The sequence below is a fragment of the Staurois parvus genome, unplaced genomic scaffold, assembly GCF_062004578.1.
Source record: "Staurois parvus isolate SC_StPar_1 unplaced genomic scaffold, SC_StPar_1.0 ptg000298l, whole genome shotgun sequence".
In the NCBI taxonomy this organism is placed as follows: Eukaryota; Metazoa; Chordata; class Amphibia; order Anura; family Ranidae; genus Staurois; species Staurois parvus.
Window position 1 is genome coordinate 9,684,947 of NW_028318094.1, and position 144,179 is coordinate 9,829,125.

At 43.7% G+C, this 144,179-nt stretch overlaps 1 protein-coding gene across 1 annotated transcript; it reads right to left on the reverse strand.

Moving 5' to 3' along the window:
* Nucleotides 1-43,098: 43,098 nt before the first annotated feature.
* IL12B (interleukin 12B) lies at nt 43,099-75,959 on the reverse strand. Its single transcript, XM_089682862.1, has 8 exons — nt 75,861-75,959; nt 66,369-66,459; nt 63,629-63,877; nt 63,345-63,456; nt 62,043-62,224; nt 59,741-59,898; nt 55,703-55,815; nt 43,099-46,702 (listed from the first exon to the last, which is right to left on the reverse strand). Exons 2-8 carry the CDS (start codon nt 66,457-66,459, stop codon nt 46,603-46,605), a joined length of 1,005 nt encoding a protein of 334 aa, XP_089538988.1. The 5' UTR covers nt 75,861-75,959; the 3' UTR covers nt 43,099-46,602.
* Between the last annotated feature and the right edge of the window lie 68,220 nt (nt 75,960-144,179).

Here is a 144,179-nt window from a genome sequence, read left to right on the forward strand (position 1 = left end):
ATTTATGAAGACATTTGATTTTTAAATGTTTGTATTGGATATGTTTTATAGCACAAAGTGAAAAATATAGGTTTTTTTATGAGTTTTTTCGTTTATATCACAAAAAATTAAAAATCCAGTGGTGATCAAATACCACCAAACAAAAGCTTTATTTGTATGAAAAATTAGCGCAATGTGGTATAGCAAAAAATAGCCTAGTCATGAAGAAGGTAAAATCTTCCGGAGCTCAAGTGGTTAAGTTAATACCATCAAAATTGTTCCCATTCATTGAATGGGAGGAATTTTTGAACACTTAGCAAAGTTTCACATCATATAGAGATTACTGGTGTGAGGAATATAACCCATAGCACAGTCTGAAGAATGTAGTATGAAGCAGCGTGCACTGATTTCAGTGGTCCAGAGTTTGTAATTTTCAGCACTGCATATAGAATGCGAGGGACCCGGCTATATCATGTTACATCAATATACAAAACAGTTTACACTTTACAGGGGTCTGCAGTGCACAACTGACAGCATGCTGTGGCTAGTGCAATAATAGTGTAAAAAATGAGCAGAACAGTTGACTGAATGCAGGAATATGTATTGTACAGCACAAAGTACAGATTGCAGCGGTCCAGATTATATAATGTATAGCATATAGAGTGCAGATGTCTGGAAATTGTGATGGATGGCACAGTGTACACAGTGCAGGAATCTAGAGTATGCAATGTATAGTAGAGTGTACAGACTGCAGCAGTCTAGTGTATGTATTGTACAGCACAGTATACAGACTGCAGCATTCTAGAGTATGTAATGTGCAGCACATTGTACAAACTGCAGCATTATAGAGCAATGTTCCGCAACCTTTTTTTAGGCAAGGCACCCTTTAAAACTATGGACACTCCCACGACACTCCTTAAAATTATTGACAGTATTGAGGCACCCCATTCTAAAATGCAGAACTCTGTTCTAATAGTTTTAAATAATGCAGCAACAGCCACACATGTAGTACACCAGACGATAGAGATGATTTATTCTTCCAAAGCAAATTCACTTTTGCACTCTGGTACTGACTAGTATTCCAATGTTTCTCTTCTCCCTCGGTTTTTCTCCATCACTGAGCTGATGTGACCCCAGCACTGATGGAGAAGGGCAAGGGAGGGTCAAACTAGGATGCTGTGCAGGCAGCTGACATCCTCCTTACCAACTGATGATGTCATTGATTGTCAGGATGCTGGAGGCTAGAAGGTTGTAATTGAGCACAATGAAAACCTGTAACTTTGTGTAACTAAAAGGCAAGCATTTTCTACCCACTGACTTATATAGAGCTTTTGGGCAATTTTTAGACATTTGCCAAGGTACCCCCGAAGAATCCTCAAGGCACCCCAGGGTGCCTGAGCACCCTGGTTCAAATAGGCTGGTCTAGAGTATGTAATGTTAAGCACAGTGAACAGAGTGTAGCAGTCCAGAGCAAGCAGTGTACAGCAGGCTGCATGTGTATAATTTTTTTGTGCACTTCAACAAGAAGGCATCTTCACTGTGGGCACCCAGCTGTGACAGCTTGCAGCTTCACAGCCAGGTGCCCACTACGCATACGCGAGTAGTGCTGTGCTTCCTGAATGGCCCCGTAGTCTTCTGGGACAAATCACGTGTCCCAGAAGACTACAGGGAGGGAGGGTAGGGGGACAACTTCCGCTTCTGATCACCTAGGTGGGAGCGGGTACCTGTCAATTTTGGATACCCGCTCCCCAAAAGTGCCGATAATTAATGGGGAGCGGGGGACCATTCTTTAAAGCGGAACTTCCCCTTTTGGGTGGAGCTCTGCTTTAAAGAGCTTGGGATATACTGGATGTATATTTGATTTATTTTTAAAAAGCAAAAATTTAATTGGTCATAGTGAAGGTACTATGTCCAGCTAAAATGTCCAGCTAAAATACAGACTTTCATAACATTGCTGTCAGAGTCTGTGATTGCAAAATATTTTTGGGATTTTCCTTTAAAGTATACCTAAAGGCAAAACTTTTTTTTTTAGTTTGATAGAGTGCAGAGGAATTAAAACACTTGTCAGATTTCACTGCTGTCTGTGCCCCCATTAGGAAGATTCACCCTCTCTGTTTGTCCTGTTCAATATCACTGAAAGTGAAAGTAAAAGAAAATCACACGTTTTTGGGTTGTCCCCAGAAAAGAACAGAGGGGAAAACTTCCAATGGAGAAACTAGTTCTGGTGACCTGGGGGTCCCTAAGGAATTCCCTTAATTTGCAGGGTAAATCTCCGCAATGGGACGCAGATGGTAAAAAAATAAATCTGAAAGGGGTTATAACCCTCCCTTACTCTATCCAAATTGAAAAAAGGGTTTTCCTATAGTTCTACTTTAATTTCTTTTTAAATATTCACTTTGTACTCCTCACCTTTCAATGCTAAAATATAGAAAGCGAGCAATTTACAACACTTATAGACTACCTAGGCTACCCAGTTCAACTTGTAAGCCAGCCACAGTCTAACAATGGCTATAACACAAGGAACATGGATAGGTATAACTTTTCAAAGAGGGGGATAAGAAAGCCAGTTCAATTTGCCAGCCAGCCAGCCAGCCAGCCAGCCAGCCAACAAACAAATTAACCTGTTCTAACATTATGCGTTTAAAAACAGGGGTTTTAGTTAGCACACATTTGCACATACATACGTGAGCCACAGAGCCAGATCACGGCACCCCGACATTCTGTGGTCCTAACTCTACAAAATTTGGAGTCCTCATAGTAGAGACACATGTATTTAATGGATAGAATGACGGGGTGCCGTGATGTGGCTCTATGGCTTACGTATGTATTTGCGGTGCACAAAGCAGATCATTCACTTGTTGCTGACCATCTATTCTTGGACCTGATTTTTGTTTGCAGCATGCTGCGGAAAAAACAAAACAAAACGAAGTGCACTTAAACCACCTTACATTACTTCACTGACGTTCACCACACCCACCATCCCTATGTAGCGCTACCCTCGGAAGAGCTGCTTGTATTTTTGCTCAGGTCTCCCCGTGCTTTGCCTTGCAGCCAGGCACAAAGTATTTTCTGCAGCCAGGTGAGCACACACTTTTGCTCATTTTCTCCAATGACCAGTATAGGGGATGTTGTTTTTGAGGTTTTATTGTAGAATTAGGGATAAGGATTGGGGATTTTAGTAGGATACTCCAAATTAGAACTAGTCACACTAAGGACATCTAAGTTATCTCTTAGTTAAGTACTGTTGAAGTTCTTGCTGAAGGCAGATAGAAGACTTCTGTTTAGATTACGGAGACAAGTAGTTTAGGATTGAGCAAAGTCCCTTGCAGTACCAATGGTCGGACAAGCTCTTCAGAGCACCAGCCAGTGTTCCCTTTTCTCAGACCCACACTGATAATCAAGCACCAGAAGGTTAGCAAAGCACACAGAGTCCCCAAGATCTCTCAGTGTCTGTACTGAAAATGCCCAAGGTTAGAATGGCAACCTCTTTCCAGTCTTCTCAGTGACACTCTTTTGTGATACTAAATGGATCCTAGGCAGACAGCTTCCACTCAGTCAGCATACTGAAGAACCACACTCATTCTTTCTAGCTCCAGGCCTTCAGAACGCCCACCTGAGGCCGCATGGCAACAAGTGTCAGGCAAGGCAAGCCTGCCTCCAGCCTGGCTTGGTGCAATCCTCTACAGAAAAAGACCATGAGCCCATGTGCTCACAGAACATACATACCACTCCCAGCATGCAATGGGGCCACATTCTCCTGCAATTGGCCAGGGCTGTATCCATATTCATGCTCTTCATTTGCCTAGCCCCCACCTATGTTCTGGAAGGCTCTCATAGCTTCCTGAAGGCAGGTGGAGCTCAAGACAAACTTAAACAGCATCAAAGCTTCATGAGCTGACCTAACTAATCAATTACAACATTCTGTTAAGTAGAATACCAGACTGAATTTACCTAAGCAGAGGAACACAGCTATACTTATCTTAACTATACAGATCCTAGTATCTATCTAGGAGGGTGCTACACCTATAGATAAAATAAAAACTAGACATACTAGGCCTAATATCCCTGATTAAAGCTGTCCCGCTGCTGGCCAATTCTACTCTGCCGTACCTTCTGCAGTATCTTAATTCTTCTAGTAAATGTCCAATCTGTGCGCTTTATCTCTAGTAAGTTTGGGCATAGCCTTGCTCATTAAAATATCCCTGCTGCTGGGAATTTTACACTACTGATAAATTTGCAGTCTAATAATCCTTGTAGTAAAAATCCTGCCTGTACTCTTTGTGTCTAGTACATTTTGACCTATTCTCCCTCATTAAAAATGTCGCTGCTAGCCAATTGTACACTGCTGTATCATCTGCAGCTTCCTAATTCCTATTGACTTAAATACTAGCCTGTATATATTCCTGCATTACCAGGCCATTTATCAGTTTTTAGTGTTGTGACAGTTTGACTGACAATTGCCTACTCATGAAAAACAATAACCAAATGAATTTTATTACATATGTGCTGCCAGGGAATGCTGATGCTGAGACAGCTGAGACAGTCAGTGATAATCGCACTGTTCTATAATAACTGTTCTATAATACCACTACAGCTTTTGGGCATCCCAGACATGTTATTTCAAAGATTTGTATATTTTCAATGTTGCCCTTAAAGCCACATGAAAAGATCCTCTCCACACTGTATGATATTATTAAAACAAAATTTTGCATTGGTACGTGCCCTCAATGGTAGTGCCCATACATACCGTACCTTTGCCTATTAACAAAATTCTTCCATCGATTTCAGAGTGTTACGTTTGGGTTCGTTTAATTTTGAACAAGATTCACCAAACTCTTGGGAAATTGAACTTGGGAAGATTTACCCATCACTAGTTTTAAAGTGTAACCCCAGTTTAAAAAAAAATGTTTTTTGCACTGCATAAAGCAGGGACGCATTACAAACCTTGTCAGCATTTCATTGATGTCTGGGTATTTACCTTTTTTTTTTCCTATCTCAGACCCCGTACACACTATAAGAAAATCGTACGGAAATTTTTGTACGAGGACCGATCGTCCGATAATCGGATCGTTAGCACACAGCTTTCAAGAGACAATCACGATAATTCATGTGACAATATCCGAAGCATGAAAATATTTCTCGTACGATACCAGATCGTATGATTTTCATTTAATCAGTACAGTAGTCATCCAAAAATACAATACAATACATGACATCACTTTCAAAATTATTTTCTTTCATAGGAGAATTTTCGTATCTTTAGTAACCTTTTCACTTTCGATGTGAGACTAGCAGGCGAAAAAAAACAGGCGATCGTTTGTCCGATATTCTCATCGTGTGTACAGGGCTTTAGATTCTGATCAGGAAATGATAGTGAATCTCTCTTAAGTAGGGGGAACCCTCTCTTAGGCAGCTGCCAATGTTACAGATGTCTCCTTTAAGATGATTTGTCCTTTGTTCCTGTTATGGTTACAAATGTAAAATTGTGGATTTGATTTCTTTTCACTTTTTGAGCAGGCGATAATGGTCACAATGAGAGAGTGAGGTAGATATCTGCAATGGGAACAAAGAGCAATTAAACATCACAAAGACCTTTCCCCACCCTGTCCCAACCTAGAAAAAGGTTTTGTGTGGAATTTTACTTTAAATACCTTGTAGCTAAAGACAGACCGGTATATCTGTTCTTTGATGTGATTATGGTCGGATAAGATGCTGGTTGTTTCCAAATAACTAGTTGTGTTTTAAATCTTCATTAAAATAATACATGATGGTCTTGTCATGAAGGTTCTTATTCAGGCATCTCCTGTTATAGGTTGACACTCGTATTGCGTAGGCATGGTCCTTGGTTTTCTCTATCAGTAAACTTGCTATTAAAAATGCCATGCAGCCATCATTGGAGTGCATGTTGACAGAGAGTAGCTGCAAAGAGCTGGCTGGAGTTCAGCAGCACTGAAATGGATCAAAAGTTGAAAACAAGTATTTTATTTAAAAAAATGCAACTGTTTGTAATGCACATTAATTTAGCAAAATGAATATCATTAAGTTAGGGATTACATCTACTTGAAAGTTGGCAGCCCCTTGTGCATTTTCTGTCGGTCGATACAGAGGTCACTAGGCATGGATCTTTAAAATCCATGTTCTTACAAGCTCTGACATAGCAAATTACTAAATTCCAGCTGATATACAGAGTGGATTAAAGGATTAAAGTTCCATTTGAAGTTATGTATCATGGCAGTTAATCGAGATGGTTTTACTGGTGGTTCTCAAATTCTATATGCATAAACAGATCTTCCATAAATTAAAAACGGAACAGCAGCACTTATTTTGTGACATTTTCAATGAACATCATTCTACAGAAAGGCAGAGAGGCAGAGCTAGAGGTTAGAAATGATTTGAGCATTGCAATACTGGGGATCTATTGCCACCTGCTGGTAGCTGCACTGTTCTGCTCAGTTACAAAAAGCACCAGAAATATTGTTTAAAGTGTACGTCAGGACAAAATACCTAAACATAAGCAGCACACCTCTGTAATTCATGTATATTCCCCCCATCCTCCTAATTTAGGATGCTAGGAAAATGTAGTTTTTGCATTCTCTGCAGTTATTGGAGCAGCTATTGATTTCTTTTGGCTGTTCTGGGATTCACAGGCTGCTAGTTTGATGGTTTCCCCCTGCATTCTGGATTCTTCCAGAACCTAGAGGGTTGGGAAATATTTATGGTGGTTCAGCCAATCCCAGAGGAGGTGTGTCCAGTAGGTGGCTGGAGGGGGACATATATAGTCTGAGACCTGGAGAAGCCCAGGGTCTGGTCCTGCTACAGGCGTTCCCAGCCTCTGGGGCTGCTGCCCATTTGAGGCAGTCCTGCTAGAGTTGGCTGATGGTCATCAAGGTCCCAGCTGTGGCAGAGCTGGGGAGACATAGTCTTAATTTCATCTGCAGCTGAGCATTCGGTCTGGATAACTCACTGAGGAGTGTCTGGGAGATGTACAGCTGCCTTGCTCAAGATTCAGTGATTGTGTGATTCTGGGGTGCCAGCTGTAGCTATTTCTGAGGCAGGTTATACTGGGTCTCCATTCTGATCTTCCCCTTTGTTTCTGGCTTAAAGACTGTTCAAAGAAGTTTAATCTACTGTATCTGAGTGTGTCCTCCTTTTACAAGTCGAGTGGTTCAGGTGTATCCCATACCAACCCAATCCCTCTTGGCTGTTACAAATTCCACAAGCAAATAAAGGTTAAAAAGACATCCCAAGAGGGTTTATTGGAGGTGAAGTGAACTGTTGCCTATGTGATTGGTAGCCTCTGTCATGTTTGGGGAAGAGCCAGTTAAAAATCAGCAACTCCTTAAGGGGTAGCGCTACACTGTAAACTCCATGCATATACAGATAAATACCCGCTAATCTGCCAAAAAATATACCCAGCTTTTAAAGTTCAGGTAAACTCAAAAGCAAAGATTTAATGTTGCAGCTTGCCAGTCCTTAGATGTGGTAGCTGCATTAGTTTTAGGCTTATCCACCTTATTTTTAACTGTTGATCCATTATTGATGTGTTATTTTTCAATTTCCATTAACAGAGCATGCTGTCCTGCAATTGTATCTGATGAGAGTGTTGAGACAAACCATTTAACACTGTCAGGAGGGCTTACAATGATCAGTTTTTATTCATTTATTTAAAATCTTTATTCAAAATTCCCAAAGGAAAAAAAACTGTTGCTGTAAATGTTTCAAAAAGTGTTTGCTGGAGTTGGACCATAATTGATTAGTCATGTCCATCTACAGCATAGCGTCAAAAGTGTTGGGCCTCCTGCCTTTACACAAACGTGAACTTTAATGGCAACCCAGTCTTAATCCGTAGGGTTTAATATTGAGTTGGCCCACCCTTTGCAACTATAACAGCTTCAACTCTTCTGGGAAGGCTGTCCACAAGGTTTATAAGTGTCTATGGGAATGTTTGAACATTCTTCCAGAAGCACATTTGTGAGGTCAGGCACTGATGTCGGACGAGAAGGCCTGCCTTGTAGTCTCTGCTCTAATTCATCCCAAAGGTGTTCTATCGGGTTGAGGTCAGGACTCTGTACAGGCCAGTCAAGTTCCTCCACCCCAAACGCGCTCATCCATGCCTTTACGGACCTTGCTTTGTGCACTGGTACGCAGTCATGTTGGAACAGGAAGGAGCCATCCCCAAACTGTTCCCATAAAGGTGGGAGCATGAAATTGTCCAAAATGTCTTGGTATGCTGACGCCTTAAGAGTTCCCTTCACTGGAACTAAGGGGCCAAGTCCAACCCCTGAAAAACAACCCCACACCATAATCTCCCCTCCACCAAACTTTACACTTGGCACAATGCAGTCAGGCAAGTACCGTTCTCCTGGTAACCGCCAAACTCAGACACATCCGTTGGATTGCCAGACAGAGAAGCGTGATTTGTAACTCCAGAGAACATGTCTCCTTTGCTAGAGTCCAGTTGTCGCCTGCTTTACACTACTACATCCGACGCTTTGCATTGCACTTGGTGATGTAAGGCTTAGATGCAGCTGCTCGGCCATGGAAACCCATTCCATGAAGCTTTCTGCGTACTGTTGTTGTGCTAATCTGAAGGCCATGCAAAGTTTGGAGGTCTTTAGCTATTGACTCTGCAGACAGTTGGTCGACTTTTGCTTACTGTGCGCTTCAGCATTTGCTGTTGCTGCTCTGTCATTTTACATGGCCTACAACTTCATGGCTGAGTTGCTGTTGTTCCCAGTTGCTTCCACTTTCTTATAATACCACTAACAGTTGACCGTGGAATATTTAGTAGAAAGGAAATTTCACGGATAGACTTATTGCACAGGTGGAAACCTATTACGGTACCATGCTTGAATTCACTGAGCTCATGAGAGTGACCCATTCTTTCACAAATGTTTGTAGAAGCAGTCTGCGTGCCTAGGTGCTTGATTTTATACACCTCTGTCCATGGAGGTGATTGGAACACCTGAATCCAATGATTTGGAGGGGTGTCCCAATACTTTTGGCAATATAATGTAGTTGTACAAAAATACATGGAGACTGTGTTTCAACACCCCCACTCAACAACTACTCCTTATATTAGTTCCCCTTTGAATTTCAGTTCTATAAATTTTTTTCTTGAAAGTGCTTTTGTCAAATGGTCGGATCAACTTTTGTTTCTCATGGGTTGGATGTCTTTGTATCTCATTCCATGAATCTGGCTCTAGTATTAATGCTATGCGAGTACCATACGATGGATATTTGGCTGGGATACCTTTATTGCTTCTGGTGGATTTCCTTATTGAATCATCTTGTCACCTGGTCTCTTCTTTTACAATATTTGGATTGTCTGCATTAATTTTTTATTCTGTTGCACTTCGTTGCTTATCTTCATGTGACACTGTTGTAGAATTTCCCTCAGTTTGAAGCGTTTGTGCTATTTCATGTAATTTTGAACACACTGAAGTTTCATCAACAGTTACACTTCTACTGATGGTTACCTTGTCTGTGTCTTAGTGTAGAATTCTGAATCCTTTTGAGAATAATTGTATGCCACAAATACACCTTCCTTTGCAAGAGCATCGCATTTTGTACATTTTTCTTTAAGGATGTACACATTTTTAGAGGGTTCAAATTCGTGGCTTTTCCATTCCCTAGTTCATATGGAGTTTTCTCAGTTGATTTTCCTAGTTGTCAATTTTGGAGACAGCATGCAGTCATATATGCCTACCCCCAGTGTAGTATGTAGTTGGCTTATCTGCATCAAACAGCATGGTTCTTCCACTCTCACATAGAGTACAATTCATTCTTTCTGCAGCCCTGTTTTGTTCTGAGTTGTATGGTACAGTAGTTTGAAATATTATGCCATGCTTTCTGTGAATTCCCTGTTTTTACCACTTGTATATTCAGTTCCATTGTCTCTGCCCAATACACTCGGCATTTTGCTAGATTTGTTGCTTACTTGAGCCAAATACTGTTCAAGTTTCTCTGGTACTTCACTTTTGTTGGGTAACAGATACAGTGTAGTATACCTAGAGTAGTCCTCTAAAAAAATAGAAAATATTTTTTTTTTCCAGAGTCAATTTTCCATTGGACCGCAAAGATCTGAATGAATTCTAGAGATTTTTTCTTTAGCTCTGTTAGTCTGTTACACTGCTTTGGAAAGGCTTTTCTTGTCATTTTTCCTTTTATACAGCTGGAACATGTCATTGTTTGATCATATGGATTAGCTTTTATTCTACTTGCATAGTCATTCTCAGTTAATTAATTTTTTTATAATGTCAGGACTTCTGTGCCAAAGTCATCTGTGCACGCGTGAATGCAGTTTGAATGTTTTTCCCCCTTGGCAATATTAACCATTGCAGTTCAGCTGATACAGTTTGTCTGTAATTTTACCCCTTGAAAGTAAGATATCCCCTTTTGTGAAGGCACAACTGTCATCTTGGAAGGTCACTGTCTTGATATGTGAGCTTCTTCACTGACAAAGATTAGTTTTAAGAGTAAGGACATACAGGATATTTTTCACAGGTATCTTTCTGTTGACATCCTGGGAAATAGGACATTATTTGCCTATTAGCTGTGGTGATTTTGTCTGTTTTACTCTGCTTAAGGTGAATAAAGAAATTTCTATAATTTATCATGTGACTCGCAGTTCCTGACTCAACACACCATGCCTGCAAAGATGAGGTGCAACTTCTGGATTGAAAAACATATTAATTAACTGAAGAAAAATCGTTTTCTTCCTTCACACTTTTGGCTTTTTATAGTAAAGTTTGTTTTTTGCATTCTAGCTTTCCACATTCTGCAGTCTGCTTGTAAATGACCTTGTTTCTTGCACACAATACATTCACGTTTCTTGTTGCATGTTACTTTTTTATTCCTATTTTATTTTTCGTTTTTAAAGCAGGTTCTGCGATAGAAGCACTTTCACTATTAATGTTTTCTGTTTTACACCTATATTCATCCACAAGCTTACCCTTGCAATATTCCGATGTCATTTCATCATCTGGACGTGCCTCAAGTGCTGTGAGAAGTGTTTCATAACTTTCTGTTAAACCACTAAATAATAGTGCTGTGACCTGAAAATCTTTTATTTCTCCACCTATACCTTTCAGGCATTCAACCATTCAAGGTGTGCCTTATATAATCCTGCATATCCTGGCCTTTCATGAATTTGGTTTGATATAGCTTTCTAATCGAATATGGTTTATTGCTGAGATTAGCTCTTTCATGCACCTTTTGTAATCCTTCCTACATTTATCTAGAAGTTTCACACTCACATACTGTATATGTATGATTTGATCCTCTTCCATGCCAAGAGAGATTGTGCTCTGAGCTTTCTGGTCTTTCTCTATCCACTTATCTGAAGCTTGCTCTCGCCTGACTTCATTTAGACATTTCCACGTACCTTCTCTTATTAGCAGCATTTTAATCTTGAATTTCCAAGACTAGTATTTCTGGGTTGTCAGATTTGAAAACAAAAACTTTGTTGCAGCTGTGTTACTGGCCATTTTCTTTTATTTTGTTGCATTCTTTTTTCTGTTGTTGTATCTAGCTCTCATTTGCTGTAGCACGCTTTGACTGGTCATCTGGGCCAATAACTTCTTAGAGATTTTGTATATAACCCTACAGAACAGACAATGCACAGTTCATAAATGTTTTTCTGCTGCTTCTCTGCAAACAGGAACTTTAATATAGAGAAAAGACATAGAGTTTATCACAGATGCAGCTACAAACATATAAACACGGCCATCTACTGGTTGAAGAATACATCTGTCAGGCTCCGCCCAGCGGGATCTCTAGTGGTCCACGGCACGGGGTTTCCCAGGACGCGGAGTCTAAGTCCCAGTCTGCCTTTTCACCAGAGCCCCTGATGGTGGGGATGGACTTGGTGCAAGACTGGAACCAGGTCGCGTCCCTGGGCACCCCCGGTGGTGGCAGAGGGGTCCCGCTGAGGGTATGTGCCCGGGATGAGTCTGCTGTGAAGGGGATGACAGACCCTGATCCGAGCGGGATGGATGGGATGACAGATCCCGATCCGAGCGGGATGGATGGACGACTGCTAGGAGTGAGCGAGGTCAGACTAGCCGGGTCGGTATCGTGCGGGCAGCGTGGTACAGAGGGAGCAAGCAGAGAATGGTCGGGGTCACAAGCCAGGTTCAGCAGGTAGCGGGCAGCGTGGTACAGAGAGTCGGTCAGAGGGATGGTCAGGAACGAGCCGGGGTCAGAGCAGGAGAGGGTCAGCGAAATCAGAACAGGCAGAGTTTGGCAACAAGGAAACGTACTAGCAGGAACACAGGAACAGGAACAAGACCTTGCGGCACTTTGGAAATGCACAGGGCAGATTTAAATAGGGCGCCCTGAGTTTCCATTGGCGCGGCCGCGATCGCTACTGCGCATGCGCGGCCGCCGCCGCGATCTCTGTATTCGCCGGCCAGGAAGAGTCGGCGATCTGCGCATGCGCGCGACGCTGAGCGGCCGGGATCCCTGACATTGCCCCCCTCCTACGGGCAGCCTCCGGATGCCCAACCGACCCCTTCCTAATGCCTGGTTCCGAAAAAATCTCTGCACAAGTCTTGGGGCGTGCACATTTTGGGCCGGCTCCCACGAATTTTCTTCCGCCCCATACCCTTTCCATTTCACCAGAAACTGAGTCTGGCCTCCCCTTTTCCTACAATCCAGGATAGCCTCAACTTCAAATTCCTCCTCCCCATCCACGTTTACTGCCTCCGGTGGTTTAGACCTTCGGTCCGGGAAGGGGTCTGGAGTTGCTGGTTTCAGTAGGGATACGTGGAAGACCGGATGAATCTTCATAGATTCAGGCAGAGCGAGCTCGTATGCTACCTCATTGATCCTGCGTTTGACCCGAAATGGACCCAGGAATTTGGGAGCCAATTTCTTCGATGGGCAGGACATCTTTAAATTTGTGGTGGACAACCAAACCTGGTCCTCCGGCCGCAAACTCAACTCCCCTCTTCTCTTTTTATCAAAAGCCCTCTTATTGCTCTCCTGGGCCTTTGCCATCGCCTCTTGGAGCAATTTGCTATTAGAGGATAAAAAGCTCAGCATGTCCTGCGTGGCCGGAACCGTGACTTCCGGAATCAAATCCGGCAAAAAAGTGGGGTGGAACCCATAATTTGCAAAAAAGGAGCCTGGCCTGTAGCAGAATGACTCGCGTTATTATAGGCGAACTCCGCTAGCGGCAGGAGGGTCAACCAGTCGTCTTGGAGGAAGGTAGTGTAGCATCTGAGGTACTGTTCAAGTGTCTGATTCGTTCGTTCTGTCTGGCCGTTTGTTTGTGGGTGATATGCGGAGGACAATGACAGTTTAATCCCAAGCGTCTCACATAGAGCTTTCCAAAATCTAGACGTAAACTGAACCCCCCTATCTGACACAATATCCTTGGGGATTCCGTGGAGTCTTACCACCTCCCTGATAAAAACCTGTGCGGTCTCATGGGCTGTCGGTGTGTCCTTTAAGGGTACAAAATGAGCCATCTTGGACAACCGGTCTACGATCACAAAGATTGCTGTGTGTTCCTGGGAGGGGGGAAGCTCTACAATAAAGTCAACAGAGATCATGCTCCAAGGTCTGTCAGGTATTGATAGTGGGCGTAATAGGCCCCAGGCCTTGTTTCTGGTAGTTTTATTCCTCTGGCACACAGTGCAAGTCTTAACATATTTCTCGCAATCCCTGGCCATAGTGGGCCACCAAAAGGTGCGTTGCAATAGTTCCAGGGTCTTGCGTATTCCAAAATGTCCCGCTAACGGGTGGTCGTGGCAGTATCCAAGTACCAAGGTACGGGTCTCCTCGGGAACTACAATCTGGCCTTCTTTCCAAAGAAGCCCCTCCCGATTCACTAAGGAAATACCGGGTGTGCCTGGCATGCCTATGGATGCGGTCTGCAGTCTGGAGCGGAGCTCAGATTGTAGGATCAAAAAGTTCCCTGAGGACAAGATTGTGTCGGGTCGGGGCGTCTCTTCAGGGTCCCCGAACATACGGGAGAGCGCGTCGGGCTTAGTATTCTTTGATCCTGGTCTATAGGTAATGTGAAAAGCAAATCGCGAAAAAAAAAGTGCCCACCTAGCCTGACGTGGTCTCAAGCGCTTTGCTGTCCTCAAATATTCCAGGTTTTTGTGATCTGTGAATATCAATATTGGGTGTACTGCCCCTTCTAATAAATACCTCCATTCCTCTAGTGCCACCTTGATTGCTAGAAGCTCCCGGTCCCCAATATCGTAATTCCTTTCTGCGGAAGTCAGTTTTCTAGAGAAAAAGGCCACTGGGTGCATGAGCTCTTTAACGCCCTTCCTCTGCGACAAAATCGCCCCCACTGCGTTTTCAGACGCATCCACCTCCAGGATATAGGGCATAGATGAGTCAGGATGGCTCAGGATAGGGGCCTCAGTGAATAACCTCTTTAAAGTGGTAAACGCTTCCTGCGCTTCTGGTGTCCACTGGAAACAGACCCCCTGTCTGGTTAACTGAGTAATCGGGGAAACTAAACCTGAAAAGTTCTTAATGAACTTTCTATAGAAGTTTGCGAAGCCTATGAACCGTTGGACCGCCTTCTTGTCAGTGGGTATAGGCCAATCTAAGATAGCTGACACCTTTTGGGGATCCATAGCTATACCTGTAGTGGAAATGGTCAGACCCAAAAAGGAAATGCTATGCTGCTCAAAGCAGCACTTGTCTGCCTTAGCATATAGACCGTGTTGGCGGAGTCGTTCCAAAACGTACCTCACATGCCCCCTATGGACCTCTAAGGATGGGGAAAAGATCAAGATGTCGTCTAGGTATACGACAACAAAGATGTCCAGATAGTCCCTAAATACATCATTAATGAAGTGTTGGAAAGTGGTGGGCGCGTTGCATAGGCCGAAGGGCATGACCAAGTATTCAAAATGCCCGAATCTAGTGCGGAATGCTGTTTTCCACTCATTCCCCTCTCTGATGCGGACTAGATTGTATGCTCCCCTCAGGTCCAGTTTAGTAAAGATAGAAGCTGACTTTAATCTCTGAAAGAGCTCAGGGACTAGAGGTAGCGGGTAACGATTCTTGACAGTTACTTTGTTCAGGTCTCGGTAGTCTACACAGGGTCGTAGGGATTTGTCTTTTTTTTCCACAAAAAAGATACCAGCCCCAGCTGGTGAAGTGGAGGGCCGAATTAACCCCTTGCGGAGACTCTCGTCAATATACTCCTTTAGAACCCCTAATTCCCGTTCAGTTAACGGAAATATTCGCACAAAAGGTATCTCCGAGCCTGGGAGCAAATCAATCGGGCAGTCATATGTTCGGTGCGGGGGCAGGACCTCTGCCCCCCGCTTACTGAATACATCTAAATAACTATGGTAGGCTAAAGGAATGGCTTGAGCCAATTCTGCCTCCATATCCAGACAGAGCAAAGCCTGCGGTGCCGGAGACGCACTAGGGAGGCAATGCTGCTGGCAATAGGATGACGTGAAGTGAACTGAGCCAGACTTCCAATTAATCTGCGGGTCATGGGCTTGTAACCAAGGGAGGCCCAAGATCACCGGAAACAGGGGGGATGCGATGGCATCCAGGCGGAGAAGCTCCTGGTGATGGTTGGCCACTGTAGTAAAAATAGGTGGAGTTTCACGGTCCACTACCCCTGACCTAATTTGGGACCCGTCAGCTAAGAAGATATTTAACCCTGTCTCCTTTGACTGTAAAGGAATCTGCTGCTGAGCTGCGAAATCCAGATCTATGAAGCAACTACATGCTCCAGAGTCTATAATTGCGGTAGTTACCACAGTTCTCCCTGGCAGCTGCAAGGAGATAGATACTGCTAGATAACTGGTGTCGTTCTTAACCTTAGGAGTAACCATGGAAAATATCGCAGGAAACCTCCTCCTCTTGGCAGGGCAGGTATGTACTATATGGCCCGCCTCCCCACAATAAAAACAAAGCCGGTTTACCTGACGCCTCTGGCGCTCCTCAGACGTTAGTGGAGACCGAACCCCTCCTGCTGACCTGAGATTTGACGTATTCGTGAATTCCTGGTTCCGGTTGACCCGTGGAGACTTGGTCTGGACTGGAAGTCGCCTGGCTGATCTCTGCTCTTGGCTGGACCTTTCCCTCCTACGTTCCCGCAACCGGCGGTCAATCTGGATAGATAAGGTTATTAGGCCCTCAAGAGTTTCAGGCATGTCAACTCGGGCCAGCTCGTCCTTCAGTGGTTCGGTTAACCCCATGCGAAATTGGTGAGACAGGGCCGCCTCATTCCATTTGGTGTCACCACCCCAACGCCTGAATTCGGCGGCGTATTCCTCCACTGCCCGATTACCTTGCCTTAGGGTACGTAGGGACATTTCGGCCGTCGTGGCCGTATCTGGGTCGTCATATAAGAGCGCCATCGCTTTAAAAAATGCTGTTACTGAACCCAACTGAGGGTCTCGGTTTTCTAGTAGTCGGTGGGCCCAGGCTTGGGGTTCCTCTTGTAATAAAGAGATAATGAACCCGACCCTTATGGTTTCTGATGAGAACGTTCGAGGCTGGAGGTCGAAGTATAACTGGCAGGAAATACGAAACCTCCTGAATCTACCTCGATCCCCGAAAAAATGTTCCGGTAAGGGAACTCGGGGCTCCGGTGCAGATGTCAGAACTAGTGTTTCCCCAGGGCGCTCTTTAACCTGCCCGGTAGGGGTGGCTAAGGTCTGCAAACGGTCACCTAATTCTCCTGGAGCCTAACCCCCTCTGTGAGGGTGGCAATGTGTTGGCACAAATCGTCCAGGGGGAAGGTTCCCCTTCCAGACTCAGTCATGGCCGCAAGGTACTGTCAGGCTCCGCCCAGCGGGATCTCTAGTGGTCCACGGCACGGGGTTTCCCAGGACGCAGAGTCTAAGTCCCAGTCTGCCTTTTCACCAGAGCCCCTGATGGTGGGGATGGACTTGGTGCAAGACTGGAACCAGGTCGCGTCCCTGGGCACCCCCGGTGGTGGCAGAGGGGTCCCGCTGAGGGTATGTGCCCGGGATGAGTCTGCTGTGAAGGGGATGACAGACCCTGATCCGAGCGGGATGGATGGGATGACAGATCCCGATCCGAGCGGGATGGATGGACGACTGCTAGGAGTGAGCGAGGTCAGACTAGCCGGGTCGGTATCGTGCGGGCAGCGTGGTACAGAGGGAGCAAGCAGAGAATGGTCGGGGTCACAAGCCAGGTTCAGCAGGTAGCGGGCAGCGTGGTACAGAGAGTCGGTCAGAGGGATGGTCAGGAACGAGCCGGGGTCAGAGCAGGAGAGGGTCAGCGAAATCAGAACAGGCAGAGTTTGGCAACAAGGAAACGTACTAGCAGGAACACAGGAACAGGAACAAGACCTTGCGGCACTTTGGAAATGCACAGGGCAGATTTAAATAGGGCGCCCTGAGTTTCCATTGGCGCGGCCGCGATCGCTACTGCGCATGCGCGGCCGCCGCCGCGATCTCTGTATTCGCCGGCCAGGAAGAGTCGGCGATCTGCGCATGCGCGCGACGCTGAGCGGCCGGGATCCCTGACAACATCTCTGTTGGATAATGATGTAGTTGTACAAAAATACATGAACATTGTATTCCAACAATTTAATATGATGCAGCTTACCAATTCAGAGATGCGTGGGCTGTGTTTTCTTTTTTTGAGCTCTTTCATTTATTTACACCTGGTGATCTGGCCAATAAGTGTGTTGTTTTTCAACAGAACAAGCTGTTCTGCAAACGCATCAGTTAAGAGTGTTGCACCAAACCATTTACCACAGTCAGGGCTGCTTTACAATGTTCAGCTTTTATTTATTCACGTAAAACCTTTATCCCAAAAAGGGGAACAAATTGTTGCTGTAGCTGCTTGTGTAACTGCAATATGAGCTGAAGTTTAGCTTCAATTTGTCAGTGTATCTACATCTGCTAGTACATCTAACACTCCTCTCCCCTCCTATGTGTGTTTTAGAATTGTTCTGTGTCCCTGTGCTGCTTCATCCAGAAGGGGGCACTCTAATACAGGAGGTGTTTTACTGGCCATATCACCAGTTGAAAAAAAGAAAACAATGCAGTTACCACATCTATTGGTAATCTGCAAAATATTATATTTTTGGGTTTGGATTTAATACCTCTTTAATTATTTGGCTTTAGCATCTCTATTGAAGGTCTAAATGTGACATATTATGGTTAAAACAATTCATAATGCCATATTATTGATTTGAGGAAGCTAATAAACTTATCTTATGACTGTGACTTATGAGTGTGCTGGCATTTTGTATTTTTGCCACTTCTCTTTTTCTATGTGGGTATCATTGCATATATAATAATGTTCTCTACAGTATCGTGAATGTATAGGGTAGTGGAAAACTGGGGTGGGAAGTGGTAATATTTCAGGAGTAGGGAAATAACGTCAGCTTATGTTGTGTCTATGACTATACTGTATGGACAACAAATGGCTATTTATGTACGTGTACTTGAATTTCATGTTCTGTAGATGGGATTATTTATGGGTGGATGAGCAGCCAAATGTAATTTACTTCTACAAGCTTAACGTATACCAAAAGGCAAGTTCTGGATAGAGTGGAGGGTGATTAGAATGCTTGTCAGTTTTTACTGTGGTCAGCTCCCCCAGTTCCCGACTGCACTATAGCCAAAAGATGGCTACAGTGTGGTCAACTAGTTCAGGGAATGTGTCCATGGACGTCCTCCCAGAACCACACACCCCCCACGCACCTCCTGGGACATGCACTGCATGCGATCTGTGATCACTATGGACACAGCTGATCACATGACTAAGGGACAGGCCAATCACAGCTGCTTTTACCATGTGACCAGCTATGTCCAATCATAGCTGATCACTGGGTAAATAGGAAATGCCAGTTATCACAGTTCTCTACTCACGTTGACAGCGCGTGAGGAGAGGAGAGCCGGTAAGCGGCATTTTGCAGGGGGACATCTACACTGATCATCAGGGCACTGATTCTCAGTGTCCTGGTGATCAGTGTAGCCCCATCAGCACGGCCAATAGTGTCAATCAGTGCTCATCTATGTTGGCAATCAGTGCCCATCAGTTGAATAAGTGAGCATCAGTGCTACCTATCAGTGCTGCCTAACAGTGCCCATCAGTGCCACCTATCAGTGCCTATCAGAGCCGCCTAACAGTGCTGCTTAACAGTGCCCATCAGTGCTGCCTATCAGTGCAGCCTCATCAGTGTCCATCAGTGCTGCATAACAGTGCCTATCAATGCCGCCTATCAGTGCAGCCTCATCAGTGCCCATCAGTGCCACCTATCAGTGCAGCCTCATCAGTGCCCATCAGTGCAGCCTATCAGTGCCCATCAGCGAAGGAGAAAAATTACTTATTTACAAAACGTTATAACAGAAACTAAGAAAAGTTTTTTTTTTTTTCAAAATATTTGGTCTTTTTTAGTTTGTTTAGCAAAAAATAAAAACCCCAGTGGTGTTTATATACTACCAAAGGAAAGCTCTATTTGTCTCAAAAAAATGATAAAAATTTAGTTTGGGTACAGTGTTGCATGACTGCACAATTGTCATTCAAAGTGCAACAGCCCCGAAAGCTGAAAATTGGCCTGGGCAAGAAGTATAAGTGCCCTGTAGGCAAGTGGTTAAGGAGATTCACCCTCTCATTTTGTCTCATTTACCATTATCATTGAAAGTGAAAGTAAAAGAAAATCCCAGATTTTGGGTTGTCCCCAAACAGTAATAGAAGGGAAATCTTCCAATGGGGACACTAGTTCTGGTGACTTGGGGTCCCCAAGGATTTCTCCTAATTTGCAGGGATTTTCTCTCACTTCCTGACTATAGGACAGGAAGGGAAGGTAAACCTCCCCAATGGGACACAGATGGCAAAAAAAAATCTGAAAGGGGTTAAAACCCTCCCTTGCTCTATCCAAAATGGAAAAAAAAATGTTTTGCCTATAGTTCTACTTTAAAGCAGAGCTTTAGTACACTCGTTTACCCCTCCCTACGAAAGTTAGCTCCCTAGCAGCACCAATATCTTATCCCTGGCTTCTTCCAGGCTTGAGGTCTTCAGTAGAGATGAGCGAAGTATTCAAAAATTCGATTCGACTGATTCGGCGAATTCGTGGAAAAATTTCGATTCGAGTCGAATATATTCGCTGCGAATTTAACTTATAAAAGGGTGTTTCTAGGCTTCAGAGAGCCTTTATATTAGTGCAGAACACTGTACCTTTAATTTAAATGCCCTTGGAGTCTGCTGGGGAAGAGAAATAATACTGACAGTCAGTATGACATGCAGATGAGTGCCGTCGATCTTAGAATCGCCGCACACTTCACTCATTTGGGCAGTCACGGGGCCAAAACCAGAGTGTGGAGCCACAGTGTGGCGGTGGAGGCAGCAGCAATGGGAGGCCATACAGCACCCTATGACAAAAATGGAAACCACCAGCAGTGTGAGGAGACCTGAAAGTGGCACATGGCAGAGTGTGGCGATGGAGACAGCAGCAATGGGAGGCCGTACAGGGACCCATGACACACTCTGGACCTGGCAGCAGCATGAGGAGGCGGTACAGGGGCCCATGACAGATTACGGGCCTGGCAGCAGCATGAGGAGTTGGTACGGGGGCCCATGGCAGATTACGGGCCTGGCAGCAGCAATGGGAGGCCGTACAGGGACCCATGACACACTCTGGACCTGGCAGCAGCATGAGGAGGCGGTACAGGGGCGCATGACAGATTACGAGCCTGGCAGCAGCAACTTGGACAGGAGGACGTTCAGCTTCTGCACCGTCGGGTGCGTGCTCGCAAACTGTTGTCTCTTGGAAACGGATTCCAAGAAAGACTGCTGACGGAATCCGTGAAGAGGAGTAGCAGGAGAAGGAGCATCTGAACGAGCGGAATATGCCAACAAGCGACAACAGGGGCCCATGACAGATTATGGGCCTGGCAGCAGCATGAGGAGTCGGTACGGGGGCCCATGGCAGATTATGGGCCTGGCAGCAGCAATGGGAGGCCCGTAATCTGCCAGCACCCTATGACAAAAAATGGAACACACCAGCAGTGTGTGAGGAGACCTGAAAGTGGCAAATGGCAGAGTGTGGCGAAGGAGACAGCAGCAATGGGAGGCCGTACAGGGACCCATGAGAGACTCTGGACCTGGCAGCAGCATGAGGAGGCGGTACAGGGGCCCATGGCAGATAAGGGGCCTGGCAGCAGCTATGGGAGGCCCGTAATCTGCCAGCACCCTATGACAAAAAATGGAACACACCAGCAGTGTGAGGAGACCTGAAAGTGGCACATGGCAGAGTGTGGCGATGGAGACAGCAGCAATGGGAGGCCGTACAGGGACCCATGAGAGACTGTGGACCTGGCAGCAGCATGAGGAGGCGGTACTGGGGCCCGTGGCAGATTATGGGCCTGGCAGCAGCAATGGGAGGCCCGTAATCTGCCAGCACCCTATGAAAAAAATGGAACACACCAGCAGTGTGTGAGGAGACCTGAAAGTGGCACATGGCAGAGTGTGGCGATGGAGACAGCAGCAATGGGAGGCCGTACAGGGACCCATGAGACACTGTGGACCTGGCAGCAGCATGAGGAGGTGGTACAGGGGCCCATGGCAGATTAGGGGCCTGGCAGCAGCTATGGGAGGCCCGTAATCTGCCAGCACCCTATGACAAAAAATGGAACACACCAGCAGTGTGAGGAGACCTGAAAGTGGCACATGGCAGAGTGTGGCGATGGAGACAGCAGCAATGGGAGGCCGTACAGGGACCCATGAGAGACTGTGGACCTGGCAGCAGCATGAGGAGGCGGTACTGGGGCCCATGGCAGATTACGGGCCTGGCAGCAGCAATGGGAGGCCCGTAATCTGCCAGCACCCTATGACGAAAAATGGAACACACGAGCAGTGTGTGAGGAGACCTGAAAGTGGCACATGGCAGAGTGTGGCGATGTAAACAGCAGCAATGGGAGGCGGTTCAGGGACCCATGAGACACTGTGGACCTGGCAGCAGCATGAGGAGGCGGTACAGGGGCCCATGGCAGATTAAGGCCTGGCAGCAGCAATGGGAGGCCCGTAATCTGCCAGCACCCTATGACAAAATGGAACCCTGGGCTGGGGCAGGCAGAACCGCCGTATCTTTATCACGGTTTTCCCAGGCCACCGAATGGCGACGCTGCATATGCTGACGCAACGCTGTAGTCCCAACATGGGCCCCCTGGCCACGCTTGACTTTCTGGCCACATAGTCGACATACGGCTACGTTTACTTCCTCAGGCGGCTTGACGAAAAATTGCCACACCGCCGAGTAGGAAACTTTGCCCCCGCTACTCCTCACTGGCTGACTGCTACTTCCTCCGTGCACACCGGCACCACTACTGGCCGTGGTGGTAGGCTGCAGTGGAGCTGGTGCTCTACTCCGTGGCCGTTTGCCTCCACTGACACTGCTGCGACCCTGCTGCCTCCTGGCAGCAGCAATGGGAGGCCGTACAGGGACCCATGACACACTCTGGACCTGGCAGCAGCATGAAGAGGCGGTACAGGGGCCCATGGCAGATTACCGGCCTGGCAGCAGCAATGGGAGGCCCGTAATCTGCCAGCACCCTATGACAAAAAATGGAACACACCAGCAGTGTGAGGAGATATGAAAGTGGCACATGGCAGAGTGTGGCGATGGAGACAGCAGCAATGGGAGGCCGTACAGGGACCCATGAGAGACTCTGGACCTGGCAGCAGCATGAGGAGGCGGTACAGGGGCCCATGGCAGATTAGGGGCCTGGCAGCAGCAATGGGAGGCCCGTAATCTGCCAGCACCCTATGACAAAAAATGGAACACACCAGCAGTGTGAGGAGACCTGAAAGTGGCACATGGCATGAGACACTGTGGACCTGGCAGCAGCATGAGGAGGCGGTACAGGGGCCCATGGCAGATTAGGGGCCTGGCAGCAGCTATGGGAGGCCCGTAATCTGCCAGCACCCTATGACAAAAAATGGAACACACCAGCAGTGTGTGAGGAGACCTAAAAGTGGCACATGGCAGAGTGTGGCGATGGAGACAGCAGCAATGGGAGGCCGTACAGGGACCCATGAGAGACTCTGGACCTGGCAGCAGCATGAGGAGGCGGTACAGGGGCCCATGGCAGATAAGGGGCCTGGCAGCAGCTATGGGAGGCCCGTAATCTGCCAGCACCCTATGACAAAAAATGGAACACACCAGCAGTGTGAGGAGACCTGAAAGTGGCACATGGCAGAGTGTGGCGATGGAGACAGCAGCAATGGGAGGCCGTACAGGGACCCATGAGAGACTGTGGACCTGGCAGCAGCATGAGGAGGCGGTACTGGGGCCCATGGCAGATTACGGGCCTGGCAGCAGCAATGGGAGGCCCGTAATCTGCCAGCACCCTATGACAAAAAATGGAACACACCAGCAGTGTGTGAGGAGACCTGAAAGTGGCACATGGCAGAGTGTGGCGATGGAGACAGCAGCAATGGGAGGCCGTACAGGGACCCATGAGACACTGTGGACCTGGCAGCAGCATGAGGAGGCGGTACAGGGGCCCATGGCAGATTAGGGGCCTGGCAGCAGCTATGGGAGGCCCGTAATCTGCCAGCACCCTATGACAAAAAATGGAACACACCAGCAGTGTGAGGAGACCTGAAAGTGGCACATGGCAGAGTGTGGCGATGGAGACAGCAGCAATGGGAGGCCGTACAGGGACCCATGAGAGACTGTGGACCTGGCAGCAGCATGAGGAGGCGGTACTGGGGCCCATGGCAGATTACGGGCCTGGCAGCAGCAATGGGAGGCCCGTAATCTGCCAGCACCCTATGACATAAAATGGAACACACGAGCAGTGTGTGAGGAGACCTGAAAGTGGCACATGGCAGAGTGTGGCGATGGAGACAGCAGCAATGGGAGGCCGTACAGGGACCCATGAGAGACTCTGGACCTGGCAGCAGCATGAGGAGGCGGTACAGGGGCCCATGGCAGATTACGGGCCTGGCAGCAGCAATGGGAGGCCCGTAATCTGCCAGCACCCTATGACAAAAAATGTAACACACCAGCAGTGTGAGGAGACATGAAAGTGGCACATGGCAGAGTGTGGCGATGGAGACAGCAGCAATGGGAGGCCGTACAGGGACCCATGAGAGACTCTGGACCTGGCAGCAGCATGAGGAGGCAGTACAGGGGCCCATGGCAGATTACGGGCCTGGCAGCAGCAATGGGAGGCCCGTAATCTGCCAGCACCCTATGACAAAAAATGGAACACACCAGCAGTGTGAGGAGACATGAAAGTGGCACATGGCATGAGACACTGTGGACCTGGCAGCAGCATGAGGAGGCGGTACAGGGGCCCATGTCAGATTACGGGCCTGGCAGCAGCAATGGGAGGCCCGTAATCTGCCAGCACCCTATGACAAAAAATGGAACACACCAGCAGTGTGAGGAGACCTGAAAGTGGCACATGGCATGAGACACTGTGGACCTGGCAGCAGCATGAGGAGGCGGTACAGGGGCCCATGGCAGATTAGGGGCCTGGCAGCAGCTATGGGAGGCCCGTAATCTGCCAGCACCCTATGACAAAAAATGGAACACACCAGCAGTGTGAGGAGACCTGAAAGTGGCACATGGCAGAGTGTGGCGATGGAGACAGCAGCAATGGGAGGCCGTACAGGGACCCATGAGAGACTGTGGACCTGGCAGCAGCATGAGGAGGCGGTACTGGGGCCCGTGGCAGATTATGGGCCTGGCAGCAGCAATGGGAGGCCCGTAATCTGCCAGCACCCTATGACAAAAAATGGAACACACCAGCAGTGTGAGGAGACCTGAAAGTGGCACATGGCAGAGTGTGGCGATGGAGACAGCAGCAATGGGAGGCCGTACAGGGACCCATGAGAGACTGTGGACCTGGCAGCAGCATGAGGAGGCGGTACTGGGGCCCGTGGCAGATTATGGGCCTGGCAGCAGCAATGGGAGGCCCGTAATCTGCCAGCACCCTATGACAAAAAATGGAACACACCAGCAGTGTGTGAGGAGACCTGAAAGTGGCACATGGCAGAGTGTGGCGATGGAGACAGCAGCAATGGGAGGCCGTACAGGGACCCATGAGACACTGTGGACCTGGCAGCAGCATGAGGAGGCGGTACAGGGGCCCATGGCAGATTAGGGGCCTGGCAGCAGCTATGGGAGGCCCGTAATCTGCCAGCACCCTATGACAAAAAATGGAACACACCAGCAGTGTGAGGAGACCTGAAAGTGGCACATGGCAGAGTGTGGCGATGGAGACAGCAGCAATGGGAGGCCGTACAGGGACCCATGAGAGACTGTGGACCTGGCAGCAGCATGAGGAGGCGGTACTGGGGCCCATGGCAGATTACGGGCCTGGCAGCAGCAATGGGAGGCCCGTAATCTGCCAGCACCCTATGACAAAAAATGGAACACACGAGCAGTGTGTGAGGAGACCTGAAAGTGGCACATGGCAGAGTGTGGCGATGTAAACAGCAGCAATGGGAGGCCGTACAGGGACCCATGAGACACTGTGGACCTGGCAGCAGCATGAGGAGGCGGTACAGGGGCCCATGGCAGATTAAGGCCTGGCAGCAGCAATGGGAGGCCCGTAATCTGCCAGCACCCTATGACAAAATGGAACCCTGGGCTGGGGCAGGCAGAACCGCCGTATCTTTATCACGGTTTTCCCAGGCCACCGAATGGCGACGCTGCATATGCTGACGCAACGCTGTAGTCCCAACATGGGCCCCCTGGCCACCCTTACTTTCTGGCCACATAGTCGACATACGGCTACGTTTACTTCCTCAGGCGGCTTGACGAAAAATTGCCACACCGCCGAGTAGGAAACTTTGCCCCCGCTACTCCTCACTGGCTGACTGCTACTTCCTCCGTGCACACCGGCACCACTACTGGCCGTGGTGGTAGGCTGCAGTGGAGCTGGTGCTCTACTCCGTGGCCGTTTGCCTCCACTGACACTGCTGCGACCCTGCTGCCTCCTGGCAGCAGCAATGGGAGGCCGTACAGGGACCCATGACACACTCTGGACCTGGCAGCAGCATGAAGAGGCGGTACAGGGGCCCATGGCAGATTACCGGCCTGGCAGCAGCAATGGGAGGCCCGTAATCTGCCAGCACCCTATGACAAAAAATGGAACACACCAGCAGTGTGAGGAGACATGAAAGTGGCACATGGCAGAGTGTGGCGATGGAGACAGCAGCAATGGGAGGCCGTACAGGGACCCATGAGAGACTCTGGACCTGGCAGCAGCATGAGGAGGCGGTACAGGGGCCCATGGCAGATTAGGGGCCTGGCAGCAGCAATGGGAGGCCCGTAATCTGCCAGCACCCTATGACAAAAAATGGAACACACCAGCAGTGTGAGGAGACCTGAAAGTGGCACATGGCATGAGACACTGTGGACCTGGCAGCAGCATGAGGAGGCGGTACAGGGGCCCATGGCAGATTAGGGGCCTGGCAGCAGCTATGGGAGGCCCGTAATCTGCCAGCACCCTATGACAAAAAATGGAACATACCAGCAGTGTGTGAGGAGACCTAAAAGTGGCACATGGCAGAGTGTGGCGATGGAGACAGCAGCAATGGGAGGCCGTACAGGGACCCATGAGAGACTCTGGACCTGGCAGCAGCATGAGGAGGCGGTACAGGGGCCCATGGCAGATAAGGGGCCTGGCAGCAGCTATGGGAGGCCCGTAATCTGCCAGCACCCTATGACAAAAAATGGAACACACCAGCAGTGTGAGGAGACCTGAAAGTGGCACATGGCAGAGTGTGGCGATGGAGACAGCAGCAATGGGAGGCCGTACAGGGACCCATGAGAGACTGTGGACCTGGCAGCAGCATGAGGAGGCGGTACTGGGGCCCATGGCAGATTACGGGCCTGGCAGCAGCAATGGGAGGCCCGTAATCTGCCAGCACCCTATGACAAAAAATGGAACACACGAGCAGTGTGTGAGGAGACCTGAAAGTGGCACATGGCAGAGTGTGGCGATGGAGACAGCAGCAATGGGAGGCCGTACAGGGACCCATGAGAGACTCTGGACCTGGCAGCAGCATGAGGAGGCGGTACAGGGGCCCATGGCAGATTACGGGCCTGGCAGCAGCAATGGGAGGCCCGTAATCTGCCAGCACCCTATGACAAAAAATGTAACACACCAGCAGTGTGAGGAGACATGAAAGTGGCACATGGCAGAGTGTGGCGATGGAGACAGCAGCAATGGGAGGCCGTACAGGGACCCATGAGAGACTCTGGACCTGGCAGCAGCATGAGGAGGCGGTACAGGGGCCCATGGCAGATTACCGGCCTGGCAGCAGCAATGGGAGGCCCGTAATCTGCCAGCACCCTATGACAAAAAATGGAACACACCAGCAGTGTGAGGAGACATGAAAGTGGCACATGGCATGAGACACTGTGGACCTGGCAGCAGCATGAGGAGGCGGTACAGGGGCCCATGGCAGATTACGGGCCTGGCAGCAGCAATGGGAGGCCCGTAATCTGCCAGCACCCTATGACAAAAAATGGAACACACCAGCAGTGTGAGGAGACCTGAAAGTGGCACATGGCATGAGACACTGTGGACCTGGCAGCAGCATGAGGAGGCGGTACAGGGGCCCATGGCAGATTAGGGGCCTGGCAGCAGCTATGGGAGGCCCGTAATCTGCCAGCACCCTATGACAAAAAATGGAACACACCAGCAGTGTGAGGAGACCTGAAAGTGGCACATGGCAGAGTGTGGCGATGGAGACAGCAGCAATGGGAGGCCGTACAGGGACCCATGAGAGACTGTGGACCTGGCAGCAGCATGAGGAGGCGGTACTGGGGCCCGTGGCAGATTATGGGCCTGGCAGCAGCAATGGGAGGCCCGTAATCTGCCAGCACCCTATGACAAAAAATGGAACACACCAGCAGTGTGTGAGGAGACCTGAAAGTGGCACATGGCAGAGTGTGGCGATGGAGACAGCAGCAATGGGAGGCCGTACAGGGACCCATGAGACACTGTGGACCTGGCAGCAGCATGAGGAGGCGGTACAGGGGCCCATGGCAGATTAGGGGCCTGGCAGCAGCTATGGGAGGCCCGTAATCTGCCAGCACCCTATGACAAAAAATGGAACACACCAGCAGTGTGAGGAGACCTGAAAGTGGCACATGGCAGAGTGTGGCGATGGAGACAGCAGCAATGGGAGGCCGTACAGGGACCCATGAGAGACTGTGGACCTGGCAGCAGCATGAGGAGGCGGTACTGGGGCCCATGGCAGATTACGGGCCTGGCAGCAGCAATGGGAGGCCCGTAATCTGCCAGCACCCTATGACAAAAAATGGAACACACGAGCAGTGTGTGAGGAGACCTGAAAGTGGCACATGGCAGAGTGTGGCGATGTAAACAGCAGCAATGGGAGGCGGTTCAGGGACCCATGAGACACTGTGGACCTGGCAGCAGCATGAGGAGGCGGTACAGGGGCCCATGGCAGATTAAGGCCTGGCAGCAGCAATGGGAGGCCCGTAATCTGCCAGCACCCTATGACAAAATGGAACCCTGGGCTGGGGCAGGCAGAACCGCCGTATCTTTATCACGGTTTTCCCAGGCCACCGAATGGCGACGCTGCATATGCTGACGCAACGCTGTAGTCCCAACATGGGCCCCCTGGCCACGCTTGACTTTCTGGCCACATAGTCGACATACGGCTACGTTTACTTCCTCAGGCGGCTTGACGAAAAATTGCCACACCGCCGAGTAGGAAACTTTGCCCCCGCTACTCCTCACTGGCTGACTGCTACTTCCTCCGTGCACACCGGCACCACTACTGGCCGTGGTGGTAGGCTGCAGTGGAGCTGGTGCTCTACTCCGTGGCCGTTTGCCTCCACTGACACTGCTGCGACCCTGCTGCCTCCTGGCAGCAGCAATGGGAGGCCGTACAGGGACCCATGACACACTCTGGACCTGGCAGCAGCATGAAGAGGCGGTACAGGGGCCCATGGCAGATTACCGGCCTGGCAGCAGCAATGGGAGGCCCGTAATCTGCCAGCACCCTATGACAAAAAATGGAACACACCAGCAGTGTGAGGAGACATGAAAGTGGCACATGGCAGAGTGTGGCGATGGAGACAGCAGCAATGGGAGGCCGTACAGGGACCCATGAGAGACTCTGGACCTGGCAGCAGCATGAGGAGGCGGTACAGGGGCCCATGGCAGATTAGGGGCCTGGCAGCAGCAATGGGAGGCCCGTAATCTGCCAGCACCCTATGACAAAAAATGGAACACACCAGCAGTGTGAGGAGACCTGAAAGTGGCACATGGCATGAGACACTGTGGACCTGGCAGCAGCATGAGGAGGCGGTACAGGGGCCCATGGCAGATTAGGGGCCTGGCAGCAGCTATGGGAGGCCCGTAATCTGCCAGCACCCTATGACAAAAAATGGAACATACCAGCAGTGTGTGAGGAGACCTAAAAGTGGCACATGGCAGAGTGTGGCGATGGAGACAGCAGCAATGGGAGGCCGTACAGGGACCCATGAGAGACTCTGGACCTGGCAGCAGCATGAGGAGGCGGTACAGGGGCCCATGGCAGATAAGGGGCCTGGCAGCAGCTATGGGAGGCCCGTAATCTGCCAGCACCCTATGACAAAAAATGGAACACACCAGCAGTGTGAGGAGACCTGAAAGTGGCACATGGCAGAGTGTGGCGATGGAGACAGCAGCAATGGGAGGCCGTACAGGGACCCATGAGAGACTGTGGACCTGGCAGCAGCATGAGGAGGCAGTACTGGGGCCCATGGCAGATTACGGGCCTGGCAGCAGCAATGGGAGGCCCGTAATCTGCCAGCACCCTATGACAAAAAATGGAACACACCAGCAGTGTGTGAGGAGACCTGAAAGTGGCACATGGCAGAGTGTGGCGATGGAGACAGCAGCAATGGGAGGCCGTACAGGGACCCATGAGACACTGTGGACCTGGCAGCAGCATGAGGAGGCGGTACAGGGGCCCATGGCAGATTAGGGGCCTGGCAGCAGCTATGGGAGGCCCGTAATCTGCCAGCACCCTATGACAAAAAATGGAACACACCAGCAGTGTGAGGAGACCTGAAAGTGGCACATGGCAGAGTGTGGCGATGGAGACAGCAGCAATGGGAGGCCGTACAGGGACCCATGAGAGACTGTGGACCTGGCAGCAGCATGAGGAGGCGGTACTGGGGCCCATGGCAGATTACGGGCCTGGCAGCAGCAATGGGAGGCCCGTAATCTGCCAGCACCCTATGACAAAAAATGGAACACACGAGCAGTGTGTGAGGAGACCTGAAAGTGGCACATGGCAGAGTGTGGCGATGGAGACAGCAGCAATGGGAGGCCGTACAGGGACCCATGAGAGACTCTGGACCTGGCAGCAGCATGAGGAGGCGGTACAGGGGCCCATGGCAGATTACGGGCCTGGCAGCAGCAATGGGAGGCCCGTAATCTGCCAGCACCCTATGACAAAAAATGTAACACACCAGCAGTGTGAGGAGACATGAAAGTGGCACATGGCAGAGTGTGGCGATGGAGACAGCAGCAATGGGAGGCCGTACAGGGACCCATGAGAGACTCTGGACCTGGCAGCAGCATGAGGAGGCGGTACAGGGGCCCATGGCAGATTACGGGCCTGGCAGCAGCAATGGGAGGCCCGTAATCTGCCAGCACCCTATGACAAAAAATGGAACACACCAGCAGTGTGAGGAGACCTGAAAGTGGCACATGGCATGAGACACTGTGGACCTGGCAGCAGCATGAGGAGGCGGTACAGGGGCCCATGGCAGATTAGGGGCCTGGCAGCAGCAATGGGAGGCCCGTAATCTGCCAGCACCCTATGACAAAAAATGGAACACACCAGCAGTGTGAGGAGACCTGAAAGTGGCACATGGCATGAGACACTGTGGACCTGGCAGCAGCATGAGGAGGCGGTACAGGGGCCCATGGCAGATTAGGGGCCTGGCAGCAGCTATGGGAGGCCCGTAATCTGCCAGCACCCTATGACAAAAAATGGAACACACCAGCAGTGTGTGAGGAGACCTGAAAGTGGCAAATGGCAGAGTGTGGCGATGGAGACAGCAGCAATGGGAGGCCGTACAGGGACCCATGAGAGACTCTGGACCTGGCAGCAGCATGAGGAGGCGGTACAGGGGCCCATGGCAGATTACGGGCCTGGCAGCAGCAATGGGAGGCCCGTAATCTGCCAGCAACCTATGACAAAAAATGTAACACACCAGCAGTGTGAGGAGACATGAAAGTGGCACATGGCAGAGTGTGGCGATGGAGACAGCAGCAATGGGATGCCGTACAGGGACCCATGAGAGACTCTGGACCTGGCAGCAGCATGAGGAGGCGGTACAGGGGCCCATGGCAGATTACGGGCCTGGCAGCAGCAATGGGAGGCCCGTAATCTGCCAGCACCCTATGACAAAAAATGTAACACACCAGCAGTGTGAGGAGACATGAAAGTGGCACATGGCAGAGTGTGGCGATGGAGACAGCAGCAATGGGAGGCCGTACAGGGACCCATGAGAGACTCTGGACCTGGCAGCAGCATGAGGAGGCGGTACAGGGGCCCATGGCAGATTACGGGCCTGGCAGCAGCAATGGGAGGCCCGTAATCTGCCAGCACCCTATGACAAAAAATGGAACACACCAGCAGTGTGAGGAGACCTGAAAGTGGCACATGGCATGAGACACTGTGGACCTGGCAGCAGCATGAGGAGGCGGTACAGGGGCCCATGGCAGATTAGGGGCCTGGCAGCAGCAATGGGAGGCCCGTAATCTGCCAGTACCCTATGACAAAATGGAACACACCAGCAGTGTGAGGAGACCTGAAAGTGGCACATGGCAGAGTGTGGCGATGGAGACAGCAGCAATGGGAGGCCGTACAGGGACCCATGAGAGACTGTGGACCTGGCAGCAGCATGAGGAGGCGGTACTGGGGCCCATGGCAGATTACGGGCCTGGCAGCAGCAATGGGAGGCCCGTAATCTGCCAGCACCCTATGACAAAAAATGGAACACACGAGCAGTGTGTGAGGAGACCTGAAAGTGGCACATGGCAGAGTGTGGCGATGGAGACAGCAGCAATGGGAGGCCGTACAGGGACCCATGAGAGACTCTGGACCTGGCAGCAGCATGAGGAGGCGGTACAGGGGCCCATGGCAGATTACGGGCCTGGCAGCAGCTATGGGAGGCCCGTAATCTGCCAGCACCCTATGACAAAAAATGTAACACACCAGCAGTGTGAGGAGACATGAAAGTGGCACATGGCAGAGTGTGGCGATGGAGACAGCAGCAATGGGAGGCCGTACAGGGACCCATGAGAGACTCTGGACCTGGCAGCAGCATGAGGAGGCGGTACAGGGGCCCATGGCAGATTACGGGCCTGGCAGCAGCAATGGGAGGCCCGTAATCTGCCAGCACCCTATGACAAAAAATGGAACACACCAGCAGTGTGAGGAGACATGAAAGTGGCACATGGCATGAGACACTGTGGACCTGGCAGCAGCATGAGGAGGCGGTACAGGGGCCCATGGCAGATTACGGGCCTGGCAGCAGCAATGGGAGGCCCGTAATCTGCCAGCACCCTATGACAAAAAGTGGAACACACCAGCAGTGTGAGGAGACCTGAAAGTGGCACATGGCATGAGACACTGTGGACCTGGCAGCAGCATGAGGAGGCGGTACAGGGGCCCATGGCAGATTAGGGGCCTGGCAGCAGCTATGGGAGGCCCGTAATCTGCCAGCACCCTATGACAAAAAATGGAACACACCAGCAGTGTGTGAGGAGACCTGAAAGTGGCAAATGGCAGAGTGTGGCGATGGAGACAGCAGCAATGGGAGGCCGTACAGGGACCCATGAGAGACTCTGGACCTGGCAGCAGCATGAGGAGGCGGTACAGGGGCCCATGGCAGATTACGGGCCTGGCAGCAGCAATGGGAGGCCCGTAATCTGCCAGCACCCTATGACAAAAAATGTAACACACCAGCAGTGTGAGGAGACATGAAAGTGGCACATGGCAGAGTGTGGCGATGGAGACAGCAGCAATGGGAGGCCGTACAGGGACCCATGAGAGACTCTGGACCTGGCAGCAGCATGAGGAGGCGGTACAGGGGCCCATGGCAGATTACGGGCCTGGCAGCAGCAATGGGAGGCCCGTAATCTGCCAGCACCCTATGACAAAAAATGTAACACACCAGCAGTGTGAGGAGACATGAAAGTGGCACATGGCAGAGTGTGGCGATGGAGACAGCAGCAATGGGAGGCCGTACAGGGACCCATGAGAGACTCTGGACCTGGCAGCAGCATGAGGAGGCGGTACAGGGGCCCATGGCAGATTACGGGCCTGGCAGCAGCAATGGGAGGCCCGTAATCTGCCAGCACCCTATGACAAAAAATGGAACACACCAGCAGTGTGAGGAGACCTGAAAGTGGCACATGGCATGAGACACTGTGGACCTGGCAGCAGCATGAGGAGGCGGTACAGGGGCCCATGGCAGATTAGGGGCCTGGCAGCAGCTATGGGAGGCCCATAATCTGCCAGCACCCTATGACAAAAAATGGAACACACCAGCAGTGTGTGAGGAGACCTGAAAGTGGCACATGGCAGAGTGTGGCGATGGAGACAGCAGCAATGGGAGGCCGTACAGGGACCCATGAGAGACTCTGGACCTGGCAGCAGCATGAGGAGGCGGTACAGGGGCCCATGGCAGATTATGGGCCTGGCAGCAGCAATGGGAGGCCCGTAATCTGCCAGCACCCTATGACAAAAATGGAACACACCAGCAGTGTGAGGAGACCTGAAAGTGGCACATGGCATGAGACACTGTGGACCTGGCAGCAGCATGAGGAGGCGGTACAGGGGCCCATGGCAGATTAGGGGCCTGGCAGCAGCTATGGGAGGCCCGTAATCTGCCAGCACCCTATGACAAAAAATGGAACACACCAGCAGTGTGAGGAAACCTGAAAGTGGCACATGTTTGGGGCATGATTCATGGCGGATTTATTCAGTTGTGTCAGGAACTGGTGGTTTGAAATCCAGACTAATCCACGCCTGATTCATTTTCACAAACGTGAGTCTCTCCACACTTTGGGTGGACAGTCGTGTCCTCCGCGGAGTTACAATACCGCACTAAACACGCGCTCCGATGCCACGCTACTGGCCGGGCATGACAGCCTTTCAAGGGCAAATTCAGCTAGTTGGGGCCAAAGGTCAAGTTTCGTTGCCCAGTAGTCAAGGGGATTGTCTACCTCGGTTGGCAGGGTGCTGTCCAAGTAGGCCTAAGCCTGTTGTTTGAGGTCCTGCTCCAGGTCCACCTGATGCTGCTGCTGCTGCGGCTGGTTAGTAGTTTCCTCACTGCGCTGGTGAAGAAAGCTACTCATCATCGACTGCAGACTGAGGCAGCCGCTGCTGGTGGAGCTGCCACTGCTCCTACCACCCCACCCCTCCCCTGCTGCCATGGCAGCGGAACGCGAGCGCACAGGGCCCACAGTGTCTGAGGATGGACGTTGGCGCAGAAAGGCAGAGACCAGCTGACTACATAGGTGGTTTTTATAGTACTTTGTTTTGGCCTCCCTCTCAGCAGGTGTGAAAAAGGCCACCATTTTTGAACGGTAGCGAGGGTCCATCAAGGTGGACAGCCAAAAGTCATCCCTCTGTCTGATGGTTATTATTCGGCTGTCGCTACGCAAGCAACCGAGCATGCTATGGGCCATTTGTGCCAAGGAATGCGAGGGACTCCCTGCCTCCATCTCCACAGCATACTGCCACGGTGCGTCTGGGTCCTCTGTCTCCTCCTCCTCCTCCTCTACCAGATGCTCCTGCTCCTCCACTCCTGTCCGCTGAGTGGAAAAACCACCCATTTCACTCAATAATTCCTGAGCACAAATGTCCTCCTCTACCTCCTCCTCTTCTTCCTGTCCTGCCCCCACAGGGGTCATGTGGCGTTGAGATCTGTGCGCCACGTCTACCGCACCCTGACCAGCCATTGTTAACAGCATTTGTTCCAGGACGTGCAACAGAGGAATGACGTCGTTCATCCCATAGTCCTGCCGACTCACGAATAGCGTGGCCTCCTCAAAGGGCCTGAGCAAGCGGCAGGTGTCACGCATGAGCTGCCAATGGCTGACATCGAAGTTACACAGGGGAGTACCTTTATCCGCTTGTAACATCATGAAATCGGTGATGGCCTTTCGCTGTTCGTAAAGGCGGTCTACCATGTGTAGGGTTGAATTCCACCTTGTTGCAACGTCGCAGATCAGGCGATGCTGTGGAATTCCGTTCTGCCGCTGCAGCTCAAGGAGGGTGTGCTTTGCGGTGTAGGAATGGCTGAAATGCATGCAAGGTTTACGTGACATTTTAAGGATGTCTTGCAGTGGGATGGTGGATTTTAGGAACCGCTTGACAACCAGATTGAACACGTGAGCCATGCATGGCGCATGGCACAACCTTCCTTGACGCAGAGCAGACACCATGTTCTTTCCGTTGTCGGTCAACATGGTTCCGATTTTCAGTTTGCGCGGAGACAGCCATCTGTCGATTTCTCTGTTCATTACACTGAGAAGTTCCTCCCCTGTGTGACTACGTTCGCCTGGACCTGGCAGCAGCATGAGGAGGCGGTACAGTGGCCCATGGCAGATTAGGGGCCTGGCAGCAGCTATGGGAGGCCCGTAATCTGCCAGCACCCTATGACAAAAAATGGAACACACCAGCAGTGTGAGGAGACCTGAAAGTGGCACATGGCATGAGACACTGTGGACCTGGCAGCAGCATGAGGAGGCGGTACAGGGGCCCATGGCAGATTAGGGGCCTGGCAGCAGCTATGGGAGGCCCGTAATCTGCCAGCACCCTATGACAAAAAATGTAACACACCAGCAGTGTGAGGAGACCTGAAAGTGGCACATGGCAGAGTGTGGCGATGGAGACAGCAGCAATGGGAGGCCGTACAGGGACCCATGAGACACTGTGGACCTGGCAGCAGCATGAGGAGGCGGTATAGGGGCCCATGGCAAATTAGGGGCCTGGCAGCAGCTATGGGAGGCCCGTAATCTGCCAGCACCCTATGACAAAAAATGGAACACACCAGCAGTGTGAGGAGACCTGAAAGTGGCACATGGCATGAGACACTGTGGACCTGGCAGCAGCATGAGGAGGCGGTACAGGGGCCCATGGCAGATTAGGGGCCTGGCAGCAGCTATGGGAGGCCCGTAATCTGCCAGCACCCTATGACAAAAAATGGAACACACCAGCAGTGTGAGGAGACCTGAAAGTGGCACATGGCAGAGTGTGGCGATGGAGACAGCAGCAATGGTAGGCCGTACAGGGACCCATGAGAGACTCTGGACCTGGCAGCAGCATGAGGAGGTGGTATAGGGGCCCATGGCAGATTAGGGGCCTGGCAGCAGCAATGGGAGGCCCGTAATCTGCCAGCACCCTATGTCAAAAAAATTGAACACACCAGCAGTGTGTGAGGAGACCTGAAAGTGGCACATGGCAGAGTGTGGCGATGGAGACAGCAGCAATGGGAGGCCGTACAGGGACCCATGAGACACTCTGGACCTGGCATCAGCATGAGGAGGCGCTATAGGGGCCCATGGCAGATTAGGGGCCTGGCAGCAGCTATGGGAGGCCCGTAATCTTCCAGCACCCTATGTCAAAAAATGGAACACACCAGCAGTGTGAGGAGACCTGAAAGTGGCACATGGCAGAGTGTGGCGATGGAGACAGCAGCAATGGGAGGCCGTACAGGGACCCATGAGACACTGTGGACCTGGCAGCAGCATGAGGAGGCGGTATAGGGGCCCATGGCAAATTAGGGGCCTGGCAGCAGCTATGGGAGGCCCGTAATCTGCCAGCACCCTATGACAAAAAATGGAACACACCAGCAGTGTGAGGAGACCTGAAAGTGGCACATGGCATGAGACACTGTGGACCTGGCAGCAGCATGAGGAGGCGGTACAGGGGCCCATGGCAGATTAGGGGCCTGGCAGCAGCTATGGGAGGCCCGTAATCTGCCAGCACCCTATGTCAAAAAAATTGAACACACCAGCAGTGTGTGAGGAGACCTGAAAGTGGCACATGGCAGAGTGTGGCGATGGAGACAGCAGCAATGGGAGGCCGTACAGGGACCCATGAGACACTCTGGACCTGGCAGCAGCATGAGGAGGCGCTATAGGGGCCCATGGCAGATTAGGGGCCTGGCAGCAGCTATGGGAGGCCCGTAATCTGCCAGCACCCTATGTCAAAAAATGGAACACACCAGCAGTGTGAGGAGACCTGAAAGTGGCACATGGCAGAGTGTGGCGATGGAGACAGCAGCAATGGGAGGCCGTACAGGGACCCATGAGACACTGTGGACCTGGCAGCAGCATGAGGAGGTGGTATAGGGGCCCATGGCAAATTAGGGGCCTGGCAGCAGCTATGGGAGGCCCGTAATCTGCCAGCACCCTATGACAAAAAATGGAACACACCAGCAGTGTGAGGAGACCTGAAAGTGGCACATGGCATGAGACACTGTGGACCTGGCAGCAGCATGAGGAGGCGGTACAGGGGCCCATGGCAGATTAGGGGCCTGGCAGCAGCTATGGGAGGCCCGTAATCTGCCAGCACCCTATGACAAAAAATGTAACACACCAGCAGTGTGAGGAGACCTGAAAGTGACACATGGCAGAGTGTGGCGATGGAGACAGCAGCAATGGGAGGCCGTACAGGGACCCATGAGAGACTCTGGACCTGGCAGCAGCATGAGGAGGTGGTATAGGGGCCCATGGCAGATTAGGGGCCTGGCAGCAGCTATGGGAGGCCCGTAATCTGCCAGCACCCTATGTTAAAAAAATTGAACACACCAGCAGTGTGTGAGGAGACCTGAAAGTGGCACATGGCAGAGTGTGGCGATGGAGACAGCAGCAATGGGAGGCCGTACAGGGACCCATGAGACACTCTGGACCTGGCAGCAGCATGAGGAGGCGCTATAGGGGCCCATGGCAGATTAGGGGCCTGGCAGCAGCTATGGGAGGCCCGTAATCTGCCAGCACCCTATGTCAAAAAATGGAACACACCAGCAGTGTGTGAGGAGACCTGAAAGTGGCACATGGCAGAGTGTGGCGATGGAGACAGCAGCAATGGGAGGCCGTACAGGGACCCATGAGAGACTCTGGACTTCGCAGCAGCATGAGGAGGCAGTATAGGGGCCCATGGCAGATTAGGGGCCTGGCAGCAGCTATGGGAGGCCCGTAATCTGCCAGCACCCTATGACAAAAAATTGAACACACCAGCAGTGTGAGGAGACCTGAAAGTGGCACATGGCATGAGACACTGTGGACCTGGCAGCAGCATGAGGAGGCGGTACAGGGGCCCATGGCAGATTAGGGGCCTGGCAGCAGCTATGGGAGGCCCGTAATCTGCCAGCACCCTATGACAAAAAATGGAACACACCAGCAGTGTGTGAGGAGACCTGAAAGTGGCACATGGCAGAGTGTGGCGATGGAGACAACCCACCGACTGTTTTGCTCGCTGCCAAGCTTCCACCCTCTTCTCTTGATGATGCGGAAGCAATAGCCTGATGACGACGAGGCTGCCAAGTGCGATCAGCCTCATCATCATCAATTAGGGTCTCCGCCTCACTACTAGCCCCCTCGGCTGCGTGTGGGTCAGGAGACAGACCTGTCTCTAGACCGGCTACCGAGCCACTCTCCTCGCCACTACTTCTTCGCCTGGCTGCTGAAGAGGCGGATGTCTCCCCCCGTTCCTGACCGCCCTCTGTTAGCTCTTCCTCACTGTACTGGATGACACCGGGAGCACTGGCCTCTGGCTGCGAATAGTGCTGCCTCGACCCCTTCCTCTGCTGCCACGTCTGCTCGCTCCTAAAACATTGCCTCCTCTGCCACTCCTCTGCATGTTGTCTGACATACTCTTTAATTCAACGATTCTGTGTCCCTGAGTAACAATTCTGTGTCTGTCCCTGAGTAACAATTCTGTGTCCCTGAGTAACGTTTCTGTGGCCCTAAGTAACAGTTCTGTGGCCCTCAGTAACAATTCTGTGTCCCTCAGTAACAATTCTGTGTCCCTCAGTAACAATTCTGTGTCCCTCAGTAACAATTCTGTGTCTGTCCCTGAGTAACAATTCTGTGTCCCTGAGTAACAATTCTGTGTCCCTCAGTAACAATTCTGTGTCCCTCAGTAACAATTCTGTGTCCCTGAGTAACAATTCTGTGTCTGTCCCTGAGTAAGAATTCTGTGTCTGTCCCTGAGTAACAATTCTGTGTCCCTAAGTAATGTTTCTGTGGCCCTAAGTAACGTTTCTGTGGCCCTAGGTAATGATTCTGTGGCCCTAAGTAACGTTTCTGTGGCCCTAAGTAACGGTTCTGTGTCCCTCAGTAACAATTCTGTATCCCTCAGTAACAATTCTGTGTCCCTCAGTAACAATTCTTTGTCCCTGAGTAAGAATTCTGTGTCTGTCCCTGAGTAAGAATTCTGTGTCTGTCCCTGATTAACAATTCTGTGTCCCTGAGTAATGTTTCTGTGGCCCTAAGTAACAGTTCTGTGGCCCTCAGTAACAATTCTGTGTCCCTCAGTAACAATTCTGTGTCCCTCAGTAACAATTCTGTGTCTGTCCCTGAGTAACAATTCTGTGTCTGTCCCTGAGTAACAATTCTGTGTCCCTGAGTAACGTTTCTGTGGCCCTAAGTAACAGTTCTGTGGCCCTCAGTAACAATTCTGTGTTCCTCAGTAACAATTCTGTGTCCCTCAGTAACAATTCTGTGTCCCTCAGTAACAATTCTGTGTCTGTCCCTGAGTAACAATTCTGTGTCCCTGAGTAACAATTCTGTGTCCCTCAGTAACAATTCTGTGTCCCTCAGTAACAATTCTGTGTCCCTCAGTAACAATTCTGTGTCCCTGAGTAACAATTCTGTGTCTGTCCCTGAGTAAGAATTCTGTGTCTGTCCCTGAGTAACAATTCTGTGTCCCTAAGTAACAATTCTGTGACCCTAAGTAACGTTTCTGTGGCCCTAAGTAACGTTTCTGTGGCCCTAAGTAACGATTCTGTGGCCCTAAGTAACGTTTCTGTGGCCCTAAGTAACGTTTCTGTGGCCCTCAGTAACAAATCTGTGTCCCTCAGTAACAATTCTGTGTCTGTCCCTAAGTAACAATTCTGTGGCCCTAAGTAAAGTTTCTGTGGCCCTAAGTAACGGTTCTGTGGCCCTCAGTAACAATTCTGTGTCCCTCAATAACAATTCTGTGTCTGTCCCTAAGTAACAATTCTGTGGCCCTAAGTAACGTTTCTGTGGCCCTAAGTAACGATTCTGTGGCCCTAAGTAACGTTTCTGTGGCCCTAAGTAACCTTTCTGTGGCCCTCAGTAACAAATCTGTGTCCCTCAGTAACAATTCTGTGTCTGTCCCTAAGTAACAATTCTGTGGCCCTAAGTAACGTTTCTGTGGCCCTAAGTAACGGTTCTGTGGCCCTCAGTAACAATTCTGTGTCCCTCAATAACAATTCTGTGTCTGTCCCTAAGTAACAATTCTGTGGCCCTAAGTAACGTTTCTGTGGCCCTAAGTAACTTTTCTGTGGCCCTAAGTAACGATTCTGTGGCCCTAAGTAACAATTCTGTATCCCTCAGTAACAATTCTGTGTCTGTCCCTGAGTAACAATTCTGTGTCCCTAAGTAACGTTTCTGTGGCCCTAACTAACGATTCTGTGGCCCTAAGTAACGTTTCTGTGGCCCTAAGTAACGTTTCTGTGGCCCTCAGTAACAAATCTGTGTCCCTCAGTAACAATTCTGTGTCTGTCCCTAAGTAACAATTCTGTGGCCCTAAGTAACGTTTCTGTGGCCCTAAGTAACGGTTCTGTGGCCCTCACTAACAATTCTGTGTCCCTCAATAACAATTCTGTGTCTGTCCCTAAGTAACAATTCTGTGGCCCTAAGTAACGTTTCTGTGGCCCTAAGTAACGTTTCTGTGGCCCTAAGTAACGATTCTGTGGCCCTCAGTAACAAATCTGTGTCCCTCAGTAACAATTCTGTGTCTGTCCCTAATTAACAAATCTGTGGCCCTAAGTAACGATTCTGTGGCCCTCAGTAACAAATCTGTGTCCCTCAGTAACAATTCTGTGTCTGTCCCTAAGTAACAATTCTGTGGCCCTAAGTAACCTTTCTGTGGCCCTAAGTAACGATTCTGTGGCCCTCAGTAACAATTCTGTATCCCTCAGTAACAATTCTGTCTTCCCTGAGTAACAATTCTGTGTCCCTAAGTAACGTTTCTGTGGCCCTAACTAACGATTCTGTGGCCCTAAGTAACGTTTCTGTGGCCCTATGTAACGTTTCTATGGCCCTAAGTAACGATTCTGTGGCCCTAACTAACGTTTCTGTGTCCCTAAGTAACGTTTCTTTGTCCCTAACTCTCTCCCTGCATACAGCCAGGTCTGCCTCTGTTGAATGACTGGAGGCAAATGGAGAATTCTAAAATGGCCGCCATTTATAGCTCGACCATTACACTGTGCTGGCTGGCTGGCTGCTGATTGGCTAATGCGATCACATGTCATGAATGAATGCATTATGGGTCAGCGCGCCTTGTCTGCGCGCCTTCCCAGACATCCCCGCTCCGTCGCCGCACATGTCGCCGCCATTTTAGGAAAAATTTCGATTCGACGCGAATCGAAATTTTCCTAATATTCGAAACGAATTCCACTTCGCCTACTTCGATTCGCTCATCTCTAGTCTTCAGTTATCTTGACTGCCAGAGCCCACATAAGGTTATGAATTTCCCTAATAGGGGACACATACATCAATACAACCTGACAGGTGTTCTAATTTCTTTCTAATCTAAAACTAAAAAGTCTATGAAGTCTAAAGCCAGCCATAGATGGTTCGATTGATCAGTCTGCGGATTTTACATACGACTATTGCTAGTGGCTATTAGCGTTCTCCTGGCAGGGACAGCTTGCACAATGGCTTGCAGGAAAGAAAATTGCTCCATCTATGGCCGGCTTTAATATCGAAAATTATCTAAAGCCCAAACTTTTTCTTTTCAGTTTGTGTGGAAAAGCTAGTACCCCAGTTGGTTTTCAGTTGTGTTGGCCTCTAAGCTTGGTGCAGGCTCCAAATGAATCAGATGACTGCCAAAAATGGCAGCACTAATGCTTGGTGGAACTCCAACAGGGTCCCAAAAAAATCAATATACACTCACCGGCCACTTTATTACGTACACCTGTTCAATTGCTTGGTAACACAAATTGCTAATCAGCCAAGTCAATGGCAGGATTTCAATGCATTTAGGCATCTAGACGTGGTGAAGATGACATGCTGAAGTTCAAACTGAGCATCAAAATGGGGAAGAAAATGACTTTGAACATGGCATGGTTGTTGGTGTCAGACAGTGGTCTGAGTATTTAAAAAACTGCTGATCTACTGGGATTTTCACGCACAACCATCTCTAGGATTTACAGAGAATGGTCCAAAAAAGAGAAAATATCCAGTGAGTGGCAGCTGTGTGGATGAAATGCCTTGTTGATGTCAGAGGTCAGAGGAGAATGGGCATTCGATTTCAACTGCGACATTCAGATGGTAGCGCCAGAATTTGGTGTAAACAACATGAAAGCATGAATCCATCCTGCCTTGTATCAACGGTTTAGGCTGGTGTCGGTGGTGATGTAATGGTGTGGGGGCTATTTTCTTGGCACTAGCAAGGTGTACCTAATAAAGTGGCCAATGAGTGAAAGGATGAGAGCACCCATTCATAGAGACTGGTATAGATATTTTTGTTTGCCACAATAAAAAAGTCTATCAAGTGTTGACATCCATTCACTCCACGTAGGCTTTTATTGTTGTCTGTGTTCCTGTTGGTGAGATTTACCCTCTCTATTTGTGTTGGTGACCAATTATCAGAGATTCATAGGAAACCCAAAATTGTACAATTGTCAACGGGACAGGGGGGGGGCAAGGGAAAATTTTCCAATGGGGACACATTTTCCACAAATCAGAGAACTAGTGACCCCATTGATACATTTTTCCTCATCTCCTGTCCCGGAGACAATTGTACAATTTTGGGTTTCCTATCACTGAAATCAGAGAAAGGACATTCAGTACAGGAGAGACACCTTTACAACTGTGCAAGACTGAAGGTAAGGCTGGAGGTCAGTTGTATAGAAAAAAAAATAACAATAACACATTTATTTGCTACAAAGAAAAATTTATTGAGTTAAGTTTAAAATTAATATTTTAAAATAAAAATATTTTGAAACAGTACAAAAATAAAGGAATAACTCTGGTTTCTATAGTTCATAAATTCTGCAGTGGTATCAAATATAATTATAAGTAAGATTGTCAGCTAAATAAAGCATAAGTTATAGAGACCAGCTCTGTTTGTAAGAAAAGATGGTATAATTCCAGTGCCAAAATAATGACAAACACAATAACACTTTGAAAAAGGTCTATGATTATCTTCAGGTTTCAGGTGTTGTGCATGTGAAAATAAAACCTAAAGGAGAACTCCTCCCTTACATTATAACTGCATATTGGTAGAAGACAAGCAATGTTAAGCCTGCTCTAGTTCCTCTTCTGTACTGTACAGTATATCTCTATGAAGTTACTGCTAACAACTTCCCTCTCTGCGTTACCCCATTTGCTGCTGGATCAATGTGTTTTGGCCACCTTGAACCTGACTTGAAAGAAATGGGAATAAGACAGCCAGGCTATTTCACTATAGTCACTCCATAAAGTGGTTCTAAACCTCTAACATGAAATATGAACAAAGCATATCTCTCTATAGTGAGTGCTTGTTTCAATTAAGAACACTAAGTGTTATTTCTGTCCGCTGCTTTGTTCTGCTGTTATCTGCAAGAGGCACTTCTGACAGGTTTTCCTGACACTAATAGGTTAAAAGGTGACAGGGGAAGGAGTGCCAGCACACAATCTGTGATTGACAGCCTCAGCTCGGTTCCTGTGTGTTGTGTGAAGGGGGATGTATCCCTTCCCTCCAATAGCTCTCAGAGCTCTCCTCTCTGAGCTCTGCAGAGTGTAACGTCAGCTTTCTGCCCCGTTTTCTGAAAGCTCAGACAAGCTACAAACACAAGGAAAGCGTTGCATTCAATGTAACCTAGTGCTGATTAAAAAAAACACTAAACTTTTAAGATAGAAAGTATGGAAGAAATCTCAGAATTCTGACCTTTGATCTCAGAATTCTGACTTCTAATCTCAGAATTTTGACTTTGAAACTCAGAATTCTGACTTCTAATCTCAGAATTCTGACTTCTAATCTCAGAATTCTGATTTCTAATCTCAGAATTCTGACTTTTAAATTCAGAATACTGACTTTGAAATTCAGAATACTGACTTTGAAATTCAGAATTCTGACTTTGAAATTCAGAATTCTGACTTCTAATCTCAGAATTCTGATTGAGTCTCAGAATTTTGACTTCTAATCTCAGAATTCTGACTTCTAATCTCAGAATTTTGATTTCTAATCTCAGAATTCTGACTTCTAATTTCAGAATTCTGATTTTTAATCTCAGAATTCTGACTTTGAAACTCAGAATTCTGATTTATAATCTCAGAATTCTGATTGAGTCTCAGAATTTTGACTTCTAATCTCAGAATTCTGACTTCTAATCTCAGAATTTTGACTTCTAATCTCAGAATTCTGACTTCTAATTTCAGAATTCTGATTTTTAATCTCAGAATTCTGACTTTGAAACTCAGAATTCTGATTTATAATCTCAGAATTCTGATTGAGTCTCAGAATGTTGACTTCTAATCTCAGAATTCTGACTTTGAAATACAGAATTGTGTTGAAAATTTTTAGGATGGCCCCAGGGCTTTTCCATGGGAAAGTGAAAATATTTGAGTAAAGTTTTTTTAAAAACTGACCTGAAACCTGAAGACTAGCATAAAAATATTAATACATACAGTATAAATACTACAAATTTCAAGTTTGTTTTGGAAATGACCAAAAAATCAGTAAGCAAACCAAAACCTGGACAAAGAGAATCATATTAAGGTTGCAAATATTAGCCAATCAGATGTTTGCTTTCATTCTTGAGGGCTAGCCACAGAGAAGCCTCATTATGAGGAGTGAGTTGGAAGGACAAAATTAACAGCCAATTTATTAAATAAAAACAGACATGGTAAAAATCTCATTCGCTTTTCCCTATAGAAATGGAAAAAGCTGACATGCAGGGCATAGAAAGTCTCCTACATGCTGGAAAATATTTTGGGTAATGATGACTTCAGAGTGCTAAGTATTACACCCTTGTTAACCTCTACATCACTTTACAAAATATGTGAACCTTTACCATGTAAAACAACCCATTCAGTTGAAAATAGAAATGAAAGGCAAAACATTTATTTTAAAAAAATATAAATACAATTTTTTCTTTTTTTATAAGTGATCACATAATGTCTGTATTCAACACTACATAAAGGAGTTGGTGAGCTGGGGGTGGAGAAACATCAGTATACTGATCTTCCCAGTGGATGGCTGTGCAGGGGGGGATTTTGTATCAGCACAAGTTTTGAAAAGTGACCACACTGGGATGGATGTGCACTCATGACTAGTGTTATGCAGGCCCCATAACTTCTTTGCTTAGTTTCAGAAATTATCTTTTTTATCTTTTTTACAAGGTTAAAGTTCTGTCATGTGATCTTGCATCACTTCTTCCTAATACTGTGGGATTGGGTTACAGTCAGGGGCGGACTGACAACTCATGGGGCCCCTGGGCAATAGGGGATCATGGGGCCCCTGTGTCCTTGCCTAAACTCAAAAAACCCTATGAAAAAGGTACCAGGGGCATCTTATGGGGCCCCCTACTGACCCCGGGCCCTCAGGCGGTGCCCGAGTTTCCAAATGGTCAGTCCGCCCCTGGTTACAGGACACTGTGCAGACACATGGTGTGCCTGTATTCCATAGTCTGTTCAGCCTGAGGCAACATGTAGGCTGTGCTTGAACAGGGGGCATGTTCAAGAGGCATGCTGTGACTGTGAGGGGGTGCATACCAGAAGTAGGCTGTGATTGGTCAGGGGGTGTGGTGGCTGAACAAACTACCCAATATAGGCATGCTGTGTGTCTGCACAGTGTCCTGTACATCTGAATGGCCAGACAAAGGATGAAAACTGAGCAGGGTAACACAGATCAGATGCTTTGTGTGGTCTTTTTAGAACAAGGAAGGAAGGTGATGGGCAGGATCAACCGGGTACTTCTGATGGAGGAAGTACATGAAAATGAAAGAGACTACAATTTGTAAAATGCACATTTGTGAACACACATATATAAAAAAAAATATTCAGGCTACCATAAGCTTTAATTATTTCAGGTTCAAACTAGTCAAATCACTTGCTATGATAAGGTCACATACAGGTGCACTAGCTTGATGTGGAAAAAGGTAAGCTGAAATATGATTGGCTGCTCTAAGCAATGCCACATATTTCTTCTTATCCCAGTCAACACATGACACCCAGCTTGATATTAGAAGCAAAGAACACAATTACTTCAATCTTATCAGAACATACATAAAATAACACTTTAGATTTTAAAGCACAAGAACAGGTGAAGGTAAAGCAACACATAAAAGTGGAAACCTGCAGACCTATTGGCATTGAGAATGATGAGCCTTCTCTGTCAGGCGGTAGAGATAGAATGCAGGAGCTTGTCTGGATGGTAAGCAAGAGAGGCTGCTATCTAGAGTTTCTTATCCTTTTTCTTCTTCTTTTTTTTATTTTTCTCTTTTATTCCTTTATCTTTTTCTCCCTTCTTATTCTTCTTACGTGTATTTTTCAGGCTGTGAATTAAAAAGACAATGGTTTTCATCAGCTCTACTTTTCTGTATCTTCACTGACAATTTTTTAAATTTTGTTAGGTTTTTCTACAAACGTGCGCAGGTGCAAACCTCAAGGCATAGCTGCTCTAGCGACCAATCAGAAGCCAATGATTGGCTGCTGCTAGTTCTTTCACTTGCCCCTTCGCTTGGTTTTCTTGGTGATGGGAGCCCAGGGATGGGCTTTAAGACATGCAAAATGCACTCAATTTGCGATCTGCAACGGGTGTCAATACAAACTTAAGAACCCCCCAAACACAGTGCCTGCTCCTGCCCCCACAGAATCACCTGGTACTTTTGTACCATGTGATCTGGTTGTAATGCGTTTTTAAAAAATAGAGCTTGCACTACTTCTGGTGTGGTGCGATTTTAGCCCATTCAAAATGAATGGGCTGAAATCGCACCACACACAACTGCATGTGAATCGCGCTGTGTTCCTGTACGATTCATATGCGGGCATGGTGTAAACCGGCCCTTAAATTTAATATCATATCCCATTAATTTCAAACCACAGCCTCTGCAATTTTCTAAGACTAATTGTTAAAAAATTTAGTTTTTTGCAGCATGGAAACATTGTGATGCCAGAATGCCCCCATTCTTTTCATTTCCTGTTTGTGTGATTGACTCACTGCTTTTCCTAGAAGTCTGCACAGAGTGACAAATCAAATTTCAGGCATCCGCTTAAACAGCACTTCTGTTTTTGGTGAGATACTCTCCAAGGGTTATCCTTCCCTTAAAGACATTGCAGTTTCTTTCATTACAATACTAAAATTATGGTAGTTATCATGGCAGAACCTCCTACCCAGGGACCAGTTTACAGACTTATGCACATTGATGATTAGTGCTGGACACTGCTCAGATCAGTGTATTTCTGTGCTGGGTGCGTCCAGGTGTTTCTATTCAGCCACGGATAGTAAGCCTGTGCAAATCAATTACAGGCTAATACTGTCCATGGCTGTCTGCAGCTATTCTCATGCACACACAACGAAGACCATGGATGTGCCTCCCTGGATGCAAACTGTCTGAGCCTAGGTGTGTGTAGCCATCCCTAACTGCAGGTAATCACTTCATGTGTGATTACATGCGACAGCAGAAGAAAGCACCTGACATACACTATGCGATTCCACTTCAGGTCGGTCCACTTACATCTGTCCAAACATCGGGTGGCAGTCCAGCTCGCAACTGTACGTTTTAAGTGAAGAACATAGGATGATTGTATTCCAGTTAACATCCACGTCTGTAAAAGAAGAAGTTTTAGAATATTCATAAAATCAAGTACAATGCAGCAAGAAAGTGGTAGTCTCATTTCTCTTGCTGCATTGTACTTGATTTTATGGATATTCTATAATAGTGGACATTAATTGGAGTGCTGTCATCCTATATTCTTTACCTGACCGTACCTGAAAACTATGCTGATCTAAGACAGGACATCCTGGATCAAACAGAATTTTTTTCAGAGCAGGGAAAGTTGTGAAACTGCAAGAAAGTGTTTTATTCCTCTTTAAAAAAATCCTCAAAACTGGAGTTACAAAGTAACAAGTTAATTTTATTGTCGGTGCTTGGTTTAGGGCTCTTTCACATGGACGTTCTGATCGGGTCCACCTGCCCATTTTTCAGAACCTCCATTCTCCTCTATGCAGCGGCGGGTATAAACGGACCTGTGTCCTTTTACACCCTCCAACATCTGATCCGATCCACCAAAAAGGGACGGATGGGGATCCAATTCCCCCTCCATCTGTCGGACTGGGTCGGATGAAAACAGACAGGTGGTCCGTTTTCATCCAACCATCCATTGAGGAGAGTGAGCAGCTCTTTGTTCTGCAGCAGCAGAGCAGATAGAGCTGTCATCAGCTTGCTCAGCGAGGATCAGCGGCAAGATCCCTCGCTGAGCAAGCGGATCCGCTAAACGGGTCCGTCCCATGTGAAAGGATCCTTATACTTGCATTTCAATTACTTCTCCATCACACTTTTCACATGTACAAGTAAGGAGTAGCGGTATAGCCTGTATAGGCTCTAACTTGTGATGTGAATGTTATGCGGGGTTGAGGAGGTGTGATAGTAAGGCTGCATTCACACTTGAGCATTTTGTAGCATGTAGCTCGAAGATCCAAAAAAAGCTCAAACTTAAAAAATCAATTGTTGTCTATGGTGCTTGTTCACACCTGATCTTGCAAACAGGCACCATAGAGAACAATTGATTTTTTATGTCTAAGTGTTTTTGGAGCTTGAAGCTACAAAACGCTCAAGTGTGAATTCAGCCTTATTGAGAGTTTACTGCAGGTGGTTCATGGCAGCTCTTCTTTGAGAGGACAATAGGTGATCCGAAAACAAAGTGGAACTTTATGCTGAGATATGAAAATGGGCGAACAGCCAGGATTTTTTTTTCACTTAGTTTCTATTGAAAAGGTAGTACAGACAACCAACATTGGTTAAATTTTGATTACAAGCCGGCTCAGCCGGCCAGAGGCATATGAAGCGGACAACTTCAGGTACATACTGAAGCATAATGTATGAAAACTAGCCCAAGGACAGTTTAGCCAGATAGTACAACTAGTGAAATATCACAAGAAAGATCATGGACATGGTAGCAAATGAAAATAAAGCAATCCTAACCTATAATTTGTAAAAAGGGGTGGGAAAAACTACCAGCCTATAGTCACCTGCTGTTGGGTAAAAAAAAAAGGATGAAAGGAGACCCCCTAACCCGGCAGCCTAGAGAAGTCTGTTGAAATGTAAAGGAGAGAGAAAAGGTGAGAGAAAACAAAAAAAGAGCGGGGGCAGATTAGGAAAATAGGTGGGGAAACAGAGAAAGGGGGAAGGTAAGGAGAGGAAGTCCCAGAGGCGTATGCTGTGAATAGCATTGTATGTGGACTATATTCAGAGCTCCAGAAAATGCGCAGTCAACTGTAAGGGTGGAAAATGGTTGAGCCAGGGCATAAACATGTATCATGTGTGTCATTAAGGATCTCTGTGATTTTTTAAATTAATTATTGCACCTTGGATATGGTGCTTTACATTATTGAAGCTAAGAGTCATTAATTTTCATGCCCGTGCTAACATTTGTTTTGTCGCCATAAAATTATGAGTGATTAATTTGCGTTCTAGATGTGTGATGTGTGCAATCAGTTGGTGCAGGAGCCCTTCTCAGGGTTTCTTTTGCAGATTAATGTTGATTATCATATTGACCATAGTGTATACCCAAATCCACAACCTCCAAACTATGACATGTCATCAAATATGTTTCATATCCTTCAGTTACAAAAAACCTTGAAAACAGGAGGAAGGATGGTTGGGAGATGCAGTGCAATTCTGGCTTTGGTATAATACCATTGGGACATATCTTGAAAAGGGTGTTCCAGGGTGGAACATTACACAAGGATTTAAACAGTTTTCCACATTTTATTTCAAGTTTCAGGAGACAATGTGTATTGGGGCCTGAGTATCAATGTTACCCTGGATGGAGTATAGTATAGATATGAGACCTCAAGTCGTCGGGTTGGACCTGCATCTAGACTCATACATTGTCGATGGTTGGGCCTGGTCATAATTATTAAGCAGGGATTCCACAAATTAGCGAGCCTGCAGATAATGAATCCTTTTGGAATCTGGTAAGTCATAGGATTCTCAAAGTTGTTGGAAAGAGTAGATGCCTCATGTAGGTATAGATGAATCAGAGTGACTTGCGAGCCACAGGTGTGATAATTACTAGAGGATCGCAAACATGAAACACATAACTACAACTGTGTTGGAAATATCTACAAATATACCGTATTTTTCGCTCCATAGGACGCACCTGACCATAAGACGCACCTAGGTTTTAGAGGTGAAAAACAAGAAAAAAAAATATTCTGAACCAATGGACTGCAGACACAGTACAGGAGATGACCAGAGACTGCAGACATAGTACAGGAGATGACCAGAGACTGCGGACGTAGTACAGGAGATGACCAGAGACTGCGGACACAGTACAGGAGATGACCAGAGACTGCGGACACAGTACAGGAGATGACCAGAGACTGCGGACACAGTGCAGGAGATGACCAGAGACTGCGGACACAGTGCAGGAGATGACCAGAGACTGCGGACACAGTGCAGGAGATGACCAGAGACTGCGGACACAGTGCAGGGGATGACCAGAGACTGCGGACACAGTGTAGGAGATGACCAGAGACTGCGGACAGTGCAGGCGATGACCAGAGACTGCGGACAGTGCAGGGGATGACCAGAGACTGCGGACAGTGCAGGGGATGACCAGAGACTGCAGACAGTGCAGGGGATGACCAGAGACTGCAGACAGTGCAGGGAATGACCAGAGACTGCAGACAGTGCAGGGAATGACCAGAGACTGCAGACAGTGAAGGGAATGACCAGAGACTGCTGACCTTTGGGGAGGGAGGGGGAGCGGGTACCTGAATTTGACAGGTTCCCACTTCCGCGGAGTTGTCCTTCCCTCTTCTTCCCGGGCCGGCTTCTGTGACAGCCGGGTGCCCACTGCGCATGTGCGAGAAGCGCTGCGATTTGTGAATGGCCCAACTCCTTCTGGGACCTTTCATGTGTCCCAGAAGACACCGGATTATTCACAAAGCGCAGCACATGCGCAGTGGGCACCCGGCTGTCACAGAAGCCAGCGTGGGAAGACTGTGCAGCGCTGGAGTGAGGAACAGGTAAGGCCTTGCAGGAGACAACAGCTGAGCGGCCGGCCCGGTATTCTGACATGGTGGCCACAAAAATACCAGACCGGCCGCCTTATATTCGCTCCATAAGACGCACTGACATTTTTCCCCCTTTTTTGGGGGGAAAAAAGTGCGTCTTATGGAGCGAAAAATACGGTATGTTGCGCTCCTAAATACTTCTCAATAAATAATAATTAAATTATTACCATTAAATTAATTCAAATTATGATACAAATAACTAATAAAAGTGTATAAATACCAAACCCTTTGATCACAACCCCCTGATGAAGCCACGTGATTGGAGGCGTAACGCGTAGGGGAGGGGCTACGTCATCACTCGGAGAGGAGCTGCACAACACGATAGACTGCAGGTGTATGACTCAGAGGCCAGCAGAGGATTTCCAATGGGATATTGCATTATTTAAACCTGTCTAATGTGAGTTTAATACTTGGATGGTGGGAATAAAAAGTTTTAAAAGGTAAAGCACTATGTCCTCTATTTCTTCCTGCATGCGGAGTAACACAAGGAGAGGATAATTAGGAGGTCTGAGATAACAAAAGGAGTGTGTAATCCCTGAGGGGATAATCAGCCACTAGAGGATACATCCATTACTCCTAAAGGAAGGATCTCCCAATTTTACCAGCAAAAGTATATGTCCAGCAGGTTCCAGGGAAAGTGAACCAAAAGCGTGTATAGCCTAATTGCAGGCATCAAAGGAGGTGAGCGCACATCTTCACTATTTGAAGGATTCACAAAAGTCACAAATTGAAGAACAACAAGCACCAAGTCACTATATATAAACAATTGTTTATTCAATGGGACTATTATTTTGATGATATTTGGATTCATACTAATCACTACGAATTATTTATGAGCATTTGGTTATTTTTATTTATGGGGGATCATTTAAATGCGTTTTAGTTGAGGGTTATTAGTTGGTTTATTATCTTTATTATATTAAATGAGGGTATTATGAATATAAATTAAATTGAGGGTATTAGTAAGTACATCATGTCACTAATAGATGATTTATGAGCACTTGGTAAAATATTTTTTTGAGGAGTATTTCATGTGGAATTATTTTGATATTTATTTGGAGGAGATTGATTAGTTGAAATTATCTATTTAAATATTTTTTGGTATTTATACACTTTTATTAGTTATTTGTATCATAATTTGAATTAATTTAATGGTAATTTAATTATTATTTATTGAGAAGTATTTAGGAGCGCAACATATATTTGTAGATGCCTCATGTAGTTATGAGAGAGCGAACAGTTGTGAAACCATGGGTGCTCCACCAGTGGATGCTTTGAGGGTTTTCCATCCCAGGTGGGTAAAGGGGGCAGTTAAAAATCTGCAATAGTGATAAGTGAGGGGAAAGTAAACAGATTGAATACTTTAAGGAGTCCCAAAGGGTGTGGGCTAGTATTGGGTTGAGAGGTTTGGGGCATAGCGGAGGAGGTATCCCCAGGGTATTGTGGAGGAGGGGATTGGGTCAATGTCTACTATGTCAATGTACTTCAACTGGGGTGCCACTCTACCTGCATGCAGTTGGACTAATGGAGCAATTTGAGCTTCTTTGTAATAATTGGAAGTGTTGGGAACCCCCAAACCTCTTATGTTTGTATAATACACGCCTATTCAGATGTGGTCTAGTAAATCCCCAAATAAATTTAAAAATAAGTTGTTGAAGGGTGCAAAGTGTAGCTGGGAAAACAAGGGCCAGGAAGATTCTGGATGGGTAAAAAATGTTTTGGTAAGAAAGACATTTTTACTGCGTGTATAAGGCCTATCCAAGAGATACTAGGTATATCCCAGAACTTAAGCATGTAGGTGAGGGATGTAATAAGAGGCTCTATATAAATAATGCGAAGAAGGGGTAAGATTCATTAACAGTTATGGAAGAAAATTAGACCATTGGAATGAAAATTGGGCCTGTATAGCAGTGTTTACACTGTGAAGGATATGTTGAGCGCTTGGAACTTGCCTGGTTGACATGAAGGCAAGATAAAGAAGTGAATCTCTGCAGGAGAGAAAACAAATGAACAGGCAGAATTTGTAATGCAAAAGAGACATGCTTTGTCTCTTCTGAATTAAAGCTACTTACAGTTGCAAGAAAAAGTATGTGAACCCCTTGGGATTACGTGGAGTTTTGCATGAATTGGGCATAAAATGTGCTCTGAACGTCATCTAAGTCACAACAATAGAAGAACACAGTCTGCTGAACATAATACTACACAAACATTAGATGTTGCCATGGTTTAATTGCACATAACATGTAAACATTCACAGTGCAGGGAGGAAAAAGTATGTGAGGCCCTAGCTTAATGACTTCTCCCAGAGCTAATTGGAGCCAGGAGTGAGCCAATCTTGACTCCAATCAGTGTGATGATATTGGATGTGTTGCTGACAGCTGTCCTGCCCTTAAAAAACACACACCTGTTTTGGGTTTACTAGTTTCAAGAAGCACTGATGTGAACCATGCCTCGCAGAAAAGAGCTCTCAGAAGACCTTCGATCAAGAATTGTTGACTTGCATGAAGCTGGGAAGGGTTACAAAAGTATCTCCAAAAGCCTTGATGTTCATGTGTCCACGGTAAGACAGACTGTCTACAAATGGAGAAAGTTTAGCACTGTTGCTACTCTCCCTAGGCGTGGTCGTCCTGTAAAAATGACTGCAAGAGCACAGCGCAGAATGCTGCATGAGGTAAAGAAGAATCCCAGAGTGTCAGCTAAAGACCTACAGAAATCTCTGGCACATGCTAACATTTTTGTTGACACATCTACAATAAGGAAAACATTAAACAAGAATGGAGTACATGGGAGGACACCACGGAGGAAGCCATTGCTGTCCAAAAAGAATATTGCAGCACATTTGAAGTTTGCAAAAGAGCACCTGGATGTTCCACAGCACTTCTGGCAAAATATACTGTGGACAGATGAAACCAAGATTGAGTTGTTTGGGAAGAACACACAACACTATGTGTGGAGAAAAAAGGGCACAGCACACCAACATCAAAACGTCATCCCCACTGTAAAACATGGCGGAGGGAGCATCATGGTTTGGAGCTGCTTTGCTGCCTCAGGGCCTGGACGGATTGTTGTCATTGATGGGAAAATGCATTCCAGAGTTTATCAAGACATTTTGCAGGAAAACGTACGACCATCTGTCCACCAACTGAAGCTCCGCAGAGGATGGGTGATGCAACAGGACAATGACCCAAAGCATACAAGTAATTCAACAAAACAATGGCTGCAACAGCACAGAATACGCCTTCTGGAGTGGCCCAGTCAGAGTCCTGACCTCAACCCGATTGAAATGCTGTGGTATGACCTTAAGAGAGCGATTCACACCAGACATCCCAAGAATATTGCTACACTGAAACAGTTTTGTGAAGAGGAGTGGTCCAAAATTACTCCAGATCGTTGTGCAGGTCTGATCTGCAACTACAGGAAACGTTTGGTTGAGGTTATTGCTGCCAAAGGAGGGTCAACCAGTTATTAAGTCCAAAGGTTCACATACTTTTTCCTCCCTGCACTGTGAATGTTTACATGTTATGTGCAATTAAACCAAGGCAACATCTAATGTTTGTGTAGTGTTATGTTCAGCAGACTGTGTTCTTCTTTTGTTGTGACTTTTTATGCCCAATTCATGCAAAACGCCACATAATCCCAAGGGGTTCACATACTTTTTCTTGCAACTGTATCTGCCTGCCTGCCCTGTACAGTGAGCTGTGCATGCACAGCTCACTACACAATTTTAACACTGCTGAAGCTGACAGAACGTCTGTGTGAGCGTGGGAGGGACGTCACCGTAGCCCTGCCAATGTCAGCGGCAGGCAAGGAGTTCCGGTACAGCGCATAGTTGGATTGAAGGTGAGTATAGTTCCACTTTAAGGCCATGATTTGTCAAAACAGGTTGAATGATGCCTTTTACTTGGCAAAAATAAAGTATTTATATATATATATGTGGGTTTAGACATAAGTGCTGGCTACTTAATTGATTCTGCTTGGGACTCCCGCCATGTGACAAAGTTGGATGCATGAGCAACCAACTGCCAAACGCCAGCACTTTTACATGGGAAGAAAGGGAATGAGTTACATGCTTTCTCATACTTGGAAGTGCTGGGTATTGCCTTTTGCTGGGGAGTGAAGGAAGGGTAAGTACAAGAAGCTGCAGGAGCCAATATCATAAGACAAAGCACAATTCACTTTAAGATCACTTTATCACTCCCCCAATTTTAGCTGTGTCTTATAGTAAGTGAAGTACATTGGATATCTTACCTACTTGTAACATGACCATTCGCTCCAGGATGAGTTGATGAATTTGTCTCTAGCTTGGACACAAAAGGATTCTATGTGTTTGTCCTCCAACTTAAAAGTGGTTTCATCAGTTTGATGCTAAAATGTTAAAAACAAAATGGCATTTACTTTATAACGCATACTTATTTTTTTGTTTAGACAATAAAGTGGTTCTAAAGACAATCAACAATTAATCTATGATGCAGTCTTCCAATTGCATTAACAAAGCAGTTTTGTTTTTCTGATCTCTTCCCACATTGTTTTTTTTTAACCTGTTGATCCTGCTGTTATTTTTCAGTTTCCTTTCCAAACCAAGCTGTCCAGCAAAAGCAGAGGTTAGAGAATTGAAACTTGCCATTTAACACTGACAAGGGTGCTTACAATGGGCAGCTTTTATTCATTTCAGTAAACACTTTATCACAAAAGAAAAAAAAACTGTTGCTGTAACTGATTAAAAAGTGTTAGCTGGAATTAGGCCTTAATTTGTTAGTCAACACTACCCTCTCAAAACAATGCTTGGGTGACACTGTTTCTCTTCCATAGATAGAGGAGCCGCCCTAAGACAGGAAATGTGTTACTGTCCAGATCACCAGCTGAAAACCAAGGGGAGTTGTTTTATTATGATGAACTACTGCAATTGTTCATATTTTAAAACCAAGTTTATAAAAAAATACTTATTTTCCCAAGCAACATAATTTGAATTTAAAGTGTATATCCAGCCAAAACATTTTACAGTAGAACTGTGGGCAAAACATTAATGCCAGTAGAACCATTATTTACTGGTTACTGGTAGGGTTACATGGAGGGTTAGTGTTAGGGTTACAGGGAAGATAAATGTTAGGGTTACAGGGAGGGTTAGTTTTAGGGTACAGGGAAGAATAATGTTAGGGATACAGGGAGGGTTAGTGTTAGGTTTACATGGAGGGTTAGTTTAAGGAATACAGGGAGGGTTAGTGTTAGGTTTACATGGAGAGTTAGTGTTAGGGTTACAGGGAGGGTTAGTGTTAGGGTTACATGGAGGGATAGTGTTAGGGTTACATGGAGGGTTAGTGCTAGGGTTACAGGGAAGATTAATGTTAGGGATACAGGGAGGGTTAGTGTTAGGTTTACATGGAGGGTTAGTGTTAGGGATACAGGGAGGGTTAGTGTTAGGTTTACATGGAGAGTTAGTGTTAGGGTTACAGGGAGGGTTAGTGTTAGGGCTACATGGAGGGATAGTGTTAGGGTTACATGGAGAGTTAGTGTTAGGGTTACAGGGAAGATTAATGTTAGGGATACAGGGAGGGTTAGTGTTAGGTTTACATGGAGGGTTAGTGTTAGGGATACAGGGAGGGTTAGTGTTAGGTTTACATGGAGAGTTAGTGTTAGGGTTAAAGGGAGGGTTAGTGTTAGGTTTACATGGAGGGTTAGTGTTAGGGTTACAGGGAGGGTTAGTGTTAGGGTTATATGGAAGATTAGTGTTAGGGTTACATGGAGAATTAGTGTTAGGGTTACATGGAGGGTTAGTGTTAGGGTTACAGGGAGGATTAGTGTTAGGGTTACATGGAGGGTTAGTGTTAGGGTTACAGGGAGGATTAGTGTTAGGGTTACAGGGAGGGTTAGTGTTAGGGTTACAGGGAGGATTAGTGTTACCTGAAGGGTTAGTGTTAGGGTTACAGGGAGGATTAGTTTTAGAGATACAGGGAGGGTTAGTGTTGGGCTTTCAAGGAGGGTTAGTGTTAGGGTTACATGGAGGGTTAGTGTTAGGGTTACATGGAGAGTTAGTGGTAGGGTTACAGGGAGGGTTAGTGTTAGGGTTACAGGAAGGGTTAGTGTTAGGGTTACAGGGAGGGTTAGTGTTAGGGTTACAGGAAGGGTTAGGGTTACAGGGAGGGTTAGTGTTAGGGTTACATGGATAGTTAGTGGTAGGGTTACAGGAAGGGTTAGTGTTAGGGTTACAGGGAGGGTTAGTGTTAGGGTTACAGGAAGGGTTAGTGTTGTTGGGGTTACAGGGAGAGTTAGTGTTACGAATTCAGGGCGGGTTAGTGTTAGGGTTACATGAAATGGTAATGTTAGGGTTATTACAGGGAAGGTTACTGTTAAGACTTCAATGAAAGTCAGTGTGAGAAGAACATGGTAGGTTGTTAGGGTGGCAGGGATGGTTAGAGTTACAAATACAGGACAGGTAAGTGTTAGGATTTCAGGAACGGCTACTATGAAAGGATCTTTAATTTCAGCATTGCTTTCTATAATGAAACTACCAGCACCAAGATTCTATCACTAAAAATACAGTAATGTACCTAAGTGAGCCCTCATTCAATATAAGGGGAGTATTTTCTGTACATATAAATAACTCCTAGATTTTGTTACTGTATTGTGTCATGTACTGTCCCCCACTACTCTGTACAGCGCTGAGCAAACTTTTTGGTGCTATATAAATACTGTATAACAATAATAATACTAACCACTAAAAGAATGCAAACAGGTTTTCATAGTTTGCTAAAGGAAACAAAGGCCATCTGGTTTGATTTTCAAGTTGTGATACTACAAGAACACATACAGTATAGACGTAACATATCACAAGACAATGGTTTAGATCTCTCCTGTCCTGACTGTTAAAAGTTTCCAGGAAGTTCTGTGCAATCTACACTTCCAAGTACACTGGAGGCACCAGGAAACAGGTAACACTTGCTATAGAAACACTATCATATTTCTAAACATAACTCAACCTGCTCAGTACATTCTTTCATTTCCAGGAAAGTGTATTATTTTACATAGAAGCCTATCTACATGTAATTAACCCTTGATTTCTTTTTTACTATAATTTTTCTCAGCTTTTTTCCCATTCAGGCATTCTGCCTTTCTGTATTATAAGCAGAGATATTCTATCACATAAAAGGCTGCCACCTGCTTATTTTATTAGCTGGCTTGTAAAAGGACAGTTGAAGTCAGCCACTTGCCCTCCAGAGGATTTACCCCCTTCCTGGCCAGGCTATTTTTTGTGATATGGCGCTGCGTTACTTTAACCGACATGCAGAGCAAAACAAATCAGCATGCTGGAGCTGACAGGGGAGGAATCTATATTGTTTACATACAGACCTTTCTTTTGTCAGTGTTCTTCGGCGATCATTGGGCGCGGGTGGGGAATCTCCAGCCAGGACCTAGTGATCGACAGCCGTAGCCGCCAATGTCAGCGCGGGTGGGGCCCCCTACCTGAAAATGCAAAATCACGTATATGTACGTGATTTTGCTCAGCTCTGCCGCCCTTTAGCAGTATTTGTGCTGTAGGGCGTCGGGAAAGCGGGTAAAGTGGTTGTAAACCCTTCCATATACCCAGTGAAGCGAATGTCCTCAGTTGATACACAGAGATGAAATAAATCCTCCTACATAGGTTGTACCTGTCTTCTCTTCTGAAGTGCTGAATTTATAAAGCTTGTTTGAGAGTTCAAAAAAAGGGGGTGGGGAGCTGAAATAACACACTGCAGAGCTCAGTGAGGAGAGCTCTGAGAGCTGATTGGAGGGAAGGGACACACCCCATTCCACACAGCTCACAGGAGCAGAGCTGAGGCTGCCAATCTGCTGGAAATCCCTCCTTTGTCGCCAATTTTCTCTTGGCAGGAAAGCTTGTTAAAAGCGTTTTGTGCAGATAGCGGAGGAATGAAGCAGCAGACAGAAATGACACTTAGTGCTCTGGATTGAGATAAGTACACACTATAAAGGGATATGCTTTGTTCATATTTCATGTCTAAGGTTTACAACCACTTTAATGAAAAGGACAGTTGAGGTCAGTTAAAGAGAGGAAGTAATAACAAAAACATCAAAGCCGACATTATTTTATAGCAATCAAAACACTGTAAAATGATAACTTCGGAGCCTATAGCCAATGTAACGCACCCCTTTTAAACAACCACACCCCAAAATCAACCAAGGTGCTTAAAAAATTCTCAAACGGTGTTATCCACTGTACCTAATAACATCTGCGTCTTTTTGAATAAAATAATTAGTAGCAAACCTTTGAATTTCCTTAGAGATAATGTCGGCTTACCTCTGTGGTTTTTTTGTTCTTTGTTATCTGAACGTTGAAAATAAGTGGGAAAAATGAACGGAGATTACACCAGGTTTTTGGGTACTTCCAGTGTATGGAAACATGTTTGTGATCTTTTGTTTTGTTAATATCTAGTTGTTGAGGGGGGTCAGGCTTGGCTGAAAAATGAAAGACATAATGTAAGAATTAAAGAAAGACTCCAGTAAAAACAAATCACTAATGTACCTTGCCTACGGTATAAGAGACCCTGAAATGCAGGCATTGTGATTGCAACCAAAACATTTTTTGGATAAGGTGGGGGAGAAATGAGACTTCTGTAAGTTTTTTTTTAAATTTAATGTCTGTCTGCGACCATACTCTTTCTCAGTGACCACAGTTGCTGCAGTTAGAGGAACTTCTTCAGCGGGCACCCAGGCAGCAGTAACAACTTTTTTTTTTTGGTGGCGTGCTTTACATTGCACTTGGTGACGCTTTGCATTACACTTGGTGATGTGAGGCTTGGATGTAGCTGCTCAGCCATGGAAACCCATTCCATGAAGCTCTCTACACACTTTTGTTGTGCTAATCTGAAGGCCACATGAAGTTTGAAGGTCTTTAGCTATTGACTCTGGAAACAGTTGGTGACTTCTGCGCACTGTGTACTTCAGCATGCGCTGACCCCGCTGTCATTTTATGTGGCCTACCACTTTGTGACTGAGTTGCTGTTGTTCCCAGTTGCTTCCACTTTGTTATAATACCTCTAACAGCTGATCGTGGAATATTTAGTAACAAGGAAATTTCACTGATGGACTTATTGCACAGGTGGCAACCTATCACGGTACCACGCTTGATTTCACTGAGCTCTTGAGAGCAACCCATTCTTTCACAAATGTTTGTAACAGCAGTCTGCATGCCTAGGTGCTTGATTTTATGTGGCCATGGAGGTTATTGGAACGACTAAATCAAATTTTATATATATATATATATATATATATATATTTTCCAAGGAAATCTGTACAAATCCAAAATGGTATAGAGGTACTCACGGATCTTGCAGAGGAAATAAATCAAAGCAACAGAATTTTATTATCAACATTTCAGTGAAGCTCAGTCCACATTTGTCAAGGCACACATCTTGAGAAAGATGGCCTGACCTCCATGTCTAATATTTAGTGACAGGGCATTTCCTTCAAGCATGCTAATAGAGCAGCTGGGTAGAGAAGAGAAAGTAAATATGGGCTACTGGGGATGAGGTAATACATGTGAACTTGTTGCTTTGCCTAGACAAAGCACAGACCCATTTTAAAATCATTAAACATAATATCAGCAAATAAAAATTGGCTCTCACAATTAGAGTGGTATTAAAGCCAAAACCAAAAATGTAATATTGCAGCTTACTAATCATTAGATGTGGTGGCTGCATTCGTTTTTTCTTTAGCCTTTTTTCCTCTCTTTTCAACTGGTGATCTGGCCAGTAACACATCCCCTGTATTAGGGTACCTACACTTTGGATGAGGGATTACAAGGGGTACATTTGGACAGCAGCATTGTAAATCTGGGGGAGTAGGGGGGGAATTAGATGTACTAGTAGTTTCAGATAAACTAAACAGATCAAAGCCAAACTCTGGCTAACCCTTTACAAGCAGATCCAGCAAAAAGTTTTTCCTTTTTGATAAACATTTTACATATATAAATAAAAGATGATTGTTGTAAGCACACCTGTCAGTGGTAAATGATTTGGCTCATCTCTGTAAATGATATATCTGCTAGAGAGCTTGTTCTTTTAAAATATGACAGACTTACTGACTGGATCATCAGAATAAAAAAAAGAGAAGAAAGCTAAAGAAATAAAACTAATGCAGCCATCACATATAAGAATTGGAAAGTTGCAATATAATAAATGTTTAGTTTTGAGTATAATACTTTAAAGAAATACTTTAGAGGAAAGGAAGGGCAGGTGGGTGAAAATTCAGTCAGTGACAACTTAAAGTCAAAAGTTAATAAAAAGGTCCTCTCATCACCTGTACTTATAGAAAAAAAAACTCATAACCCCACCTACTAGCACCATAACCTCACCCACAAGGAATACAAGCTACATTCTAGTACCATGAGGTAGGCTTGCTCTTACTGTGGATCCAGCAGTCAGGGCTCCTCTTGCAACACTTGATGGCCTCTGCTAATTTAATTTGAGTCTTTCCAGAAACATGATTAATAAAAATAATGTCCCAGCCTCTTCCACAGAATAGCACCCAAAACCAACATTTGAGCATCAAATCTCAATAACCTTTGGTCAAAGAAAACAATGTTAACTGAAGATACTTACTGATTTCTCTTAGCATGAAGGCCAATGTATAATTCTCATACTTATGTTGCTGAATCACATGCAAGACAGCTGTGATGCTCTGATCTTCTTCTTCATAAATACAGGATTGGGTATCGCGGCACTCCACACTGTATTGATCTTTATTCTTTACAGGCTCATCGCAGGATATGCTATCATTATCACTGCAAAAAGTACATTTGAGTTAGTATAATACAGAAGGCAAGATCCAAAGTGTGAACACAATATAAAATGGCTAAAGACCTATAAACTATATATTTTTGCCATATTTTGTCATAACAGTCTCTCTCCAGTCAAAATGTTTTTTTTAGTGTCCAAATACTTTTGGACTCTAGTGGGTAATCATAACCTCACTTACTATTACTTTGATATCAGGAGAAGAAATGAGAGGCCAAGAATGGCTATGACCTAGGCGGGGGTACACAAATCCTCCATAATCATGTTCCTCGCTGTCAGTAATGCACTGGGCAGCACAGTGGTTAGCACCTCCACCTAGCAATCAGGGGCGGACTGACAACTCATGAGGCCCCCGGGCAATAGGGGATCATGGGGCCCCTGTGTCCTTGCCCAAACTCAAAAAATCCTATGAAAAAGGTACCAGGGGCATCTCATGGGGCCCCCTACTGACCCTGGGCCCTCAATAGGGGATCATGGGGCCCCTGTGTCCTTGCCCAAACTCAAAAAAGCCTATGAAAAAGGTACCAGGGGCATCTCATGGGGCCCCCTACTGACCCCGGGCCCTCGGGCAGTGCCAGAGTTTCCAAATGGTCAGTCCACCCCTGCTAGCAACACTTCGGTCATCGGTTCAAATCCAAACCACGTGTATGTATGAATGTGAGTTAGGGACCTTAGATTGTAAGCTCCTTGAGGGCAGGGACTGATATGAATGTACAATGTGTATGCAAAGCGCTGTTTAAATTGACCTGTAATAAATAATACTTTGCCAAGTATATTAATTAATATATTATTATACCAAGTATATTACATACTTTGCTTTTTTCATTTATACTAGCATTTGTAAGTATACAATGGTGAGAGGTTGGGCATAAAGTTTAATGTAATATATATTGTTTTTTTATATTTATTATATGTTATTCTTCAATAATCAGTTTCACTTGCTGCCACGAATTTAAGTGTTTTTTTCCATTCTTGGTCTGTAGGAATATCTTATACTTTTCTTATTTAAAAAAATATATTTTTGGGTTACTGGCATTCCAGATAACAGATCCTTCACCCATGTTCATAAATAACCATTTCCATATTTGACCTTCAAAGGTGACTTACCCTCTTTTAGCTTTAAAGAAAAATTCAATATTGCTGTCGTCTGTTGAATTCCAGAAACAGCTAAAGTTGCCACTGTAGTTTTTTACTGAACATTTCAGTATTTCTCCTGACTCTATTAAAAAACAGCAGAAAACCAAACAAATTCATATTGGTTACTGTTAAAACATAACAAGGACACAGGTACTAAAATCAACAAAGGCTGCATCCGTAAACGTCAAGTGAATAAAAATAAAAGGCATGTTATATGATGCAGGATTAAAACAGTTTTTCTGCAATAAACTTACTTGACAATATCCTCTTGTATTGCGGTAAGTTTTGCTCATGTAGTAGAATGACTTTAAAATCCAGAATGAGCCCGTTATGTGAGTGGCAAGTGAAATTCCCAACGTCAGCATGTTCCTGCACTGTTAGATTTAGTATCCCATTGTAAGAGCGTTGCTTTCGAGTTTTCTTCTTCCAGTGGACAGTTTGTTGGTCCTGGGAGTGGCACTTCAGATTTACTTTTGGATTCTCAGTAGTATCTACTACCAATGCTGAATGGAGAATAATGGAAAAATAGAGACTAATAAGCAAAAGGAAGGAATCTCAGGGTAATAAAACTAGATGTGTCCACATTCTCTCCATTTTTTCTTTTTCCACCACACCATTAAGAAATTACAGGGAAGGCTTTATTAAAAGGTTACTAGCTAGATGCTGTCAGCTCTAATCAAAAAGCGAAATTAACTTTATCTAAGTACCACAAACGGAACACACTATTTAATTCATTTTAATATGCTAAGCAAACTCATCCGACCATCCATGTGTCCATGCTTTATTTTGTTGAGAAATCACTTTGGAGAACTTCGCCCTAGCATTTCTAGCCACACACATTTTGAGTAAAGGAAAATGTTTCATGTAGCATTTACTTCCTAGAATCCATCTGCCCTTAGCTCAGGCATGCAAGCAGGAGGAAGTGCTTGGCTGAGAAAGTTCCTCCTCAAGATGAAAGGAAAAAAATGCCAATGAAGACTCCTGGGATGTATGACAACATTTGGCCTTGACCAGAACCCAGAAAGCAAATGAAGAAATGTAAAAGAAAAGTTTAAAACAAGTAAGTATAATATACATTTTTATATCCACTTACTGAAGCTAACAGCATACGGATTAAAAATACATAATGTTGATTGAGAAAGTTTAGTTCTGCTTAAAGTGTTACTAAGCCCACAACAGTAAAATCAGTCTGTATATGCAGTAAAGCATGCTTGTTATACTCACTGTGGAACCTAAAGGGTTAATCCTCTGCATTGTGTAAAAAGGATGTTTGATCCTGTCTTCTCTAATCTCCCTTTCTTCCACAGTCCCCAATCCATCTGTTGATAGTACAGAGCCTTGAAGGCAAGTTGCACATGCTCAGTTTGGTGTGTATTGCTAGAGTGTTTTTTTTTTTCTTGGGAGAGGGCATGTGATCAGCACAGGGCCAATCAGCACTGTCCAGACAGAGGGTCAGGGGTCCTGCAGCCTCATAGGACAATCAGGGGAGAAGGAAAACTCCTCCTACAAGTTTTAACTAGTGCTCGGCTGGACACTGATAGAGGTCACAAGACTGCTATATACTGCTGATGAGAAACGGTATTTAGAAGTTTATATTTACTAAAATAATTGCAATTCCATGTTTTGTGTACTGTGGGAGACCAGATATAGTGAATGGAGAGTCCTGGGTTTAGTAACACTTTAACATGACCTTTAAAGTATGCCAGTGATGAGAAAATTACACTAAATGGCCAAACATATGTGGATATAACTTCAAATTATTGAGTTCAGGTGTTTACAGTAAAACGTACAGTGAATGCAACTGCATACAAAGACATTTTATACAATTGTGTGATTACAACCTTAAGGTAATAGTTTGGAGAGGTCCATTTCCATTCCAGCATGTCTGTGCCTCTGTGCACAAAGCCAGCTCTATAAAGACATAGAGTGGTCTGCACATAGCCCTGACCTCAACCCTATTGGACATCTTTGGGATGAACTGCGACCCAAGTCTTCTCTAACATTAGTACCTGACTCCACAAGTGATCTTTCAGCTAAATTGACACAATTTCCTGTGGATTCCGAAATCTTGTGAAAAGCCTTTCAAGAATGTGTAGAGGCTGAGTGAGTGGTGGCTGCTAGAGGTGCAAAGAGGAAGGCTCTATACTAATGTTGATTTTGGAGTGGTTAGGGTTTGTCCATATGCAATAGTTGGATAGATAATGACACCCAGTCCTTGCTTAATCAGTAACTAATATATTCCACAATTCATACTTAACTCTCTTTTGTCCAGAGATGCCTAGCATTTCTAATCTCTAATGGCCTTTTGAAATGTGTTGAATTTTTATTGGATAGTGTGAACAGTAGACTATATTTGGCCGTCAGTATTCAATTGCTGCTCCTATTTTTCTGATCTTTTGTTTCAATATGCTAATACCTTTTAAAAAATCCTGCATCAGAAGGCAGCACTCTGAAATCCCTATTCTTCACCTGGTCCTTTCAGATAGTATTGATTAGGACATGTGTGGATGCAATGGAGCGATTTACCAAAGGCAAAAGGGCTTTTCCTTTTGCAAGGGAATTTGTCTCATAGTTTATTGAACGAGCAGTTTCACTTTGCAAAGAATACTCAATCACATGCAAATAAAATAAATATAACAGTATTTTTTGCTTGCACATGATTGGATGATGGAAGTTGACAAAGCTTCCCCTCATTCACTAAGCTTTGGGGCAAATTTCCTTGCAAAGAGAATACACTGTTTGACTTTAGTAAATCTACCCCACTATCTCTGGAGTGTCCTCCAGTCTGTATGAATAAACTGCTGGCAACTATTCCACGAACATCCAGAATCAACAAACGAACCCTAACTGAGACAGATCTGAGATGGAGGAGATCCATCTGCTCATCTCCAATAAGCAAATACCCGATAGTTTAAGGTGGGCAACACCACCACTTTTCCTTTTAGACTGGATACAATAGGCCCTTGAGATGGTAAAAACATAAATTACACTTACTGTTTTTCTTGACCTGCAGTTCCCAGGCTCCATGCAGTGGATCCAGGTATAGCAAGATGAGCATTAGAGTCATCGGTAGATGCATTATCATCTGTAAGTCAAAATGTTTTATGATCTGTTTTGATTGCTGAGCTAGTAATTAAATTACCAATTCAATAGCAATGAGTAAAACAAATAAAGAATGAGGAACAATTTATCACTACATTTTTCCAAGAAGTTTTATTTTTGGCTCACCTGAACTTGGAAACGATCTCATATTAATGGGCTGGCTAAAAAGTAAGCGCTTGTAGATGCTTTCTGTACACACTACCTACTGGTATACAAACAGAAACCTGCTCCATGGCATGGTGTTGGCTACACTATAATGCCACTGTTGAATACAAGGGCATAATGCATTCCATTCCTTAAGTGGTTTGTCAGAATCTTTCTGGCAGGGCTATTGTACATATACCACAGTGTCTTGACCTTCTTGGGACCTCACTGTATGTAGAGCCCTTAAAACTTGAAAGTGTGAAGCATTGTTACATTGAGCTTTGAATCCCTGATATAGAAATCAACAGTAAAATCAGTCTGTATATGCAGTAAAGCATGCCTGTTATACTCACTGTGGAGCCTAAGGGGTTAATCCTCTGCATTTGTAAAAACACTGTTTGAGCCTGACTTCTGATCCTCCCCTTCTTCCAGTGCCCCCCTCTTATCTCCTGATAGTGTGGAGACACTCTGCACATGTTCAGTTTGGTATGTATTGCTAGAGAGGTTTTTTTTTTTCTTGGGAGAGTGCATGTGATCAGCACAGGGCCAATCAGCACTGTCCAGACAGAAGTCAGGAGTTCTGCATCCTCCTATAGCAGAATGAAAACCCCTCCTACAAGCTTTAAAATGTGCTCTCCTGGACACTGATAGAAGTCATAAGACTGCTCTAACTGCTGATGTGAAAAGGTATTTAGCAATTTATATTTACTAAAATAATTGCATTTCCATGTTCTGTGTACTGTGGGAGACCAGATATAGTGAATGCAGCGTCCTGGGTTTAGTAACACTTTAAACCATGTCCCCCTCCCCACTTTCCTGTATCCCACTCCCTAATAGTTTGTCCCCCTTTCCCCTTCTCTTCTTACCAATGACCCCCAACCCATCCCCCTTCCCCATTGACTTTATACCCATTTCTTCTTTTTCCCATCCCTCCCTAAGTCATTCAGCCCCTTACTGAATGTTGTGTTCCGTATATTGCATTCTTGTTTTGTGATTGCACAGACTTATGTTTACATTTCATTATTCCATCTGGATATACTGATTGAAAACCTGCACATTCTGTACTGTCTCCTTTGTTGCTTATAATTGGACATCAAATTCAATAAAAAACATTTAAGAAAAAATATTTTAAACTCTTGCTAGACATTTAACAAGTTCAACATTGGGTCAGATAACCCAAACAAATCCATAAAATGTCCCTTTAATTTGTAAAATTCATAAACCAGGTCATATGAGAACAGCCTTTAAATAGAACCTGCTAGTGTTTGCAGATGTGACAACCTTATAACCTGACTCACTGCGGTGGCAGTCTTCCAAGAATGCAGTGATCTTTATTTTTATATAACTAAATAGTTTAATTGTTTTCCTCTGCACGTGCTGGAATGCTCACTTCCTGCAACAATTTCAATGCGCAGAACAATTCAACATCCAGTGCAATGCCAGGGTGGTTCTAATGCTTTCATGGATGTGTTAACAAGCTTCTGTGGGCCCATATACACTTGTGCCTTGTGAGAATGCGTGCTAAAAACACACTAAAATGCGTTACCATAAGGCATAGCAATGCATCTGCTCTATTGGAAGTACCTTGCAGTGCCATTTATTATGAATAGAACCCCAACATATTGCATAGAAGAGCCCAACGTAGCTTGCTACACCACAATATACAGTTGTGTTAAAAATAATAGCAGTGTGTTCAAAAAAGTGAATAAAGCTCAAAATCCTTCTAATAGCTTTTATTTCCATACACGCAAATGCATTGGGAACACTACACATTCTATTCCAAATCAAAACATGAAGAAAAATATATCAAATTTGTGTTGTTCCTCTAAAAAAATTGAAGAAAAGTGAATATTAGACTGTTCAAAAAAAATAGCAGTGTTTGTATTCTTCTTTACAAACTCAAACATTCACTATATAAACTGAAAAATGTTTGAAGATTTTGCTTTCCTTTGAATAACTTAATGAATATTTAGTTGTATAAGCACTGTTTCTGAGAACTGCTGTACATCTGTGTTGCATGGAGTCACCCAACTTCTGGCACCTGTGAACAGGTATTCCAGCCCAGGATGATTGGACTACATTCCACAGTTCTTCTCTTGGTTTTGCCTCAGAAACTGCATTTTTGATGTCACCCCGCAAGTTTTCTATTGGATTAAGATCTGGGGATTGGGCTGGCCACTCCATAACGTCAATCTTGTTGGTCTGGAACCAAGATGTTGCACGTTTACTGGTGTGTTTGGTTTCGTTGTCTTGTTGGAACACCCATTTCAAGGGCATTTCCTCTTCAGCATAAGGCAGCATGACCTCTTCAAGTATTCTGATGTATTCAAACTGATCCATGATCCCTGGTATGCGATAAATAGGCCTAACACTGTAGTATGAGAAACATCCCATATCATGATGCTTGCGCAACCATGCTTCACTGTCTTCACAGTGTACTGTGGCTTGAATTCAGTGTTTGGGGGTCGTCTGACAAACTGTCTCCGGCCACTAGACCCAAAAAGAACAATCTTACTTTCATCAGTCCACAAAATGTTGCGCAATTTCTCTTTAGGCCAGTCAATGTGCTCTTTGGCAAATTGTAACCTCTTCAGCACATGTCTTTTTTTCAACAGTGGGACTTTGCGGGGGCTTCTTGCAGATAGCTTGGCTTCGCATAGGCATCTTCTAATTGTAACAGTACTCTCAGGGAACTTTACACCTTCTTTGATCTTCCTGGAGCTGATTGTTGGCTGAGTCCTTGCCATTTTGGCTATTCTTCTATCCATTTGAATAGTAGTTTTTCGCTTTCTTCCACGTCTTTCAGGTTTTGGTTGCCATTTTAAAGCATTTGCGATCATTTTAGCTGAGCAGCCTATCATTTTCTGCACTTCTTTATATGTTTTCCCCTCTCCAATCAACATTTTAATCAAGGTACGCTGTTCTTCTGAACAATGTCTGGAACAACCCATTTTCCTCAGAATTTCAGAGAGAAATGCACTGTAACCAGCATGTACAACATTTGCTGCCTTCCTTCCTTAAATAAGGGCAATAATTGCCACCTGTTTTTCAAAGAATGAATGACCTCACTAATAGAACTCCACACTGCTATTATTTTGAACATGCCCCTTTCAATTAGTGATTCAATTATACAGAAACAGCAGCATGCATGTCATGACTGTTGGGTCTGTTGGATTTCTATTACTCTACTACACCTGCTAGTAAATTATTTGCCATGTAGAAATATCATTTCTACCAAAAACAGTGATTGATCAGATTAGTGATGTCTGACTGCTATTATTTTGAACACAACTGTATATACCATGAATTCTGATGTGCTACGGTCTTGTAGGTTTTATCATTTGCTAAAGTGCATTGGCAACCCATTCATAATGATTGGGCTGCCATAATACAACACACGTTAATGTATGCTGTAATGCTGCACTTCAACCATCCCAAACCTAATGTGGTTCTAAATTTACAAGATTTTGTTAACTTAATGCATCACCTGAATTAAGGTAAAAACCTTTCACTAAACATTTGCTTCCCCCTCTTCCCTAAATACTTACCTGAGTCCTGCATTGATCCAGTGCTGTGCCTGTGCCCGGGTCTGCAACAATGCTGCTTTTTCTCCTTGATCACATAGTGCAAATTGATAATAGTGGGAGCCATTGGCTCCTGCTGCTGTCAAACAAATCCAGAGAGGAGGAATCGGGGGGTGGGGCTGAGCCATGTTGTGCATCTATAAATGCACACAAACTGGCTCAGGAGTGAGCCCGCATATCTAACCCCCCTAGCAAGGAGCCTTGCTATGGGGACAGACACAGCAGAGGAGGAGCCAAGAGCGCCAGCGGGGAAACCCAGAAGAGGAGGTTCGGGGGCCACTCTGTGCAAAAACCTCTTTTTTACTTTAGGTAAAAACATTGGACTTTAAAAAAGACCCTAACAAGTAACATCAATCAAGTAAAAAACACAAACCCACAAAATACCACAAAAAAATGGAAGGCTTTCCACAAAAAAAAAATCAATTCAACCTTAAAAGAGAGCTCTATTAACATAAAATAAAATACAAAAAATACCCCAAAAATAGATGAGTACCCCAAAATACCACACCCTACAGCAAAAGCCATTTTTAGGGAAAGCCTTGTAGCAAAAAACCCCCAAAACTTTGCAGACATCAAATCCACCACAAGATAAAAAGAAAGACAAAACAATTACAAAAAAATAGGAATTAAAGGCAGCAGAGAGGTTGTCTACTCAAAGAGCTAGCAATCAGAATTGAATTGAATTTTGCTAACTAATCCTAATCTGTTCCTGCAGTTTATCAGTTTTCCCTGTGCTTGGTTTTCTCTTTGTTTTCCCAACAACAGCTTACAATTCATGGATATTATGGATGCTCTTAGCCCCCTTTTTATAATGAGGTACCCATTTATCTAAAAATCCCCTTACTGGCCTTTTTCATCTTGCTGGCCATAGTTCAAAAGCCATACAGTGCATTATGGTTTTTCTGCCCAAGTGATGCCTGTAGTGACAATGCTGCAAGATCTCGCAGTTTTTCTTTAAATATATATTATTGAGTTTCAAATAAAGACTGCAATAAAATGATATTAAAAAACCACACAAACTGACAATCATCTCTCATGTCTCATCATTACATAATAGTAATAAAACGTCAGAGCCTATATTGGGTACAATAAACCAAATTGAGTGAGAAATCAGCAAAATAAACAAGCAGCATTCAAATCTTAACATTCCGGATCTAGAGAAACTAAAAAAAGACAAAAAAAAGGTAAGTATGAAGAAAAAGTCAGAAGGATATAAATAAGTATGATTGTTTATTTCCTCCCTAGTCAGGTTTAAATGCTCATAGAATAGGGGTGGGGGAAGAAGGTCTTTAAATTGGAATACAGTCATTTTCCTTGGGGTCATTGCAAACGAAATTTAAGAGGAACCATGCCAGATAATTGGATACCTCTTCAAGATCTGATCATTCATTTCTAAGATCAAGCACCATAGCACTACTCAGAATCTGGTTCTGGATAGTAAGGTGATGTGGTTGAGGATGGGCAGAGGTTGTATTTGTCATTTTCATTAAGTTGATGGCCATGTTAACTGAGTAATTTTTCTCAAAACGTTTTCTCACCTTCACCCTTCCATTATTCTAGTAAAATCTAGTGGTAGAAGGCCCTATTTGCGGCAGCATGGGGTCGGCTTTATATACAAAACTACTTTTCAACTATTGGGACCCTCCAAAAAAAAGAAAAGCAAAGATAGGTCCTTGTTTCTTGGACTGTAAAGAGTCATCTGATTCCTCTCAACATAACACACCCCAGAGGGGCGGACTGACCATTGGGGAACTCGGGCACTGCCCAAGGGCCCGGGGTCAGTAGGGGGCCCCATGAGATGTCCCTGGTACCTTTCATAGGCTTTTTTGGGTGTGATTTGAGTGTGGGCAAGGACACGGGTCCCATGATCCCCTATTGCCCAGGGGCCCTATGAGTTGTCAGTCCGACCCTGTACACCCCTTTCCTTTTTGAGTTCTCTTGGTGAATATAGCCACACATGTCTTGAAAAGAGAAACAAACTAAGAAAAAGGTTTTCAATTTAAAAATTCCGATGCTGTTCCTTCATACCTTGCTGCCCCAGGCATTGGTCACAAATCTTTCATGATAATTAGAGCCCTGGTTTTACTGACATGTAATTCTGCCAGGGGACAGAGGTGTGTACTTTTGTTGCTATTATGCGACACAAAACTGCTCTATGGAAACAATCTCACCTATTGTCATTACTATCATGACACCTTGGCATCAGAGACACCGCTCTCTCCTGGTTCTCCTCTTACCTATCCCGACGCTCCTTCAGCGTTTCCTACAATGGTGCCACCTCCCCTTCCCTCCCCCTCTCTGTTGGGGTCCCCCAGGGCTCTGTCCTTGGACCCCTTCTCTTCTCCATCTACACCTCCTCCCTTGGCAAACTCATACACTCCCACGGCTTCAACTACCATCTCTATGCTGATGACACTCAAATTTACCTCTCCACCCCTCACCTCACCTCCACTTTCTCCGCCCGCATCACTCACCTCCTAAACGACATCTCTGACTGGATGTCGCTCCATTTCCTCAAACTCAACCTCTCCAAAACCGAGCTTCTCGTCTTCCCTCCTGCCCGCGCCCCCCCCCCCCATCCTATCCATCACTACTAACATCACCACCATCAATCCCGCCCCGCAAGCCAAAGTCCTTGGGGTCATTCTGGACTCTAACCTCTCCTTCCAACCTCATGTCAAATCACTGACAAACACATGCAGGCTCCACCTCCGCAATATCGCCAAAATACGCACCTGCCTTACCCCAGACACCGCTAAACTACTTGTGCACTCCCTGATTATCTCACGCCTTGACTACTGCAACTCCCTCCTCACCGGCCTACCCCAGTGCAAACTCTCCCCGCTTCAGACCATCCTGAACTCAGCTGCCAGACTCATCCACCTCACCAGCCGCTCCACCTCTGCCACCCCCCTCTGCCTCTCCCTCCACTGGCTCCCTATCGCCCAACGCATCAAATTCAAACTACTCACTCTGACCTACAAAGCCATTCACAACACTGCCCCTAACTACCTCACCGACCTGATTCCCAAGTACCACCCTACCCGTACCCTTCGCTCTTCACAGGACCTCCTTCTATCTTGCTCCCTGGTCTCCTCCTCACACGCACGTCTGCAAGACTTCTCCAGGTCCTCCCCCATCCTCTGGAACTCACTACCCCAATCCATCAGACTGTCACCTTCCCTCCTCACCTTCAGGCGCTCCCTGAAAACCCACCTCTTCAGGGAAGCCTACCCCACCCTCACCTAACTGCTGCTCTCCTTCATTCCTCCTACCACTCCATCCCCCACAGCCACTTCCTCCTGTACCACTACCCCCTCCCTCCCAGATTGTAAGCTCGAAAGAGTAGGGCCCTCTTACCCCTCGTGTGCTGTTCGTAGCTGCTGTAATGTTTCATGTATTGTCCCCCCCTCTATTGTACAGCGCTGAGCAAACCCTTTGGCGCTATATAAACTCAATGTAATGTAATGTAATAATAATCATCATATACCAAAGAACAGAATTCTGTTAGAAATTATATACTAAGAGTGGAAAAAACAAAATCAATGAATAACAAAATCACTCATTTAGTTATTACCAAGTTATACAAAATGGGTTAGAAAATGATTCCAACTGATGATACAAAAAAAGCTTCTTTTGTAACTCTTTAAAAAGTGATCATGAATAATGAAAGCCTCTTTCCATTGTATCAGCCACTGCTGTTCATAGAGAATGGAATTATTCACAACCCTATGGAACTATGAATTTGAAATACTTTATATTATAATTGTATTTTTTTACAATATTTCTTGACCAAATTCTGCAGTGAATAGAGGTAAGTGTACTTAGATTCCTACCCACATAGTGTCAAGTACCATTAAAACAGCAATTAAAGCCTAAAACTCCAGGCAAACAGTTGAATCAGCAGATGAAATGAACGAAGGGGGGTTGTTTTACCTGATGAAGAATTTGAATTTCTGTCTATCCAGCTCTGATTTACACAGCTCTGCTACACAGCACAGCCCTGTCTGGCAGAACAGAAGACTTTTTCTCTGCTCCATTTCATTAAAACATACAACTCTCCTCTCAGTCTCCCTGTCACTCTGCTTACTCCTCCTATCAGCATGTTTCTGGATAGCACTGAACACTGCAGTGCAGCTATATGGCTCCCTGTGCTGCTACTCCCTCTTTCAGTCTGAGCTCTGTTGAAGAGGAACTGCAGGAAGCTGAAATGAAGTATTTACACTGCTAGCATTAAAAAAAATATCAACCATAGAATCATATACTAGCAAAAATCTTCTTTTTAAAATTTTCCTTGCACCTGCTTGGATCTTTAGAGTAAAGTTCACCTTATCTTAATTTTAGTTAGCACTCACTTTTGTCTGTCCAAGGCATGCATATTTCCCCATGTCTTGTCTCTTTAAAAATGCTGCATGTACAGAAAAATATCTGTTGATCTGCGGGATATCCCAGGTGCTTGTAACTTCCTGTCTGAAGTGACAACACAGTCCCTGCAATTCATAAAGAGTATCTATGACACTTGTTAGAATTCCTGTGCACCTCCATGCGACAAATGTTGGTGTGGGCGACACATTCATATACCTGTTCTAGACAGGTACATGAATCTGGGGCACACTATCCATATCGCAGCCCAAGCTGGCACACAGACAGTGCAGTGGTGGGATAGTTCTGTACTTGAGGGAGAGGAGCCTGATGAGAATTTATGGACACTAGTTCCCCATCAAATCTTCTCCCCTTGTGATTGACAGCAGGAAGAGGGCAGATCTTTAGAAAATAGACAGCCTGCTATTAGCTATAGAATCTACCCACTGCCTGCTGTCAATTACAGGGCTGTTCAACTGCATTGCCGTTGGTTGTTAGGAGGCTGTTGGCTTTGAATTTGACATCCTCCCTAATGACCAGTGACAGGGAAAGGGTAGCAGTACTGAATATGCCACTCTGCTACACTATGGACAAGGACAGGCACTCTGCCTGTCTCTGTACACAAATTAAAACTACCTCCAGTTTTGTTATCTACGAACTGGAGGTAATTATTTTTGAATTTGATGCATTAATAGAGCCACTTCATACAATTGGTTCTATTAAAAACCACTGACTCTGTCACGCATGCCGATAAAGATACCAAAATGGGTTATGCAGATTTTGGGCACAGGCCATTTTAAAAGGGCCATAGTGTCTTTACTGCTCTGAAATCACAAGCATTGTTACCAGATTTTCCCTGTTCAGCTCTATGAACTCCAGAAAACCTGTCTCCATTATATTATGGAGATGAGGATAGGGGGAAGTATTCTGTAGTCCCAACACACTTCCTGTCTCAGGCCGGCAAAACTTGTCCGATGAGAAAGTGTTGTCACCCTAGAACTGATGTGTTGCTGACAAGCTCCCCATGTGTAAAAAAAAAAAAAAAGGAAAAAAATGTCTGAAGAAAAGGAGCCACCACAGCTAAAGACTGTATTACATTTTCTTTGATGCATTTTAAGGTAGAAGTGACTGCTACAATATTAAGCAAATGAGGACAAAAAACAAGTAGCAAAATGAGTGATATAACACGTTCTCCAAAGACACACAGAACGGCCCTGCAACTAAAACTAAAATATAACCATGCTATAAATGTAATAAAATGTTGCAAACAAAACAATATCCTAATGCACCTTACTTTTGCGTGTGTTGCTGGAACAGAGCCTGAAGCTGCTGCGAAGATGTGAGTACCTTTGCTTCCTCGTTCCAGCCAAATATTACAAGCTTTAAACTGCAGAGGATCCTGGGTTATATAGAAGTATGAGAACATCTAATGATGTCACTGGTAATGCCCCAATCCTAGAGGAAGCTAAAAGGTTTCATATTTTTTTATTTTTCTAAAGCTGCTTAATGGTTTCCACTTCCTCTTTCATTATGCGTGAAGTGGAAGAACATGATATACAGACATGTCACTCATTTTGTGTACCTTGCCCTCATATACCTGTTCAGTATGACATAAACATAGCAGCTAAAAGGGAATTTTAGACAAAACTAATCCAGCTTGTGTAGGTGGCATTAGGTAGTTTCTGTTATTTTCTTTTTAAAAAGTGAAAAGAAGGAAACTCCCGCAACTAGAATAAAAGGTTTAGTTGGAGTTAAAAATGTGAACTAATACTAGAAAAATATATCACTTAATGCTAATATCTCGCTATTGTTTCAATTCCTTTTTTTCCCTAAAAGCTAAGCTTCAAATAAAGAAAAAGTCAGCTTTTGCTGCAATGCTTACCTTCAATTTATAGCTGCTTTTTATAGTAACCCCTTTCAGCCACTAGATGTCTTCAGCATGAATGACAGTCAGCACCATTCAGCTCACTTTGACTGAGCCCAGGATGTCATGGCCATGCCCCCTGGGGATACTTCAGCATGTAGCCTGGGCTCAGAGTATGCTTGCACTGACTGTGGTGGGTGGTCCCTAATGCTGCACTGAACAGTTTTCATACAATATTATGTGAGCCCTGTGCAGTGATGCTCCCGGCTGCCACTGTAACCTGTCTTAGGAACAATGACAGCGGATTCTTACCCGTAAATAATGTATATTGAAAAAATAAGATACAATGCAGAACTCAAGCCAGAATATCTTTAACACTTTGTTAGGACAGAGAGTGTTCAGATATAGCTTACAACTGAAAATGAAATCAGCCAGCACCGGACAGAGTTAATTATGATAAACATAACTCCCTACAGCCTCTTCCTTTTCATTACACAGAAGGGAACGCTAAGAAAGATTTTTCAGCAAGAAAAAAGCAAGGAGAGCGGCAATTTTAAATGTTTTTCTAGTTATGCCATGTGAATTGAGAACAGGCAATGAATATAAAGTAAGTACTATCTCAATCTGTCTGCAAAGGCAGGAATTCATTTTAAAAAAAATATATGCAGAATGGCTTCAGACACCTGGTTTGACACTGAGGAAGAGGATAAGTCCTCGAAATGCGTCAGTATGTTGAGATTCCATTGTTCTGTTACGCTATGATGTATTGCAGATTGAACTGTGCTGTTTTCATGAGATGAGCTTATAAGGTTAGCTTATTTTGTGAGTATAATACTTCCCTTTTTTATACAATAAAGCCATATTTAAGGATACTGCACTAGGCCAGTGCGCCCTCTGTTTGTTATTGCAGTATCTCTATTATTATTATACAGGACTTATATAGCGCCAACAGTTTGCTCAGCACTTTACAATATAAAGGGAGACAATACAGCAACAATACAGTTCAATACAAGAGGGATAGGAGGGCCCTGCTCCTTGGAGCTTACAATCTAGACTTCACAAGTGAGGGCAGCAAGGTGAGTGCGTCCATGAGAGCCAAGACAGGAATGCAGCCTATTGACCTTTTTGAGACCACTCTCCAAACACAGGAGTATTAAAGTTTTCTGGTTCTTTACCTGATTTGGCACAGCATTGCTGAAAATATGGTAAATGTTACAAGCCGAGGAATCATATTGCAGTAATGTTCTCTGTGGGGTGTTTTTAATATTTTAATATGTAGTGTTTTGGTACTGGAATTCCATTGATGGAATTCCAATTTTCATATTTTTATTTTTGTTGTTGTCTTCTCTCTTTCTCTATTTATGTCATTTTTATTTCAGATTTGTTAGAAAATCTTTTTTAAATAAAATATTGATAAAAAACCGCATTTAAACATTTAAACATTACCAATTACTGTTATTTTGATATGTTTACACATGTTAATCGGATCAATTTTGGTAAAATCTTAAAGCCTATTTTTTAAGTTTTAGATTGAGAAAGGCAGAACTACAATTTTGTCTCTTGAGAGGGAAAATATCAACATTTATATTGAATTTTTGTCTGAAATACCATTAAGGTGTGAAATGACTATAATTATAAGTCAAACAATGCTGACACAGAAATTGCTTAATGATAAGGAAATAAGGTCACCAGGATACACGCTACAGATTGAAGTTTTTTGCAGAATTCCTGTGGAAAAATAGATTTTCAATTATAAATGAATAATCCAAACTCGGTGGAAACTACAGACTTTTGACCTTTGTGTGTATGCTCTATATACAGGACTTTTCCAGCTCTTTCTCACTTCCTTTTTTACTATATGGATTCCAAGCTAAAAAAAAATCAGTTTAAATTCAAATGTTAAACCTTTAACTCAAGTTGACTTTTAAAAAAGTTATTTCATTGACATTTACAAATATTTACCCTTTTTATTACAAAGAGAAACATCTATATAGATCCAGCACACCTCCCACAAATCTCAAAAAATTAATACAGTCAAATTTTTTAATTGTTTTTAGATTTGAGTAGAGTGGAAAATGATTAAAACCTCTTCCAGATTTTTCCTGATACAGGAAAAGTCTAGTCTAGAAGGGCAAAGCCTATTATAGGAAAAGATGGATGAATCACTCTTATTCAAATATTCCTTAAGTGTTTGTTGTAAACTCATCCAACCCACTTCAGGGTTATAATATTATAAGGAAATTGTTGATAACTAAATAAACACATTGGTTAAGTGGTTAGCACTTCCCCCTAGGAGCACTAGGGTTGTTGGTTTGAATCCTATCCACAACACTACCTGTCTGCAGACTACATGTTCTCCCTGTGCTTGCATGGGTTTCCTCCTACATTCCAAAGACATGTTGGTAGACTAATTGGCTCCTGTCTAAATTTTCCCTAGTATGTGAATTAATGTGAATTAGGGAGCTTAGATTGTATGCTCCTTGAGGGTTATGGAGTGATGTGAATGTGCAATACGTATATATGTAAAGTGCTGTGTAAATTGACAGCACTATAGAAGTACCTGTAAAAAATAAATGAATATGTGCATTAAATTAGGAGAGATGTCATTTCGTTAACCCTTTTACGCAGGTGAGACCTGGCTCTTTGATGGGCCTTGATGTCAGGGATTGGTATAATGGTCTCCCGATCAAGCATCACTGTGGTTGGCTGACAGTGCTGACACCATTGGAAGACAATCCTACAGGCCCCTGATCATCGATAGTGGAAAGTGAGCTTGGTCATAGTTCTGGGGACACCAATGGAGCACACCCCAGAATAAGCAAGAGACACATATATGTGACAACTTTCCCTAGATAAGCAGACTCTCCAAATATGCTGACAAGCTTGGCGCTAAGTGCTAAAGCTTCAACAGTTCATCATATTTTACTTGTCCTTACAATGTTTTGCTAAATTATCAAAGTACCCATAAATATGAGATACAGGATATGATAATCCCATGTCTTCGAACAATAGTAGATGCTGTCAAACACTGCCAGAAAACAGATTCTGGGGAAATTGTGATAGTGACTGTTTTTGTTCCTCTTGATAAGCTGGTGCTGGTGGTGTCTGGTAGAAGGTCCTCCTCCAGCCTATGTGTACAGTTCTAACACATTTTAGGGGTGTGTCCCCAGGAGTGTTTTTGTTGAGATCTGCTTAGATTCCAATAGATGCTGGTTTGCAGGAGCTGGACCAGATGCCCTGAGTATTAGCAAGGCACATTAGAGCCCAGTAGAGCTTAATATTTTTGTGTATCAGCTTCCAATGCAATCTTAGTAGATATCAACTATCAAGGTGGGAGAACCCCCAAAATACATTTGCTGTACAATTTACTGATAATTGCATCAAATAAAATTAAGTTAGTTTGCTCTTTATGGTGCTCCTCACCCACCAACACAGACACTTTCACTTTTGAAGAACCCTTCCCTCTGGAGACCTTCCAGGAACTTAGTGGCCTTCAGGGAATTGTCTTTATGATATAGTCTACCCACAGTAACACTTAAACTCAGCATCACCTGCTACCTCACATCTCCACACAAATATACTGTTCTGACAATTTAACACTTTGAACAAGAGAGAAAATCACTAATATGACTTCATCAGTGCCTCTCTTTGGAAATGGGGAGCCCAACGAGGAGACTTCTGCAATGATAGGTTTGTGGTGCCCAGCAGACTGCACAAAGATTTTGAAGGAGCCACAGAAGTAGACTTGGAGGGGGTTGCTTGGGAGCATGGGGGGTAATTTAAAGGATAATTGTACTTAAAATGATATTAAAGGTTTTTTTTAATTAAAATAATAAGCATGTCATACTTACCTGCTTTGTGCAATAATCTGTGCAATGTCTGTGTAATGATCCTCTTCTTCTGCGGTTCCCCTCTGGCACCTCTGCCTCTTCCTCTTCGGTGAGTGCCCCCTATATGAAGCTGACTTCTCTGGGGGCACTCGTGCAGAAATGCTCCCGAGCCGCCTTGTCTGCATCTATTGACACATGACACAGGCCGAGAGGCTCTGCCTCCCTCCCGCTCATTACAGCATTTAATTGACAGCAGTAGGAGCCAATGGCTCCTGCTGCTATCAATCTGTCCAAAGAGGAGGGACAGAGCTGGGAGAGCCTCAACTCTCATGCACAGCACTGGATCATGAATGGGCTCAGGCATATAATGCATTAAGGTAAAAAACCTTTAGGCTTCCACCACCCCCTCTCCCAATTCCCCCACCACTCAAAACAAAATTACCAGTAAAAATAACTTTAAAAATAATTATTTAACAAAAAAGATAGAATATACTCACTTAGGTCCCACCTATCAGGAGGTGCAGGTGATATCATCACGCCTTACTGCTACCTCCTAGGATAGCTGGACACTCAGTATCCCGCAAGACTGCATTCTCATAGGATTTAGAATATCCAGGAGAAGCTGGGACTGAGGTGAGAGTTTTTATAAAATCTATTTCTTGTAAATTATTATTAACATTTAATGTTTGATTGGGCAGTGGCTGCTGCTGGCAGGATAACGAACCTTCACTGTGGATGGAAAGTCCACTTTAATGTTTATTATTGCAAAATCACTGATCAATTAATAGTTTGGGATTTACACTTCATGCTCAGAGTTTTCTAAGTTTCCTGGTCAAAGAATAAGTAACCTATTGTATTTGTTGTATTTTTAAGCATGCAGTCACTCATGTAAACAATGATTAGTAATTGGTAGTTCACAGCTAATAATGATGTCTTTTACACGTGTGTCTCAGTCACTTCCTTAATAGTATGAAGTTTCTTACATAACACTCTTCTAATGATGTAGAATAATATTCCCAGATGTTCTAAATGTTGCACAAAACCTTAATTGCTGTCAAATATACTTTTGAAATATGAGCATGTAATTATTCTATGCAGGAGTAGAACCAAAGATGAGAACATGACCTTCACTTTATCTTATCAACAGGCACATCACCATGTTTAACAATCATCCGAAGGCACTAGTACCAACTAACTCTGGCTTAAATACTGCAGAAAGATTTTTGTTGGGCATATGCCATGAGTTTATAAATTTCCTTTATTAATTAAAGTATATGTAAACCCTCACCTTGAAAAACATCCCATTCAGTTTAAAACAGAAATTAAATGCAAAAAATGTATGTATAGGTATAAAAAACATTATATATACCTTTTCCCCCCCTGTTTTATAAGTAATCACATATCCTCTAAGCTCCTTATGCAGCTGAGAACAGAGAGCTGGCAGAGGAGAAACAGCAGCACACTGAATTTCCCATTGAATGGCTGTGCAGGTTGGGTGTGTCAGCAAACATCTGATCATTGGAGGTGAGCAGATTGAGTTCCCAGCACAGCTAGAGAACTGACCATGCTGTGATTTCATTCCTAGTGTAGTCAGTTTTTAATAGGAAAGCAGAGGAACTGGTAGGGACACCAGGGATTTCACACAAAGGACGCAATACAAAGAGAACAGCATACTATTTCATACAAGTACATGGAACAGCAAGCATATATCTGTAATATACAGGAATATGCAGTATAAGGCTTTACAGATAAATTAAGGCACAGTGGAGCCTTAGACAAGGTAACAACTTCAGTCCCTTAGCCATCCCTTCAATTCTAATTGATAAAGATTGGAATAAGCACCAAGAAGGCACCCCATTTGCATTGTCTGTACCAGGGTTTCTTAACTAGGGTTCCGTGAACTCCTAGGGTTCTTCTGGAGGTTGCTAAGGGTTCCTTGAGCAAAAAGAAATTTCTTCCTCTCAGATAAGTTCCCAATGACCCATTGATCCATTCCAAATGACCACAAGTGGAAGGAGCATTCTTCTCACTGACCATCACACTAATGTATCATGAGTTGTAGATATAGTCATTTTTAGAAGGGGTTCCCTGAGACCAGAAAACCATTTCAAGGGTCCATCTGTATTGAAAAGGTTGAGAAACGCTGCTCTGTACTGTCATGGTATCACCAGACACTACCTGCCCATAAATAGATCCTTCAGGTAGGTGCACAGCTTTAACAAATTGCATTACCCTATTGTTTACTGCAGCAGCATGAAGACTGTAATAGGGCTCCTGCTCATCCACGGGGCCCCAGGCTCCTGTCCCAATTGCCTTGTGGAGGATCTGACTCTGAACTCTTATTTTACTGAACCTCTTCCTCCACTGTATGCAGACAGACCAAAAAGAGAGTTAAAATGCTACAGTATAGGAAATATGGGTAAATGCGAGCGCCTAAAGGTACTAAGTAAGCAAGATAATGTGTGATGGAAAAAATGAATAAAATGAATAAAAAAGCAGCCAAGCACAAGGTAACCAAGCAAAACGTCCAATAAATAAAACAAGATAAAGTGCGGCGCTAAAATCATAAAAATAGTCTATAGATGAATCAACATAAAATGGACATAGACATCAATTGCTGATGAAAGTTCATAAGGTGAGTAAAGTGCTCAGAAAATCATGCGTCTTCCTGGTCCCGGTGGACATGCATATAAGTGTATAAGCAATGAGCACTCACCAGAAAGCGCATGTAAATGCGCATTAGTAATTATTTGATGTCATCTAATGGTCATCATGGGATGATAGCAGGAATCCTAAGCCTTTCATCTATGGGTGGATGGATTCTGAGGAATGGATTCGTCAATATCAGGATCTTCCAGAGTTCCCTTTTATGGGATAGGTGGGTGCAGTCCTATGTGTTTAGTGGAGGCTCCCTCTCTGGATGTTAGGATCGCTGTGAATTAAAAAAAACTCCTCGGGGGAGTCAAAGCAAAAGGATGCCTATAGTGTAGTAAGTTGGTAAACATTTATTTGCACAAAATCCAGGTAACATGAACAGCAGGGCATATAAAGATGGCGCACGTTTAATCACGTATGCACTATCGTGGATATAAATAGAAGGCGCATGGCTAAGTGTTACTGACACTCCCCTCAGATGACGTGTGGGTGCACGAAACGCGTAAGGAGACAGTAACGCCGTTGATGCCACGCCGCCAGAGCAACAAGGAGCTCTGGAGGCCATCTTTTAACTCTGGACGGTTAGTCCACATGGTTTTATATGCCCTGCTGTTCATGTTACCTGGATTACCTGACCATGGCTAGAAATGCTAGGGGTGTTTTTCAAGTGATTTCTCAGCAAAATAAAGCATAGGGGGCTCCATTCACAAAGAGGTTTATACTGCTTTAACATGCCCAGTAAAATACCTTAATTTTTTTTTGCAATTCACTAAAAAACACTACTAAAATACAGCATTACCTATTTTTTGAAGTGATGCATTACTTTAGTAGTGAAAACTAGCGGTATTATAATGCCTGTGGTCGGAAGTTAATAACTGGTTGTTAAGGAGTTGAGTCCTTGGCAACCATGACTCATCTGCTGTCAGCGGGGTTCCCCTCTGACAGCAGAATGTAAACAAAAGAAGTGTCGGCATAAAAAATTATTTTAAAAAAACAGTGTGGGGACCCCCACCCATACCAGGCCCTTCAGATCTGGTTTGGATTTTGAAGTGAACCCCATGCCATGATTAAAAAAAAATGGCATGGATTCCCCCTCAAAATCCATACCAGACCCTTATCTGAGCATGTAGCCTGGCACGCCAGGAAAGGGGGAGGACAAGTGTTCTGTCCTCGCTACATGTTTTCCTATTTGTAACTCGACGTGCAGCTAAACCCTCCTATTCTACAATAAGCCAGACTGAATGTAATCTTGAAGCTTTATTTACAAAACAGGGTGGGGGTGAAACTATTAGGAAAAACAGATGAGAAAAACATACACTTAATGTAAGAACATACAAAAAACACAGCATTAGTTAGGCTATAGATGGCAGAAAGTCCAAGCCTATCAGCAATGCTGCGTTTAGGGGATGCAAATAGATGCAAGTTTTAGTGCAACATGTGCTCTGATTGCAGGCTCCTTCTCTCCCAGTCTCTAAGATGGAGTCTGAGCTCCCAAGATGCATCTCTTTATGTTCTCCATAATTATGGAAATTTTTATTAACTCTTATCGAAATAGGCTGGTTAAGTTTGATATTGCAAGCAGGATAGGCATAATGTATTCCCCGGCTGCAGAACAATGAGCCAGCACTCGCCCCTCTGAACCATATAAGGCCATCCCTTAACATAGGGGGACAAGGGCCACTTTCCCACAACCCTGGCCTGGTAGACTAATAGGAATAGGAATCTGTAAGCCCCCTTTAACAAGGGGGCCCCCATATCCCAGTCCCCCATGTGAATGCAAGCATGACTAATTGTGTAACTATCTAAATATGGAGCCACCCTTAGATAGCTGCATTTTCAATATGAGAAGAAAGTAGTGTTAGTAGATTTAGAATAATTTAACTAACAAATTAAAGCTTGACTCCAGCAAACACTTTTTTAAGTAGTTACAGCATTATTTTTTCTTTTTTGGATAAATATTTTACATAAATGAATATTAGTTGATTGTTGCAAGTACCCCTGCCAGGGTTAAATGGCTTATTTCAACCCACTAGCTGCCACTTTTCTTGGCTTCCGCTCCGTGAGGACGTCGATGATGAAACGCCTAGGGCGGAGCTTTTGGATGTGACGTCAGGACGTTCCCTAGTCGGTGGTACGGCGCATGCGCAGCCAGGCTGGGTTCGTGTTTGTGGTATTCATCACGCTGTTCATGCTAGTGTCGGCTTAGACACTGCCTTTTGTAAGTCCAATATGTTTTATTAAATCGACAATTTTATTAAGTACTGCACCATGAGTTTTTATTCCCTTGTATTTTGAGTGGAGGTCTGATCATCCTAAGGATTCGGTGGCTGAGTGGTGAAGTGGATCTAGATGCTATATATTCCCTGCAGAGTATTGCTTCCTGGAGACCAATTATCAAGTTCCTAGTGTTGCTGCTTTAAGTTACAGATCATTGCTCCCAGAGCAGAAAGCGTTGTATGCTGAATTTTATTATGATCAGCATCTTACTCTGGTGAGTTCATTCAATCTATTTGGTGGTGGATACACTTGTTGGTGATATCTGGTTGAACACTTTGTATTTCATCACGCATTATATTTTGGACTTTTTCGGTTGGACTTTATATTATTTTATTTTTGATTGGACTTTATATGATTTATTTATGATTATATTTATTTGTACATTTATTTAGCGCAACCTGGTTTTTTCACTATTTATGCGCCCTATTTTTATAGGTTAGGATTTGCAGCTATTTGTATATTCATTTATTTTAATTTTTTCCGTGGTGCTATTCATACTACCTTACTAAACATTTATACTCACCTAGGTGGATGCAGCATTTGTCCGATGCTGCATCTGTTCTCTGCTTCTGCTAAGACTGAGATCTGAATGATCAAACACCGCTGATCACTCAGTACTCAGTCTTTCGTGAGCAGAGAGCCAGTGACTGTCAGTCATTGGCTCTCTGCTCTGCCCCTCCAGGCCCCTCCGACTCAGTGACATCTGTAATCCTCACAGAAAGCCGAAGCTGTAATATAATACTTTTTTGTTGTTTTTAAGTTTAATATGTGCTTCAAAGCTGAAATACAGGCTAACCAAATACTGTGGTATTCCTAAGGCCTCATGCACACAAGACGTCAAAAACGCTGTTACTAACAGCATTTTATTTATTTTTTGCCCCTAAACGCCCCTTTAGTTTAGCCTATGTGTCCATGCACACATAGGCATTCACAGGTAATTAGAGGCAGAAGTGTTTAGAGGCAAAAAAACCCCATCACTTGTGCATTCAGAAGGGGAGTGTTTGGGAGGAAGAAAATTTCAAAAATTAATGCTGGATGCATGTAGGTGTGTTCATTTAAGTGTTAACTACTTCCCGCCCGGCCTATAGTAAAACGATGGCTGGGCCAGCCTCTCGTCCCTCCGGTAGGGGGTCATATGACGTCCTTCCCGGATTGCACCTTGCGCGTGCCCGGAGGGCTGCACTGTGGTGAGATCTGTCACCGGCTGAGTACCTCAGACATGGCCGATGACAGCTCTGTGTACCGGCCCTATTGCCAGTACCATATGACCTGCTGTGACCAATCACAGCAGGTCACATGACAGTTGTATACAATGGATGGCTTCTTTTCATGCCATCCATTGTATACAAGTGTGTCTAGCTGTGAATGGTCACAGTGATCACATGCACAGGCTGGGTCAATCACAGCCCATCTGTGTCATGTGATTAGCCGTGGCCAATCACAGCTAATCACAAGCATTTAACATCTAATCACAACAAAAAAACCTGAATGAATCGATTTCATTCAGTTAAATGCTTGCAATACATTTTGGCCTAAATTTATGAAAAACAATTATTTATTTGCAAATATTTATAACAGAAACAAAGAAACATGGTTTTTTTTTTCAAAATATTCGGTCTTTTTTTGTTAATTTAGCAAAAAATTAAAACCCCAGTTTTGATTAAATACCACCAAAAGAAAGCTCTAGTTGTGTGAACAAACTGATAAAATTTTAGTTTGGGTACAGTGCTCCATGACCGCGCAATTGTCAATCAAAATGTGAGAGCACTGAAACCTGAAAATTGGCTGGGCAGGAAGGGGGAAAAGTGCCCGGCATTGAAGTGGTTAATACATTCTAATGACCATAAGTCAAGACCATTAGTTAATGTTCTAGCCAATAAAACGCATTAGTGCAGAATGCACATAAATACACATACATTTGTATTTGCTTTAGGCACGTTTTTTTAAGCTGCATTTTCCTCCCCTGGAGCAAAAGCATCCAGGGAAGAAACAAAAATGCCCTGTGTGCATGAGGCCTAAAGAGTGTCATAGGCACTTTTTAGAATTCTATCACATTTACTCACCAAAATTGTTGGTGTTTGCAACAGATTCATGTACCTATGAGAAATAGAAACATGGATCAACTTTAGAAGGTGGAGGCACTGAGGCCAGAGTGTCTATACTATCAGGACTGTATAACACTTCCCCTCTTCATAACATAGAGTGAGGTGTGCTTTGTAGTCAACAGAGATAGCTGGAAAAATGCTAACTTACAGAAGAAGTCTACATTGCTGTAATGCGCCTGTTTGGCCTGGAAAGAGAGACCTTGCAGCATAGGACATAGATAAACAAAGACTGGGGCAGCTGGATCTTTGTAAGTATACATCCGTAGAGGGGAAAGGATCTGAAGGAGGGGCACCATTGTTATGCTGTGCATAGAGCATCAGCTGCTCATTAATCTGGCCCTGGTACATACAGAACACATAGTCCAACAAATCAGCAGTTCCTTCCAGATATGTATGACATAAAGACCATAATCTAAAGTAAAGCCTCTTCTTTCTAGATATGTGGAACATAAAAGTCCATAATGTGACATAAAGACTCTTCCTTATAGAACCCCAATCTGAAATTACGACTCTTCGAGACATGTAGAACATAAAGGGCCATAATCTGACATAAAGACGTTTCCTTCTATTATGTAGAACATAAAAGTCCATAATGTGATATACCTTGTTCTTTTTAGAAGTGTAGAGCATGTAGGACCATAAAACGACAAATGTCATTGACAAATTAAACATTTTTAACCTAAGAAACAACTTGCGCTCTCAAATAAACGTCATCATGAATAATGCAAAGATAATAAGATAAATGTTCAATCGTGTGAGAAAAAAGTCCAATAAACACGTGGCTGGTGAAAAATATACGAAAATATTCCAAACTTGCACACTTAGATATACTGAAAGTGTCCACAGGATGGATTTGTCTAGCTTAGCATGAATCACAGCCCAGACTACGATCAACTCAACAATGAAATAAGGGCAGCAGGAGACATAAAGAAAGAAACAAAGCAGACCAAATAGAATAGTACTGCAGAAAACTGCTGCATTTCAGTGTAGAGAAGGAGTAGGCGACCTTTGAGAGGTGGAGATCTACCTGAACAACATGAAAGAGATTAAACATCAATGTGACTCGGTGTCCTTTTTAATCAAGGTCTAACTAAACAGTAAGGAAAACTTAGTCTGTTGTTTTTTTTTTATTTGTATTATTTTTTTGCAATTTTAAATATTTTTTTTCTGTTAATTTGTATTATTTTTTTAAAATTGTTTAAGAGCCCCATTGGGGGGCTTTGGTGAATATCAGAGGTCTAAACAGACACCTGATGTCTCAATTTTGGGACAGAGAAAGGGACTGAGGACAGAGATTCCCTAGTCCCTTTCTCTGCAGCCTCACCTGCACTGTACAGTGAATGAATGGAAAGCGCTCTGCTCTGAGTGGCTTCCTGTTCATTCACAAACTGAAGCATTTTAAACAGTTTACTATGCATCAGTTATAAATGAACACAGTGAATAAACAGTACTGATCACTTACTGTCTTCATTCATAAAAAGAAGGGCTGGGTAAATTACATATTTCCATAATAATGGAAATAATAATGAAATAATCCCAGAGGAGCACACAGGGGGAGGAGGGGAAACCAGCAAGAAAGGGAATCTGGACAGGAGGGGTGGCGAGGGCAGCATTTACCAGAACCGATCCCCTATATTTTCCACCTGCAGCAGCTGAATGTCGGTGGGAGGGAGAAGAGGACAAGCAGGCTTTCAGCTGCTGCTGAAGGAAAATATAGGGGATTGGTTCTAGTGGTTCTAGTAAATGCTGCCCCGACACCCTCTCCTGTCCAGGTCCTGGGGGTCGGCAAGGAAGGGACGCAATCTACCTGTCACCTGTTTTTTTGTGTCGGGGAGGGGGGGGGTGTTAGTTTTAAAAATAAATGAATAACATTTAAACAAATTAATACTTGGAGTTTTTTTTAAGAACCTTACATGATTGTCCTCATTGAAGCCCTCCCCTACATTGGAGACCCTGACTTTGACTGTTTTTATCATGCTGGCCAGTTGAATTATTTTCTGTAAAATAATGTACCAATCATTCCAAAAAAGTTGTATGTTACAGTCAATTGACAAAGATTACAGCATAGGGTTTCCTTCACTTAAATACAGCTAATAGATGACAATCTAATCTTGTGGGTTTTTTTTATATTCAATTTAAATATAAGTAAGAGAATGAGTTCCACAATTTGATTGCAGTGGGACTATCCCTGTATCATTTGATGCAACAATGATTTTTAGCTACCCATCTTGTCTACCTCAGTAAGGAAAAGAGTAAAAAGCAAATTGCAGTACCATAACAACTGACCAACACGAATCAACTCTGGCTAGCATGAGCTAAAGTGTGATTGGGTGCTGTGGGTTACTGACTAGCCTTTCTGATACATGAAAGCTTCAATGTTCAGGTGCATGAGGATCCGACCTTAGTAGTAATTGCTTTCAGAATCATTATTAAAGCAGAACTTTATTCCATTAATCCTCATGCTGTTAGCATTAGTAAATAGATAGGAATGTAAATCATATTTACTTGTTTTAAACTTTTTTTGTTACATTTCTTCAGTTACTTCCTGGTTTTCAGGCCTAGGCACATGAAGTCATACATCCCAGGAGTCTTCAGAAGGGGAGGAGAAGAGGAGGGGTTTTCTCAGCTAGGCATACCATCCTTCCTGCATGCCTGAGTTAAAGTGGACTTTCACCCTTTTCAAAATGTTTATTGCATTCCACCCCTCCTTCCATCCTGTAAATGGATTGTGCGGTTTTTTTTTTTGTTTTCCTTTTATCCTTAAGAAAAAAGTCCAGCCCATGACATGCACACTGCCCGCTGTGCCTCCCGTGATATGTACGGCCTGCCCACTGAACCTAATGATGTCAGAGGGAACATGGCGGTGTGGGACACAGAGGTGGCAGGGCATGAGAAGGTCTCAGCGGGACAACACTGGATCCACTGGACAGGTGAGTATCTGAAATGTGCAGATACCATCTTCAGGTAAGCGGGGGGGGGGTGTCAGCTGGAGATCCGCTTTAAGGACAGATGGATTCCAGGAAGTAAATGCTACATGAATCATCAGGCCTTATTCAAGATGGCCATGGACAGAAATGCTAAAGGGTGTTTTTCAAAGTGATTTTTCAGTAAAGTAAAGCATGGCTACATGGATGGATGAGTGAGTTTGCTTTAAAGTGTTACTAAACCGAGGACCCTGCATCCACTATATCTGGTCTCCCACAGTACACAGAACATGGAAAGGCAATTTTTATACTAAATATAAACTGCTAAATACCTTTTCTCATCAGCTGTCAGAGCAGTCTTGAGACTTCTATCAATGTTCAGTAGAGCACTGGTTAAAGCTTGAAGAAGGAGTATTCTTTCCGCTCTAGGAGGATGCAAAACCCTTGACCTGTGTCTGGACAGTGCTGATTGGCCCTGTGCTGATCACATGCACTCTCCCAAGAAAAAAAAACCTGCTAGCAATACACACTAAACTGAGCATGAATGGCTACGGGTTCAGTCTGTCTTATCAGGAGATAAGACGTGGACATGTGAACAAGAGGAGGAGTAGAGAAGTCAGGATCAAACAGCCTTTTTACAAAATGCGGAGGATTAACCCCTTAGGTTCCACAGTGAGTATAACAAGCATGCTTTACTGCATATACAGACTGATTTTACTCTTGAGGGTTTAGTAACACTTTAAATATTAAAACTGAATTAAATACAAACTGTGGTTTGTGGTGTTCAGATGTAGTGTAGTTCCACTTTAAATTCTGAAATATTAGCTTCTCATAAGCCACATGAATGTCACTAATAAACTGTGATAAACGGGTATTCAACAAAGATTTGATCATAATGGAAAGTCTGTTAACTGTTAACAAACATTAAAAGGTTTTGACCAAAGACTATTATGTTTTCACTTTAATAAATAATTCACAAGGGAAATAAAGGGGTTGGCATTGCTGCCTATTTTCTGAATATTGCAGATATATGTCTTTTATTGTGATTTTCTGGCTTCAATACTTCATATGTCACTGAACCATAACAGCATGTACTACTTTATAAAACACACAGCAAACAGATCGCATGGTACTCCCCCCAGTGTCAGAATGTCCGCCGCAGTCTCACTATAAGTGATTGCCGCCATTACTAGTAAAAAAAAAAAAAATCCCAGTATCTATGCCGCCATTTGTAAACACTATAGCTTTCACGTAAACCAATTAATTTACACATATTGGGATTTTTTTTTAGCAAAAACATGTCACAAAATACATTATGGCCTAAATGTATGACGAAATTTTGATTTTTTAAATTTTTTTACTGGGCAAAAAGTAAAAAATATTGTTTTTTTTGTTTTATAGCGCAAAAAATAAAAAACACACAGGCAAACAAATACCACAGAAAGAAAGCTCAATTTGTGGGAAAAAAAGGACATAAATTTCATTTGGGTGCAGCGTTGCATGACCGCGCAATTGTCAGTTAAAGTAACGCAGTGCCATAATGCAAAAAATAGCCTGGTCAGGAAAGGGAAATATCCTCAGAAGGGCAAGTGGTTAAAGTAGTTCCAAAGGTTAAAGGATTTTTACCTTCAACCATTCTATGCATGAAGGTAAAAAAAAGTTCTGTGTGCAGTGCCCACCCCAAGCCCCCTCCAATCCTTACCTGAGCCCCTTCGATACAGCGATATTCACAATAAACTTGACTGTATGGGGACTGTCCCGCTGCTGTCAATCACAGCCAGTGAGCCAATGAGGAGAGACCGAGGGGAAGAGGGCCAAGCCGTGGCTCTTATGGATGCATAGAGCAGTGGCTTGGGAGGGAGCTCGTAGCAGTGCCCCCAGGGCAAGCAGCTTTCCAGCGGGTACTGCTTTATGGGGAGGAGCCAGAGCGCCGGCGGGGGATCCAAAAAAGAAGAGGATCGGGGCAATTGTGTGCAAAACTACTGCACAGTGTAGTCTCCAGTCAGTCCATTAGCTTGGAGAAGAGGGGGGAGAGAAGGGAGGATGTGGAAAGTGCCTTGCCATCCTAGGCTTTGTGCTTTGCACATAGTGTAGGGAGACACAACTCTAGTCCCTATATGCATAGGTGGCTGCATAGGATGCTGCAAGAGAAAGGAGCAAACCTGAAACGGTAAACCTGGGGCAGTGGGTCATTGCATCGGATTAAAGTGGAACATAGGCAAGAATTAAAAGATAAAGAAGCTGCATACTCTATAAGTGAGTAAATACACCACTAAATGTTCTTAAAAACTGAGACTTTAATATCACTTTAAAGCGAATCTAAAGGTTCATTTTTTCCCCCGAAATTAACAAATATGTCTTTACTTACCTACTGTGTACAGTGGTTTTGCACAGAGCAGCCTGGATCTTCCTCTTCTCGGGTCCTCTGCAGGCTCTCCTGGCCCCTCTCTCCTGTAGGGTGCCCCCACAGCAAGCAGATTGCTATGGGGGCACCTGCTGCTCCGTGGATCCAGTCACACATGGAGCAGTGGCTTGGCCCCACCCTCTCTATCTCTTCATTGGCTGTGATTGACAGCAGAAGGAGCCACTGCTGTCTTAGCTAATGAGGAGGCAGAGACCTGGGACAGCCAAGCCTGTCATTCACATGGCTGGATCACGATGAGGCTCAGGTAAGTAATGAGGGGACTTTACAACCACTTTAAGGTATTATCTGCTTTCATGTTCTTGGTCCTTGACTCAGAGTAGTGAAGTCAGAGAGTCAGCGTGGAAAACAATCAATAATTCATTATTTGATACAAGGTATTGTCATCAGTATGTATGGGAAAAAAAACCTCCTTGCACATCAGGGTTTTTTCTCTTCTTCATTTTTAGAATAGTTTCGCTTTGTACATCATATTTGTCCTCTCTGTTCTACTTAGAGAAAAACACATTCTCTTTCTATCGCACCACAATGCACGGTGTAATTTTCACTTTCAGCCTCATTTCGTCCCTCTCTGTTCTCTTCATCTAACATTGCTTCTCTTCTCTGTGCTCCAGTCTACTTTACAAACCAGTTTACACTTCCATTCTCACTGCCTGCAGTCAGCTTATGTATATTAAGAAATCAGACTGATAATCACAGTTTACATTTGTAATGCGGATCTGTGGCCAGGCTATACATATCCTATAAAACAAGCTCTCACTGATGTCTGTTGATGAAAGTACTGTTGAGCAATTCATTTTCAAATTTCACAGCAGAAGTACTTGGGTTGTCTAAGCCATTCTCTCAGAGTTTTGGATCACCATGTTTCCCTCCCAAAGCAGGGTTGCCAACTGCCCGTGAATTTACAGACATCTTGTAAAAATTGAGCAATTTCTACACTGTCCGTAAATGTCTGGGAAGGACAACCACTGCCCATAAAAAAAAATGACTGCAGGCCGGGGCTGTGATGGGCTCAGGCAGGGGTTTGGTAGGTGGTCAGTCTCGGGATGATGTAATAGCACTGTGTGTCACCTTTTATGAAAGAAAGAGAAAGGACTGGAGGGGGAGCCGGGAGTGGGAGTACCTCCAGGAAGGGAGGACTGTCACTGGAGAGGAGAAGAGCATCAAACCAGAGGACCGTCTGACTGAGCTTGTATTGCACAGTGCACCTGAGTGTGCATTATGAATCAGGTCAGTGACAGCACCTCCAGCCAGGCCACACATTCTGTGGGGTGGCACTGAAATAAGGTTCCCCCTTATATCAGTAACCTCTCCCCCCTTTACCTTAGTGTATTCACTCTACAGAAGAAGGTCTGTGGATTGTGGTCACCAGAGTGCCTCCCCCCACATCAGAGTTTCCGGTGTTCCCCCTTCAATTCGAGTCCTCAGAGTTTCCCTTTACATCAGAGTCTGCAGGATTCCCCCCACAGTGCAATGGGAACTCTGCAGACACTCATGTAAGTGGGAACTTTAATGTAAAGGAGAACACTGGGAACCATGATGTAAGGGGAAACCCTGCAGACTCTGATGTAAAGGGGAGCTCTGGTGATCAGAGACCACCTTACATCAGAGTTTCCAGAGTCTGCAGCATTCCCCCTTACATAATGATTTACAGCATTACCCTTTACATCAGAGTTCCCCATTACATCAGGGGGAACTCTGTGGACTCTTGTGTAATGAAGGGGACACAGACACCCCCTTACAACAGAGTTCCCCTTTAAATCATGGTCTGCAGTATTTCCCTTTACATCAGCATTCACAGCGTTCCCCTTTATATCACATATATAATATCACAGTGCATATTAATGATCTGTTCATCCAGTAGTAGTTAAAAAGAAGACAATGGATTTTTAATAAAGAAGGAAAAATAAACCAACTAAGAAAACCAAGAAGCATAAAGGAGAACTGGAGAAGTTATCTAGTTCCCCGAACAAAGTCTAACTATATCATAACCCACCAGACCCACCCAGGGGCAGACTGACAACTCATGGGGCCCCAGGGCAATAGGGGATCATGGGGCCTCTGTGTCCTTGCCCAAACTCAAAAAAGCCTATGAAAAAGGTACCGGCGGCATCTCATGGGGCCCCCTACTGACCCAGGGCCCTCAGGCAGTGCCCGAGTTTCCAAATGTATTTAGTATAGTCAGTGGCCTATACTAAAGCATATATGCATGTCTAGTGTGCATCTAGGAACACCTGCAGGTTGCATTCTGTGTTCAAGCCTTTAGGGGCTAATGTATCCAATTTGAAAATCCACATTTTTTCTTTTTGCAGCAGTATAGTATTAAAATCACCTCTACGTGGTGATAACTTGAGGGCAAAAATCCCTTTAACCTTCATCCCATCAGGCTTACCATTATGGAACTCTGCAAAGTGTAACATAAGTGGGCTCTCATCATCTTTCTTTTTAATACTTTGGAGGTGTTCCCCAATGCGTACCCTAAGCTGTCTCTTGGTTTTCCCTATATAGTATTTGTTACAGTCTGCTGAATAGATTCTGAGACATGGGAGAAGGGTGAGTTGAGCTGGTGACAGGGTCTCTTTAAGATCATTGGGAGCCAGTTGGGAGTGCCTCTGCACCACTACATCGCCATGACTAATACATAAAGGAAATATAAGAATTTATGCTTGCTGGTTCATGGAAGCAAAATATACATTTATGTATTATAGGATTATGGGGTGTGGCAGTGCGGTGTCCTGCCACGGTCAAACTCAAGTTGAAAACCCTGGATTCTCAACCAGGCAGGTTGAGGGGCTCCAGAGAGTTAATGTATTGCAGAGGAATCTGACTTTTAGGTTTCCTCATTTATTCATTAAGTTTGTTTTGGGATCTGGAGCCTGGAGATTTCAAAGAGATCTGGGAGGGATGAAATCTCCAATCCGGGGTCCATGTTTTGAGAACCCCCAGCACACTGATTGCACAGGTGTGTGCAGGCCTTTTTATAGAGGCCTAACCATAGTTCTGGGCTCCACCCCGGCAGACGGAGTCAGGAGAGCTCCACCCCGGCAGACAGAGTCAGGAGGGCTCCACCCCGGCAGACAGGAGGTCTCTGCCTTGGAGTCAGGTGAAAGCCAGACTAGCTGTGTGCTAGTGGCCATCATTTGGGAAGAGTCTGCAGGAGACAGACAGTGAACTGTGTACAAGCCAGGAGGCTGAATCTTTTTTAGTATTTCTTGATGGTGGATACCCCTGCGTGGGAAACATTTGTGTTATTTGAACTTTCTTTAAATAAAAGTGGGCAAAAAAGCCCTTAAAGAAGTGAGTTGCTGTGTGCTTAAACAAGAAAAGCTCTACCAGTTGAAGCGAGTTCCCACATATGGTGGAGGATGCGGGCAGAACTAGAGATCCCAGCAATGAAGTAAGTTCATGTGTTGAACTGTGTTTGGTGCATGACTCTGCACTATCAGTGTGTGCAGGTGAGGATATCCTGCAGAGAAAAGGAACTTTCCTTAAAGAGACAGTGCTCCATTGTGTTGCTGGACTGTGCAAAATTGTTGTGGAGTGACTGCAAAGATGGGGCGGTCAAAACTCAAAAAAGAAGCAAGATTTTCTGAAATGAGAGACAGAGCCCTGTGGCTGGAGGGGTTGTTACCACCAGAACAAGCCCCATACATGTCTGCACAGAGTTTGCCACAGTGGGAAGTTCATGATGTTGTCCCTGGCAATGCTGGTGAAAGGAAACCAGTTTTCTGTGTGCAGAGTACTAAGCCTGAAAGAGGATGCAGTGTTGGAAGTTCAGCCAAGATACTGCCGCAAGAGCGCTGTTTGCGGTGCAGTGAATGGGGGCACACTGTCTCCAAGTGCCCTTTATCCCAGCTTCCAGTGCAAGGTGACACAACCAAAGGTCTGGGTATGCAATTGGGAAGCCTGCTTGGAGTTCCAGGAAGGAGCAGCAGGCTGCCCAAAAGTTTCAGAAAAATGTGGTTGCCCATAGCAACACATGTGACTTCAGGCCTGCGTACCCTGTGAGAGAAGTGTCGTCTGCAGAGGATTGTGGCAACGCAGAGATGAGAGTTCAGCGCATCTGGAGGAACCCACAAAGTTCAGCTGGGAAAGTGCCATTTCCCATAGCAACAGGAGAAAGCCTGCCAACCAGGAGAAGGGGCTACAAGGGAGATGTGGTTCCGTATCCCAAGAAGGTTATCTGTGGAACCATACCCTGCCTGGAATGTGGTCAGTTTGGGCATGGTATCTTTACCTGCCCCAGATTATGGAATACCACTGATGATGGTGCTACTGGGCAAAAGTCTTCATCTGCAAGCCCAGATTCATGTTTAAAAATGTTGGCAGCCACCCCTAGCAACAGTGAAGAAGTACCTGTTGTGCCTGCAGGGGGTGCCAAGGAATCAGAAGTGCCTGCCACAGTATTATCCTATAGCTGCATGGATGAACTGGCTGGCCAAAGCCAAGCAGAGGAGATGACAGAAAGGATCCAGATCCCACGCACTCAAGTGAAGGTGAAGCCTGTTACAGTGGTGGGTAAGACTGGTACTTTTGAGATAAATGTGAGAGACACTAATGCAATGATTGAGACTGACTTTGAGACTCTCTGCTATAAATTTGGGATACTCCCAGTTGGGAAACACACTGCTGGTGATTGTAAGAAAGACTTGCCTCTGTATAATGCTTTTAGTGGGGAGGCAACGGTTAAAAATGTCAATGTGGAGAGTACTGATATTGGGGTTGCACCAATGTCATATAAACAGAATGGTGAATTAAATGTAGTAGGGGTGACCACTAAGCAGGATGTGTTCTCTCCCCTAGCAACAGTGGTTAAGGTAACCCGGGATAACTATGGTGTTGCTCTGGTGGACCAGAGTGTATCTGAATTGAATGTTGAGAATTTGTTATTTCAGTCTGGCAATAATGAATCTAAAAGGTATGAATGTATTCATAATGATGGGTCAATGCAATCCACTAATGCAAAAGTTTTTGTAGTGAATGACACGCCACTAGGTCACGGTGGTTTGAGTAGGAAATTGCAACCTGCTGTGCCTAGAAAAGGAGTCTCACAGTGTGATATGGATAATGAAGATATAGGTAATGGGTGTGATACAGAGCCACTCTGTCCCTCTCTGTCTCCTTCAGCGGTTGGAGTGGTACTGCGTCGTACCTCTGATGGGATCACAGGGACGATGGACTGGGACAGATGGGCAACAAGCTTGTTGGCATTAATAAAAGATGCCTCTGTGGGTAACAATGGGGTGGACATGGTTTCTGCTGTGCTGAATAGAGGGACTGTGGAGCAGCTATTAGTCCAGGGTGCACCTGTCGCTGCCAAAATTAACCCACTGCTGGTAAACGGCACCATTGAGGATAAACGCTCAGCAGAAGTTTTGCCCACAGCCCATAAAGGAGTTAACGGTGTGGTGTACCAAACTGATATCCATAGAGAAGCCGTGGAAGAGCTCATTGACACTGAGCCTCAGAGTATTTGGGTGAATCCCACACCTGGTTACGCTCTGGGAGAGCACCAGGTTATTGTGTTGGGTACCTCGAGCCGAGAGAAAGCCTCTTTAAGAAGCACCACCTCTGAGGCATCAGTAAATGAGTGTCTCCATGTCTCCAGGAAGGTCTTATGTGTGGAATCGGGCTGTCTTTTTATAACAGACCTGCTGAAGGAAATGTTAGCCTTCTGGAGTGTACAGCCGATGTATACCTTGCTGTCTCTTCCATGTTCGGGAGAGCTGGTACAGTGGAGTCCCGCTAATCAGAGCTTGGTATTACAGGCTATACAAAACAAAGATGGTCAATATAGGAATTCTGTGATACCATCCTTGTTGGTAATGGTGAAAATTGTCTTTCAGTGCATTGCTGGGTTGCTTCATAGCAGTAATCTGTATGAGAGGCACACCAGAGTACTGTTGGACAGGACAGAGGTTTGGGCAGAAGTGCCAGAAAACACAGGTATATGTGATGTGCTTGGGGTCGTCAACCCTAATGTAGCATTATGTAAGGATGGTTTGGCATCAGGACAGTTGCTGGCAGAGTCTTTTGTGATGGTGAAGTCGGTGGATAGTGACGTTTCCATGAGAGACACCCACTCCGCTGTGTGTGATTCCTCTCCAGAAACTGCCCTGCCAACTACTAGTGAACTGAGTTCTGACAAGAGTCTTTTGGCTAATGATAAAAAGGGAAATGTGTTGATGAATTTGGATTGTCTGATTACTATGTATGATAACAAAAAGAATGGTAGACCTGGTGGTCAAGTTGACATGGTAGCTTGTCCTCCTGAAAAAGGTAATGAGTGCTTAACAGACACAAGAGAGGTTAAGAGTATAGTAATAGGCCCCCTACATGTTCAGGAAGGTCACTCTGGAAAAGTTTTCCAAAGGTCCAGTAAACGCCCAACTTATAAGAATGAAAGGTCTAAGGGAAATGGCCCAAAGCTTAACAAGGGAACGTTAAAAGTGTTTGATTCCCAAATAAAAGAGCCCACCTCTATTACTAAAGGGTCTAAAAATACAACCCCATCAAAATTAAATAAAGCAAAAAGGGATGGTCTAGAGGAATTTGAGGGAGCACGTTGTAATGTTACAGGTACCAGGCATTTAAAGCTTAGGAGTCAACCCCAGGTTACAAAGGGTACTGAGATTTGTAAACCCCCTAGTGGTAAAAGGACTAGCATAGTCTTAGGGAAATTAGAAAGACCGCGCTTTTGGAAGCACACTGGTAAAAAGGCACGGGGATGTCGTAGAGCCCAAGTAAGGGGAGACAGGGGAAGTCACCTCTTGGGGCAGGGAGTAGTGACTCCCTTTGTTGAAAATGAAGTCAGCCAGGATTGGACCTTTACAGGTGATAGCCCGCACAGAAGGTCTAAAGCAAGGGTTTTAGGTTTGTGTGTTCTGCCCCCTACGGGGTCAAAACAAAGGGGGGGATATGTGGCAGTGCGGTGTCCTGCCACGGTCAAACTCAAGTTGAAAGAGTTAATGTATTGCAGAGGAATCTGACTTTTAGGTTTCCTCATTTATTCATTAAGTTTGTTTTGGGATCTGGAGCCTGGAGATTTCAAAGAGATCTGGGAGGGATGAAATCTCCAATCCAGGGTCCATGTTTTGGGAACCCCCAGCACACTGATTGCACAGGTGTGTGCAGGCCTTTTTATAGAGGCCTAACCATAGTTCTGGGCTCCACCCTGGCAGACGGAGTCAGGAGGGCTCCACCCCAGCAGACGGAGTCAGGAGGGCTCCACCCCGGCAGACAGGAGGTCTCTGCCTTGGAGTCAGGTGAAAGCCAGACTAGCTGTGTGCTAGTGGCCATAATTTGGGAAGAGTCTGCAGGAGACAGACAGTGAACTGTGTACAAGCCAGGAGGCTGAATCTTTGTTGGTATTTCTTGATGGTGGATACCCCTGCGTGGGAAACAATTGTGTTATTTGAACTTTCTTTAAATAAAAGTGGGCAAAAAAGCCCTTAAAGAAGCGAGTTGCTGTGTGCTTAAACAAGAAAAGCTCTACCAGTTGAAGCGAGTTCCCACAGGGGGTATTGGAAGAACCAGATAAGGCAAGAGATAACTAGATTAAACTATAGTTTTGAGTTTAAAGGTAAGAATTACAGCAAAAGTGCTATCAACTTCTCCTTAAACGACTCAGCCATTCTATGTCTGTAGGCACCTTAAAGGGGTCAGCTCAGGTCATATTTTTAACCATCAGGTCTCTACAATAGAATACAATGTATACACACCTCTCTGGCAGCAGATGTCTCCCACCTCCTCATCATTCCAGTGCTGCAGCCTTTGAAAGCTTTGTTGGCATTCTAGGAATGTTGGATGTCTGCAGCTCCCACCAAGTGCCACCATTTTTCCTTAAATTCTTAGGTCACTAAAAGACTCAGCAGTGGCATAGGAGTCAGAAGAATAAATAACAATGCATGGCCATTGTGTATGGGCTTTCTGATGCTTTTCTATTGTAGGGACCTGACAGATTAAATCTTTAGCTATCTGACAGGGTGTCTTTAAAGTACATCCAAACCCAATTATTAAATATCATATAAGTTTTAATGTGTATTAACACCCAAAAACTAAAATGTAATATATTGCTGCTTACCGGTCCATAGTTGAGGTGGCTGCATTAGTTTGCTTGCTTTAGGCTTTTTTTCCCATTATTTTCACCTGGTAATTCTGGCAGTAACACTCTTCCTGTCTTAGGATAACATTGCTTACTTGCCCATCTCTATTAGGACAAGAGAACACAGCTCTTCCACTAGTGACCATAACCTAGAGAGGCGTCGCTGTGTAGTCCTTTAGATTTAGTTGATAACCAAAAATGTTCGTCTTTTAAAGTTTCTTTTTAAAGACTGAAAACTCAAAACATTCACAGATATACCCCTTGGATACATAGAAAGCACATTATAGTGCATGTTAGCACTTGAGAAAGGTGAGTGCAATAGTTATTGTTGGAATCACTTGTAGGGAGCACTTTCAAATAATATATTGTGAGTGAAGAAAAATGTAACTGTTCCTGTGTTCTGCTTACCCCCGCTAACCCGCCCTGCCCTTGTCTCTGTTTTGTATCCCTGTTTTTGACCTTTGCAAGAGCCTGATCACAACTTATCTCTGCTGATTCCAGGTGTGAACTTGGCTTGTTTCTGCTGACTCTTGGATGTGACCACACCTGTTGTCTGGTAATCACTGCCTGTCTCCAGCTGCACTTCCAGCCTGCTGTGTGCTCCAGTATTCAGCCAGTTGCCATCAAGTCCACTTCTCCTCAGGAATCTTCCCATCATCCTACATAAGCACTTTGCAGTCAAGCCTTCTAGGAGAAGCTTCCATTGACTGGACTCCTGGCACATGTGCCACTATGTGTCCTCTCATTCCCTGTGCTCCACTCCAGGGTGTCTGGACCAGAAGTGAAAGGGAAGCCCTCTCATTATCTTGGGTTCCTGCTGGGTATGTCATTGAAGGTACATGATAGATTTTATAAACTAAACATGGTGCAATCCACTGAAGAAGACACTTTATATGTTTGTTAAAGGGATGTGGATTAAGGGGTACAGCACTATAGACAATATTGTTTGTATATCCTTTATAAAGCTGCTGGGGGAGGAGCGAATTGGGAATATTTGAGTAACAATTCTGAGTCTGCTGGGGCCACTGACATTACATCTAAAATGGTGGTGCCCAGCAACAGTTTCAGGACTTTTGTATGTCTACACAAGGGAGGGTTTTTCTGGTGAGTGTGTGGTCAGTGGGTCTCTTTAAATATGCAAAAATTATAAACATGTCTAAATATATATTTAAAAGTGGTACCGTCAAACATGGTGTATGGGGGTTAGAATTGCAGACAAATGTCTAAAACACCATTGTATCTTGTAGCATTACCTCTTCCCTTCACTGGAACCACCTGAACTGAGTAATTTTTAGCGGTGTTCACACTTTGGAATTTGTTTATAAAGTGGATATGACTATCAGCCTTGTCTAGCTGATAGATAAGCTACTACCTTTTGTACAGTAGCTGTAGTTATCCATGCCCAGCCCCACCCCAGGACTCATTTCTGGTACCAAAATAAACTTTTTGTGGCAGAAAGTTACAAATATAATAAGGCAGAGTTAGATACAGGGTAGTTGAATATTTGAAGTATAAGAAGTATCATGCCCACACAAAGGCTTTGCGTTATACATCAAAAGGTATGGAATGAGAAAATGTACAAATAAGAGACCGAAGTGGTATAGGAAAGGAATGTACCTGTAGCTTCACATAGTGTTGTCCTGCTCTACCTTGTTTTGATTGTTATGGGTCAACTATAACCACTTATATAGGCTCAAGGATTTAAGGCACATAGTAGATTTAGTGGTGGTAAGATAATATGCAAAGGAAAAAGATGTAAAAAAAAAAGACCAAAAGGTAAAAGTAGAATGGTGTGAGGGAAGGAGAAAAGAGAGAAAGTAGGAGGGGGGGGGGGTTACCACAGGGTTCACTCGCATACCACCTCAGTAAAAGAGAAAGATGTGCATAAGGGGAGTCTCCTCCAAAGTCAAAGTTGGGTCAGTCCAGGAGTAAACCAAGAAACGCGTTGATAATCTAACCAGGGTTGCCATATGAGAAAACTAGCGTGTTTATTTTCTTTTCAATTCTTTTTTATTAAATTTTAACAAGGTAATTCAAGTTAGAAAATGGTTACAGAGTAAATAACAATTGTAACATTGGTAATACACTCGTATATTTGTCCTAATCCACCAGATTAGGATTAATAATAGACAAAGCTATGTATCAAACTAGGAAATGTATATACAACAGCACACGTTAATACTTTGTCTAAATAAGACTAACCTAATATACACAGTGCAATTATTCGTTTTTCTTAAGCGTAGACAAAAGATATATTTATGCGTATATGTAGTATAGAATCAGTAAAAAAAGAGAAATGGAAAGTTGGAAGAAAGATAGAGAATCAACAGAGATCAAGTTCAGAATCATATTAGTTCTAACTTTATGCACCATCACCAATTATTAATTACGTATTTGAATTAGATCTTACAGATCCGTAATTTTAAATATACTATTCCAACAGGACCACCTGGTATTGAATATCTTTATAGTATGGGACGAGATGGCGAAACCTTCTCATAGATATAATGAGAGTGTATGCTATTAATAACATCCGATATATTGAAGGTTTTAGAGGACTTCAATGCATTAGTAATTATAAGCCTGGCTGCAATTAGAATGTGGGCAATTATTTTTCTATATTGAATTGGGAATAAGTTTAAGGTAAGATTTAATAATGCCAAATGGGGGGTTGGTAAGCATTCCAGACACTTGAGAGATTAGTGCAAAAACATCAGGCCAAAAACATTGTATAGAATTACATTCCCACATAACATGTAATAAATTGCCCAAACTACCGCAATTTCTCCAACATAAGAGTGATGCGTTGGGGTACATCTTAGATAATTTATATGGAGTGATGTAACCATGGTATAGGATTTTTAGAGAGTTATCCCAATGATTGGTACACTTTGTGAGGCCTAGGTTATTATGGTAGTCATAGTAGTGTGCCATTCATCTTGAATAAAAGATCTTTGCAGGTCCCTCTCCCACCTATCCACACATGCCACAGTAGAGTTAACGTTTTCGTATTGTAGATACTTATAGAACCACAATATGCCTTTTTTTTAGCCCAAGGATTCAATATAACATGCCATATCTTAGAGTTCACTTCCACCCATGTCTTTTGGTTTGATATATGGTAGTTGCTTATCTGGATAAAAGGGTATATAATTCTTCCTAGCTGTGGGAAATTAATCTAATTAAAGATATGGTATCATGCGTCTCTCAATGGTCTTGTGTTAAGATTAGGCATAAAATGTTCATACGCTGTTAATGGTATATCCATTCTGAGCTTAGGTGAGGCGTGGTAAGTTTTGTTTAGTCCTGCCAACCATGCTTCAAGTGTTGCCGAGATAGAAGGGAGGTAGGTATTTATGAGTTTAGGTGTAATGGTTTTTGCAATTAATAAAGCTTGGAGGTCTTGGTTAGGGACCATATTCTATTTTATTTGAACCCATAATTTATACGAAGGGATTAACCATACTTGAAGCTGATCCAGGTGAGCAGCATGGTAATAAGTTGAGATAACTAGCAACCCCAATCCTCCCTCAGATTTATGTTTAGTAGGAGCTGCGAATGGAATCCGCAATTTTTTCCCTTTCCATATATATTTTTTTAACGCTGTGTCCAACTTCAGGAAGTAATTATGGGGAATGAGTGGAATTGTTCTAAAGTAATATAGTATTTTGGGGAATATCAACATTATAAAGGCCGCTATTCTACCTAGCCACGATAGTTAAAATTTTTCAATTCCTGTTAATTCCGTTAGGATGGTCTGATATAATTTCTCATTGTGATGGAGGAAAGGCAGGACAGAAGACACAGAGTGGATGGCAAACGCACAAAGCTTTATTGAAACAAACAGACGGCAGTCCTTCAATACGGGAGGTGGCAGAGAGGGTGGATTTGCCACTAAAGGGTAACGAGGGGGCCCCACCCACTTATAGTCCACTAGGAGAGCCAAGGGGGTGTCCCTGTAACATGGGTAGTCCGACACAAGAGGGGGTGCGAGAAGTCACCACCGCAACAGTTCAAGTAACACAGTGGGGAAGCAGGTACTCACGGATCCAACAGGGTGCCTGGTCTCCCAAGGGTAGAAGCAGAACGCAGGTACCTGTGGAGTCTGGATCAGACGGGTGGCCTCTGGCAGGCAGGCTGTGGTAGTCTCTCCCCCTTCTGTGGGGTCTCTCACAATCGCAGACAGGCTTTCTCTGGTTGTCTCTTCCCTCCTGTGGGGTCTCTGTGAGGCTGGGGTAGGCTTGCAGAGTCTAGTCACAAAGGTCTCGCTGGAGCTTGAGATCCTTTGATGACTGCACAACGGAATGAAAATGGAGCGCCTAGCATTGGCCTCTTAAACTGCTGCAGGATGCTCCCCGGTCGCCTTGGCAACCGAGAGGGGGGGAAGGGAATACTAGACCCCGGGGAGAATCAGGCTGGTGACAGGGACATCCTGGGAAGCAGGGATGATATCTGCATAGATGAAAGGCAAGTTGGGAGGTGTGCGGAGAGCTCCCAGCCAGCTGGCCGGGAGGGAGGGGGGCCCAGAGTAATTTGATTAGGCCATTGAATTAGGCCATTTGGCCTAGTGACACAGGGGACAATTGGAACAATACAGAGCAGGACGCTGAGGGCATGTGATACAAGGCATTAATAAGGGGATTAATAATTGGCAGGCTCCCATACCGTGACACTCATAATTATCTTTGAACATATTAGAGGAAGGGGTAGATACACATATGCCCAAGTACCCAATAGGCCCTTTGCAATACCCATGGAGAGTGCGCAGGATTTTGTTATATTAGGCTTACAGTATGAAACTTTGCTAAACATTTCCAAAGTCTTTGAGACGTCCGTTAATTAATTTAACAGTAAGTATAACATTGTGATTATCTTCTAAGAATGCAGTTAGTTTTTCTTTCACAAATGTACCCTGAAGCATCGATTTCACTTCTTCGAAGTTAAGGGATGGTGATTTCTGTGCACGTGCGATGGTTTGTTTCGTAGCCATAAAAATGTGGGTGATCAGACAGCAGGTGTGCTGCGGGATGTCTTTTATTGATCTGTGGAAGAGAGTTTCCCATGGGTTTTTGCGAAGATTGACCTGTGTTACTGAATTTATCATGGTGTATATCCTAATCCATAAATGACTTACCTTCGGACAGATGCACCAAATGTGGAACATATCACCCTCCACTCCACAACCTTAGCAGGTAGGTGGGAACTCATCTGGCTATCCAAGCTGGTGTGAAAGTGAAATACCATCGGCAAAGTACTTTGTATGAATTTTCCAGGGCTTGAATATTATGGGATCATTAAGAGGTTATTTGCCAAATTGTCTTCCAGTACTCTGGCGGGAGATTTTCATTGAGGTACTGTACCCATCAGGCACAGTAAGATGGTGAATTATCAAAGGTGTTTCCCAAATTTCAAGCAAAGATTGGGGATAGTACACCTTTTGTATTTGGGGACATTTTGCAAAAGGACTCAAAACCCATGAGGAATTTGGGAGCATTGTGGCTCTTCACCAAAGATTGAATGAAATGTCGCAATTGTAAAAATGAAAGAATTCTCTCAAAGTGATCTGGTGAAATTCTGTAATATGTTCATATGAACATATCCCTTTGTCCATCAGCAGAGAGTAGATAGTTGTGAATCCATGGGAGATCCTTCAGCCCCCCCGAATTCTGGGTTTGTATAATATAGGTGTCTGCTCAACCGGGATCAAGTCGAGTCCCAAATAAAGTTCAAAACCTGGGTCTGTAGTATATGTAAAATGTGAGATAGGACTCTAAACGGTATAACTCGAAACAGGTACAGTAGTTTAGGCAGGAACATCATCTTTATGGCGTAGATGTGACCAAACCAGGAATGGTTGCATGGTTCCATAATGAAAACAAATTTTGAATTTGAATGAACATAGGGGGGATAATAGCATGATACAATGAGTCCCAATTGGGTGTGAGTGCGATTCCCAGGTGGAAGGGTGGAAGACCAAAGGAATGGAAATTGGGCCTGAACAGTCTGGAAAATGGGGGTCAAGAGGGAGACTTTCATAACAGTAGACCTGGACGGGTTTACATGAAGGCCAAATAGGGTGGCAAATTGACATACGAATATGTGATCTGAAATAAGAGCAGCCTTATGATGAACCCCTGCAATTTCTAGACCTTTAATGTTAGGGTGTTGGCAGATATAAACTGCAAGGCAAAGCCAATATAATAAGTATGGGTGATAAAAGGCAGCCTTGTCGCATGCCTCTAAGGATTAGGAGCAGTGGGCGATTGGAAGCCATGGTATCTTAGGGTCACTGATGGGGAGCTATAAACCACCTTGACCCTTTGTAGAATATCTTCACCCAAGCCCCATCTATGTAAGGCCTGGAATAAATATGACCAAAACAACGGCCATATACTAAGAGGCCCAAAGTGTGCCAATAAAATATCCCCCACACCATTACACCACCAGCCTGAACTGTTGATACGAGTCAGGATGGATTCATGCTTTCATGTTATTTATGCCAAATTCTGACCCTAACATCTGAATGTTGCAGCTGAAACCAAGGCTCATCAGACCTGGCATTGTTTTTCCAATCATCTATTCAATTTTGGTGAGGCTGTGTGAATTGTAGCCTTCATTTTCTGTTCTTAGCTGACAGAAGTAGTACCCGGTGTGGTCTTCTGCTGCTGTAGCCCATCTGCTTCAAGGTTCAATGTGTTGTGTGTTCAGAGATGGTATTCTGCATACCTTGGTTGTAACAAGAGCTTATATGAGCTACTGTTGCCTTTCTATCACCTCAAACCAGTCTGCCCATTCTCCTCTGACCTCAACAAGGCTTTTTTCGTCCACACAGCTGCCACTCACTGGATATTTTCTTTTTTTTTGGACCATTCTCTGTAAACCTTAGAGATGGTTGCGCGTGATAATCCCAATAGGTCAGCAGTTTTTGAAATACTCAAACCATCTGGCACCAACAACCATGCCACGTTCAAAGTTACTTAAATCCCCTCTCTTCCCCATTCTGATGCTTGGTCGGAACGTCAGCAAGTTGTCTTCACCACATTGCTGCCATGTGATTGGCTGATTAGCAATATGTATTACCAAGCAATTGAACCGGTGGACCTATTAAAGTGGCTGGTGAGTGTGTATGTATGTATATATGTGTGTGTGTGTGTATATATATATATATATATATATATATATATACACACAGTGTACACTGTGTGTGTATATGTTGCCTAAGTGTGTGTGTGTGTGTATATATATATATATATATATATATATATATATATATATATACATACATACTGCTGATGTCTTTATTATAAATAAAGCACTTGCGACTCTTGGCCAAAACACAACTGAAATCGACACTCGCTCTCTCTGTATATATAAATAATAATTGTGTTTTAATCAGCTGAAGAAATTGAATTAATATGCAATGTAATTTTTTTTAAATATGGTAATGCTGACAATATGGATTAAAATTTTTGTCATGCTTGTCATGTGACTCTTATCTTCGCCATTCCTAACCACAATGGAGAGAATAGGGAATTGTGAACTAATTTCTCACTTCCTTGCTTTTTTTATTTTGTAAAGCAAGAAGGGTTAACATCCTCTTACAACACGCTCTGAGTATCGACCTAATAGGGGAAAACAAAAGGAAGTTCACCATAATGTCCTGTTCATAAAACATAATCATCAGGTTTTATCTGCGTACTCTGTCAGCTGGTTCTTCCCACACTTCTCTTTTTTTTGGGAACATTATGCTACAGATGAAACACTTGCAAGCCTTTATTACATTTTTCTCTCTCAATGAAGAAAAAGGTAAAGTGTTATAACGTGTTATTCGTAAATGGAAATTGTTGTGTCAGATGTAAGGGTGTTGTCTTTGTAGACTTTTTTAACAAATACTTGTACAGTATTAGCCAACTTACCTGTGTATACTTTATTCACCATAATAGGCAGTGCACAATCCATGTGTTCCAACACACACGCCTATGAATCCAACAACGCTGTTTTTTAATTATTCTTTTACTAAAATATTACTGAAGTATAGAAGTCACCATAGACAAGAAACATATTAAAGGTATTATAGACAATCTTAACTCAAAGGAGGAATTAATAAAGTGTCTGAGACACGTTCTGGTGCTTTTGCCAACCAAATAGCTTTTAGCGTTAATTTTTTCCACACAGCTTAGAAAATAAACATTTTCTGATACAATAATTTTTTATTGTTGCACGCAAAAAGGACAAGACAGCTGAACACTGACATAGGGGGTACACACCAAGGAACAAGTCATATAGTCAACATTTTGGTAGTACACTATCTATTGAACAACTGCGTGGTAGGAGCCGTTGGTCCACATAAGTGCCTAAGTCTAAAGGCCTAGGTGCATACCAAGGGAAAACAAAAAAGGTGAACCGGTTAGCCAGTCAAAAGAAAAAAGAGAAAAAAAAAGAGGGAATGGAATAACTAAGGAAAGGAGGTTTTCCAGAGGGGAACTAGAAGGAATGGGGGTTGGGGGTTCTTGCAGGCTTGCATGATAGCATCAACAATCATACGTTGCCCAAGCTGGTCGGGTGTATGTTGGGGAGAGCATACGACCACCAAAGGACTCACACTTTCAGAAATTTAGCATGGGAGTCATGTAAGATGCTGGACATCTTTTCGTTTATCATCAGGGTGGTCAGATTGGTCTTCACCACTGCAAAGGATACAGAAGGTGTCTTCCAGGCCCTAGCAATAGTATGTTTAGCGGCAGTAAACAGATAAGTTGCAAGCTTCTGCTAGTATTAAAATAGGTCCTGAATCGGGTAATGCAGTAGTGTTTAGAATCTTTACGGATAGGTACATGAAATAATGTGTATACGAGCCCAAACACCTGAGACCAGAACCCTGTTAGATGTGGGCAGGACCCCCAGATGTGAACCACATCACTGTTTTGGCTGCAGCCTCTGAAGCACCTATCACTGCAGGATGGGTTGAAACCTGGAATATGGACAGGGACCCAATACCACCTCCAAAAGGACCTTGTAAGCTGCTTCCAGCGTGGTCGTGCTGAAGGAATATTTTGTTATGGAAGACCAGGCCTTACTCCATTCCTCAGGGTCAATAGAGGTTCCCAAATCTCACTCCCAACCAGACTTGTAAGAAGTAGAAGGAGGGTCAATAGCATTCATGGAAGAGTAAATTAGGGAGATAGTGATTGGAGCACCAGGAGAGTGTCAACAGGTATGTTCGAAGGCTGTGGAATGAAAGGGAAAGATGGAATTGCATTTCAAGGAGGGCGACATTGTACTTAGCGGAAAAACTCTGTAGGTGGTGCTTCATAAGTCTCCTGAATAGAAGACCACAAAGAAGAGGTGTGAGAGCTGAGGAAGTGGTGGACCTGTATGAAGCTGCAGGACAACCACCTTAAAAATGCTCTCAGTTGTTCTAGACCTGAAGGGAAAGAAGGATTATTGAAAAGGGAAAGAAGAGGTAGAAAATGGTACATAAGGTTGCCCAAATAATGGACTGAGTCCCAGATTCATAAACTTTGAATCATAAGGGGATTGAGGGACAAGGGGCAGAGCCTGTAGGGGAGCCACAGAAGAGCTGCCATGGGGATCGGTACACAATTGGGAAGCTCCAAGAGTACCCAAAAGGGGATATCCGTGGTGGCACGAAGCAGGGTAAGTTTGTGACTTTAGAGGGGATGGTCATTTTAGCCGCGTGAATGCGGCCAATCTACATCAGAGAGGGGAACTGCCATTATTGCTTGAAGAACGTAATGGTTCTAGAAGTGGCTAGTAATTGGTTGTGAAAGGAGTGGAATATGAGGGGGTTAGTGTGACTCTTAAATAGTCCAGAGAGGAAGTAGCCCAATCATATGAGAAGAACGTTTGGAGATGTGGCACGATAGAGGGAGGTAAGGAGATGCTGAGCGTAATCGTTTTATGGGGATTAATCCGAAGGACTGAAAGATTGGAAAAGCATGAAAGAAGGTGCTGCAGGTTGCGAAGTCAGAAGTGCATCATCTGCTAATAAGTTCACCTTGTAATGTACACCCATGTATTGAATACCAGAGATATTGGTGTTATCCCTGAGTGTTATTGCCAGGTGTTCGAGAGCCAAGATAAATAGAATGGGAGATAATGGACACCCCTGTCTTATGCCTTGATGAATAGAGAAGGGGGCAGAAAGATGGCCAGTATATTTAACAGGGGCTGTGGGGGAAGAATAGAAAGCCAAGATCAACAGGATTGAATAACCAAAGCCCCATCTCTCAAAGACATAGTGTAGGTAATCCCACAAAAGGGAATCAAAGGCTTTGTAGACATCAAGGGAGGGAAGGAAGCCTGGAATCTTGCGGTGGTTCAATAAGTGGTTCAAGTGAATTTGTCACCTGCTTGGTGGCCAAGTAGAAAGCTTACCTCTGTATCAGGGAGAGCAGGAACCTGTTGATGCAGAAGCTTATTTTTCCTAATATCTTCACATCCTTGTTCAGTAAGGAAATTGGTCTAAAGGCTTTTAAAGCTGATTGTCTGCACTCTAGTTGAGACAAGGTTGAGATAAAGTTTGTCTCAGAAATGTTTTACTAATTGCCCCATAGAATGGATTCTTATACTATTCACATTGTTCTCTGAGTTTACGGCAACAGTGGTGCATAATACAGTGATTTATGGTGCGGTAAGTTTCATTGATTTGTGGGTTGGCTGATTTGTGGACAGTAGAGTGTATGTGCATGTCTTTCTGAGAGGGGGGTGGTCAGGAGTATAAGAAGGAAGGGCTCAAGAAGACAAAAAGGGACTAAGAGGGGATATAAGGTTGGGGGATAGGAATGGCGGAAGGATGTTGGGGAAGGGGGGAGGGTAGATAGCTTAAGAAGAGAGAAATAGGAGCAAGAAAGAGGGAAAAGTAGGGGATTATCATCAGGGGATTTTATCATGAGATAAAAAATTCTATTTATTTTTAGCCTTTTAAAAGCATTTCAAGGATGCTGGTACATAACATGTTTCAGGGTTTTTCTTAACCTTTACTTATTTTATCCTGTTTTTTTTTTTTCTGTGTTTTTGCTTCCTTTTTTCTATTTAAAATTTTCCCGTATTTATTTTTATTTTTTTTTTTCCTGTTAGTCAATTTTTTTTCATCCATGGATGTTTTATGTTTATCTAGATTAGAAATGGTTGTTTAGACTCTGCATCCCTTAAAGCCACAGCCAATATGTAGTGCAATCAAAACTACACCCAATTGAGGAGGAGCCTAATCATGGCGGTGTGAGAGAGGGCGATGTGAGCGCTCTCCGCAGGATAACCGCCCTCCTTCCCTTGATGTTCCCCATGGAAGCTGCTAAGGTCCCCGGCTAAGAACCTATGGATGAGGGGGGGTCCCGAGAGTGAAGCGGAGGAGACGGAACTGCGGGAGTCCTGGACGGCGAGACGGCTGGGAACCTCTCGCTTGTGATTGCTGGGAGTGCGGGTGACGGGAGGCAGTCACGTGACCCGCCGAAGGGCAGTACTGGGAGACAGAGAAGCCGGCTGGCTTCCTGAATCAGGGGGAGACGCCAGCTTTCCGACTCAGCAGGAGAGGAAGGAGAGAAAAACGGCTGGCTTTCTTTGAAATCGAAGCCGCTGTGGTAGAGAGGTCCACATGATTGTCGGTATCCAGGAGTGAAACGGAGAGAGAGAGAAGAAAAGGGACTCAGAGAAGCCCCCCCCACCTCCCCCCCCTCCTCTTCTACCCCCTCCCCCCCCCTCTCCCCCCTCAGTCAAAGGGAAAAGGAGCAGAGCCACACCAGAATGCGGACAGCCTCACTGGAGTGAAGCAGCTGGAAGGAGGGTGAGTGAGAGTATCTGGACTATGTATTAAACTTGTTCATGGATAGCTTCTTGGCGTGGCAGGAGAAATATATATAGAGAAAAAGGGGGGACCACCAAATAGGTTGAAGAAATTAGAACTCACCTAAAGGACTTATTCTCAGCATATATCTTAAAGTTTAAAAGAAGAGAACCTGGATACATTTAAAAATATGAAGAGCAACAATAGTAAAGGGAATGCCCCCAAACCCGCCTAATCTGGAACAATTAGAAAATTTACATCTCAAGGTAATGTGACCCCAGAAAGAACTCAGGGGGCAGGTGAAAAAAGTATAACGGAGAACAGTATGGATAAAAGCGCCAGATCTCCAGTGGAAATGGATAATAACCAACAAATATCAGGGGAAATAGAGTTAAAAGAAAATGAAGGAGAACTACAAATCCCAAATAAAAAGGAGATGGCAGAAATGTTTAGAAATCTGGAAAAATCAATTAAACAGGAAATGGGAATTATTCGGAAAGATCTGGGACATCTCTTGACTAGAGTAGAAGAAACAGAAGAAAAAATCAATAAACATGCTCAAATTCTTCCTGAACTGAAAAATCAGATAATGGAGATTAGGCAAGAACAGAAAAAACTGGGATATAAGTTGGAGATACAAGGTAACATGCACAGGAAAAATAATCTCAGGATAAAAGGAATTCCGGAGCTTACACAAGATAAAGATTTAAGAGAGACGATACAAAAAATCTTAAACTCCATTATGGGTAGATCTAGAACAGAGACATTCCTATTAGACAATATATATAGATCAGGAAAGGCCCAACGAGATCGGGCGGAAGAGAGACCGAGAGATGTAGTGGTTCAATTTAATAAAATTGGAGAGAGAGAAGAAATATGGAAGAAGATAAAAGGAAGATATAATATTGAGTATGAAGGAAAAAATATACAAATCTTTGCAGACTTGACACCCGAGACATTATGGAGAAAGAGATCATTGAGACCTTTAATAGAACAGATGAAAAAACAGAATATACAGTATAGATGGAGCGGCTCAATGTGTCTAATCGGATGGAAGAATGGAGTTACTGCATACCTGAGATTTCCTGAGGATTTGAGAGACTTTTTTGACAAACTTAACATTCAAAGAGTAGGGGTTCCAGGTTGGGAGGTAGAGGGAGGGGAAAACGCCGAGGGAAAAGAGCAATGGCAGCAAGTTAGAAGAAAGAATAAAGAAGGGATGGAAAGGGGAACATTGAGGGAAATGGAGGGAAGGTGAACCGTACAAGGTTAGAGTTCTACCTCAGGGCTAAGATCCAAATGTGACAGTAAGCTCACAAAGGATTAGATGGCAAAAAATAGGCCTGTTGGGGGGGGGGGTTGGGGGGGGGGGAGGGGAGGGATGAGAGGGTTGCCGAGGGGGGAGGGGAGAGGGGGATGCTGGGGAGGGGGGAGGAGAAGGGGGAGGGTTGTGGTGGGGGAGGGGGTGAAAGATGGTATAGGGGGAAGGTTTTAAAAATACTCTGCATAGGGATGAGATGTATTCAATAATTATGGAAGATATAAAATTTATAACATATAATGTAAAAGGGTTGAATAGTCCTGGGAAGAGATTTAAGCTATTTAAGGAGTTGCAACATAGAGAAGCCTCGGTAGTTTTTTTACAGGAGACGCATTTTGAGATTAAGTCAAATATCAAATTAAATACTAGAAATTATCCAACATGGTTCTATGCAGATTCCCCAATTAAGAGAGCTAAAGGGGTGGCAATTGGGTTCGCTAAAAATGTAAGGTGGGAGGTGGAGGAGAGAGAGACAGATCCTGAGGGGAGATTCTTGTTTTTGAAAGGTAGATTGCAGGAAATAGAGTGTACAATAGCGAATATTTATTGCCCAAATAAGAGACCAGAGGTATACCTGAAAGGGATATTAAGAAAATTGAGGGACTTTAAAAAAGGAAGACTGATAATGGCAGGAGACTTGAATTTATGTCTGGATCCACAGATGGATAAAACTTCTCGTGTGCAACGAGAGGGAGGTAGGTCTATGAGGATCTTGAAGAAGGAGATATATGAGGGTCAACTAGTGGATATATGGAGAATAATGCACGGAAAGGAAAAAGACTATACCTTCTTCTCTAATGCACACGAGATTTATTCAAGATTGGACTATATAATGGTAGAACATCAACTTATTGAGAGGGTGGCTAAAGTAGAAATAGAGACAATGACTCTCTCAGACCATGCCCCAGTTATAATGAAAGTAAGATGGGGGAGACAACTGACAAGAGGGGTAGGATGGAGGTTAAACGAGGCCCTTCTATTAGATCAAGAGACTGATCAGCAGATCAGACGGGAAATGGAAAGATATTTTCAGGAGAACGAAACAGGAGATGTCTCAATGGCCACTGTCTGGGAGTCCCATAAGGTATATATTAGGGGTATATTGATTGCGTTAGGGGCAAAAAAGAAAAGAGAAAGGAGTAAGAAAATGACAGGGCTCTTAAAAGATATAAATGACCTGGAACAGATCCATAAAAATAGAATAACATGTGAGATAAGACAGAAGATAATAGGAAAGAAGAAAGAATTGGAGATATTAATGGAAGAAGAGAGGAGGAGAGTACTCAATAAATTTGCAGCGGAGAGGTATAGATGGGGAGATCGTCCAGGAAAATATTTAATGAAAGCCCTGAGAAAAAAGAAAAATAGAAATTACATAGAAAAAATAAGAAACCCCAAGGGAGAAATGGCTCACTCTACTAAAGAGATTGGGAAGGTATTTAAGGAGTATTACAATAAGCTGTATAATATTAAGTCTCAAAACTTAGTAAATAATAGTGAAAATGAGAACAGAGAAAAAAGAAAGGCATATTTAAAAAATGCAGGACTACCAAAGATAGATGAAGATCTATTGAAATCCCTGGAATTAGAAATCACACAGGAGGAAATAAAAATAGCACTAAAAGATACTAAGGTGAGGAAAAGTCCTGGCCCAGACGGATACACCGTGAGGTATTATAAAAAATATAGCGAACTATTAATACCAAAGTTGAAGGAATATATGAATGCCCTGGGGGGAGAAATGGAGATTAGACAGGAATCCCTACAAGCCCATGTAACACTTATACACAAGGAAGGGAAGGATGCTACTCAATGTTCAAGTTATAGACCAATTGCACTCCTAAATGTAGATACAAAGTTATATGCAAAGGTCTTAGCAAATAGGATCAAAGACTTAATGCCAGAATGGATCCAGGGAGGTCAGGTTGGTTTTGTATCAGGGAGGGAGGGTAGAGATAACGGAATTAGAAGTCTGTTGTTGATCCAGAAAGCTAAGAAAGGGAAAACCCCGGCAGTGGTTCTCTCGATCGATGCTGAAAAAGCTTTTGATAGAGTAAACTGGAGCTTTATGATGGACACCCTAGAGATCATGGGGGTAGGTAGTAGAATGAGGGAATGGATAGGAAAATTGTACAAAACGCCATCCGCGGTTATTTTGGTCAATGGTGAAAAATCTGCACCTATAAGGATGTCAAATGGGACTAGACAGGGATGCCCACTGTCCCCATTACTGTATGTGTTAACATTGGAACCTTTACTAGAAACAATTAGGAAGAACGTAGATATAAAGGGAATACAAATAGGGGAAACGGAACATAAGGTGGCAGCTTTTGCAGACGATCTGTTGTTTTATGTGGGTAATCCTAGGATAACACTCCCGAACTTAATAAAAAGCTTAAAAGTATATGGAGAAATATCAAATTTAAAAATCAACCCGACAAAAACCGAGATCTTGAATATAAATCTCCCGAATAGTGAGAAAGAAAAGATAAAAAAAGAATTCCCTTTTACATGGAGAGATAGAGAGATAAAATATTTAGGAGTTAAACTTACTGCTTCATATACAAAATTGTATAAATTAAATTATATTTCCCTTTTAAACGAGATTAAGGAGGAATTGAAGAAATTGGGAGGAGGAATCCCTTCCTGGTTAGGACGAATAAATCTGATAAAAATGATAATTGTACCCAAAGTTTTGTATAAATATCAAATGATCCCAATAAAACTCTCAGAGGCATTTTTTAAAGAAATTAAAAAGATGATAACAAAATTTATATGGTAAAATAAAAAATCTAGAATATCGTATGATTTGATGAGTAGAGGTAAAGAGAGAGGGGGACTGGGAGTGCCAGATTTTAGGAGATACTATAATGCTGTAATTTTAACAAGAATTTATGATTGGACACACAATATAAGGGGGAAAAGATGGGTGAAGATAGAGAATGATCTGAGTGGAGTTGACCTGAGTAGAAATATATGGGCACCAGCACAATATAGAGGCTTAAAAGAAACCACGAGTGTGTTTACATTGAATGTCTTAAAGGTTTGGGATAATTTACACAAGTATATGCATTGGGATTTTAATTCACAATTAATGTCACTAAGGAATATGGAGTATTTTCCACCAGGTATTGAGGGGAGTATGGGAAAATGGATCAAAAAGGAAGACATTCAACTAAGGGATATTATGGACGGAAAGAAATTGAAAACATTGAAAGATTTAAAAAAAGGTGGAAGGGAACTTTTTATTAAGATTGATGAGTTGAAATATCACCAATTAAATCACTTTGTTGAGGGTCTTCCGAAACCCATAAGAGGGAGAAAGGAGTGGAACTTGTTTGAGAGGTTGTTGGAATCACGGGGAGATGGAAAACGGGGCACGGCAAAAATTTATAAAATTCTCACCGAGTTAGTCACGGAACTAAAACCAAGCTATATAGAAAAATGGGAAGGGGATTTGGGAGTGGAGATAGATGAGGATAAACAGAGGAAGATATATAGACTCACACACGAGAACATTAGCATGAGAGAGGTGGAGGTAAATTATAAGAGTTTAGTAAGATGGCACATTACACCAATTGTGGAACACAAAATGGGTATAGAGAGAACACAAGAGTGTTGGCGTGGGTGTGGAGAGATTGGTACATGGTTTCATATTTGGTGGGAGTGCCAAGGATACAAAACTTTTGGGAGACAACGGTCAACTTAATTGAGAAAATCTCAGGAATAAAGATAGGATTAGACCCACAAGTGTGTTTATTACATAAAACAGATTTACCAGTGAATAAATATAAAAACTCGGGTATATGGTACTTTGTGAATGCAGCGAAGGGTTTGATACCTAAATTCTGGCATAGTTTAGAGGTTCCGAGAGAGAAGGACTGGGTTGAGTGAGTAAATCAGATTAGTAGGATGGAGAAACTATACTATATCCAGGAAGATAAGATGGAGATATATAATAGGAGATGGGAGAAATGGGAAGATTTTGTACACCAAAGGAGTATATATGAAGTAATGCTAAGAGAAGATTCTTAATTTTATAGGGAAGGAAGTAAGAGAAAAATGCAGAGTGGGAGGGTGGAGGGATGTGGTAGGGTGTAGGGGTAGAGGGAAGGGAAAAGAAGAAAAAGGAGGTAATAGAAAGAGAATAAGAGTAAGAATTTTATATGAGAATGTAGATGAAATGTATTATGTTCTTCTTTCATGTTCCTCTTTTTTCTTTTTATATTTAATTATAAATATGAAAATTTAATAAATATTTGAATTTAAAAAAAAAAGAAATGGTTGTCTAATTTATTAACTTCAATCCTTTCCTACATCATAATTTGTGTGATTGCCTATTTGTGTATTTGTCTTTAATCCTAATTTAGAATTTATTATTATTGTTTTTAACTGTTAACTAGATCTTAATTGTACATGCAGGGCAAGACACCATCTGCATGACGTTTGCATGTTCTCCCTGTGCTTGCATAGGTTTGCTCTGGTTATTCCTGTTTCCTTCCACACTCCAAAGACAAAAATTTAGGTTAAGTCACCAGTCACCTCGCTGCGATTTAAAATCGCACGATTTGTGTGCAATTTCAGCGCAATTTCTGAAGACTGTATTGCTACTTGTAAAGATTTTCAACGATTTCTTGCAATTTTCAGTGTGATTTCCATTATATTTTATGTATGTAAATCTCAACAAAACTGCAGAAACAGTAATGGAAGAACTACTTTAAAATCGCACTGCAGCAAATCGCAGATGTTAAGACACTGACATTAACATTCATTAGATGCGATTTCAGGTGCAATTTCAATTCTCAAATCACACCTGAAATCACACTGGTATGACCAGGCTCTAATTGTCTCCTGTTTAAACTGGCCCTAGTTTGTGTGTGCATGCATTTATGTAAGATAGGGACCTTGTAAGTCCTTGATGGTAGGTATTGATATGAATGTACAGTATGTAAAGCACCTTATACCTTGTCGCTATATAAATACCTATCATAAATAACTAAACTAAATATATGGTAGCTGGTTTTAGGAGGAAGGTAGAAAGAGAGACCATAATGATAAATTGTATGGATGTTATTACTGTTGTTGCATGACGTGAAAATCAGTGTTTTGTCTCTTTAAGTGCAGCAAATATGGGAAATGTATGTGTATAAGTGTCCTCATCCCATACCAGTTTCCACTTACATGGTAAAGTCCCTATCAGGGTGGAGAATGGTCTGGTGGATGGATTACTGAGTGATAGAAAAAAGGGAATTGGTGGAAGTATGGCGTATTGTGCTTTTCTGGGGAGTAGATGGGCCTTGCTTAACCATAGCACCCTTACCAACTTGAGTGGTACCACTGGTATTTGTTCCAGACATGGTCTTAATTACCCACTTATGCTCAGTGGGGTCTCATAATTAAATAGCACACTTGTGAACACGCTTCAGTCAGTCATTATATACACCTTAGCTACTTATATATTAAAGTTTTACTAAACCTGAGACCCTGCATTCACTATATCTGGTCTCCCACAGTACACAGTACACAGTACACAGAACATGGAAATGCAATTATTTTAGTAAATGTAAACTGCTAAATACCTTTTCTCATCAGCAGTTAGAGAAATCTTGTGACTTCAGAGCACTGGTTAAAGCTTGTAGGAGGAGTTTTCTTTCTGCTCTAGGAGGATGCAGAACCCCTGATCCTCTGTCTGGAGAGTGCTGATTGGCCCTGTGCTGATCATGTACAGAATGGCTATGGTTCAGTCTGTCTCATCAGGTGGACATTTGAACAAGAGAGAACCAAACGGCCTTTTTACGCAATGCAGAGGATTAACCCCTTAGGTTCCACAGTGAGCATAACAAGCATGCTTTACTGCATATCCAGTCTGATTTTACTGTTGTGGGTTTAGTAATACTTTAAGATAAGTCAAAAAAATGTATAAATAAAACTTTTCACATTTCCTATCTTCTGCTATCTCTTAGAGCTGCCTTATGATCATCAAGGGCCCTGCCGTTCAGATTTCCTTCTGTTGTTTTAGTTCCCGCATTCAAAGAGCTGACCCAAAGCTTTACAGGGTACAAAGGACCATTCATTCCCTGCCTATCAATGGAGCCCACAGTCTGCCCCTATCACACTAGTGCCAATTTTGGGAAGAAGCCAACTGACCTACCTGTATGTATTTGAGTTTCCTTTACTCATAATGTTAACTCCGGACAATAGTTTTTTTTTGTAAACAGAATAATATCAAAGAAAGCATCCCTGTTATCCTTTTTTTAAAGTGCTTTCTCCCCAGACTAGCTCATGTTTGCTCTATAAGGGTGGAAAGGTTATACAGTAAATATCTAACTAGATACCAGGGATATCCTTTTCATATAATATCTGAGTACATTGCATGCGCCTTTCTTTACTCCTCCACACAGCAAATGCTTTATTGCACATACTTCCAGACACTTCTCTGAAGGTACGTGCTGTATGAGAAACTTGGCTGCTAGCATTCAATCAACCAGGTATGGAGAGCAACATAACAGTTTCTTTTATGTCATTACACAAGTACACTCTTCTAACTCTTTTGCTAGTAACAGAATAATGTCAGTTATCACTCATATCCTCCTGCTCATACATTCAGTAACCATAGAGTTGATACAGGATTCAGTAATGACTCAGAACCTTGTGCCTTTTGACTTGGGTATGGGACCTTTTTAAAAAAAAGTCCTAAAAGAAACCAGTATGCAAACCCTTTAGTGAATTGTGGGACACATTGCTTGAAAGGCCTTACCACTGTGTATGGATGACCAGTGTTAGAAATTCTGTATATAGCCCTATAGAACACCATGCACAGTCCAGTGTGTTTATCTGCTTCACTGCAACAAGGAAACAGGAAACTTTATTCAAAGAAAAGGACATAGAGTTTACCATAGATTTAGCTACAAACCTATAAACACTGCCATCTACTGGTTGAAGAATATATCTCTACTGAATACTGATGTAGTTGTGCACAAAATACATAAACACCATACTTCAACAACCAGAACTATTTATTTGTACTATTATTTTCTGCAATGCTTTACAGAGAACATATTCATTATTCATGTTCTGTCTGTAATGGTTCTTAACCTATTCACGCCGGCCGAACGCAAATGTGTGGCCTCCTGGCCTCTGGGCCTAGACGCCGAGTGGCCACACATTTGCGTTCTATTAAAAAAGAACATATGTGCTGAGAGAGCGTGCCCTGCGTGCTCCCAGCACACATGTCCGGTACTCATAGAAAGGTCCCGATCTCCTCTTTCGATCGGGACCCTTCCCGATCATGTGACTGCCGTGATGGAGTGTCATGGCGGACACATGACCCTAAACCCCGCCTCCTGGCTTCAGAAACCCTTAAAGGGTCGGGAGGCGCTGGTGAGAAGGGGTTAAAGGCAATCAGTTGTCAGAACTTTTATGAAAAGAAGTTTATATATATTTTTGTCATGTTAATTTTTGATTATAACAGTTTTCTTACCAGGCCAGAGACATGGTCCTATTAACATTTAATCAGATTTCAAACAGGGCAGGTCCAGTGCATTGTAATGCTTGTGTATGAAACAATTAACAGCTTGTGTGACCAGCACTTACCATTGTCTCAGCGCTGAGAAAGACAAACACAGGATGAGACTCCTCTCACTCCCTCTCTAGCTCAAAGCATTTACAGTATATAATATGCCAGTTCTTATCTATTAGACATGTGCAGTTAGTTTTGTTCCGAAAAATTCAGACAAATATAAAAGAACAGAAGAGAAAAGAATAGACAAGTTTACAATAGAGAATTATAGAATAGAATAGTATGGTATAGAAAAACAATAGAATAGAAAGCATATAACTGTCTTACGAAATTCGAATTTTGAATAGAATGAATTTGAACAGAATAAATTAGCATAGAATATAAAATTATAGAAAAGAATAGAATAGATTAGAAAAGACTAAAATACTTTACAAAAAATTGTGAGTTGCGCTATGGTGACGTGAGTAGTGATCTACAAAGGCACTGTGAAATAGAAATTTCCATTATGGTCATATAGCCCATATACCATCAAAAACATATATGGATTGTGGATTATGGATTGTAATGTGAGAATTATTATCGAATCCGTTCGAAATTTTGATTTTGGTCAAATTTTAATAAATGAAACGAATTCCAAAAAACGAATCGAAATGAAACAACAAATTTTTTAATTTTGCACATGTCTATTATCTATGTTGATTGGTTATAAAAAGGTTTTATCCTGACACAATATCCCATTCCTGGAAAAAAGGACTTCTGAATGTTAATATATTTGTTGTTTATGTGTAATCCCCATTGTTAGAAACATATGTGTTACAGGGTATCAATAATCAATAAGTCATTTCGCATACAAATTATTTCTGTTCTTCTTTGATCTGTATGTGTACAACTAATATTTGAATCATTATATATGAAATTCTATCTTAAAATTTCCCATTCAATTGCCACTGCCCCAGACTCTCCAAGGCATTCTACATATTTCAGAGAAACTGATATCGTGGCTGTGTATGAATTTATTATATGAGAGTTAATCACCAGGGATTTTCCAATAAAACTCAAAATAATAATTTCTCATCTGAGGGTGCCAGTGGCCAAAGGAGGTAATGCTTGAGTAAACATGGGTTAATCAACCAGATCCCTCAACAGGAATAAGGTTACACCTTCTGGGCCATGAATGTATTATTCACAGCTGGATAAAACAGGAAGGAACACTCACAAAGGGATCATAATCTGAACACACATCTGAAGGATCACCCCATTTAGATCTGACACCTCATCGGGCCCACAGCTCCAGCATAGCTAGACACCATTTTGGGAAGGTAAACTACAACCAGTAATCAACAGCCATATTAAGAGAGTCTGGAGATGACCATTTTAAAACAAATAGCCATTTTAAAAGGGAAACTATATTTTCCATATTTCATTATTAATATTTCTTTGTATGCAAGTAGATTTGCTACCTCACCTGATATCTTAACACCCACAAATGTGGTCATTTTAGTTGCCTTATTGGCACAACTTTAGACTAATTTCACCCAGTGATTCGACTGCTGTAGGTTCACAGGTCGAGTTAGTCCAATGCTGATTATTTTCTGCCAAATGTTATCCGATCAGTTAGAATACCTACAGTATGGGAAAATCATTATTGAGTCATCAGTATATATTTTATGGTAAACCATTAATGTTCAAACATCGTTGCAAAATTGTAGTGTTTGTTTTCGCCTATTAATCAAACTATTAGTGGTGTTTGTAACTGACTTATTGTAATAATTATTAATTTATTTTTGATAATCTGCAAACTATACTTGCACTGATCTTGTTTGCATTCTTAAAGAATTTTGCTTGGCAAAATTAACTCAAAATATTTACGTCAGTTAAATTATTTTATAACATATACTTTTATTTTGGAGGCACTGTGATTCGATCTATTTAGCTGACTGAATTAATCATTCAGGAATTCTCGGACACAGTAAAGATAGAAGTTCATAGTATGAGCTCTTTTCTGGCCTGTTTTTAAAAGTACATGCTTATAAGCTGCCATAAAACCTAATTTCCCGGACAAAGTCATAAAGACACACACTCTAGGGACACTTTTGGATGCAAAGCAACTAAACTATCACTATGATTTTGCAATCCCTTAAAATGTATGGAGAATATACACATACCTTGAAGAGTTTACATGGAGGTAACTGAACCCAGGTACTCATTATTACATAAGTACTCATCCCTAAGCCCTCATAGTATGTTTCATCAAAGATCTATGCAGAAAGCTTCTAATTAGCCTTCAAAGCAACCTGCAACCAAACCAAAGCAAGCAACTTGCTAGCGCCCTTTTGCAAATCCTACATTTCTTGCTGTCATGTTACTTCAACATCCTTAGTACTTTGAGTGATTCACCTGGAGCAAATATACAGATTAAAGAGTATTATTGATTCAGAACATATGAATAATAAATTATATCTGCAGTCTCTCCTCCATACAGTTGTAGCTGTGCCAAATTCCTTATACTGCTGAGGCTCCTAAGACATTATGATACATTAAGAAACTTGGCATCTCATCCCAAGTTGAAAAAGCAAACATTCATGAAGGGTAATGCTTTGCCTTCCTATGGACCATAGCTGTAGGTTGTATGAGAGGTTCACCTAGATCGACATTAGTTTCATTTTTCAGTCTTGTTGACTATCACTAGGTAACTTATGCATATGCAATCTGACTACACAAGAACAATTCTAAAAGGCGTACCATATCACCATATAATCACTGCACTAAAATACAACAAATTGTAAAATTAGAACATTCCAAAACTGATTGTATCACGGGTAGCTGATACAACATGCAGTTCAAGGCTGTTAAGGCAAACTGGGGCTTTGCCCTCAAAAAGCAAAGAAACTGGTTCACTTTAGTGTCCAGCCCCCATCCTTCATATACTCACTTTTCTTTCACTACCCAATTCATTTGTTGTCTGGAGTAAAGAGATCTTGGCTCATGAAAGTAGAATAGCTCGTGTAACTCACTCCACTTCTTCTTCATTCTGGGGCAATGCTGGTGCTTAGCGCTTAGTTACTCAGGCACCAGTGCCATCACTTGTGACAGCACATGCTCCTCATCCATGTGTAGGCTCTGGCTAGGATAATTTTGGAGCTTTACACAGGGCTTCTTTTCAAACACAGAGTAAACAAGGTAAAGAAAGTACAATGCTGAGAAAGTTTTTACACTTTCCCTATTATTATTATTATTTTTTTTTTGCATATTTGTCACACTTAAATGATTCAGATCATAAAACACATTTAATATTACACAAAGATAGCCTGAATAAATACAAAATGCGGTTTTTAAACTATGATTTCATTTATTAAGGGAAACCAGCTGTTTAGACCTACCTGGCCCTATGTGAAAAGGTAATTGTTCGATGTTTTGAATCATTTAAGTGTGACAAATATGCAAAAAAAAATCAGAAAGGGGGAAAATATTTTTTTACAGCACTGTATAACATGCTGTGGGAGCCAACAGTGAACCTGTTGCTTTACCCTGCATTAAAGTGTTACTCATTTCAGTCAAAGGTACGTATTTCAACAAAGTGCAAGCGAATAGATTGTATGCAACTACTCCCCCAGACCCTTTAGACACCTTCAATCTGTCTTTCATTGACACCAGGGTTCCCATAAAATTGGCTTGTGATGAGTGTTGACACAAACTACTCCACTCCTCCTCGAAGCCTCTCGCAGAATCAAAATAGCTGAGCTGAAATATGAAATAGTCAAATCTCTTGAAGACCATTCATACCACTGAAAAAATGTGACCAATAAGATCAAGTTATATGAAAGAAGAGAGAAGAGCACAGTGACAAAACAAAAGGACATGGGTAGAGGGGCCTCATAACCTCCTCTTACCTGATTGTAAGGGGATGGTCCTAGGACAGTGGTTCTCAACCTTCCTAAGGCCGTGACCCTTTAATACAGTTCCTCATGTTGTGGTGACCCCCAACCATAAAATTATTTACCCAGTAATTATAATTCATGAGTGTCGTTTTACCTCCAATACTGCTGCTTTCAACACAGCAGCTGCTTTCTACACAGTAGCTGCTCTTTACACATCAGAAATATGTGTTTTCTGATGGTCTTAGGGAACCCCTGTGAAAGGGTCGTTTGACCCCCAAAGGGGTCGCGACCCACAGGTTGAGAACCACTGTCCTAGGAAGAAGGGGTCTGACTGAGATATTGTTTCTCTCTGGTGCCTTCAAGGACCATCAACTCATCTTTTTGTTAGTTATGATAATTGCAGTTTTTGAAATGAAAAATTTCTAATAAAGGGCTGTTGCTATGGCAATTAAAATCTATTATTGTGTTGATTAATTTGTTCTGGAGAATTCGAGTGATAGTAGTTGGGTATGTGCCTGGTAGTAATTGGGGTAGGCTCCCTCTGAATTACCCTATTTAAGTGTTTAAACATCCTATTGCTTTTTTTCCTTTTCAAAGAGCCCTCAGTCCTAGAGAAGAACTCCAAAGACTGCCAAGCTTGCTTTCTCCGCTCTATGGTATTTTCAATGCTGTAGCTCAGACAAAGGTGGGGACACGTTGAAGCGCTGTTCAAAGACTGGAGCACTCTTTAGATGCACTGGAGTTTTCTATTGGGGTTGGAAAAAGATTTTAAACACTTTCCGCTTTCATGTTGCCTACATTTTAAGGTCACATATTTTAAAGGCACAATTAGGCTGTAAAAGATGACCCCGGATTGGTTGGTTCCTGTTGAGTTGGCTTTACCAAGGTGAGATCATAGTAAGGAATTACAGAATATTAGTTACATTCTTCTAAGGGACAGTTAGGTTTTAACTGAATTTACTTTTGTAAATAAATCTAACTGGCCAGTATAGGCTAATGTTTATCAACATCATTATTGCACTATTCCTTGCCTGATTAACTGCTTAAGGACCGCCCTATAGTACATTTACTGCTACAGGGTGGCCCCTGTGTGCAGGATCACGTATATATACGTGATTCTGCATTTTCCGGCAGGTGATTACCCACTGGCACCCGGTGATTACCGGCTATCACTGACAGGGAGGAGGGCTGCATTGTTTACCAACAGCCATCCTCCCTGTCAGTTTGGGCACACTGCTCTGGATGGCTGAGCAGAGCCATCCAGAACAGTGTGCTTACAGTGATGCACACACCCCCACCCCCTAGTAAAACACTCCCATCACACAGTTAACCCTTTGATTGCCCCTCATGTTAACCCATTCCTGCCCAGTGTCAGAATGCCAGCCGCAGTCCCGCTATAAGTCACTGATTGCCGCCATAAGTCGCTGATTGCCGCCATAAGTCGCTGATTGCCTCCACTATTAGTATATAAAAAAATGCCATATATCTATTTGTAAACACTACAAGTTTCACGTAAACAAATTAATTGACACATATTGGGATTTTTTTTAGCAAAGACATGTCGCAGAATACATTTTTTCCTAAATTTATGACAAAATTTGATATTTAATTTTTTTTACTGGACATGTGTAAGAGCAAAAAGTCCAAAATATTGTTTTTTTCTTAAAATTCTTGTTTTTTTTTTTATAGCGAAAAAAAAAAACCGCACAGGCGATCAATTACCACCAAAAGAAAGCTAAATTTTCAGCAGTATCACTTGGTGAGGTGGTGAGTCCCATAAGTGCAGTACAAGCTAGTGCGATGGCGAGCACAAGTATTGTCCCGCAACCACCAAGAATTCGCACACAGGCCCGTAGAGCCCCTAGTATCCTTCCGGATGTGCTTGCAAATCCCGATTGGCAGCCCAAAAATTCTGCAGCACCCATACTTCCCTGATTCACTGCTCAGCCCGGAATTCAGGTGGAAACAGCAAATTAAACTACCACCCTTGATTTTTGGAGTAGTTTTTCACAAAAGATCTGTATGCATTGATTGTGGATCAAAGCAATTTATATGCACAACAATTTATCGCTGCCAACCCAAATTCAGACCTTGCCAGACCATTCGCATGGAAACCTATTACGGTTTCCAAATTTAAATTTTGTTGGGGCCTAACCCTCAATATGGGCATTTCTAAAAAAAATTAATTGTGGTTGTTTTGGTCCACAGATCCGATTCATCATATACTCGTGTTCTCTGCTGCCATGGCCAGGCATAGATATGAGAGTATAATGTTTTTTTTGCATTTCAACGACAACACACTCTGTTGTCCTCGGGGTGACCCTGAATTTGTCCGGCTCCACAAAATTCAGCCCCTCGTAAATCACCTTAACCAAAAATGTGTAGATGTCTATACTCCCCAGCCTTGCATTCAAACAATTTCTCCCCAGCAAGCGTGCCAGATATGGGGTCAAGATATATAAGACCCGTGAGAGGGCAACAGACTATACTTATAAGTTTCGGATTTATGAGGGAAACGATAGTCACGTGGAGCCCCCCAGATGCCCAGATTACATGGGGAGTAGTAGCAAGATCATTTGGGACTTGGTGTCATCCTTTTTCCATATGGGGTATGGGGTACAAATTATACGTGGACAAATTTTATTCAAGCGTGCCACTATTTAGACATTTGTGCAATCTTGGAATTGGTGCATGTGGCAATGTGTTACCTAATGTGTGCCCACCATTAGAAGTGGGTGGATGCAGGCTGGTATATTCTAATGGTGGGCATACCACACACTTTTTCTGGCAGAGATTTCTTCTCTTTTTTTCATTCAGCCCACAGGCTGCATACAAAAAAAAAAGAAAGCACATAGCATATATACCAAACAAGGACCAGCAATGTACTGGTACATCACTGGACTTTGAATGGTTATACTAGGGTGATGCCTACAGCTGCAGGCATCATCCTGGTATCATTGTTTTCAGCCAGCAATCGGCTTTCATGTAAAAACAATCCTAGCAGCTAACTAGCTGCAGGATTGCTTTTACAAGCAGCGGGAGATGATGCCCCACCTCCCCCGCTGCCTTCCATGGCCTTCTCGGGCAGTTCAGTGCAATCGGGGGAACCTGAGAATGCAGTCAGTGTTTCCGACAGCTGACCATAGAGCTGATTGGAGACTGGAATGGTGCCAATCATCTCTATAGTCTAAGAAATTGGAAGCTACGAGCATTTCATCACTTCAGGATATAAACCGCTCCATTTGTAGATTGGGAAAGCATCTGATCACACCGATCTTGGTGAGATTAGATCATGTACGGACAGAGGAGATATCTAGAGTCTGATAGACCCAAGATTTCTCAAAAAAGAATATGACAATGCCCATTGAAGTTATAGTGGATATTTACATTCCCTGTGATAGCAGTAAAAGTGATAAAAAAAAATGAAAGGGACAGTGTAAAAATAATTTAAAAACAAAAAGCACCCTCGTCCCCCCACCCCTACACACCTGCATGCGCGTTGACCCTGTGCCAGTATGTAAACAGCGGTTGCACCATACTTGTAAGGTATCACAGCGAACGGCAGATCAAGGGCAGTAATTCTCGCACTACAACTCTTCTGTAAATCTAAAATGGTAGCTGTAAAGGCTTTTAAAGCGTTGCCTATGGATATTAAAAATGTATGCAGTTTGTCGCTATTGCACAGGGCATGCTCAGTTTTAAAGCATGTCATGTTTGCTATCTATTTACTTGTCATACCATCATCTTTTATAGTTTACCAGATAGTTGACTAATATATTGTGTTTTTGTGCATTGCGTGAGTACTATAAAAAATAGTAGTACCCACCATAGAGTGCCATAAAAAATTGTAGTACCCACCATTTTATTCCCTAGGGTGTCTGTTTTTCATGTGAACAAAAAGTGTCAGAAAAGGCTTGGTCTTCAGGTGGTTAGAAGAGTGAATGATGTGTGGCAAAAACTTCTAATGCTGGGCATAAAATGCCCCACACCCCAAAACGATCCCTTTTTGGAAAGTAGATACCCCAAACTATTTGCTGAGAGGCATGTTGAGTCAATAGAAGAATATATTTTTTTACCACAAGTTTTTGAAAAATGACGAAAAAATAGTACGTAAATGTAATTTATGTACCGTATTGCATGACCGCATAATTGTCAGTTAAACTAGCGCAGCGCTGTATAGCAAAATAATGGTGTAAATTGCAGTTTCTATACCATAGTTTATAGATGCCATAACTTTTACACAAAGCAATCAATATACACTTATTGGGACTTTTTTTTTTACTAAAAACATGTAGCAGAATACATTTGGCCTAAAGTTGTGACTAACTTTGACTTTACTATATATTTTTTATAGCCAAAAGTAAAAAATATAGTTTTTCTTCAAAATTTTAGGTCTTGTTTATAGTGCGAAAAATAAAATGCGCACAGGAGATCAAATACCACCAAAAGAAAGCTCTATTTGTGTGAAAAAAAGACGTAAATTTAATTTGGGTGCAGCATTGCATGACCATGCAATTATCAGTTGAAATAGTGCAGCGCCGAATAGCAAAAAGAGGTCTGGTCAGGAAGGGCGGTAAATCCATAGGATGGCAAGTGGTTAACACATCTGTAAAAGGGACTAAAAACACTCTTTCTCTTCCTTCTGTCTTCGAGAGGTCAAATCTCCATTTTGTAATGAGGTTGCCGTTATAACCGCAGACTCGTCTATTTTATAACCACATGTGATTGTGCAACTCCGAGTGTCTCTAAATGTGGGGTGTGTTCCTTGTTTTGCAATTGAGTCTGCTTGATTATAATGATGTAATTGCTCATTACTTTTGAGACATGCATGCTTTCATGGAATGTCCGTCTGCATTGCACAAGATCATTATTTCCAACAAAAACCGGTCCATGAGGTTGTGTTTGTTTCTTGTGCACATTATCACTTACAAGGATGTGAATGTATTTGTATTTATTTCTACTAATTATATTATTTATCTTTAAAGTTGAACAAAGACAGGTGCTCATTTAGCATTCTTTTTTAAGTTGTCAGCACACACATAGGCAAGGAGCAGGGTGGTGGAATAATCAATCATTTGACATGATGGTTATTTGGTTGTTTTATTAATCAAATCTGAACCTACAGTGGCCTTCATTTATTAACCACTTGTCCTCCTGAGGATTTACCCCCCTTCCTGACCAGGCCATTTTTTTTGCTACGGTGCTGCATTACTTTAATTGACAATTGCACGGTCATGCAACGCTGCACTAAAATGAAATTTATGTCCTTTTTTCCCCACGAATTGAGCTTTCTTTTGGTGGTATTTGATCGCCTGTGCAGTTTTTTTTGGGCTATTAAAAAAAAGACTGACAATTTTGAGAAAAAACTATTTTTTACTTTTTGCTATTAATCATGTCCAGTAAAAAAATTTAAACAATCAAATTTCAGCATAAATTTAGGACAAAATGTATTCTGCTGCATGTCCTTGCTAAACAAAAATTCCAATATGTGTAAATTAATTGGTTTATGTGAAAGTTATAGCGTTTACAAATGGCGGTATAGATACCGGAATTTTTCTTAATTTTTACTAGTAATCGACTCATAGCGGGACTGCGGCCGGTATTCTGACACTGGGAAGAACGAACTTGGTGTCACTGACATCCCCAGTGACACCAATACAGTGATCAGTGCTAAAAAAAAAAAAGCACTGACACTGTACTAATGGCACTAGGCAGGAAGGGCTTAACAAAAGGGGCAATCAAAGGGTTAAATGTGTGCTGTTTCATTATAAGCTGTGTCCGTGTGCTTCACTGTAATCACCCTGCTTTGCATGGCTGGGCTGTGCCATCCAAAGCAGTGTGCACGAGCTGACAGGGAGGAGAACTGTTTTGTTTACAAACAATTCTCCTCCCTGTCGGAGATGCTCGGCAATCACTGGACGCCGGCAAGTAATCACTGGCTGGGACCCGGTGACTGACAGCCGCGAATGGCAGCACAGGCAGGGTGTGTGCCCCCTACCCAGAAATGCAAAATCACGTGTATATATACGTGATTTTGCACACCCGTGCCACCCTGTGGCAGTATATCTGCTATAGGGCAGTTGGGAAGCTGTTAAAATGTCTGAAATATGAACAGCCTGAATCTTCGGGAGGCAACCAAGATTCCAGATGTCGGGTTGAAGTAAAACCACGTTCTGGTTTTAAAAAACAATCTATTTTAGCATGTATTCTTAAAGTAGTTGCAAACCTCAGACATAAAATATGAAGAAAGCATATCCTTCTATACAGCAGAAAGAATAATTAACGAGCGCTTGGAGATGGATAGCAAGCAGCTGGCATGAAAGGCACAAACCTCAAACCTTCACACTAAAATAACAACACATGCAGCGCTACAAATGGTTAATATAAATTAACATATAGGGTAATAAGTGATGGGCTACTGGTGATTAATGGTGATTAATAAGTGTCCTCATAACATGATACAATAGTCCCAGTAAGCCGTGCAAAAGTGGTTGACTCCGTGCTGAAAGGTGTCTAATATTATGCACTCACCAGAAAGCGCATAATATGCGCATTTGAGTTGTCAGACCACTCCTGGTCCTAGAAAGCTGAACCTGTGTGGATCATCTGGCAAGCTGTCACTCTGATGGGGATACACTTTTGCGCATGCGCGAGCGGGCCAAAATGGCGTCACCGGCTGTTTCGTTTCACCACGCATGCGCGGGAAACACTATATATGAGTTTGTCCGGCTAGTGCACGCTCCCTTTGATAACGTGCTCGTCCGCACGAAACGCGTCAGGGTGGAGCCTAGCCGGTGACGTCACGCCGTTCCGTACCTCGTGGAGGCCGGCGGCCATCTTTGACTCTGGGATACCCTGTGAGTGACCTGTTTTTATTCTGCAATAAAGGCTTTTTGAAACGTACTACACTATCAGTGTTTTTTGGGGTGGGCTTTATGGTCAAGCCCCCCCCTCTCTTAAGGTGGATATCTCATATGAGTGCCCTGGGTGAGGAACCTGGATCAGTGCTATTAAGTGTCTCTGGATGTCTGGAATCCCCCTGCTGGCCAAGGAAAAGTGTATCCCCATCAGAGTGACAGCTTGCCAGATGATCCACACAGGTTCAGCTTTCTAGGACCAGGAGTGGTCTGAAAACTCAAATGCGCATATTATGCGCTTTCTGGTGAGTGCATAATATTAGACACCTTTCAGCACGGAGTCAACCACTTTTGCACGGCTTACTGGGACTATTGTATCATGTTATGAGGACACTTATTAGTCACCATTAAGCACCAGTAGCCCATCACTTATTACCCTATATGTTAATTTATATTAACCATTTGTAGCGCTGCATGTGTTGTTATATCCTTCTATAGTGTAGAGAATGAAATACTGCAGATAAACAGGTACAACTCATGTAGGAGGATTTGTTCAATATCTGTGTATCACCTGAGACCAGTCATTTCACTCGGTATATGTAAGGGTTTATAGATGCTTTAACTCAGAACAGTGACTTTTATTGATCTCAGCCTTCCCCAAATCTCCAAACTCTGTTTGTTCTCCATGGTCCCTTTGTATGTAGGAGTGTAGCCACCCTCTATTGCTCACTCCAGAGATAGACTATGGACTATTGGGGTGTATAGTGTGCATAGAGCAGTGCACATGACCACAACTAACATGCAGTGTTCATTCCAAACAAAAAGGAATGAGGAGAAAAGGAGAGGTTGATCAGCTCACAAAGAATGTCACAAGGTGGCAGAATGTAACAATTTCATGAAAAATAGACTACTGGTGCATTAAAAAATGGTAATAAACCAAAAAACAAAATGTAATATATCACATCTTACCAATCATTAGTTGTGGTGGTTGCATTAGTTTTCTTTTTTAGGCTTTTTCCAATGGTTCTCACCTGGTAATCTGGCCTGTAACACACCTCCTGAATTAGAATGCCCCCACTCTGGATGAAGGACAGAGCACAGGACTAAAAACTGAAAATGGTCTGGTAATGAAGGGATGTTACAGGCTAGTAATGAAGTGGCTAAATGACAGCTTCACTTGTAGTGAAGTGCTAGGATATCGTTGCCACTATGGTTATTTTAATACACTTCCCTGTTTATTCAAATCTGAACCAGTTTAGGACAAATTTGGAAGGTTTTCAATCTTGGGCTGGAAGTTGATTAAAAGAATTGTAATGTAATTTATGGAAACATATGCATTGCATTATATGGGGCCAGGATTAGCATTAGGCAAGCAAAGCTTCTAGACATCATCTCATATAATATAATATAGACATAGTCACAACATTCTAAGGCACGTAAGGAATAATCCAGCAAGAAAATGTTGTGTATTTTGTGGGTGATCCTAGGAGAATGGTGTCTTCAGGCACCAAAGCTTGCAACGATGAAAATCCGGCTCTGCAATTGGGATTCTTATAAATTTAAAAGGACTCTGTGGTTTGCCAATGTTGGGTAAAGCATCAGTTTAATTAAACCAAGTGCCATCAAGAGCTTATACTTACCTTCCCTTTGGTTGCACATAACTCAGGTCTTGTCGGGAGCCAAGTCAAAATGAGGACTCTCTCTCTGCCCCATGTGATAGTGCTGCGCCTGAGTACCCATTTGTCAAGCACCAGCACTGCCATGTGGGATAAAGAGGAGCAAGTCACATGCTGCCCCATACCTGGAAGCAATTTTCTTTACTGCCAGTTATGAATAGAATGGCAGTAGAGTGAGGAGAAAGGTTGCCACATGGACTGGCATTAAAGTAAGCCTGTTGCTGAATATGATTTGACCTCAAAAACAGTGATATTGCCAAAAATCTGTCGTCATTGGTCTGTAATTTTTTCACACAGCACCACTCGCATATCCAAGGACTGGACATGTAAGTGGAGTCAAGGACCTTTTCACTTTGGGTGTCAAAGGATCATGTTCCATGTTCCAGCACTGGGTATGACTACATTGGCGCAGGAGTGTCAGCTGCCCCTATGCCTCTCAGGCCTTGAGCTGAAGCCTTTTTTTGCTCCATCCTTTTAATTTTGCATTATATTCAGTATAGAATAAAGCAACATTTCACTTCCTTTCACACTTCTGTTGGGTTCATTTTTCAGAAAGGTGTCATTTAACCCAAATCATTAAAAACTATCAATAAACTCTGTATTACATGCTGTTCATACTCATTCATTCAGTATAGGATTTGTTTTCTGTATTGTGCAGAAAACCTGGTTGATCCTGCTGTTCTCTATCTCCCCCTTCTGTCCATGTCCCCAATGTAGTTGGGGGTTCTGCAGAGCAGTGTTTGCAGATAGAGCACATGTATCTCTACCCAGAGCACATCACATCTCAGCAGCCCATATGACTATAGAATCACATATGTGGGTGTGTACACAGTGGTAAATGACAAATAAATCAAGATGGTGCAGCACTATATAGGGGTGGAGCCTACCTGCTGGCGTCACGCCGCCGTGTCTGAGTCCCAGATCGGTGGCCATCTTGATATGTCTGGCCGCATTTGTTTGCTTTAACTTTTAATTGCTTCATGTTAATGTAACAAATCTTAAATTCAATAAATACTACACTATATATGTTTTTTGGGCTCCACATGGTGAGCACTTCTTCTTAGGCTCTTGGTTGCGCCATCAGTGGTTGTAAAGAGAAAGAGATGGAGCTTCCAAGTTTACTTTATTGATATATCTCAGGCTCCTGGTTGTATCATCAATGGCTTCTAACAGTGAGAGACAGAGGTTCCGGGTATATTGTATCACAAGGTGATAACCAGCAAGCTTTCTGGTGAGTGCATAGTGAAGGAGGATTCCGCACAGTAGAGCGGCACTTTGGATTAAGCCCTAATACTCCTTTTTAGACTGTCACATGAAGGTCTTTTCTTTACTATATTATTGCAAGGGCACTTGAATAAGTACTGTTTTTATGTATATTGCATATTGATTTGATAATTTTACATATTTATTTATTTGGGTAGTAACATATACTGTATATACATAGCACTGCACCATCTTAATTTATTTGTTCTTTGGGTATTGCCACTTCCTTTTGTTGCAAACAGCTCCAAGACTCTAGCCCTCACCATTTTTATTTGATTGTTAATGGTAAATGACAGCCCACTCCCTCTGTCCTCCTCCATGCCCACTAACCAGCTAAACATAATAGGGGTGCGATAATACATCTTGATTGATGGATGCTTTACCTCCCTGTTATTCTAAGACACAGGCTGGATTAAGAGAAATCCGCCCATACCATGTTATTGTCCCAAAATAATAAAGATTTAATTTCAAATAAATATTTGACAATTTAACGGCTTTCCGTCCGCCCTATAGCAGATATATTGCTACAGGCACGGGTGCGCAAAATCACGTATATATGTGATTTCGCATTTCCGGGTAGGGGGCGCATGCCCTACCCACGTCATCATTTGCAGCTGTGGATGTCAATAACCAGGTCCCGGCGGGTGCTGGGTGCCCAGTGATTGCCGAGGATCTCTGACAGAGGAGTTGAACCAGTAGTAAACAAAACAGTTCTCCTCCCTGTCAGCTTGTGCACTGGTGTGCATGGTTGTGCACAGCACAACCATGCAAAGCAGTGTGCTTACAGTGCAGCACACAGACACAGCCCCATAGTAAAACACACCCAGCACACAGTTATCCCTTTGATCACCCCAGATGTTAACCCCTTCCTGCCCAGTGCTATTAGAATAGTGTCAGTGCTTTTTATTGGCACTGAGCACTGTATTGGTGTCACTGGGGATGTCAGTGACACCAAGTCAGTTCCCCCCAATGTCAAAATGCCTGTCGCAGTCCCGCTATACGTTATTGACCGCTGCCATTACTAGTACAAAAAAAATCCGAGTATATATACCGTTTGTATACTCTATAACTTTCACATAAACCAATTAATTTACTTGTATTGGGAATTGTTGTTAGAAAAGACGTAGCAGAATACATTTTGGCATAAATTTATGATGAAATTTGATTTTTAAAATTTTTTTACTGGACGTGTTTAATAGCAAAAAGTCAAAAATATTGTGTTTTTTGTTTCTCAATTTTTGGTCTTTTTTTTTTATAGAGCACAAATTAAAAAAATGCACAGGTGATCAAATACCACCGAAAGAAAGCTCAATTTGTGGGAAAAAAAAGACAGAAATTTATTTTGGGTGCAGCATTGCATGACCGCGCAATTGTCAGTTAAAGAGACGTAGCGCTGTAATGCAAAAAATGGCCTGGTCGGGAAGGGGTGTAAATCCTCAGGAAGGCAAGTGGTTAAAACAGTTTATTGATATTATTTATTGTTACTCCCAATGCCTGTTTTTTTTTGTTTTGAGCATGTGACTAGCAGCAGAGGACTAATAATTACAGTGCCATCATCCCTATACAGAAAGAGAAGGGACAATGTAATTTAAACTGTCTGTGTTTAGTATCACTTTAAAGGGTAACATTTTACTCAAGAACTACATTTCCTTGATAATATAGAGGTTATTTAGGGGCAAACTCCAGTTTCGAAATGAAACTGTTACAAATGATATCTTTACTACTTCTGCTGGTAATTTCTTCTTCAAGATGATCTTTCAGTTTTAATATTCAAACCAAAAGCCAACTGTGATTTTTCTATAACAGCCAAATCCCATTTTTTTCTTTCTTGTCACCATGACAATTATATTTTCTCTGTAGACAAGATCTCCCAGAATACTTGAACTGCTGCTCTTGTTACATGGTATATTAAGGAATCCAGGATCAAGTCTGCCCATATATTGTAAAGGATTATTTGCAGTGTACTTTCTTTCCATAAACCATTTTTGTACTTGTTTGTGCCTCGGAATTTGCCAGAAAATTTCACTATTCCAGGACGAGTCAATTCTCTACCACACCCCCTCCCTCTGTCCACAACATAGCCCTATCCTCTTCTTAGAGTATCTAAATACTGTCTGTGCTGGTCCAGCTCCTCTTCCCCTCTCTTTATAATCTTTTATGTAGCTGCCTCGAAGGGAAGGGGAATTCTATAGAGGGTCACATAAGTGACTACTCTGAGGGTAATAGGGCTGCTGACATCACATCCAAGAAGGTGTCATCCAGCAGCTTTCGGATTTCGGATTTCTACACAAGGGAGGTTTTTCAAGTAAATAACATGAATAAAATACATTATATAGAGTACATGTACATATAATTGTTGAAATGAATAATCTAGCAACAAGGTATCTTTAAAGTTACATTGATGGAAACATTCTAAACCAAGCCTGTGAATTTAGACTTATGACTAAACAACTGTTTAAATGTTTACAGATTAATATTTATAAATAAAGATTCAACATTTTTTGGTTGGATAACCAATTGTTTTTTTATGGGCCAGGCCCGTTCACACCAGAACAGTGCGGGAAACTTGCATTCCATGAGCATTTCCTGCACCACATGTGAACGCACTGCTCTTAGACTTATCAGGCCAAGGACAATAAATAAATCAGATAGTTGGAACTGCTAAGCAAGCTGTTCTGCTGTGCCGTCTCTTTTGATAACCCACTGTGCTCTAGTAACACGTTGTCAGGTAATAAATGATTATTTATAAAACAGAATAAAAGTAGATATAAAACAATAGTTTAAAAACTTAAACAAAAATAAATACAATTGAATTGACCCAAATCTTTTATAGTTTACCTGTATGGCCTTTTAACACCAACTGTGTGTGTGTGTTCCGATCAGCAGGGGCTCCATTACCATATCAGTAATTGACATCTCTGTCTGTTCAGCTTTGCCTTCATGGAGCTTAAATTGTTACTAAACCCAAGACCTTGCATTCACTATATCTGGCCTCCCACAGTACGCAGAACATAGAAATGCAATATTTTAGTAAATATAAACTGCTAAATACCTTTTCTTGTTAGAGCAGTTTTGTGTCTTCTATCAGTGTCAAGCCCCATGTTAAAGCTTGTAGGAGGAGTTTTCATTCTGCTGTAGGAGGATGCAGGACCCCGACCTCTGTCTGGACAGTGCCGATTGGCCCTGTGCTGATCACATGCACTCTCTCAAGAAAAAAAAACCTTTCTAGCAATACACACCAAACAGAGCATGTGCAGAGTGACTCAACATGGTATGTCTTATCAGGAGATAAGAAGCGGGGACTTTTACACAATGCAGAGGATTAACCCCTTAAGCTCCACAGTGAGTATAACAGGCATGCTTTACTGCCAAGCCAGTGAAGCAATCAGATGGCCAGGAGCCAGCATCGGGAACGGAGCTTTTTTTTTTTTTTTTCTTTTTCGGGTAGCAGCAGACATCGTGGTTGACGTTGGATCTACTGCAGGGGAAATTCTGTTATTTTTCTTCTTTTAACCTCCCTGGCAGTATGATTATGTTAGGAATTTTGTACCAAAAGCGGTACCTTTTTTTGCATGGAAATATGTATTTTTTTTATTGTAGGCCTGTAATTTAGGAATAACTCCCTGAAATCTGTCCGAACAAGAGTCTAGTAAACATTCCGGATATGATAAAACTTGAAACATGAAATCATAAATTATAATTTAATAAATACTCATAAAAAATAATATAATAATAATAAATTTAATTCAATAATATAATCAAACCAAAAACTCTGAAATTTGAAATATAGCGCCAAGTTCGCACATCACTGAGCAAAGTCGCAGAATAATTCAGTGTCTGATGAGGAATTTCCCCACAAATCATTATCACTCAATTCTGCAAGTAGTTCTGATTTACTATCGCTGTTCTCTAGCCGGTCTAAAACCGATTTTGACCTAAAGGGACGCTTTTTGGACGCCGTGGACCTTTCTAAGTTTTCAGGCAGAAAGAACAGTCAAAATGCAGGCAGGGCACAGGAAAAAGCAGTAGTGACAAAATGTATGTGAAATGCTTTGATACAGGAATGTTTTGCTATGAAATAATCGTTTTAAAAAAAGTCATTTTTTTTAAATTTTCAAATTTGCCACCGGTTCTGGTGCCCGTACGTCCCGACGTCACAGGGACCGGAACACGGAAGCTGGATGCCGGCATCGGCTGGAGGAGATGGCCGGGGACGCTGCAGGGGACGCATTGCGGGAGCGAAGGACAAGGTAAGCGCTGTAGGGAATCCCTGTGCAACGCCACATGGTAAGCCCGAGTGTAGCTCGGGGTTACTGCTTTTGGTACTGAAACTTTACCCCGAGCTACACTCGGGAATACCACTAGGGAGGTTAATAAAGAACTCGTCAAAGCCTCCTGTCTTTTTTCAAACTAAGCTTTTTTTTTTGTGAATGGGTAGCAGTACCATGTACCCCATACTCATTCACATGGGGGGGCTGGGATCTGGGGACCCCCTTGCTAAAGTCCCCTGCCCGCAGACTCCCACAATCACAGGCCAGGGTTGTGGGGAAGAGGCCCATGTTGAGGGGGACCCCCCAAAGCATCCCCCCATGTTGAGGGCATGTGGCCTGGTATGGTTCAGGAGGGAGCGCTCCCTCGTCTCCCCCCCCCCCCTTTCCACACCATTTTTAAAATAATTTTTTAATTTGCCATCAGTTCTTTCTTTTACACTCAGCTGTCAGTGGGGAACCCTGCTGTGTCCGCAGTCTCTGGTCATCTGTACTATGTCCGCAGTTTCTGGTCATTTGTACTATGTCCGCAGTTTCTGATCATCAGTACTATGTCCGCAGTTTCTGGTCATCTGTACTATATCCGTAGTCTCTGGTCATCTCCTGTACTGTGTCCACAGTCTCTGGTCATCTTCTGTACTGTGTCCACAATCTCTGGTCTGTCTGCAGTCCATTGGTTCAGAATATTTTTTTTCCTGTTTTCCTCCTTTAAAATCTAGGTGCGGGGGCGTGTCCAAGATGGCGACCGGAGCGGCCGCATAATCCGGAGCTCCGGCGCCGATTTTCGGAATCCGCTGCCATCCGTGCAGCAGCGGATCACAGTGAAGCAGAGGAGGGCCCTGGTGTCATTCCGGATACCTGGGAGGTGGAATCCGGGCGACATTTCCGCCCCTCGTGGCGGCGGACATCCGCGGCCTAGTGCGGCCGCGCGGGCCGGGGCTCCGGCGTCTTCCATCTACACCCGCTGCCATCCGGGCTGTGGGGGATCATCCGAGGACGTCTGCAGCGTCCTCTGTATCACAGAGGCTGGGAGAGGGACGCCGCTGTGTATTGCTGCTCCCCACGGCGGCGGCGACGGTTGCGGCCTACACCTTCTGCCAGAGGCCTCCTTTCACCTGGACACAGTGAGTGGGGGGTACAGGCGGCATCCTGTCACTATGATCTCCCCACAGTGCTTTGGGGAGTGGGCCACATATTAATAGCCCCAGAATCCATCATCCTCTGTGACTGTGGCCCTTACTGTGCTCAGAGGCCTACTGGGGCCTTGATACTGCCCCAGAGGGTGTCTCCCTGCGGGGCCCTGTACTCAGAATTGGAGGTCCTCTGCTTCCTGCTTCCCATCCGTCCCTCTCATGTCCTGAGTTGGGATCCAGTGCCATCATCTTGCTCCAACGTGAATTTATTGCAGGATTACTGCAACTTATGTTCTATCTACCCTCTCAAGGCTTGCTGAATATTTTTACAATATAATGCTATCGCATATGGATCTGACAGCTTCCATGTAACTACAACCCTGAACCTATTTTGGGCGCTATAGGTCCCCTGGGGTTATAATCTTCACTCACTTTCCAATTTTCAGTTGATCACCCCCAGGAGATTACTTGTATGCCGTCCACCAAGAAAAAAAAGGGACAAGCTCAGAAGTCCCTCACAACATACCTACTTAAGGCTCACGAGATTTGCGGCATGTCTCCAATCAATACAGAGCAAGCATCCCTGTCCGATCCCGCGCGGGATACCACCGCTCCCTTATCAGCCTTAGTCAGCGAAAATACACAGCATCTCACAAAAGGGGACTTGGAGTCCTGCTTGGAATCTATGTACGCCAAACTAGCTGCCAAATTTCAATCAGAATTGCATAAAAGCACTAATGTTCTCTCTCAGGAAATAGCCACGCTGGGCTCTAGGACAGACCGCTTGGAAACCAAACACGATGAACTTAGCCTGGCCTATGGTGAACTTTCCAGAGAACATGATCATTTACAAACGGCTTTTTCACAACTGCAGGCGCAGGTCGAGGATCTTGACAATCGCAATCGCAGGAATAATCTGCGAATCAGGGGAATCCCGGAGTCTATGTCAGATCTTTCATTAATTATAACCAAATTGTTCCAGTCACTCCTCCCAGATCGTGACCCTGGATCTTTTGCTTGTGACCGCATCCACAGAGCTCTACGCCCTAAACCTCCTGCTGACAAGCCGCCTAGGGATATTGTCTTGTGCATGAAGGATTTTCTGACCAAGGAAGAAATCCTCAGAGCTGCTCGCAATACTCCAACAATCTCCTTTGAGGGCTCGATTTTACAAATCTATCCTGATGTTTCCCCGGCCACGTTGGAAAAACGTAGAAAGATGAAAGAAGTTACAACTGCCCTGTTCTCAGCTCGTATCCGCTACAAGTGGGGCTTCCCTTTTAAGCTGATAGTTCCACACAATGGGAACACATATATAGCTATATCCCCTCCCGAAGGTAGAGCAATCTTGGCCAAATTGGGCTTGGCGGATGCCCCATCACCTCAACGTCCACCCTCCACCCCTCGTATTTCTCCCATTTGGCATACCCCTTCCCCACGGAGGAATAGAAGGAGAGTCAGACAAGAACCGGGTTGACGTGCCCACTCTCACTTGCCTAATACTCATTGTCTTGATAGTCTTTGGTTTGGTCTATTGTTTTTTTATGACTTTACTAAGATTTGGGACACAGGGATTTTGCTCTCTATTTTTTACATTGTCAGGTTGTGTATTTCTGTGGTTGTTGCTGTGCTATTTTTGCAATACTGAATATTTTGTATGCCTTGCATTGATAATTGTACGGGTTAAGGTATAACAAGGGTCATCGGATCCTCCTAATTGCGCCCATTAATTCATGGTTGTACTACTCTTTGACACGTTACCCCACCCTGCCTCCTGACATGGCCGGAGGTGTCGCCGCCCGATTGCGGGGTGGCAGCTCTGTTCTCCATGTTCTAAGGAGACAGGGTTTGGGCCCATGTGGCCCCTTAATGTTTGAACTTTTTGTTTTATCAGGTATGACGACTTTTCTGCCTGATCCACGTTCTTCAGTTACCCTTTCAAATATAGAAGATGTTAAAGCTTCTTCTCCATTGTGTTTTGCTTTTTCTTTTCTTAAAACCTTAGTGCATGTGGATGGTATTATGTCGGTCTGTGGACGTCACGACCCCTATGTTGGGGTCTGGAGGTCCCCTAGGCTGGTTCTGCCACCCGTATGTCTGTCTGATGCAGACTTGCGGGTTTCTATGTCTAGTCAAATAACTTTAGGGGATATCCTTGTAATGTGTACTTTTATGGTGATAGTGACAGGCTCTGTTTATTATGGTAATGCAATGTATTTCGCATAATGTCCAGGGTTTCAATTCGCCAAATAAGCGCAAAACAGCCTTTCTTCAATATAAAAGATTAGGAGCAAAAATCATCTTATTACAAGAAACACATTTTGCAGCCGCAAAACACCCGACCTTTTTTCATAGATCCTATAGGCAGGGGTATTATACCCTACATTCCTCCAAGAGTAGGGGAGTGGCCATTTTTCTACATAACTCATTTCCTTTTGAGGTTCAACAAGTGTATCGTGATCCGGACAGTAGGTTTATTATTCTTAAGGGCACCCTTTCAGGTCGAGAACTTACAATTGCTAATGTCTATGCACCAAATTCGGCACAGGCTACCTTTTTTTCTAAATTCTTTGGTGCTCTGGATAAATTTTTGTCCCCCCATCTATTGGTGGGTGGTGATTTTAATCTGGTGGCAAATCCTCTTTTGGACCGTAGCTCCGCCTCGCACACTTCCCAAGCTTTCCCAAAATCCCTTACTAAGAAACTAGATACCCTCCAGTTGGTGGATGCTTGGAGGGCGCACAACACGGGAGCCAGGGATTACACATTTTATTCCCACCCACATGACTCTTATGCTAGACTAGACTATATCTTTTGTACCCCTATTTTGCTAGCTAATTCTAGGATAGCTAGTATTCATTTGTGCACCTGGTCGGATCACAGTATTATGGCCTTATCTATCACGTTTGTGGGATTGGCACCTACTCCCTTTTCATGGAGACTTAATGATTCTATGCTAACTGATACTGACTCTCGGCAGGAGGTGGTTACGTCTCTTAAGGAATACTTTCAATCTAATTCAACCCCTGATATTTCCCCAGCCACACTCTGGGTAGCCCACAAGGCGGTCCTGCGGGGCCGACTTATCTCTATGGCTTCGGCCAGAAATAAAAAACGTTGGCAGCAGATACTACTTTTAACCCGAGAATTAGAAGCACACTATAGAAGCCATGTAGCTGATCCATCTCTACTTAATAAACAGTTGTTGTCCCAAAAACGCCTGGAACTGAATGCCCTACTTTCCCAAAAAACTGAAAAGGCCCTCCGCTGGTCGAAGGCCTCGTTCCTATTACATAGCAACTCAGCATCTACCATGTTTGCTAGGAAGTTGAACCATTCTTTGCGCCCCCCACATGTGTATAAATTGCGTACTAATTCAGGTGCTATCTCATCATTACCTCAGGAAGTTTTGGGTATTTTTGAAAATTTTTATTCTAAACTACTGGCTTCTCCACAGTCGGATTCTGTTTCTCTATCAGATTCATGGCTAGATTCTATACCCCTTCCTGTTCTCACACCTTCTCAGATTGCCTCTCTTAATGCCCCCTGTACTTTAGAGGAAATAACATGTGCAATAGGAACGCTGAAACGCTCTACTGCACCGGGTCCTGATGGATTTACTGCTGGCTATTATAAACATTTTGCCTCTACATTGGCTCCATACTTGATAACACTATTTAATGATGTTTTACAGGGGGGTAAATTCCCCGAGGA

What these genes read in the sequence shown, in the direction of transcription:
- IL12B (XM_089682862.1), bottom strand. Translation starts at nt 66,459, where the DNA reads ATGATAATGCATCTACCGATGACTCTAATGCTCATCTTGCTATACCTG. An exon ending in ATACAAGAGGATATTGTCAA is followed by an intron (nt 63,457 to 63,628) that starts GTAAGTTTATTG and finishes GTTTTTTAATAG; the next exon opens with AGTCAGGAGAAATACTGAAA. An exon ending in AGCGAATGGTCATGTTACAA is followed by an intron (nt 46,703 to 55,702) that starts GTAGGTAAGATA and finishes TTTAATTCACAG; the next exon opens with CCTGAAAAATACACGTAAGA.